Source organism: Nyctibius grandis, chromosome 15 (assembly GCF_013368605.1).
Source record: "Nyctibius grandis isolate bNycGra1 chromosome 15, bNycGra1.pri, whole genome shotgun sequence".
Taxonomy (NCBI): domain Eukaryota; kingdom Metazoa; phylum Chordata; class Aves; order Nyctibiiformes; family Nyctibiidae; genus Nyctibius; species Nyctibius grandis.
In genome coordinates, this window is record NC_090672.1 from 5,288,175 (window position 1) to 5,400,173 (window position 111,999).

At 54.5% G+C, this 111,999-nt stretch overlaps 1 protein-coding gene across 2 annotated transcripts; it reads right to left on the bottom strand.

The window, feature by feature from the left end:
* Window positions 1–25,630: 25,630 nt before the first annotated feature.
* MGAT5B (alpha-1,6-mannosylglycoprotein 6-beta-N-acetylglucosaminyltransferase B) lies at window positions 25,631–89,143 on the bottom strand. 2 transcript variants are annotated; one of them, XM_068413398.1, is made up of 17 exons: window positions 89,076–89,143; window positions 82,865–82,977; window positions 65,198–65,342; window positions 56,199–56,311; window positions 54,771–54,844; window positions 53,117–53,287; window positions 52,108–52,272; window positions 51,293–51,462; window positions 40,859–40,990; window positions 39,805–39,938; window positions 38,944–39,074; window positions 36,245–36,400; window positions 35,376–35,522; window positions 33,704–33,820; window positions 27,739–27,813; window positions 26,962–27,236; window positions 25,631–25,829 (listed from the first exon to the last, which is right to left on the bottom strand). In XM_068413398.1, the coding sequence occupies exons 1-17, from the start codon at window positions 89,141–89,143 to the stop codon at window positions 25,631–25,633; spliced, it is 2,385 nt and encodes a 794-aa protein (XP_068269499.1). The 2 variants fall into 2 exon arrangements, with proteins under 2 accessions (XP_068269499.1, XP_068269498.1); XM_068413397.1 differs by having other exon boundaries at window positions 38,938–39,074.
* Window positions 89,144–111,999: the final 22,856 nt, after the last annotated feature.

The following is a 111,999-nucleotide window of genomic DNA, read 5'->3' on the forward strand; positions in this document are numbered from 1 at the left end:
TGCAGGAGCGGGCCCAGCTCTCGCAGCAGAGAGCTGTCCGTGTTATTCACGAAGGACAAACTTCTATTTATCAAGGAGGAACATTCCTGATGAGCAATTAAACACCTAAGTAAGCCTCAGGTGGGTGGGTGGTGAGCACCACAGACCCCTGCTTTACCAGGGCAAATGCTCCCTTACCGTAGAAATGGTCAAACTGGGCTAGCCAGGAAACTTGTTTTTTTTTCTCTTTTTTTTAAACAGCTCATCTTACTTTTGACATCTCTCCACCTTCAGGGCTTGGAAAGTCTCCCACTACCCTCCCAAAGGCGTCATGTGCGTGATGGGCTCTGTGGGGTGACCCTGACTGCTCTTGGCTGCAGAGCTGCTGGTTTGAATCAAAATCTCTTTCTGTTCTTCCTAGTACTTTATTCCCACCATCAGATGCAGGAAAACCACCCCGTCCTTGGGACAAGCCAGGCAAGGTGTCCCACACCACGGTCACATTTGTCTCTCCCTTTCCTTCCTCCAGAAAAAAAGTAGGATTATTCTTTGCAGCATTGGGGTTTTTTTGAATGACCAAGTAATGGAACCAACCTACAAGAGATATTTCAACCTCCCAAACTGCTGACGTTGAAATGTATCCAGGAGACCAGGCTAATACTGGGAGTATTTTAAATAGATCAAATAATGATTGCTTTGCAAAGCCAGATTTTTATGTCTCAGGCCTCGGGCAGTTAGAGTTCAAGTGCGTTTCGATAGTGTATTAATAGTGTATTAATGAAGCCCGCATACGCCGCTTACCATCTTCAAAGGCACTCTTGTTTTTGAACTGTAATTGCCCACTGAGAAATGACAAAACAAACAGCAATTACACTGGAAAAGGGATTTTTAAAAAATTATGCCAGTGGGACGGGAGCTTATAAACCAGCGTTAGTGATATATACACATTAAACTGTTGCCAATTGCTGGAGAATTGAAAGCACAGAAGTGCCTTGTTCTCCTGTTTTCTTTCTTTTGCCTTTTTTTATTATGAATTTTTTGCAGTGCAGCAATGCCCAGGGATGAAGGCAGATGGTGCATCTGCAGCCGGACCCACGAGGAGCTCCCAAAACATCCCCAGGTTGAGATGGGGAGTGGGGCTGGTCCTCTGGCATCCCTGAGCTCTCAGGAGATGCTGTCCCTGGAAATGCTGAATAATTCCTTCGTGCCCAAGGTGCCTGATGGAGCCGTGACGCCCTTCCAGCATCGCTGCCCTTTAGGAGCGAGGCTACAGGAGGTGCTCAGAAAACTGGTCCAGCCTCTCCAAAAAGACGAGAGCTCACCCACCCAGAGGAGATTTGTATCAGCATGATGCTAATAATTCATTATTTTTATTATGGTGGCACTATCCCTCTTTATGTGCAATCTGCAAAATTCTTATCCACGAGGTAATATAACCCCGTGTGCAGAAAACTGTTGGTAACAACACGGGGCCATTTATTTTGTGTGGTGCTGTTAAAGCGCAAACACCAGCCAGGCAGCGGTGGCCAATTACTGTCAGCTCCTGCCTGCAAACAGGGAAAAATTCCCCTTCCCAGGAAGGAGAAAGAGAAGTTATGGACTGGACTTGGTGCTGCAGCAAGGCAAATAATAGTAATCATAATTTCTGTGTCCGGAAAGATTAGGGGCTGTATTGCTCCCTGCCTGCCAGCTGTAACTATTGCTGTGCCACGTTGGGTTCCCACCTTTATTTTCGGAGCATTTCTAGTTTCAGACCAGTTTCTCTTTACCTTAAATACACTTTTCTAATAAAAATAGAGAAGTGTATTGTTGAGAACTAACCTACTGTAGTTTAAGTAGCTTGTATAAAAACGTGAAGCAGCACATGGGTGCTCTCAGCTCTGTAAAGCAGCTCCAAAGCCACTGAGGTGTTAGAAGGCTCTGGCTGAAGGGCTGGATCTGGCGCCTGCCAGCATCGCTACCCTCCGAAAGCGTGGGCAAAAGAAATACCTCTCTGCACCGACATCTTCCTCTCATTTAGTCATTGCAAAACGGAGGAATTTGGTATGAGAAAAAATGGAAAAGCTCATTTTTCCTCTCTGTGAAAAAAGGCTAAGTAATATATTAATTTTAAAACCGTAAAGAATATGAAAATCGGGACCAAAGCGCTCATCTCCCTCATTGCAGACAGTACTTATCTTGTTTAGGAAATCGGTTTTAAATGCATGCTCAGATAAACTTGTTTTTTTCATCTGTAACTAGCACATTTTAAATGGTTTTATTTAACTAATAAAAACCATTTTTGATGCTGGTTTTTGGGCGTCTTAAATTGAAAACCATTTTCCATCCAAATAGACCATAGCACACGTTGTGAGTCCAAAATTAATAATCATCTCATAAAAAAGAAATGCATCATTCCCTATATTATAACATAATAAAACGCAAGCACGAAGAACTGCCATAATTATACATTAAGCCATGTAATTGCTTAAGTAACCTTGCACACATGAAGTGTTTTCTTCTGTTTAGTAAAGGAGTTGTAAAAGTAAACCTGCAGATTAATGGTTACCAACCAAGAAGAATCGAGTTAAGAAAATAAATACAACATACAAATGAGAAATAAGATTAAAGCTGATCATTTAAACCAAGCTTTCTGCTTTGCTAATTTAAATCATTATTAAAATGGGTGGCTGAAATCAATCATCTGTGAGGACTTCAGCTTTAAAGCTCCTTCCACCCCGGGACGGGCTGGGGAAGGGTGGGGGCAGCCCTGGCATGCTGCGGGATGCAGTGGAACATGGTGGGACAGTGGCAGGGCATCTGCTGGGTCTCTGCTGGGGCTGATGCTGAGCTCTCATGGATTAAAAAAACTAAATTCCAAGTGCCAAGAGCTGCCTGGGGTCATTAAATCCTTCCCAGCCCTGGCTCCATGAAACGCCACACGCTTGGAAAGACTCTTGATCCACAGTGGTTCCTGACTGCCCAGGTCAGGGAAAGAAGATGGGGATGTGGGGAGAGCCGGGGGTGTTAGACAAGCAGTGTGATGGTTGATGCTCTGTTTTGATGCACATCCCACGATGCTCAGGAAACAATGGGTGGTCCAGAGCCACGGAGCAGGGAGATGGGGTCCCAGCACACAGCAGCCACCAAATCTGTTCCCTCTCAAGTTTTACGTGGGTAGAACATGCAAGTTTTACAGGAAAGCATTAACAGGGGTGGTCCCAGGTAGGCGTCCTACAAGCAGGACGGGGTGAGAAGGGGCGGCAGACACGTGCCAGCCCCACAGCAGTGTCCCATCTGCTAACCCATCCCACCGTGGTGGGAGATGGGAACCACCTTGCTGCTGCCATCGCTGTTAGGGTGCTGCAGGGAGCCCGGGGATGTGCTGCATTCACAAAGCCCTATGGCAGCGCCCACACCAGGACCGCCCACCACGCATGGCCGTGCCACCACCTGCGGCTTTCCCACCACTGGCGAGCAGTGAGGGCTTCACATCCCTCCATGCCAGGCTCCCCTGGTCCTTCACACTGCTCTTGGGGAAGCGTAGTCTTTTTGGAGTGGATGGGGAGATGTCTGAGGAGGTGATTTTGGATCCTAGCAGGGCCTGGGGCACCTCAGAGGACATGCAGGGACATGGCAGTGCAGCTTCCCGCTGGCTATGGCAGCATCCTGGGAAGGTACTCAGAAAAAAATACCCAATTCCTTCCTGTCATGTCTCGCTCTGGCTCGCTTCCGAAGCACACCCCGACTCCCGAGCGAACCAGACCACCTTTCCTTCATACGAAAGAGAGAGGCTCAGTAAGATGTAGCAGTAATCTGTCATTTTCTATTCCATTGCTCAGCAAGGAGCCTCTGGGGATGGCGGGGAAGGAAAGGGACCTCAAAATAGCGGCAGACTTTCTGTGCAGCTGGAGAAGTTTTCCGGAACAAAGAAAAAATCTGGAATAGAGCAAACATTCCCCTTCCCCCTTCCTGTCCCAAGGAAAGGGCTTGGGTGCAAGCGGTGTGAAATGCCCTGTGTTTTTGCTTGGTTGGGAATAGCCAGCAGCACCCACCTGGAAGAGGTGGGAGGCTTCAAAGGGGCACCTACCATCATCAACCAGCTGTGTCACCCTGGGGCTGGGACTCCCTGATCACATCTGCTTTGGAAGTTGGGTTTGCTTCTGTTCCCCGACCAACATGTTGCCCAGCCTCATGTCTTGGCATCGATTGCTCCATCCATGGAACAGGTACCTCCCGCCTCAGCCGGGGACCGCTATGCAGTGCCCTGCCAGTGCTTGGCCAGCACGGCCCAGTGGTCCCACCTGCACCCTGAACCCTTGGGGTGGTGGGAGCCAGCGTGTGCCCGCCGGGTGCTGTGCTGGCTACCGGGGTGCAAGGGAGGCAGCAATGGCATGGCCAGTTTGAAGCCCCCATTTGAAGCCCATTGCCTACAGGTGGGACCACGCCAAGCTGTGCCTGCCCAGTCCCCACCATCAGTCCTCTGCCATGCCTCCAAAACAAGATCTGAGCTTCAGGATCTTCGTCAAACACTGCAGGCCTTCATCCCCTCTCCCCATCATCCGCTTGCCCCTAGAAAAGAGAGGAGATGCCTCAGGCCAGCACAGGGTAAGGTGCCCTGTAACCAGGGCTGTGGGAGCTGCTCTTTGCTGGGGATGGGATGACAGAAGGACCAGGACAGTGTAATTCCTTCTGCTGGAGCATGCAAGCAGAGATTTGATATCTGAGAGGGGCGAGAGGCACCTTTACACCACCCAACCTTGAGAAGGGCTCAGCCCCAGGAGGGTGCAGACCCCACAACCGGTTCCCTGCCTGTGGGGCAGGCAATTTTTGGTGCCTGCCTGACTTGAGCTCTGGCCACATCCCAGCTCAGCAATTTCCGAGTTCCTACCAAACTAGGCATAAGCTAAAAGCAAGCTGTGGCAACAGAGTGTTTGCAAAGCACCGGCTCCAGATGTCCCAGGTCCCGGGTGAGCCTTCTCTACCATAAAAAGCACCAGCTCGAGGCTTTCTTTGCCTCGCCAAAAACCGAGCGCTAAGGCTAAGCACGGGCCTCGCGCTGCCAAGGGATATAAATTGGCACCTATTAGCCATCCTCAAAATAACTCTAACTTGTTTGACATAATGAGGTGATTAAATCAGCGTGAGAAATTCTGCTTCTTGGAGCCAACCGGACACGGCGAGATAAATTGCATTTCAAATCTCAGCACAACTAGGAAAAGAACAGAGCGCGGTTTGGGGGAGGGCGATGTCCATGTGAACTTCATTGAACTTGCTGCACCATGCCAGCAGCACCAGGCTGGGGCAAACAGCATCACCCCACAGCCCTGCCTCATTTGTTAGTGCTCCGAGGGCTGGAAAAACACAGAGATTGCCTCACATGCCTGATTTCACCCGTTTTTCAGCTCCCCCAAACCCATGAGGGCATGCAAGGACATTGCTGCAATGAGTGCCAGCTCTAGTCAGCGACCTGCCACCATCTCCTACACCTACTGCCCACTTGTTTTCCTGCTGCCAAACTCTTGCTGTAGAAATAGGGTGCGTTAAAGCTGGTGTTAACACAGACTGACTCCCCCAGGATGGCCTTTGTTGGCAAAGAGTTTGCTTTTGCTTCACCAGACAGTGGACAACGAGCAAGAAAGATGCTTCGTGGTGCATAGGTCTGGCAGTAAATGAAGGGAGTTTGTCGTGTTGGTGAGGAGCACCCGAGCAGCATCTCAGGTTGGTGTCCTCAGCTGCTGGAGCAGGAGAGCATCTCCATGCCACGATGCATGAGAGGATCAGCCAAGCATGAACACATGGGTGAGAGCTCCAGAAATCAACCTTCTGCCAACACCAGCTGACCCAGGAGCTCCCCAAAATCCCAGAGGAGCTTCCAGCCCCCAAGCCCTGCGCTTCAGGGTGTCCACATCAGCATGGATCTGCAGAGCTCCACCAAGCCATCCACCCCCATCCCGCTGTACACACGTTTCCAGCAGATTTCCAATGACCTTCAAAGGGTTGTCTCTGCTTGGCCAGCTCTCGTCTCCAGTGATTTGGTGCCTCTCTGGTTCCTGTCATGCAAATGGAGGGATGGTAAATCTTTGGCCAGCAGTAATTCACATCTAGACATCGCAGGGACTGATGATAATGAAGGTTTTTGAAATCCAATAGTCCCTAAACACTTTCAGGTGCTGCCTTTGCCTTTCTGTCTTCATGCTTCAGGGACAAATCATTCCTTATAATCTGTGTTTCAGACCCTTTTGCCTGAGCTCTGGAGAAGGATTTGAGTAGGTCTAGCACAACGTATGGTCATTTGTCGTAAAATTATTTTTGTTCATTTATCTCCATTCTGCCTTTTCAAGTCCTTTTCTTGTGTGCTACTTCAGCCAAATTCCCAATTCCCTGAATTTATTATCGCTATAAAATGGTTGCCTGCTCCACAGCATGACCTAGACGCGCACCCCACCGCGATGCTTTAGAGGCCTTCGTCTGTTCCTATGGCAACTGGAAAAAGAGGCAAGCACAGCAGCCAGCGCGGGGACGGATCCTGCACGGATGCTGACACCCCACTCCCGGCTGCGAGGAGGCCAGAAGAACATGGGAGGGTGCACAATGCTGGGATGAGCAGGGCAGAAACACATCTTCCTGGTGCTTTCTGTTCCCTGGTCACCTCGTAGCAGGTCTGTGCTGGGTCCACGCGTGGCCAGGAGGACACGGCCCCGCTGGGATGCTGAATGGTGCTTTGCTTGTTGCAGAGGGGCACAGCGTGCTGGGAGCTGGGGTGGGATGGAGACAACAGGCGCTCAGTGGGCACTGGGATGTGGATTTAACCACAGGGACATGGATATCAGCCCCAGGGCACCCACTACCAAAGCCCACCCGCTGCCTAAGGGAGTACAGCAGTGCAGGCACCTCACACCCCACGGTGACATCCTGCTGAGTGGCACAAAATCCTGGTCTTGCTCTCTCCTCCAAGTAAAATACCCCACACAAACCCGCCCTCTCCAAACCAGCCATCATCTTTGCCACGAAAAGCTGCTTCTGCAAAACCTGCTGCCTTTAACCTGTTGATAGACATTAACGCCTTTGCTTTCATTTACTGTTGTTATTCTCTTTTAATTCTTTGTTAATCAATTCCCACATCAGCCACTCCATCAGTTTGCCCAGGATCGAAGTGGAGCTGACAGGCCTGTAATTATCCAGGTCATCTCATTTATCCTTTTTTAAACGTTGGCAGGTATCTCACCTGGGAAATCAGCGGAGCAGATTCAGCTCTTGCTTTTGACACAGACACGATTTTGGTTTTTCCTCCTGTGATGGGTCCCTGCCCGCAGGCTGGGGATCCCATGGGAACTGCCCAACCAGCACCTTGCACACAGCCACGGGCACCATCCCTGTCTGCCGTAGCATCCCAACTTTCATTAAAAACTGGGAAAACAGCATGGAAGAGCCCCTCATACGCCCTGCAACACAGGGACCAGCTCCTCTGCTGCTGCAGAGCATGAGCTGAGCTCCAGGTGTGCCAGCTCTCAGATGCCACCACAATATACAGTGTATTTCCTAAGCATCCCCTGGCCTGGGGTCCACTAGTCACCCCTTCCCACAGCAGGATGCTCCCCCCCCATCCATTTTCCAGTTTGAAAACAAATGTTCAAAACTAAAGCAAATAAAAATAGAGCAGGCTTTGGCCTTGCCCCAGGGGGGAAATCGGATTATTTCCTTCTGGAAATAACCCCAGAGGGCCACAGATTTCCCCAGCCTGGGTGTTCACTGCAATTCCTGACCCGATGTCCCCGTGCGGGTCGGGGTGACAGCGCACATGAGCATCCCCGCAGAGCTGGCCACGGGGCTCAGCCCTGAGGGGGAGGCGATGGGCAGGACTCTGTGCCCCCTTGCCTGCCGAGGGCAGCGGTGTCGGGGCCAGAAGCTGCTCCCCAAGGACTTAGGCTGCTCTTTGGCCCAGGCTGAGCTTCCCCCAGTCACTAAAAATGCAATGAGGCTGCAACAGCCTCAAAGAAAATAAGAAAACGAGCATTTGCAGGCAGCAAACATTCATATTAGGGCTGCTTCAGCAGATAACTTATTGCCACCTATAAAAGCTACATGCAGCGTGTCTTCAGAGGCCAGGCTGCTTTTAACACCCATCAAAAGACACCGGAAAAAAAAATTAAGGAGGATGAAAAGCAGCAACACTACAGAGATGCACCCTGGCTGCACCGCAGGGGAGGCAGCGCGCTTACACACACCCATTGCCTTTGATCCGGCACCCCTCGTTTCTGATTTTACACTCACTAAGTCTCCTTGAGCGACCGGCCAAGCCCCGCGGGTTCACGCTGCGGACGGTACAAAGCGCTGGAGAGAGGGATGGGAAAGAGCTGCTCCTCCGTCTGCAGCCATGCGGCTGTGACACGCTGGCAGGAGACGGGCAGAAAAGCCTTCGCTCGTGCCATCTGGCAGCCGGAGCCCAGGGAGCTGGGGCTGGAGGTGAAGGAGAAAATAGCTTTGCTATTTACTAGCTTGTAGGAAGGAGGAGGAGGTTAAATCGGGACCAAGAGCCGGTTTGCGAGCCTGGCAGGGAGCGCAGAGCCACGTTTGTGCCCTCTGCTCACCGCTGCAAGAGCTCCTCCCTGAAGGCAATGAAAACGCAGGGTTCTTCCGGCGCTGGGCATCAGAGGGGACATCCCCAGGCTGCGTCCAACGTTGATCAAAACCCCTCTGGGAAGTGGCTTTATACCAAAGGATTTGTGTGGGCCTGCTGTTCAGCAGCGGAAGGGTTTGTTATGAGCAAAGGCACCGTGGGGAGGAAAAACTGCTGCATTTTAATGCCCAAGGCTGGTGGGGCTCGGTGGCATTTCCCTCTATCCATCACCTGCTGCTCTGTGATCCCGGCTTGTGCTTCCCAGCAGGTCACAAGCTGGGGGCCAAAAGCACGAAGCAAAAGGGCACTCTGCTGCGGAGAGGAGGGGGTCTGATCGTTCTGCTGGTTGCAAGCGATGCTCTGCAGGGCTCAGCACCCGCAGGGACTGCTCAGCGCTGCTGCAAGGAAGGAGACAGCGGCAAACCCCAGGGCAGTGTGTGCCAGCCAGGAAAGCTTGTCAAAAGGTAGCACCTTCTGGACAAGTGTCTGCGTGCGAGTTGCAGAGCAAGCATTGCTGCAAGGCCCTCGCAGAGGAAGCTCAGTGCTGCCCTAAAGCAGCTGAAATTAGGGTCAAGGAAGGGATTGAGTCAGTTGTCCCTCCCTCCACCTGAAGGCATGTTTGCATGGTCCTTGGGCATGAGAAGTGACCCTTGCTCCAGGGCAGCCTGGGGGACATCAAGGAGCTGCTCCCATCCAACACATCAAGCTCCAACTGAGCAGACCAGCAAGTGCTATCAGCAACTGACATCAAAGCAGCACCAACATTTCCCACCAAGACTTTTGAACATGAAGAAAAAACCTGCCTATGCCCAAGAGACTTGATTTTCCATCTCTCCCAGTTGCAAGCTGCTCCACTCCTTTCCAACTGACCTTGGGCTCCTCCTCCCGTTTACTGCCTGCCCCATCCTTTCACCAAGGAGGTGGGATGCACGTCTCTTTCCAGCAATGCAAGAGGATGGCTGGAGGCAGCACAGACACCAGAGGTGAAGGAAACCCATCAGGTCTCTCTGCCCTCCGTGGCCACGGCAGAGCCATCAGCGGGGAATGGTGTGCAGGATGGGGGGTTGTATGGCCCCAGCTCAGAGCAGCTTTGGTGGTGCCACAAGCCAACCCCTCGTGCTGCAATTTGGAGAACCACCACCGACACGGAAAGGACGATCACCAAGCGCTTTCTGAGCGGGGCAGGTAGCATTTGCACGTGTCCCTATTTCTGTCATGACAAACCCCAGCACATTGTGAGGAGGGAGCCCGCTGCTGCCTGGAAGGCTCTTAAAAAGCTTTGTTCAATACACACGTGGTTGTTAAAAAGCCCAGCATCGATTCTCCTCGCACATCCCTGACAGCCCATCCCTCCTCGACCTCACAAACCCACTTCTCCATCACTAAGATCTCTTTGTACAGCAGCATTTTATATAACACGCTCGATATGATGAAGCTACACAGTAGGACTCACAGAAATGTCTTCTGAGCGCACCTAAAAGGGAGGTACAAAGAGCACAAACTACTTACTGGGATATTACAGCTCACACGTGCTGCTTGTGCACAGCCCCATCGCTACCCAGCAAACTTCTCAGGAATTCAGTAGCGCTGAGGATTTAATAGCTGCGGGGATGAAGCTGTGAAAAATAAATGGGCTTTGTTTGGTAGCTTCCTGCCACTTGTGGAAAACAAAGTGGTTTCAAACAGTGGGACTTTAAAGCTGGGTATTTTTAAAATAAAATAAAAATTGAAGGAGATTCCCAGCTGACATCTGAGCGGTGAGATGAGCTTGTTTGGGAAGTGTTGGGGAAGAGCTGGAGGCTTTAGAAGCACTTGTCCCTTCTTCCCTCCCATGAAAGCGTGAGGATAAACTGAAAGAGCCTTCAGCCTCCCAGGGTCTGCATCACACCACCTTGCTCCTCAGCACTGTGGTGGGCTCGGGGGGGAAATCACCGCCGGGGTGCCTAGAGGTGATATTTCTTGCAGGAGCAGAGATGTGTGTGCCATGGGGTGAGCATCAGCCCCACTCACCCCACACCAAGGGACAGGGCAGGATGACGAGCCCGTGACCCACGGCAGGCAGGCTGCAAAGCGAAAAGCCTGTGGAAATACAGCCCAGCAGCTGGAGGAAGCATTTCCCTTATTTACACCAACTTCCCAGGACCCCAGGTCTGAATCGAAAGCGTTTGCTCCCTTTTCGAGAAGCTGTTTAGTCCTCTACAGAGAAAGCACAGCACCTCCATGAATTTCAGCGATGTCCAGAGGGCAGCAGGATCAGACAAAATGCCCTGACCATGAATCCATCAATCTCTTCAGGAAAGAATCAATTTTTATGTGCTTGTAGCTGTGGGGATTATTGTTGACCTTGTGAAATCATAAATAGAAGGTACTTTTGGCACAGTCCCTGCATTCATCTGGCTTATTTTTCTCTTCCTCTCTCCCCCACCTCCCCATTTTTGGAAGGTAGCTGCCTACTTTGCAGGCAACCTGCCTAGAGCCTCCTCGCTTGAAAATATCACAGAATCATTTTGGTTGGAAAGGACCTTTAAGATCATCACGTCCAACCGTTAACCCAGCACTGCCAAGGCCACCACTAACCCATGTCCCTCAGCACCACATCTACATGGCTTTTAAATCCCTCGAGGGATGGTGACTCCACCACTGCCCTGGGCAGCCTGTTCCAACGCTTGACAACCCTTTTGGTGAAAAAATTGTTCCTGATCCCCAATTTAAACCTCCCCTGGCACAACTTGAGGCCATTTCCTCTCGTCCCATCACTTCTTACCTGGGAGAAGAGACTAGCACCCTCCTTGCTACACCCTCCTTTCAGGCAGTTGTAGACTTGTATCTATGCACCTTTTTTTGCTAAAAGCAGAAGAGCCCCTTGATGCTCCTGGGCTCCATCTCCTGCCAGGGGAACGCAGGGCTCACATCAGCAGGGCACAGCCAAGGCGGGCGAGCGCGGTGCACGGAGCTGCTGCAGCCTGCGAGATGCATCCTGAGTCCTTACCACCCTCACTTAACAAATTCTTACAGCCAGGCTTTTTTCACCATGCACCTGCAGGCATCCTGTTTCCAGGTCAAACCGTGCTGTTTAGCTGCAGAACATCAAATAAAGTGTATATGTCCCTAACAAATGAGCTCAGGGTTTAAGTCATTGCACTCTTAAAGACACCTGCAACATCAAATTTTGCTCTGATTATGCCCTCAACCCCCTTTTATGGGCTCTTGAAATGCCTGCGTGCATGGGTGCGCTTCTGCAGAACCACAGCCCCCCCAAGAAACCATTTGGAAACAGGATCAGGAATCTAAAGGCTTTTGCAACAACCTTCCCCCTGCTCTGCCACCCCCTAAGCCTTCCTGCAGGGAGAGCTACGGGTTTCTTCCTACAGCAGGGCAGGTGGGTATTACAGCATCTTACACCAAAAGTGCCTGAGCAAAACTCTGTGAAGAAACCCCTCTTTGTCTTTGGTTTTAACAATGCTGGCCTGAAGCCGCAGCATGGGATGCTCTAAGAGCTCGTCCAGCCTTGGATGGGTGCCTGGTACCCCCTGGGCTACGTTAGACACCGAGATGGTTCCTTGGGTCATTTTCTTTGCCTGGCCAGCTAAGGAAACCATAGGGATGCTTTTATGTTGGGTAGATTACAAAGCTGCTAGGCTTTGAGAAGGACACGAATAAAGAACTAATACAAATAGAAAAATGTTCTTTTTCTTTCCCCCCATGCCTTTGGAGCAGCCCTACCAGCTTGCTTCACGCAGGCTCCCCCTTGGAGCAAAGCCCCGGCTGTCAGCACTGCGAGCAGCCAGGCAGCACAGGGTCCTTCCCTGACCGACCCGTTTTGCCTCGTCATTAATCATCCCTCTAAGAAGCAGCAAATATTTTTCTGCATTATGCTTCAGTGGAAAAAAGAAAAAAAAAAAAAGTATTTTGATAGAAGATGCTCTGACACCCCCAAACAGTAGCTAAACCAGACCTCTTGCCTCTTCCCAGTTGCACAGGCTCTGGACAGGAACTGTGGGTTTGGGGAGACACCCCCCCATGCCACGAGCATCACATGTCACCCTATTTCTCTCTCCTGGGGATTTTTGGTGGATTGCCCTGACGTGGCTGCGGTGTTCAATGTGTCCTACCCAAGAGCTACAGAGAAGGAGGGTCAGGAGAGAAGATTTCACAGCACTTTGCTTTTGCCGTTGCCTCTTGGCAGGCAGAAGCAGGCAGCGCGGTGAGCATCGCCCTTCGGCTCCCTGCCACAGCTGCAAGCCGGGACCGCCTGGCACCGGCACTTACCCTGCCTGAACCTCATCTTTCTTTTCCTTTCCCCCCACCCCACAATAAACCAACAAAAGTACCATTCCTTTTGGCCCCCAGCACCTTTGCAGAGCCCATCCCAAGCTTGGCACCCCTGTGTATCTCCAGCACGCCCATCGCTTGTGGCATCAGGGCAGCCCTTCACTGGCACAGACACATGCCTGGTGAGGCTGCTCCTTTCACTCACACCCCGTGTCAGCCCGAGCTGCCCCAAAAACCAAGGGCAGGCTGTTCTCAAGGCAGCTGGGGCAGGTTGGTGCTGTCCCATCCAGCTGTGACCTGGGGTCCTCTGTTCTTCCCACACGTGGAGACACACAGCCTCTCACCGAAACCCCTCACCCAGGAGCATCGCAGCAGCTCTGCTGCTCCAGGACGAGCCGCGAGGCTGGAGCATGTTTCCCACAAAGCCTCGTGCCCTTACAGATCCCACAGGAGTGAGGCAAGGCACAGGTTTTGTAAAAGAGCTCAGGGGGAAAAAAAGATAATGTATATTTTACAGACTCATCCTCTGCACCGACAGGCAGCTCTTTGAAAGCCGAGTGCCTTGTGAAATCTGGGTCAGCTTTGTGAGATTATTTTGAAGCAGTAGAAAATCATTTTGACAACTTCAAACTACCCCATTTTGGCTCTGGGTTTTTTTTCCCCCAAATAAAGCGCCTTGGAATGACTTTTTGTCTTTATAATCTACTGAAGTTAAATCAAAGTTAAGACCCAAATAAAATGCCCCGAATGATTGGTGACAGAGCTCTGTGAACTCTCGCCATGGAGCCGGCAGGGAGCAGCCGGGTCTCTCACCCAGACCAGCGCTGCCACAGCTGATTAACCAAGTCGGTTAAATCACTCCTTGTCTCATCCATGCTCCTCATTTAAGCCCAATTCCCTCCTATTTCCAGCCCAGCAGACACCACCCTGAGGGACAGAGACCAGGGGGTTGTTCTCACATCTGGGAACCACCGATGCCCTGTTTATGGGATGGCAATGAAAAAATATTCACGTTACAGAAGAGGAGCATCCCCAGAGCAGGGATGGAGCTGGTTGTACCCTGTCGTTAACACAGGCTGCAGGCGCTGCCCCGAGGGACAGACCCGCTGCCCAACCACAGGCAGAAGCTGCCTGCAGAGCCCCCCACCTTCCCATCACATGTGATGGCACCCACTCAGGGACATGAATCTGGGTGACAGCAGCATCACAGCATGAGCGCCCTGGGTGCCACCACACCAGCATTCACCTGCTTTGGTGGAAATCTCATGCTGATCAGCGTTGCCTTCTCTCCTCGCACCACCACTCCTATTTCAGGAGTGACCCACCAACATTCAGTGCTGTGACCTTCCCTAAATACAGCCCAAACGGTGCAAGACAAGGCTGAGATGAGTAGAGACATGGCAAAGGAGGCAACAAGCCCACCCCATGGGCAGATCACCGCCAGACCCCTCGGGGGGCTACAACAGCCCCAGCTACACCAGGACCCGCTCCCGCAGGGAGGGCACCCAGGCTCGAGCGGGCTGGGGTGCTGGGTGCTCCCAGGGCCACCCGCTCCAGCACCCTCCCCGCACAGCTCATCAGGCTCTGCAGCACGAGGGCTGCTGACGGAGAGGGTGATAATTTCATTTCCCTTGCAAATGAGGCCCTGTTCCTTCCCCATCCCCTCATCAGCATCATCCCCACCAGCCCTCGCCGCCACCTCCTCCACTCACTCCAATTTGTTCACCCAGCCCCGACAAACAGCCATTCCCATGTTGCGAGGAGCCCTGCCTGTCGCCGTGTTCTTACCATCTCATTGCAGACGGTTAATCAGGCAGGTTTGCTTATTAACGAAGTTATGACAGGTAGCTATTAATACTAACAACAACAACTTGCTTTTCTAGCAAACACGGTTCCCTGAGACCTTCTCGATGCCAATTGCTGAAGGCCTTGGTCATACGGATGTGCTGCTTAGGGTGGGGTGCTGCAATGGGCTGGTGCCTACATGAAAAAGGGGTTTTGTGGATGCAGGAAAAGGGCTGAGGTGGGGATGCAATGAGCTGGAGAACCCCAACAGGTCCCATCTCAGCACGATGCTCCCCCTGAGCCCCCACTCCTCTCTCCTGGCAGGGGGTGTTTTATCCCCGTTTCCCCATCCCTTGCCCTCCTCCATCAAGGCTTTCCCAACCCCACTGCTACCCCGTGCAAGGGGGGGATCCAACATCAGCCAGCCCAAATCCCCAAGCTTTGCCACGACACTGTTTTGCTATAATTGAACAGCCCTGGGAGCACTCCTGGTCTCAACAGACCCATTCCCCAGCAAAGGTGCTTTTGAACTACGCCATGCCCTAGCAGAGTAATTAAAAGCAAGCCTGAAATTTTCCCAGAGCACAATTAAGGCTGCAGAAAGCTCCAGCAAACAAAGACTCAGAGCGCCCGAGTTCCCTCCCAGGCAGGGGACAGGTGCAGGCACTAGGTGGGGGGCAGCCACAGGGTCTTGCTACCTCCTGGGGTGGCACCTGCCTCAGTTTCGCCACTCGGGTTAGTGCACAGCCTCCCATGGCACTGATTCAGACCACACAGCAGTCACTGACCTCCCAGAGAGCTGCAGCCCGCGGCCGGGATCCTGCACCTCCTCGGCTGGAAACCCTGCAGGGAGCAGAGAAAGAGCCACTTATGGGGGGGCTCGCTGCTCCCCTGGACCTCTCCTCACCCCAACCCCGCCCAGCACATTGGTGCCCCCGAAGCCAGGCTCCCCCACACCTCTGCCCTGCTAAGGGCACCCAGTCACTCCTGGGTAGCCCCGAGGCACCGGGGATGGGCTTCATCTCCCCCCCAGCCCTCCTCCCTGCGAAGCAGATCAATGCTGGCCCTGCTAGGAAAAGCCGAGAGAGCCAGCAGGATCCAGCCCCACTTTCATTAATTTCTCTTGAATAATTAAACCCTAGGAAGTTAATACTTTCTGCTTAAAAACTCCAATTGCAGTGTTTGTAATTACTGTTTTATTGAAGCATTAAAAATTAAAGTGCATCCCGAGGTTGCAGTTAGTGCGGGAGCTGCCTTCGGGGCCAGGTACGAGAGAGCCGAGCTCTCGGGCATGAGCCCAGCAGTGGGGGGCACAGCCTCTCCATCCCCCCACCCCACCACGGAGAGCAGCTTTTGGGGATCAGCAGTTACCGAAGGAGCAACCCCCCAAACCTGGAGGTCCCAGCCACAAGCCTTGGCCAGCTCAACCCAGCTCCTGAGACTCAGGCTGCCTGCCTCAGGATGGGGGGGACCCCTGACAGCCACCAAACCAGTCCCCTTGTTCCTACCAACACCACCCCAACCCTCCCTGCAGGGCAGGGGGGATATCAACTCACCGAGCCAGCCTTGGGGTCCCCAACCATCCCTCCTCCTACAGCCAGGCTCCAGGACCAGCCCAGAGCCCCCCACCTGCAGCAGCACAGCCCCTATGGCCTCTAATGGCCCTTTATAGGCTCCAGCTGCTCCCACCCTCCCTGCGCCACAGGGTGGGCTTGCTGGAGGCCAGGCTGGCTCCAGGCAGCTGCGTATGGACACCTGGGAATAGGTAATGAGGGCAGAAAAGGTGGTTTTAGGACCACAGCTGTGAAGAACCCTCACTCACCACCTCCCCAGGTCTTGTGTGCCCCCATCCCTTTGCCACCACTTCATCCCATCGCACGTGGGGACACTCAGTCTTGAAATTTGCAGCGAGAGCATCCTCTGGCGCCATGGGGCTGGGGGATGTCTGGGGTGGGAGGATGTCCTGACGTGGGGTGGCTTCCCACCCCCTCCCCGAGCAAGGGGGCATGGCCAGAGCGCTGTGTCCGACCGGGCAGCTTCATGGCAGACAATAAATGGCTGGAAATGTCGGTGAGGGCTTTAATGTAGCAAAAAGGCAAGTGGGCAGGTCGGAGAACTGCCAGCTTGTGGCGAGGTGCTCGTCACCCATGTGCAGATGATCCCTCTGCCTGCTGCCGGTGGGGAGATGCTGCTGGATGCAGGGGGAAAGTGGGGAGGGGACCCAGAGGGAGAAGGCAGAGCTGCTTCTCCTCTGCCGTGGGTGTTTGGGAGGTGACCCTGAGACCCCGCCAGCCCACGCGAGCCAGCCCGGGCTGTGCCAGGAGCAAGGCTGGAAGGGTACGGAGGCATCCTGGGGTGTTTGACACACTGCTGCGTGCCACAGTGAGCACAGCCTGTGGGGAGGGTGGCAAATGCCACCTCGGTCCCCACGGAGGACACCTCTCTCCTGCAAAGGAGATGCTCAGCCCGGGGGTGACGAGGCATCCCTTGTTTTCCCAAAGTCCTATTTTAGGAAGCAAAACAAACACAAAACCCAAACAGGAGATGCTTTATGGGCTCTGGGTGGGGAGGAAGAGCTATTCAGCGCTATTCACATCACATCGCTGCTGCCAAGCTGAGAGCATCCATCCCCCGTCCCTCCCGCTGCTCCCACCGGCCCCTCGGCCCCGTCCTGCTCTTCCCTCCCGGCCCCTGTGTAATTTCTCTCGGGAGATGTGGCTTGTGCCATGTTTCCACCCTCAGCAGCTTGAATGTTTGTGCTTCTGCACAATTCCCAGTCCTGAGCGTTGGCAGGTTGTGTGGCCGAAAGCCCAGAAATATCCACCAGCTCTTTCCCCACCAGCCCACACTACTCCAGTTTGGGCTGCTCGGTTCCCCAGTTTGGGGCTGCATTACTCCAGTTTGGCCCCCTGGTAACTCGTTTTGGGGGATGCAGCAGGGGCTGAGCCCCGCTCTGGAGCGTCCGACCGTCCCAGCCACACGGACCAGCACTGTCCCCACGACACAGGGACCAGCCCAGGCGGGATGGCCCCATCGACTCCCAAACTGGTTTCCATGGCAGCCAATTTTCAACTGTCTCATCGGTCTCCATGGCAATAAGACGTCTCCCTCTCCATCCAGGCCGGTGGGGAGTTGCTCAGGGGTTCCCACAGCAGCTCCCCCAGTTCCCCCCAGCAGCTCTGCCCTGCAAGCAAACCAGTACACCCAGTAAAGCTCGCTACACCTGCACAGACAGCGTCTGCCCGCGTACCTGAGCAGCCGGATGGGGCACAGTCTTGCTGCGAACTCAACGAGAGACAACAATTTCTCTTCCTTCTGCTTCCCCCTCATCCCCATCCCCGAGGGTCTCCCGCTGTCTGTTGTAGGTGGGGCTGCCTGGCAGGTACTTGGCACTATCTCAAGCTGAAATAAGCAGGGCTGTAAACCGTCCCTCTGGTGGGAGAAGGAGACGAGCTTTGTAGAAGTGACGCACGGCAGATGCAGATGGGTTTTATTTTACAGTCCTGTTGAGGATTTCGAGCTAGTCACTGATATGGGACTTAAAATACCACCAGGGTCCTCGAGTTTTTATTTTTCCCATTCAATGACACTTACAACAAAACCACCCACCCAAAGTAACACTTACCACAGCGGAGCGAGCCCCGCGGGGGCGACGGCAGGAGCTGGAGGTGGGAAGGTGCGAAGGCAGCGGCTGTGCGGGGCGGCCGGAGGAGGATGCGAGCAGCATTGCCCTTCCTCTGCGGCAAAACACACTCCCCGCGACAGTAACCCACGAGAGCTGCTTTGGTGAAAGCTGAGCCAAATGTAAGCAGCAGCATAATCCTGTATTTTCTGTGCTGTTAAACGTTGGCAGTAATGATTCTGGGCACTGCTGAGGGGAGTTTGGGGCATTTAACAGAGTTTTGCCCAACTGCTTTGGTGTGTCCTGGACACTGAGCACCCAACATCTCCTTTGGGGCCATGCTGAGAGCCAGCCCTTGGGGTGAAGCCCCTCCAAGAGTTCCCCTTCCAGCCCCCCAGCCTCAGTAGGGCAGGAAAGGACCCAAAGCCAAACCAGCACCAGTAGCATCTTTCCCAGTGCCGGGGCAAGAGGCAGGTATTGGGTATGTGGAGGGGCACGACTCTCACCCTGCGGCCCCTAAAGCAAATTCAGGAAGGTAATAGCAAAGCCATGCCACGATGCACCCACGGCAGCTCCCGCGAGCAGGAGAGGGGTGCAGGGAAGAGGAGTTGGTTGGATGGGCTTTAGGGAGCAGTGGGTGGGTTTGGAGCCAGGGCTGGGCTCAGGCTTGAGCTGCCACCGGGACCCCGAGGGGTCCAGAGCCCACCAGCACCTGTGGGAGAACAAACGCGATCAAGAACGGCGCAGGAGGAAAGGACTGCACATCGCACCCTGGCAGTCACGGGGGGGGGGGTCACACAGTGCCATCCCCCCACCTGTCACCCACCCTGGGGAGCAGCACATCAAGGGGACCAGACCTGGTCCCCAGGGTGTGCCCGGGCAGCCGCAGTGGCAGCTCTGGTGTTGGGGACGCATATCTCTGCTTTTATAATGACGTTAAGGCAGATAGTGCGGTTGTTGCTTGGGGGGAAAAGATGATTAACCGCTATAATCCCAATTACAGCTTCTAATTGGGATTAATTTGTTGAGTTAATTAAGTGTGGAAATCCATTGCCTCTCAGATTTCTTTTATGAACTTCTTGATCCCAAGCCCAGTCCCTGCCTTGCCACATCTGGGCACAGCTGGAAGGGCAGAGGGCTGGTCACTGCTGTGTGACACCGTAGAGATTGCAGTGGCATGGCCACCATGGGTGACAGCCAGCTGAGCTCCCCATTAGCACCCAGTTGCTGCTCTTCCTTTGACCTAGATGGAGACATGGCAAGGTTTGGGGCCAGGAACCAAGGTGGCTCAAACCTCGGTGCCAAACCTGAACAAGCCTTTGCAGAGGGACAGAAATGTTGGCTGAGGAACATCTTGGCTGCAGCTGCATCGGAGCTGATGCACTGAAGGACCAGTGATGGAGGCTCCTTGCAGGTAAAACTGGTGCGACCCCTCCCTCCTTCCCAGAGCAAGGAAACCCCAGCGTGCCAGCCTTGGTGAGAGTGAAGGACGTGGGGCAAAGCGTGCATGGGGGACTCGGGACAGCAAAGGCGTGGGGCTGGCCACGCCAGGAAAGGGGAGCCACGGCGGTTCGAGTGCCCCGGCTCTGCGCAGTAGCCAGGGCAGGTGGATGCACCGTTCCCCGAGGGAAGTGTTGCTGGAGGGTGCGGAACGGGCTCTCCCTGTCTGCAATCACTGTATGAGAAAGACATGGACCTGTTGGAGCGGGTCCAGAGGCCACAAAAATGATCAGAGGGCTGGAACACCTCTGCTATGAGGAAAGGCTGGGAGAGCTGGGGCTGTTCAGCCTATAGAAGAGAAGACTCCGGGGAGACCTTATTGCGGCCTTTCAGTACTTAAAGGGGCTGATAAGAAAGATGGGGACAGACTTTTTAGCAGGGCCTGTAGCGATAGGACAAGGGGTGATGGCTTTAAACTAAAGGAGGGGAGATTCAGACTAGATATAAGGAAGAGATTTGTTACACTGAGGGTGGTGAGACAGTGGCCCAGGTTGCCCACAGAGGTGGTGGATGCCCCATCCCTGGAAACACTCAAGATCAGGTTGGACATGGCTTTGAGCGACCTGATCTAGTCGAGGATGTCCCTGCCCATGGCAGGGGGTTGGAGGACGTGGCCTTTAAAGGTCCCTTCCCACCCAACCTGCCCCAGCACTGCCCGGCCGGGCTCGCCTCGCTGCCCTGAGCCGCCCGTACGGATCGTGCCCCCGCTCCCACCACAGCCAGGCAGACGGCAGAGCTGCTGGCGCTTCCTATTATTTTTCTCAGCGCTCTCCTGAAAATTAATTAATTCAGTTAATTGAATAAACAAACAATCCTCCACCCTCAGCGGCGCTGAGCCAGCTGTGCATCCCAACAAGCTGCAAGAACATCACCCGCTCCCGGGCTGACTTGCTAAGAAGGAGTGAGGGGTCCAGGTCTCTGTGACACGAAATTGGGGTAATTGGGAAGGAATCGGGGCTGGCAAGTGAGGGGTTGTAATGCAATGTTCAGCAAAAAGGTGCATACACACCCCTGAAGCAGCTGCGTTTCCATGCACGTTGCAAAGTCTTTCCTTATTTCTTAGAGGTGCTGTCAGATGCTTTGACTCCTTAGATGAAAGGAACTAAATTAGGACAGATCGCTATTTCCTGTTTTCTGGTTTATATTTATAGAAAAGCTGATACGTAGCTTGCTCTAAAACTAAAAGCAAATCTCTGCCCTGTTTCCTACTGGTCTTTACTGGGAGCTGGGTTCCAGAGGGTGAGAGGCGGCGGGAGCCCTTCAAGAGACGGTGAGGTGAGGGGCTGCACATCCCGCCAGCCCCTTTGCTCCCGGCTTTCCAAAGCCAGCAGGTGGGAATGGCCACGTTATTCATCTATTTTTGCCCTCCTGCTCTTTGCAGGCAGCGGTGGCACCTGCACCCAGGGGCCAGGCCTGGGGGTCCAGCCCCGCAGAGGCACCTAACCCCTCCCAAACACTCCCCCCCGCTCCCCACCCTCCCAACCTTTAATTTTTCCCCCTTTTCCAGAAGACCTGGATGCGAAGGGCCAGATCCTGGCTCGGCTCCGACACTGCCCAGTGCTGGGGGATGCCCCATCCCCTCCGTGGGTGCTGGCGGGAGAAGCTGCATCCTACGGGGATTTGCTCTGCTTTATGGATGGGGCATTGGTATTCCTCTGCCTGCCTGGGGAGTAAGATTGAAAGGGCCCTCTCTCTCCTGAGAAAATATCGATCCAGAGTTTTAATGGCTTTCCGCTAACGAGCCACAATGACTGTCACTGGGCATCACTGCTCGAGCTGATAAGAAAGGGAACACTCAGCCCCACAGCTTTGAAAGGGGGTTTCACCCCCCTCCTGCAAGTCTTTTCTACCGGAAAAATAGAAAAAGAAAGAAGAAAAAAGAAAAAGAAAGAAAAAAAATATTTCACTGATCTTTTCACTCAGTAAGTCTGAGGACAATTTATCAACTTTCTTTATGGCTCTGGCTTTGCCAAAGGGAGGGAGAGATAAGGGAAGGGGACAGAGAATTAAACGCATTAGTTTATTTTGGGCAGTCTTTCTAAAAGGGGAAAAAAATAATAGTAATAAAAAGAAAAAAGGAGTGACACCAGGGAGACAGGACTCAATTAAAGCAAGACCTTGAAATACATGAGCCAGTAGTCCCGACCAGGCGCCCATCAGACATCCCTGCCAGGCAGCGTGCTTTGGTTACCGGAGGCTGCGTGGCAGCTAGATCCATCACCTGGGGAAATAACCACCGGTGCTTACATCTTCAGCAGCTCCTTGATCTAGCGATAAACCCGTTAGGGGAAATAAATGGGTTTCTCTCGCCTGGACTGTCCACATCAGGGATGCAATTTGCTATTTTACCTGGCTGCTGATAAGCAGGGGATCAGGAGGGAAAAGCTGCTTAACGATTTCCTAATAAAGCCCCAGATAAGAGCGGACCAGCCCTATTACCTCCCTCCGGCTGTGATTTACAGCCCAGATCTCTGCTCCAGGAGCCAGCAGTGGCTGAGCCTCAGCAGGGGAAGATGCTGGAAGAGGCACCCAGCCGGGATGCTGCGAGGGGACGCTGGGGCAGGGCCCACCTGCCCTCTCTCCAGATCCCCCCTAGCTGCACTGCTAAGGGAAGGTTTTGATGCCATCAACATGAAAAATAGGGGAAAAAACACAATCCAGAGAGAAAGTTCTGAGTGGAACTACTAAGAAGAGCGAGGCTGACAAACAAAAATTGCCCCTGGCTCCATTTCTAGGTACGGAAAATGGATTTCCAGAACAATATCATTCTTTCGACACGCCTGTCCTGGTTTCACAGCTGCCAGAAGAGGAAAACAGGTTGGAAAAATAAACAAACCACCTTCCAGGAGGCTCTGCCTGCTGCAATGCTGCCAGTGATGCCACCAAAAGGTCCAGCCCCCCCCGCCCAAGGGGACCCCAGGGGCTCCCCACGCACGTGTGCTGGGTGTTGGATAACTGTCCCGTCCACTTGCAGGCCGAGGGTGTAGCTGACAGCTCGTTTCATTTTATTCATAGTTTTGGCACTGTTTCTCCCTCTCTTCCCCCTCCCAACTGGGGATTTATTCTCTGTAATTAGCTGCGGTAATTAGAATCTCTTTCATATGGCAGCACCTCGGCTTCCCTTTAAATCTCTTCTGTGCTCCTACTTAATAAAAAGTGAATTTAATGTCTGTATCATCCTCAGATCTTCCTTCCAGGTGGAAACTTGTCCTGGCTGGGGAGACCAGGGCAAGCGCTGGAGACCTGCTTGGAAAAGGGCTTGGGAAGGCAGCGGGATGCTCCAGCGATCGCTCAGGCACAGCTGGGGCCAGAAACAGGCAGAGAAAAAGCATTTCCAGGTGACAAAGTCCCTTCTCTTTTAAGCCAGCTCCTCCGGGAACTGCTGCCTCCGTGTCGGGGTGCCCAGGACCCGATGCACCCCGAGCCCCACACAGCCCCGGCACACGCACCCCCCCACAAACAATTCAGCGCCAATTCTGTGCCCAAAGCCGCCGTTAACACCCAGCATCGGCATTAGGGAACCAGCCGGGCCCCCACCTTGCCCTCATGTGAGATTTTACAGACCAAGGCAGCCCCCTACTCCCAGCAGCTGGGACAAGGCAGGAGGGGCTGCCCCGAGGACCCGCGCTCCGGTCCCCGCTACATCCAGCATCCGTGAATGAGGTGCCATCACCGATGGGCAACAAGGGAGGCTTTTCCCCTGGCAGCATGGACCCTCCGGGCAGCACCCAGAGCAGGACTCGGTGCCAGCTGATGGGGCAGAGACATGACGGGTAACACCGGAGCGTTACTCAGCCCCAGCACCCGAATTTACAAGCTGGCCTGAGATCCAACAAGGTTCGAGCCAGATCGTTACTTCCCGTGACAGCGGCGAAGGCGAGCCAGCCGCCTTTTATTTCACCTCGGAGAAAAATGCTCCTGCCAGGGGCTAATTGGGACTGTGTGCGGCGGGAGGCAGGTGCTGGGCTGCCCAAAGGTGAAGGCTGGGTTAAAAGCAGCTGAGCAGAACCAGCGGAGAAACCTGCCCCGGGGAGCTGATGTGCAGCAAGCGCTGCCTCGAGAGGCATCCCGAGCCTCCGGGTCTGCAAAGCTCACTTAGATCTCCTGTAAAACCAGGTTTTATTTGGTCCTTACAACGCTGGGGAGTGAATCACTGGTGGTTCGTGCTCGCAAATCCCCTGAAAGGTGCTGTAGGAAGGCACGAGGTGTTGCTGTTCAGCTCTGCAGAGAGAGGGGTGCCTTGCTTTTATTTATATGCATGCTGGCTGCAAGACACAAAAATCACTTAATCAATCCTTCCCCTCGTTTGGCAGCGCAGGCAGGATCTGTGCAATTTTGCGTTCAAGATGACAAATTGCTCCGGGATAACGGCAGCATCTCCAGCTCCTGCTCATCCAGCACGGGATGCGGCTGGTCCCACCGCGGTGGGCTCACGGGCTCGGCCGAAGGGATGCCCAGAGGACACGAGCACTGTGCAGCATCCCCCTTCCCAGCGCCAGAGCAGGGAGATGGCGAGGGGAGCTGGGGTCTGCCTGCTGCTGTTGCACAGCTGAAAGAGAGGTTTTATCCCCAAACCCAGCTGCGAGACACCGAGCCGCGGGAAGGACGAGATGGAGGTGCCAGGGCCGCGTGGCACAGCTCCAGCGAGTGGCTGGGTTGCGGGGGAGACCTCACGCACTCATCCTGCCATGGCACTGCTCTCCATCAGTCACCTCGAGCTGGGGGGACAGGCCTTGGGACCCTGCGGTGACAGTGCCAGGACAGGCTGCCACCCCACCAGCCTCCCTCGCCGGCCAGGGGACATACGGGCAGCGGTGGGAACTCCCCTGAAGCGAGATGAATAGTGTGAAGAAGTCAAGGAAGTGAAGAAAGCGCGTGGAAGGTGGTTGCTTGGAGGTCACCTCCTCCCGCGGCTGCCACGTCTGGGGCACGCAGGGACACGATGCTGCTTTTGCAGCTGCTGAGCTGCCCCCTCTCCCCCGGCCTCAGTCTGTGCCCCCCGGCAACTCCCTGCAGCTGCAGCAGCACCCCCTCCTCCTGCCCCTCACGGGCACCCCGAGCAGCCCCTGTGCCCCCGATGCCTCAGTCCCCGGAGGGACGTACAGCTCCATGCACGGCCCAGCGAGGCAGAGAGCAGCCCGGGGGCTGGGGCGGGGGACTCGCTTCGGGCACCTCCACCCTGCTGGCAGCACTGCCCTGGGCACCAGCACCCTTCTGGGGAGCCCTCCCCGGCCCCATCCTGCCCCTCGCTTCCCAGGGACAGCCTGGGGGCCAGCCAGCCCCTGGGGGCACCGTGGGTGCAGACCCCACTGTGCCCATCCAACCCAGCCGCTCTCCTTGGGCTTTGTCCCCCCGCCCACCTCCGCAGCCAAGGCAGGCACCGGCAGTCCCCCTGTGCCCCCCCCCAAAACCCCTCTGCCCAATAACTCCCACGGAAGGGCTGGGTGTTGCTTCCCCTTTAATTTACCACTTGTCAGGGTGGAGGGTTTAAAAAAAAAAAAAATCAATAAATAAAACAACTTAGGATGCTTGAAGAGGATGAAAACCCTGAAACTGCAGTCTGCTGGTGGCTTGTCCCATTGTCAGAGGAGGGGAAGGGTGTCCCCGACCCCCCTCTCCCCACCAGTCCATCCCAGCGCCACCAGGTCCAGGTGGGTTCGGATGCTGTCAGATGATGCTCCTCGAGAAGAGAATGAAACCAAGGGTCCGGACATGGTCATTCACAGTTGACTGGTGGAATAAACAACCCCCAGGGTCTGACACCCCCGGCTCACCCGCCGGGAGGGACCTGTCCCACCTCCCTCGGCTATTGCAGCAGCTTTGAGAAAAAGCCACTCGTTGCGTGTCGCCAACACGGGAGGAGACACACCAAGTCACAAGCAGTCCCTGCACAGAGCCACTTGTCCTTGGCGGTAGTCGCGGCAGGGGCAGAGGCGCCGGTACTTGGTGTTGTAGCCCGCGCAGCTGAAGAGCAGCGGCTCCTTCTGGAGGTAGCACTCGTGGACGTTCTCGGCCACCGCTGGGTAAAGATGGTTCATCTCGTACTCGGTGCTGTCGCAGGCAATGCTGAGCCTGGGAACAAAGACAAAGGTGGGTCGGTTCAGGGAAGGAGGCTGCCTGGGGTTTCCCTGAAGGGTTTTTAGTGCTGTTCTGTCCTTCCTGGGGAGGTTCCTTCACTAAGTGTTGGGCCAGATCTTTGCTGGTTGCACCAGGAACGATAAGCGCTATGTTTGGCACCCCTCGGCTAGACGTGAATGCTTGTCACTAGCCCAACACACCATGAAGGGGTGACCCTTGCCCAGAGACTACCCCAACCCTTGTGTGAGCCATGGATGGCTCAGGAAATCACACACAAAAATCCACCCAAATCTTTTCTATCCCCCCGCTGACCAACAGGTCTGTCCACCCTCTGTAGACACCTCCCACAGCAGCTAATGTCCCCTGGAAGGGCACATGAGTTCAGTGGATGCCCACATTGGGATTAGCCAGCAAAACCGGCGTGGGCATCAGCAAACGCCTCAAGGAGCAGCAGCAATGTCCAGTGCGGATCCCAGCATCCCTCTCCTCCCACCAGTGCCCTGCATCTGCAGACAGAGCAGCAGCGCTGGCATCGCCCTCCCAGCAACCCCTCTCAACTGGTGAGTCCCTGAGCCAGCTTGTTTTAAGGTCTGGAGAGGGGCACAGAGGGCAGAGAGTGAAATCCAAGCCCCAGCTCTAATTTTTCATGTAAAAATGTCAGTGGGACTCACAGCCCTGCCTGACCAGCACGACAGCAATAGGAATGCTCACATTTTAATTGCCCACAGAGCAGCACAGAGCCCAGCGGCAGATTTATACTCTATTAAAACTTCACTGCTGTGTGTTCAAAATGCAGTTTTATAGAGAAAGACATTAAAAAAGAGAGAAAGGGAGAGAGTGTGGAGAGGAACAGGGTGGAGAAGAGGTGGAAATGTGCCTGGAAAGGCTATCGTTGCCTTCTGAAGCGTGACGCTGGTCAAGGCCAACGTGTGCAAGCAACGGGCTGCTCTGAAGGCAGCGCCCTTGGCACAAAGGCCTTGGGCATCACCTTGGGCACAAAGGCACCTCAATGGGATTTTGGAAGGGAGGACACAAGGAAAATGGGTGCTGGGGATGGCGGGACCAGAGGAAACATCGTCTGGCTTATAGTGCCCACCACCACCTCACCGAGAAGGTCACAACTCACTGGAGAAACACCTCCTTCTTGTTGAGGAACCTGAAGAAGGTGGGCTCGCAGACCAGCCCGCGCCGCCGGCACGTCTCGGTGCAGGTGTGCTGAGTCTCCGACACCCACACCTGCAGGGAGTCCACCGGTGGCCAGGTGTGGGGGTCTCGGCTGGTGCTGGGGGACCACACCAGGTGAGTGGCATTGGGGGACAGGGCCAGCGGGCTCAGAGGGCTTTGCATAGCAGGACTCTTGGCCTTGGGAGGCAGAGGAGGAGATGACGTGGTGCAGAAATCCTAGTGGGAGAGAAGGCAATGGGTCAGTGCCCGGTGGGACAGGGCAAGACGCTGGGGATGGGGAAGGGAGACTGCTGGTGGGACAGGAGGACACTTGGGCTGCTGAGTTTGCTCCTCAGGTTGAGGTCACCTGCATGCATAGATGGCATCTCCTGCTGTGGGAGATGAAGGCACTGGCCACCTCTTCTTCTCCCAATTCTGCCTTATTCTCTGCAGCAGAAAGGCCTTGACCCAGCCCCACCACCCCCAGCCCCATCCACCAACCACCCACTACCCAGCAGCTTTGGTCCATGACAGATCTCCCCCAGCCCCCATCTCCTGGTGTTCTCTGCAATTAGGCCACCAGCTGCACAGGGCTGGGACCTGGGATCGCTCGCTGGGGAGCTGCACTGGGACAGCGGTTGCTTGCCCAGAGGAACAGGAACGGACCCATGGGAGAACAGGGATGGTTCCTCAGGGAGAACAGGGATGGTTGGCCACGAGAACAGGGATGCTCCCCAACCTGGTGCTGAATGTAGGCGTGGATCCGCTCCAGCATCCCCTCGCAGGTGTACTCGTAAGGCAGGTAAGGGTCCACCTGTGAAGGGGGAAAAGCAGAGTGCAGGCAGCAAGCAGGGACAGCCTTGCCCTCCCCCTGGGCCAGCAGTGCCCTGGGCAATGGCTGAAGCCCACGGCTCATGTCTGTCCACCAAAGCAAGCAGGGCAGAAAAAGAGGACTGGAAAAACTTCACAAGCCATAAAGTGCTAGAGAAAGAGGGTGAAGGATTAATTTGGTTTCCACCCATGTATTGGTGAAAACGAAGTCACCCTGTTCCAATTTAGTATCACTTTTCTTCATTTTTGGTAAGTTTTATAAAATAAAATCAGTTTTCATGCAATAGGTCACTGCCAATTAAAGTACAAACGCTTTCAACCCAAGAAACACTCCGCAGCTGCGGGCAAGGAGGGGGAGTAATTTTAAAGCACAGGGGAGGAGTTAGGACAGGTAAAGATGCCAAGTTAATCCAGAGCAAGAGCATCCCGCTGGTTTCCTATTTTTTAAGGAACTTTCTGCCCTGGGAAGACAGATTTTTCCATGCGCCCTTGTTTTTTCAGAGAGATGTTACATGAGCTGCAGGACATCGGTGCACAGAAGGGGCTGGTCCTGGGACCCTCCCTTTCCCCCCCTGCATCTCTGCAGAGTTTCATGCTAAAGGATTATAAGCAAAACCACCCCAAAGATAATTCTATTTCTTCTATTTTCTGAGGTCTGCACCTCCGAAATAGCTATCTCCTTTTGAAGTACCTGTCAAACCCAAGCTCAAAGCCTCAGTCTGCCGAGAAGATCCCTCTAAGCATCTCCCTGCCATAAATATCCCAACCTGAGATCTCAGCAGGGCTGGAAATCACAGCTGCTCCATCTAATTACCGATACGCACGCTAATCAGGGCTGACACAGTGACAGGCACTGATGCTGCCTCAGAATTGCTGATGGGCGCTCAGTTAACCGGGGCAGAGCCTGCCATAAAGCAAAACTATCCATCTCAGTCACACAAAGCCGGAGCCAGGCTGGGTGCTGGGTGCTGCCCGGCACCCATTCGGGGGAGACAAACCTCCCCTTGCTCAGCATCACCAACGCTTGGTCTCATCTCACCACCGCTTTCGTGGCGCGACGCTGGGGGTTTTTTCCCAGGACCCTGTTACACCAGGCACGTGCAGATGTAACTGTGTAAACCAGCCGGTTTCCCCCCAAAACTCCATGGCCGCAGCGGGGTGGAGGCAAAACTCCCCAGCACCTGCACGTGTCCCTGGGGCGATGCTGCGGCTGCAATCCCGCCTGCCCGCAGGCTCCCGGTTTGGGTCCAAGGGCAGCGGCCAGAGCCCACTGCAGCCCCCGCTCCTCCAGTCCTGACACCCCCATGTGCCCCTCTCCCCCCTGGGTGGTCCCCCAAGGCTCTCGCTCCCCCCCCCCTCATTAGGATTCAGCTCGTGCACCCAGGGCTGATAGAAAATGCCAATTTCAGGAAGATAATTGTTTAATTAAAATCTGACAGGCTTGACCTCCTCTTGACAGCCACATCGTTAATGCTGCTCCCCACACCGGGAGATGGGATCTCCCTGGAGACCCTGGAGAGAGGAGAGGGGGCTCCAAGGTGGGGACTGCTGCATCCCACTGCCCAGCGGAGCGATGCCCGGGATGTCACGGGAGGTCAGTGAAGATGGGCTTTGCCATCCTTTCCCCCAGGCATCAGTGGAGAACCCATGGCCAGAGCTCTCCAGCCCCAGTACTCTCCCCATCAGCCAACTGGGGAGTTACTGGTGCCTTGTGGGGATACCGCCATGAGAGCCCTGGTTTTATAGCCTTCAGCAGGAAACCCAGAGCTGAAGAGAGCGGTAAGTCTCCCTCGTTCAAAAGGAAGAGAAAGAAAAGAAAAAAAAATCCCAACTTCATCAGACAAATAAGCAGAAAAATAATGCAACTCTCTGCTGGCACGTAACAGCGGGCTGGGAACGCTTTAACCAGCTATTTTCGCTGTGATGTTTAATAAGCCACTCTTTCAAGCATAGTCTGAAATGTATAATTTTCCATTATATTCCTGTATGTTTGACTTTTATATAATGAAGCCTTCTCCCTTCACTACACCAGAATATTGGGTCTAGTAAATTGCTTGTGCAAGGACTATTTTTGACAATGGAAAAAGCTGAAGGCCAAGAAAATGGTGGTGCCTGCAAACCTCTCTCCTTCCCCAGCCTCTAACCTCTGGCTAACATCCATAACCCATCACCAGGACAATCCTCCTGGCGTCACCTTTCCCAGGAGGACACAATTTGTCTCTTGGCCACGTTCAGCTGTGCTGGGATTTGATCTCTGCGGTAGAGGGGTTTGGCGCTTCCATGATTTCAGTTTTCCTTATAAATAGGTCAGGGAGGCAAACCATCAGGGAAACCCATGACTGCACCAAGCGGGGATGAATGGCAGAGGCACAGTTTGCCAAAAACCTTCCCCAGCAGTTGCAGGGGGACCTGGAGTGGGTCCCACATCCGAAAGGACGAGGGAGGGGAGCACAAGGGAAAAAAAAACCCACATTGCAAACCCAAGCCATGATTCAGATCTCTGTCCGGAAGGAAGAAGTTTCTTTCAAGCAAATCTAGGCTGGCAAAGGACGCTGGCTGCATCTCAACTCCTTTCTTTGCACAAATCCAGCAGCCAGCCCTGGCCGCAGACCCGGCCGGCTCCCACCACACCAAAGGAAGCTCTGCAAGGATGGCACATCCCGTCCCGAGCTGCATCTCTGGGTGTTTGCGACATAAATCGGGACAGCTGTACAGCCACGGCAGCTGCGACCTGGCCGGGGAGCCGTGGGCAGGCTGGGCAGCCGCACCAGGATGCTAAAATAGTGCTGAAGCATCAGCAGATCCCCCAGAGCCACGATGCTCTAAACCAGGGTGGGCTCGTTCAGCAGCTTGACCATATCAGAATTACTACCAGGTTCATGAAACCAGCTCCCAAAGCCCTTGAGGGGTCCCCAGCACCCTGGTTCCTGGTCCCCAGCACGGCACAGAAAAGCCGATGGCAGAGGCAGAGCAAAGGAGACATCTCACAGCTTCCCACAACATCCCATAGACCCAACAAAGGTTTACTGAGTTTTGCCTGGAAGATGCAAAACTAAAGCTGCAGGATAAGTGATTTTTCTGTAATACAACAAAAAAGAAGAAAAATAAAATCCATTTCAGGTCAGTTTTCAATTTCCAACATTTCTACCCATCAAGGAGGGGAAAAACATTGTGGTTTAGGTTCAGCAATCTGTTTGGGTTGGGGAAGCAAAGGGAGATGCACCATTTTGGATACGAGCCTTCCTCTCCATAAAGTGGCAAGGTATTTTCAAACAAAGGGAAACAAAACCGTATTATTTCACTCCACTAATGTTGAAATGAAATGTTTTGAGGGAAAAAAATAAATTGATTGTGGTTATTCTGAAACACAGACAAATTTGTTAAATATTCTGATAACAAAAGACCCCATTTCACCTTTGGGAAAAAAAGGAGTAAGGAAAATAGTGTCTCCAAGCTCCAGTACCTGGCTGGGAACAGCAACACTAAACTGCCCAGCCACCTGCTTTCTGCTGCTCCTCCTGCTAATGCCCTTGTTTACAATTCCTGCTGTAACAAACAGTATTTTAAAGACAAGATACCAAGGGATTCCTGAAGCCAAAGCCCATAATAAGGCTTTTAAACCTATAAGGTGTGGCAATTTTTAGGCTTAATAGCCTTGACAGCATCTGTACTAAAGCAGACCCTTCTATTTAAAAGACAAAAAGGGGGAAAAAAAAAGGAAAAAAAGAAGTTGCTGTAAGTTATTCACACTCACTCCCTGCTCTGCTTCAGGAGGATTTATAGAATAGCTTTAAAAACCCCAGAGAGGTGAGCAGCGGGATTAACCCAGCACAGTTCTTGGTGGGAAGGAGTAACTCCCCTCCAGAGGACTTCATGTTTGCAACGCAAGCGGGACGTCAGCGCCCGGTTTTATCCATTTGAGGCAAATTTAGGACTTCAGCCTCCCTAAGCTGAGGGTGATTACAGCGGTTGGGATGCTTCAGGGGAGGGGACCTTGGCGTGGGGGGCCCTGGTCCTGCAGAGACGGGTGCAGCCAGACCCCTCCAAAATAAAACCATCAGAGACTGAGTTTATCCAACTACACGTGGTGTCACACTGGGATGGAAAACAGAGAGAAGCCGCTCTGGGATGCCCGGCCGCCAGCGCTGCCCTCACACAGTGCCGGCGTTACGGACACCCCTGTCCCAGCTCCGCTTCCCCTGCCCCCCTGTTTAGCAAGGGGAGAAATGTTAATTCAGGGAGGGAGGCAGGACGTGTTGTGACTGCACCGTAACTGCGTTTACATGACGAGTGGGAACGGGGAGAAGAGCAGAGATGGGAGCTCGGTTTTGGGCAAAACAGGGATCTGCAGCGGCACGCTCCGGGTGAGCACCCGGTGCCGGAGAGAGCGGGTCCCCACGCCGGCTCCTCCTGCCCGGTCCCCACCACACCACCAAATCCTTTCCCAAAATCCTTTGTTTCTTTTTTCTTTTTTTTTTTAAACCAGAATTATCATTAAGCATCTACATGACCTGGTGCACATCCAGTTGACATCGCAGCGCAACACACCTGCTCAGGAGCCAGCAGAGCCCTTTCCCCCCCTCAATTCTCCAATCATTTTATAATTATTTTAATAACATGGCAGCACCAGGCTTCACTATTCACTATTTTCTTTCTCCTTTCTGGAAGAACTGAAAATTTCCTTCTCCCTCCTGAAACTGAGACCCACCCACAGCATCGCCTTCACTTCGGGGCCGTCTCTTCAGCCCAGATGGTGGAGGGTCAAGCGCTGACAGCTGGCCCGGCAGCACAGGAGCAGGGATGTAATTATTTTTAATTTAATTTTAATTGAGATACCAGAATGAATGTGCAAAACAACAACTGTTTCCTAAGTCAGGTTTGCTCCATCTTTGCAAACTTGTAGAGAAAATCAGCGCGAGGGGAAGAGCTGCGGCGATCACCCACGATAAGGTGCGAGACCCGGGCAGACAGCACGGCTGTATCAGCTGAATAAAGTCCCCAGACTGCCACAGACACCCACCTCTGCAGCCTCTAATGTGGGGAAAAGCAAGGATGACACCTCTCCAGCCAGCATCACCCCTGTCCGCCCCAAATCCCACCCGGCACTGAGAACCCCGGCCCCCCGCAGCCTGACACAGCACCCCGGGTTCGCAGCGCATCGCTGTCCTCACGAGGGGATGGCTCCTCCCGAGCGAAGCACATTGCAAGCAAAACGGAGATCAGCGCTTTTCTCCCCTCCAGGAAAATTGACTTTAATAATTTGGACAACTTGAGAGGCTCCTGCCACAGGGCAGGAGGTAAATATTCATGAGGGCGGGCGCAGAGGGAGCACTGCCTTCCAGGGGAGCCGCATCCCTCCCCCTCCTTACAGCCCTTCATCCTTCACAGAGGCAACTCCTGGGGCTATTCCTATCGATTCGCTGGATCCGAATGATAATGATGGGGGAGCAGAAGGCGCAGAGGTCGGTAGCTCTCACGGTTCTTGCAGGCAGATGCTCTCTGGGTTTATCTTTGCTTCCCAACACTGCTGCACATCTCCAGCTGCCTCAGCCTGCTGGTCCCAAACCTCATCTCCCTTATGTCAGCTGTCCCTTGCTCTGGCTCTGCCTCAAGGATTCCCAGGGGACCCTTCAAAGGCACAGTGTTGCCCTGGGGAAACACTTATGGTGCTCGGTACCAAAGCAAGGTGAGAGCACGAGTCCCCCTGAAGCTGCTGGAGAGGAGGATTTCTGCTCTGCACGTGCAAATAATTTCCAAGAGGAAGCAAGGAAGGAAAAGCAATTAAGGCTCGAAAGGGAGAGCCAGGCACCTGATATCCATCCCTGCAAACCCATCAGCAAGGGGATCGCCCCGCCACCTCCTCTGAGCCCTACCTGGGTCCTCATGATGGTTTTGATAGCAGCTTCAAACTCCTCGGAGTTATTGTAGTCGACAGTCCACACATGCGGCTTCCCGATGAAGTCTTCGGCGTATGGGTGTTGGGAGGACACCTACAAACACAGCAGCATGAGCTGGTTTTTGCAATCCCTGCCAGACCAGCTGCTGTCTACCGCTCACAGCCATGAGAAGCAGCAGGCTCGGGCACAGACACGTTGGCTTTTAACTCATTGCACATAGGGATGGGCTGGAAAAAAGGTTTCCTCTGAACCCAGCTGGCCCCTGACATCAGGTTGAAGCTCTAAAATTCCCGCTGGGTTGGGATGCCCCGTTCCCATCAACACTGAAATCGCCTCCACAGCCCTAAATATCCCCATCTCCGTAATACGGGTAAAACCTAACCTTGACCTGAACCATTTGCAGGTCTGCAGTGGCAAAAATAGACCCAAGCAGCCAAGCTCTGGGAAGGCACCGTGTCTCTCAGGTTTGCCCGCTCCAGAAACAAGGCAGAGAGAAAATCCATCACCACCGAAGGCCAGGGAAGTCTGGCAGCGGGAGAAAGCGGTGCTGGAACCTGCATCGCCCCGATGCCACAGGCAGCCCCACGCACTGGTACCCTGCAGCCACCTCCCTCCCACCAGGCAATTTTGGGGGATATACCTCTTTTGTTTCAGCCCCATGTTGCTGCAAGGCAGCCAGAGCCCCAAGATCTCCTCTCAGGAAGGGAAGAGAGAGGATGCTGAGCAGAGGAGGTGTTTCGGGGGCACCGCAAAGCATTGCGGAGGGGCCCGAACACCAGCCAGCTGGAGGAGGAGAGCAGTGCACGCTCGGTATGTTATTCCCCAGCTTGCTGTCCTCTCATTTTTTGCTGACAGATTGGTCACCTCCTTCCCCTCCAGAGTATAAACACCCTGGGGCATTTCCCAGCCCTCGCCCCCCGCTGCCCTCCTGGCTCGGGGCTGAAGCACAACCACAGCACCCACCCAGGATGGGTGCTTATGCCGGCAGCTAATTAGGGGGGTGCATGGGACAGACAAGGGGGTGCAGGACAGCCCTACCCCAAACCCACGATGGGTGCTGCTGAGCTGGGCTACATCGGGGCTGAGCTGTACAGCCCCCCAACAAAGCCCTTCCCAGCAGCAGCGAGCATTGCACTGCATTATCCGCTTTATTAATAATAAAAGAGGCAATTTTCTCAGCCCTTTTAACTTTTAAAGACTTCCTGCTTCACTTAGATTGAATTCCCAGCAATGGGCAAGCCTGGGAGGGATTTCATACCCCTGCAACACCGCAGAGGTCCCGGCATCCCTCTGGGTGTACGGAACGATGAACAGGGGAGCAGCAGCCCTGGTTTGGGAGCAGGGTACGGGGTGCGCGTGGATCTGTGCTAACGGGGAAGGAGCTGGGGTCTGGGGTCTGCAGAAGTCTCTGCACCACCTTCTCTTGTGCAACCCCAAACCCTCAGCAGGGCCCCTCGCATCCAAGCACTCCAGGTGGGGACAATGCGAGGATGGGAGAGGGGACCTCACCTGCAGGCACCCGCGTTCGGAGGAAACCTCACCAAAAAACATATCTGTTTAACAACTGCTCTTCCCCGGGCTGGCCCAACCCCCGGTGTAAAGGGTGTGGCTCCATCCAGCCCATCCCCTCGCCTCCTGCCACACTCGCCTCTCTCGACGTCGGCTTCCCGCGGAAGAACTCGTGGTTGAGGGAGCTGTGCGGGGGGTTGAAACGCGCCTGCAGGAAGACGCAGCCGTTGGCGATGGCCTCCAGCGGGGCAGGACCCTCGTAGGGGAACCCAAAGCCAATGAAGAGCTGCAAGGGAGCAAACCCACGTGCTGGTGAGCGAACACGGCCAACCCCATAGGGAAGTGTCCCGAATAACCCTCCAGCATCCCTCTCTGCTGCTCTGGTCCTGCACACCACGCCTCTAAAGGCAGCTCCAAGCAGTTCAACACCCCATACCTTACATGTGCTAAAAACTCCCCCCTGCTCCACGGCTCACAACCCGCTTGTGCAAAGCAACAGGGTGTTCAGGAGCTGCAAGATTCCCTGTGGTGGCTACAACCATTGTATTGGTCCTCTATGGAGGAATATCCGTTTGCCAAAGCCATTTGGGCTGGAGAACCAAGAGCATTTCCCCCAGACACTGGCTGAAGGCGACCAGGGATGTGCCCACACCCTGCACACTCGCTCTGAAAATCCCACTTATTTTTATCACAGCCATGAAGAGAAAAAAAAAAAACACCCCACTTAGCAATAAATGAATTACTCAGGAAACTTTGTGCTCTGTCTGCAGACAGTCTGCAAGGAGAAACTCATCAGACACGTCTTGATTTGAAATTATGTGCTCTGCTCGGCTCCTGGCTAATTAGCCTGGCTGATCGCGCCTGCAAGCCTGGGAGGAGTGCAGAAAACGGCCTCTCCCCCTGCCCCCTCCTTTAATTAAGCCTGATTTCTCAAGGCAACCAAGTCCTCGCTGCTGGCTGGTTAACGGGGACGGGGTCCCACGGGTGCCCTGCCTGGCTCTCGCCCACCTTCGCCTTCCTCAGCAGCTGCTGGAACTCGTGCTGCGGCAGCAGCCCGTGGTTCTTCACGAACGCCGGCACCTCGGGCGGCCGCTGCGTCTCGTAATAAACCGTGCCGTGGATCTCCATGTACTTGTTGAGGATGGCCAGGAACTTCTCCTTGCCCTGGGGAGGAAGGCAAAGGCGTGAACGGCACCAGAAGATGGGGCTGACCCCCCCAGCTGAGATTTAACTCTCAAACCGCTGTCCCGGAGCACCCACAATGCTTCAGCGCATCCCTCGGACCACCCCAGGCTCCCAGCGAGCCCCGATGGCTGCAGGATCCAGCACCCTGATCATCAGCACCTCAAGCCCCTGCCTTCCCTGCCACCTCCACGGGCAACTTGCACTCTGGAGCTGCTGAATTAAAGGTTTCAGGGGATTCAGGGGGAAGTTTGCAAAGGCCAGAGCTTGCTAATGGCCTCTTGTTCCAAGTCCGCAGGATTTGCTCACTCAGGTTTAATCCTGTTTTACTACCTAGAAAAATCAAGGGGGTCATCAGTATTCGTCTTTTGGAGGCTTTCCTCCTTTTGCTCTCCAAAGCAGCCTGCCATTTTAACAATTTCTCTACTGCAGATTTTTTTGCTTGGAAAAAACCACACAGGGACCATCCTTTGGATGCTGTATTTTCAGCTTGCTCCAGTGCTGCAATAGTCCTGGATAGAGCAGAGACTGGGAGGGGATATGGAGGTATAAATGGGGTATTTGAGAAAACTCCGTATGCTGCCTTAAAGCCTCCCTGAACACTGTATTTCTGCCCTCAGCCGTGTATCCCTGGGCTTCTCTGAGGTTACAAACAAGTGCTTTTGGTGGGGTGAGGCTGTAGGGTGAAATCCTGGCCACTAACACCCAAATCAGCACCGTTTTGATAGCGATTCCCTAATGCAAAGGGTTTGGGGAGATGGGAGTGAAACACAGTTTATAGACCCTGGGCAGTGCTGGGCATCACCGAGTATCATCGAGGGGGACCGATCCCCAAAGCCACCTGCACGATGGCGGGGGCTGGCATGGGAGACCCCCCTCTGCTCCATCCAACTGTGAGCTGCTTCGAGCCCTGGAAGCTGGGCAGCAGCCTGATGAAAACGGCCTTTCCCAGCTTATTAAAACTTCGGCTCCTGTCGTGAGCCGGCAGCGAGAAGTTCAGAGGGGTGGGAAATGAGCAATAACGGGAAGGGAGGTTTAATGAAATGTTTCTAAGTGTCAAAAAAAGATCTTGCTCCGGAGACAGCGCTTGGTCCAAGGCTTGTAAATAAGCACCTGGTTGCAGAAAATGGAGGTGCTCTTTCCTTCCCAGGCCTCAAAATCACTCAAAACAAGGAAAAGCTCCTCTTCCTCCTTATTTTATTACGTCGGGTGGCACAAGACACAAAGCAATGCCCAAGCAGCCTAACCTCGAGGAACAGCCACCAGCAAGAACCAGCCCCAGCCCCTTCACCCAGTAATAAATTACCCCAAATATGCAGTTTAGGGGAAACTGATGTTATTTGTGAATTCTGTCTAAAAGGAGCAAACGTTTGTAGCACAAAGGGTGGAGGAAAACGTCCGTTCTGAGGTTTTAACTCTCTTTAGTGCCTTCCCAAATTAACCTAACTAAGCTCAAACGAAACTTCTGGATAAGAAAGGGTGAGGAAATGGTAGAAAAAAGACTAAATGTTACAGTTCCCTTAAAACGAGATTTCGTGGGTTTCAGTGGGGTTTTGGGGAGCCCCTGAGCTACGTGGATGCTGGGGGAGGTTTGCTCTCAGATGTGGAGGGTGATGGAAAAGCCACAAACACCCATGGAACAGGAGGGGACGGCGAGGCATGGCCGGGTCCTGGCCCTCCACAGGCATCCCTGCGAGGGCAGAGCCACGAAATCAGGGAAGGTTACAGTACCTGCAACTGCAACAGCCCCAGGCGGTGCACAAAGGGAAAAAAAAACAGAAATAAATCATGAGACAGTGAGAATTAGCTCCCCTGTTTCAAGCCCCGGGAGGGAAAGCAGCTGGCTAGCTCTGGATAAGAGAAGGGAGTACACACGTCCCTTGGCCACTCTAGGAGATGCAGGGGGGATGTTTCGGGGGGTGGGGGTATTGTTGGTCTTTTTGCTCACTGGCAGAGCAGTTTGGGGCTGGGGGAAGAGAGGGAAGGGTTTTACCCTGCATCTGCTGGCCTAGAGGTGGCCTCAGCTGGGATGCACCAAACGTGGCCGAGCGCAGGGTCCCAGCAAGGACCAGCATTGGCCACCACCAGGGATGGAGCAAGAGCCCCCCACACCGCTGCCCACCCCTCTGCCCCCGGCATTACAGGCAGCACAACCCCCTTCACAGGGTGCTTGAAAGCAGAGACCCACCATCCCCATCGTAACACAGGAAATCACCTCACGGCAATCACTGTAATTAATACATAAATCACTGATGTGAAATCCTCCGTTGGGAGGGAGCATCGCCCAGAGCAAAGAGCAGGGGACGTGGTCTCACCACCCTCTGCCTGGTTTGCTCAGAGGTGCTGGACATGTCACACTACTGCAGCAGCCTCAGCTTCCCCTCTACGAAGGGGACAAGGAGGTTTCTCTACAAACACACTGAGATCTGTGCCTCAAAAGCTCGGGGTAAGGGCCAGAGGCTGCTGCTACCCCCCAGCTCTGCCCCTTCCCGCGTGGGTGCTCCCTGCGGTGCCCAGACACCCACCTTCCAGATGCTGGCCTCCTTCCCGTACACCACCGCCATGCCGCTCGCCTTGTTGGACTTGATGAATTGCCTCTCCGTCTTGTTGAGCTCCTCCGACACGAAGCCCATGAAAGAGTTGTCAGGGGTGTGAGCTGCGGACACCAAGGGGAGAAGACACAGGGCTGGACAGATGTTTTCTGGGACCTCATCAGTGTGGAGGACACAGCCCCATTGCAGCACGGGGACTGGGATGAGCCCGGCTCCAGAGCCTTGCTGGAGCGTGGAGGAAAAACGGCATGAATGCCCATCCAAGCAGCTCAACAAACATGGGCTCTGCAACCTGCTCAAGCGGCTCTTTAGAAGGTAAGGCATTTCTAAGGCTGCCAAACGGACTCTGTCCAGCCAGGAAAAGTCAATGTTTGAGTTACTCAGCACCCAAAGGGTCACCAGCCTCCTTTCAGACAAGCACATCTCCTTTCCACACCACGGGCATATCTGAATCACTGAGCTGCCTCTCACCTTTAGAACCCCAGCTGAAATAAAACCAGGCTTTGTAACCAAAACTGCCCTGTGCTTCCCCTCCCAGGAGCTGGAAGCTCCTGGCTGTGCCCTGTGTTTGGCCTTGGCTGTGCTGGAGCCAGCAACCCACCATGGAGGAAGAAGCCAGGTCTTTCTCCCAGGTCTCTCTCCCTTGGGCAACAGAACATTTCTACAGCCCAAGAGATGGCGAAGCAGATCTGGGAGCTCCTCGCAGGCAGCAGGCAGGCAAGGGGTAGCAGGAATGGAGCCAGGGAGGATGGCACTGCCCGTGCATCACCTCCTAAAGGAAGCGAGACCCGCTTCTGGGGTGCCTGCAAGTCCCTGAAACTGTCCCCCACTTACGGAACATGGTCATGAACTGGGTGGGCTGCAGGTTCCAGTAGCCCCAGTTGGTGCGGTACCCGCGCAGCGTGGCATACTCCTCGTGGTTGTACGCCGGCTCTGTCCCAAAGGTATCGATGACCCGGACACGGCACCTGGGAGAGGAGAGAGGACCCGAGGACCTTGGTTTGAGAAAGTCCCACTGCCAGGGACATCTGGTGTCCCCAGGCAGCTCATCCCTCGTCTGCTCCCCAAGCAGAGGGTGCAGGAAGGTCCCAAGCAGCCCTTCCCAACCCACTGCTCCCTCCTGTAATGAGCAATTTCCCGTTGCAGGGCTTTCATCTCCCTGACGGTTACGAGAATGATGCATCTCCTAGAGACTTGTTAATGCATTTCCCGATATCCCGGGAATGCTGAGGCAGGCATTACCAGCACAAGACCGAGGAGAGAAGGGGAGCATCAAGCAAGGAAAGAGCAATACAAGCTGAATGCGAGAGCAAATGCATTTATAATAAAAGCAATAACCCCGCTTGTCATTTTTCTCTCTAATAAAATTGTGTAGGATAGGGGAAGAGATGGGAGAAAACATAATAAATAGCAGGACTATCAGCACTAAATTAAATCGCATATTCTCCTGGCTGGTGATGTACCAGGGGATGATGACATTTGTCTTGATGACGAAGGAGCCAGGGACAGGGCTCTGCTTCTTGCAAATAGAAAAGGCTCGCGCTTCCCTCGGTGCCGTGCCCACCCCGGGCTGCAGGCTGCACGCACGGGACCTGGAAGCACACACGCACCCCAGGCACACGCAGGGGTTTTATTTTCCCAATTCAGCCTCTTCTAATGAGGTTTAGTCTTAAACATCTCATTGTTAAGGTGAGGCTCTGGAGTGAGTCGTCTCGTGGCAGCGGGGGGACACAGCACAGCGGCAGCTGCCAGAGCCAGGCAAAAATCAAAGCTGCAATCGAAGGATCCAGCTCTTTGGACATGGAGGCTATCCTTTGAGGTCATTAGCATTAGTCTTTGCTTGCTAATTAATGAATGGAGAGTAAGAGAAGGGAGTGGCTTTGCTTACCTGTATTTCTTAAAGGAGAGCCCCATGTGCTGCTTCATCTGTTGGAGACCATGGTAGTCGGTGTAAATCAGGTCGAAAGGCAAAGGATTGGTCAAGGGGCAGTTTCCCCGTCCTGGAGGCACCCCTAAGTGACTGGGGAGAAACGTGAGGGACTGATCAGCCCCCCAGCACAACAAAAGCCCTGCAACACAAGCCCCCATTTCCTGGCCGGGTGTTTAACGGGGGCCATCAACCAGTTCCCTAGGTGATGGAGGGGGAGGCAGATGGTTCTCCTCTCCCCAGCCTCTATTTCCTGGGCCAAAAATCTGAGGTTTTGGGGAGTCCTGGTCCCTCCCCACCTTTGCACCTGCTCCAGCCGAGTTCCTGCTCCTCACACGTGGATGACGAGGCTTTTGCACAGTGCTCCCAGCCAGGGCTCACCAGCATCTCATTCGACACACACACTCCCCTCCATCCCTCTTGTCAGACACCAGATTTCGTTTGCTTTCATTGCAATCACATCAGCGACAGACTTGCAGAGCCACGTCTTTCCCCCCCTCCCTGCCTGCAAGGCTCCCAGCTTCGCCTCAGTCTCCCTGTTCTCAGCCCCATACCCCTCCCAGCACACACCATGCACCGTCTCTCCTACTCCAGTCCTTACAGGTACCCATCACATCCCGGAGCACCCTCAGCTTCTCCATGACTCTGGTGGCACTGCCTGGCCTTGGATGTTGTGCACATTTCATTAATATTTCTCATTGTCTGTCTCATTTATGAAATAGTTCACTAAAGCCAGAGCAGCCGGACCCTGGGTCTCACTCAGTGGGTTTTCAGCCAGTTCCTTACAACAGCTGTACTCAGCCCCTCTTCCCTCCTCCAGCAGACAAAACGCATTACAAAAATCCAGATAAACTAGATCGACTGCAATCTCTTTATCAAGATCATCAGTTACCTTGCTGCCAAGGTGATCGGTGATTAATCTGGCATGACACGAGGCTGGTAAACCTGCAGCATGTCTCCTTCCTTTTTCAATTACCCCTGTGAACTGATGAATCCCTCTCTCCAAAGCTGTTCCACTAAGTGTACCACTGCTGTCAGCCTGACAGCCCATCTGCTTGTCTGGACCACGTTTCCTCCTTCTCAGACAAAAACCTCACACCTTCCAGCTTCAGCAGGTTTCTCAAAAATCCTTGTGACACGTACTTGTGATTTCTGAGCGCCACTTTGCTCAGAAATACAACTGATCCACCCCTCAGTTTCAATGATCTTGTATTTTTTGTCCTCCTAAAGACAAAATCTTCCTCATCCTCACCCCCATAAGCCCACTCACACCCAAACAGCAACAGTAACATCTTCATGGAAAACTAAAATATCAACCTCTTTTGGTCCACCCAGGCTCTGCCCCACTCCCACCACGCAGTTGCCCTGTTTCTTTCTCGGTCCTTCTAACAGGGTTGAGGAATTCATGTTTTATTTTGCAAGTCTGAGCTCAGACAGTGTGAAATCTCACCCTGAGCTCCTGCCTGCCAAGATGTCTGTCTTTGTTTTCTTCTGCGCTTTTCACTTACTCCTAGCACCTACTCGGAGATGGGAATTTAATCCAGCCATCCCTATAAGTATTTTCCCTTTTCTTAGGAATAAAAGGTCCAGCCAGGTTTTACATTTCCAGGCTTTGAAGCCTTCACTCTATGTGACCTCTCTTACTAGTTCTCTTAACTCCTTTGCATTTCCCCCTCTGAACTTGAGAATCCTCTTTCCAGCCCTACCTGGGTTTTACCTGTGGCTCAGCTGAAGCTCGAATGGACCCACAGTCTGAGGGTCCATCCTCCGAGGAGCACTTCCATAAGGTCTTCATCCCTTGCCCAGACCTACAACTACACACAGCATTTCATCTATTGATCCCATGGCTGTTTGTGGAGGAAACTGATGGCTCTCCCACACGGGAAGAGCCAAGTTATACAGTTATCACAAGCATTTGCTCTCCAATCTCCCACTAGTTTTCACCAGCATCACCAGAAAGGGTCATATGTGGCCTGGGAAATTGGTTGGCCATTATAGCTACAATAAAGGGCTCTTGGTCTGCTCCTGGCCATATCTGTCTCCCTCTTCTGCTGACATGGCTTGCAAGCCCTCGAGTGTTGGGCATCAAGATCCTTCTTCCAGCCCCATCCCAACCTGAGACCGGCGAAGGGTCATCCCAATCTCCTGACCACGACCGTGACTCCAGAGAGCGAGTAAATGCAGAACCACACACTGCTCACCAAAGCCAGGAAAAACACAGAAATTCAATTTAAGGCAGAGAGCTGCGTTTGCAGCTGCTTCATTGCTCTTGTCACAAGGAATACAAGCGTCAGCTGAGGGCAGCCCGGCTGGGTCAGCCGCGGGGGAAACAGGCGGCAGTTTTATCACTTTCATGCACAATTTTACACGACATGGCTGATTGGGAAGATACCAGGAACAGAAAAGCTCTCACCTCCAACAGCCACCTCAGTATGACAAATAGGGCAACAAGGAGACTCACTCCTCCCGGGGAGGCTGAAGCAGAAGGGGAATTTTTAAGCCAGTAAAAACCCCCAAGGATTTTATAGAGATGCAATGCTAAATATCCCATTCGCTAGCACACGTACTGCTTTTTCCTCAGTCACCAGGAACGTGTATTCAACAGCTACGATACCTTTGCTGCTGGAAGATGAGCGTGTCTCTGTTGACCCCCCAAGCTGGGCAGCACCTCGTGCTCTGCTCCTCTGGGTGCTCCTCAAACCATCCCCGAATTTTGACTACAGCTGATCCATAAACCTGGTATTGAACGAAAAATCCCCAAACCGTAACGCTTCTCTTGCTGCACACCCCATCCCCTCGCTGGTAGGCATCACACAAGCTGCTGCATTACAAAATCATCCATAATTTAAAAAAGCCCTAACCAAGCTTGACAAGGGGCTGCAGGAGACACCAATTAGTGTATCTCATACTGAAGACTCCAAAAAACTTTCCAAACCTTAGGCAGAGCAGGTCTGGCTCCCCCTGCTCCCCCTCGTCACCGTGAGCTCCCACGCGTCCCCTCTCCGGGTGTTCAGGACTTGCCATGTCCATTCACACCCCCAGCACCAAGGCTGCGAGGCAGGAACAGATCTAAAAGCAGGAGCCGTGCCTTTGAAGCAGAGCACCTCTCTCTCATTTATTCCCCTTATCCTTTCCAAACACTTTATAACCACTGATTTTAATATTCCAATCATGCAAATCCAGGCTGCACCTCTGAGGTGGGGGGGATTTTTTTTTCATTCCTCCTTATTTAAACATTCTTTATTCAAGCTTTCATCATTTGCCAGTTAAGTCAACTGATTTTCTACTAAACCCAATTTCACTCATGGTTGGAGTGAAATTTCCCTGGTTTTTCCTCGTGCCATGTACTATTAATGGTGCTTGAAATTAGGCAAATAAAATTGATGAGCACAAATGCCGCCTTCTCAGCCAGCGCAGCCAAGAGATTTGTTTTTGAAAACCTCTTGATCCCAGCTCCTGGAGAAACCTCCCCTCCCAGACCAGCCAAGGACAGCGACCGGCTTGTGCCCGGGCTCAGCAGCTCCGGAGCCTCGGCGGGTGACCCGGTGCCTTGTCCCATCCCGACAGCCAGGACGAGTGCGTGGCTCAGCCCTCGCTCCTCCCTGGGAGAGAGCAGCCGAAGCTGCTTCAACCCAAGCACCGAGCTCGCCTCTCCGCCAGCTGCCTCCACCAGCTGTGCCTACTCCAGAATAAATCTCCAGCAGATTCTTGTCCTCCCATTTTCCCCTTATAGTCACTTTAATCAACCAGGGAATGCATTCCCTTCCCGAGCATGGTGAAATCAGATGACTGCAGAGTTATCTTTACATCCCATTGACCTATTTTGAAATTAATCCAACGTTTCCTTCCACGTTATCACTCCTGGGGCTGAAAAGTCCAGCACTAAATAGATCTCGTGGGCAGCTGCTGGCAGGCTGGGCCAATACCTTATATTATATCTAATTGCATCTTCTCTGCCCACATCTGCTGCCATCAGCAAGGCGGACTGCAGCAGGGGAAATGGAGGAAACTTCTGCTCATCGGCTTCTCCCTGGCTACAAGAGCCGAGCAAGCACAGAGGTGTTATCCAGGGGATGAAACGTGCTGGAGCTGAGCCCGAGCAGCTCCCGGGGGTCTGTGACAAGCCCGTCACGAGCAATTTAAAGTGCAAACCGGAGCCCACGAGATGAACACCCCATTGCACGGCCTCTGCTCCCAGCTCTTCTTCCTGCTAGACCTCAAAAGCGATTTTTTTCAAGCAATTACAGTATGTTTTTTAAGCAGCCTGCAATGGTTTTACTTTTGCAACACACATCTGGACTGTTTCTCTGGCCCATCCTCGATCCCGTGTGACACAGCCCTACCCACCTGGGGGGTGAAGTTCAGCAATCCATGTATTTATTTCCGAGGTTCAACAAAACCCTGTTTTCCCATCACGGCAGGACGCAGCACTTGCTGGAAACCTTTGCAGCACGTCCCCAGAAGACAGTTAATGTGAGATTTTGCTGCTCATCTGAGCAGCAGCAGCTCCAGTGGGTCCGGGCAGGGCTCCACCAGGAGATCCCCAGGAAGGCATTTCTTCTGAGCCACAAAGACAAGCCACGAGGAGTGAAGGCTGCTGGATGCTTTGCATCTTATAAGGGGATTGAAAGCCTCCAGTAATGGGGAGTCAACAGTCCCACGGGGCTGGAGGCTGGGTTTGATCCAGGAGTTCCTGGTTGGACCGTCTCCGAGTGTGCCAAAACCTCTGTCCTTGCCAGCCCGGAGGCGCTCTGGGCACCCCCAGGGAGGATCAACCCTATATAAATTACCCAACGATTAATAAGGTTATGATAAGCTTTATGGGACAAAGCACAGGTTTCTGCAATGACAAAGCACCCAGCGAGCGGGTCATCATTTGGCTACAAAATACACATATTTCATGAAGAAGCGCGATTTAACAGCTCGGTAATTCCTGCTAATTTATGCACCCTCCTCTTCTACAAAATGAAGACCTCAAAGGTGGAAGAAATCCCTCCTCGCATGGCAGGGCAGCTCATCCCCTGCTCCTCACGTGGCTGGAGGTGCTGGGAAGCTGCTGTAACTCAAGGGAGCAGCTTTTGCAGTCTCATTTTGGTGTACCTGGCTTTTAATTGCGGAGCTACACGGCTGCACCTCGGCGAGCAGCTGTACCCGGCTGAAAAGGGGAGGAGAAGCAGGGGAGGGGATGGGATCCACCATCCTCCGGCGAGAGCTGCCCTCCTGGCCGGGCAGAGACAGACCCTGGGGATGCACAGGAGGGTGCCGGAGCAAACAACTCTTTCTGGTCAGAAATTCAGTAAATAATGAAGAAACTTCCCAGGAAAAAGGAAATAAATCCTCGGGCTCCTCCGGGAAGCAGCAGAAGCTGAGCACTCATGGGCTCGTGGCACCTGGGCAGACCCTCGGGCTGTCCCTTGCTGTCCCAGCTGCTCCAGCAGCCCAAAGTGAAGGGACAGGGGACAGTTTTAGCCCAATTTTCATGGGCACCACTAGAACAAAGACGATTTGTACCCACTAACGTCGCAGAGCCCTACCTACCCCATCACCTAAGATATGTCTGCTGGAAACGTGTCCCGATTAAATCCCATAAAGCTCCGACACACAGTGGTGTGTCCAGCATTCGTGTAACCCCTGTTCAGCCTTCATCACCTCCATCTTCACATGGGTTTGCAGTGGTCAGTTACCCACCATTGTGGGCATCATCTTCAGCTCCCCCTGAGACCTGTAACCAAACATCCAGCCTTCCCGAAGCCCGCAGCACCCCGTACGCAACTGTGTGCCAGCACAAACATCAAAGCCTGGCCAGAAAAAGAACAACCTAGTAGCCCTAAGAGCTCACAGAAACACTCGGTCTCATGTAACAGGAACATTAAAGGCTGAGGTTTCCTCCCCATCACTGATAAATCCCTCGGCCACGCCACGCAGCTCCATCAGGACCGCACGCGACCGGTCACTTCTGGCTATTTTCCACAAGCGATTCCTGGCTCTCACGCACAACGTCAGGACTGGATTTGCCAACTGGCAAGGGAAGGTGAAGCCTGGAGCCTGGGCACACACGGGTTTTCATGTGAACAGATGCAAGACAGCAAGATGGCTTTTATCTGCCAGAAAATAATTAGAAATGCCTCGGTCTGGACATCGTGTTTCCATTTGAACGGCCTTTTTTGCAGCCTGACTACACCTCGGTGAGTGTGGGAAGCACAGGAAAATAGCAGCTACAATTAAGTACACGCCAGGCAATGAGAGGAGAGCGGTGGCAGCGGGAGCTGAGCTTCGTCCCGCCGTGGTGCTGGCCCCACTGCCCCAGCACAGGGAGAGCGGCTCATTGCCCAAACCACACGCTGGCCACAGCTACTGCTCGGCGGGGAAAGGGCTGCCAGCACGTACTTAAAATTAAGTGCCTTGCCAGGGCCAGTATTAGGAGTCCAGAACTTGACACCGGAGCAATTAAGCTCCAAGAACACTTTGCAAAGCCCTGACCCCACAAGGCATCAAATCCCGTTTACTTCGACTTTCTGTCCTGCCTTATGAGCAGTTAATTTCAAGGGGACCATTGCAAAAAACACCTGCCAGCATCACCAATCCTCCCCGTGGCTCCAGCAGCTCGCAGCACCGCACCCCTGTCTCCCGCAGCCTCTCCCTTAGCCCCACAGAAACAGCTGGAGATGCCAATGTGACCATTCCCATGACCTAAGGACGGGGGTAAGGAGCTGGAGGTCCCCACAGCACCTGCTGTGCCCCTTGTCCTGGGGGGAAAGCCTGAGCACGTCCCTCCTGGGGCACGAGTGCTCCGGAGGAAGAGGCTCAGCTTCTTGCGGCTGTAGCACCGGTGCAGCCCTGGCTCCGAAGGTGCTGCTCGTAATTTTCCAACATCTACTTCCAAGCTGCCTCATTAACAACACAGCTCAGGTCCTTCAGGCGCTTCCCACTCCTCCCCTACCAAGCAATACACATGCCCCAGCCTTGATTCTCACTTCCCTGGAAGCACATTTTGGCTACCAAAGCAGCACAAGGGGTCTTCAGCTGAGAAGAATCAAGTGTTTGCATCCAGATTTGGGATCCTTCCTCCCTCCCTCCTTCAAGGCAGGGCCCAAAATGCTGCTGGCTCCCTCCGCTGCCCTTACCCAGCCAGCATAAACCTCTGATGGAAATGAGTTCCTGACTCCCTGGAGGCTTTGCTTTCTTCCCGGGGAGCTGCTCGTGCCCGGCGATGCTTTGCACCAGCCCCCAGGTAATCCCGTGTTTCACCCCTTGCCTGTCAAGACGCATCAGAAGCAGCTCACAAATTCACCGGGAAATGTAAAAAGAGGAAAAACACCTGCACTTAGTTCGACTCCAGGAGAAAAATTAGCCTCTGGTAGGACACAGCAGCGGAATTCACAGGTCTACAGCAGGCAAAAAATAAGCTAGATAAGAGCTGGAAAACCAGGGCTCAGCTCAGCAGCACTGATCTCAGACCTCACAGGGGCATTTGGACAGTGCCTAGATGAGTCGTGGAGCAAGACTGCAGATCCCCAGAGCTCCTTAGAACAAGCCTGCAGACCCCCAGAGCTCCTTGGCTTCACTACAGCTTAGCACTGGTCCCCCAAACCAGGGGAAGAACCATTTCACACCCCTGCTACTCACTGCTTGGCATCTGCTGCTCTCCCCCTTGGAGCCCCCCGGCATGGAGAGGTGCCCAGCACAACATGGTCACCCTCCTGACCTGTTCTCATGCCCAGCCCTCCATCACCAGCTTTTTGGACCAGGGACTTACTTTTCCTCCTCGTTTGCCTGATGCCCAGCATTTCAGAGCCAACCCTGACCACCGCCTCCGGGCAGTGCTGCATTGCAATCAATAGTGATGCTAATAATGAACAGCTCTCAGATAACTACGGGCTCAAGTGTATGCACGCAGGCCTTCCAGTGATCCCTCGCCAATGATCGATACACGTAGAAAAATCAGCTCAGAAATTTGAAGAGACGAAAAACAAACCAGGAGAGATGTTATTCCATGCTGAATAATTTATGGGCGCCAGCCTTTGCTCCATGGAGGCCGTGCTGGGCAGGAGCAGCTCCAGCTCTGAGCCGTGAAAGGAGCAGGGGTTGCCAAAGAAAAACAAACAAGAAGCGGACTCAACAATTCACAGTGCTGGAGGAAAATATCCCCAAACCCGCCCTGATGCTGGTGCCTGCCCTGCTGCAAGCTCAGCAAGAGATACTCAGGATGGGAGAGGACAAATGTAGCCCCACTCTACAGTGGAGCAAAGCTTTGCTGCTTCAGGAGGTTACACGGGGGCAGTAGGGATAAGAAATGACTTGGGCTGACCCCTCCACAGCCACACAAGGGGCTGTAGCTTTGCCTTGTCCCCACCGCCCAGCTCCAGCATATCGCACATCCCATGGCTCTTTGTGTGCCCACCCCTGCCCAAAGGGTACCAACCCCCTGCAGGTAAAGTCCCCTCCAGGCTTTAACCAAGTTCCCAAGATGAACAATTAGCACAACTCACGATTAATTACACAGCTAATACAGTACCAGCCCGAGGGCAGGGATGTTGCCAAGAGGTCTGCAAGCACCCAGCAGGATTGCCCCACTGCTTTCCCTCCCCTTGCAGGGGGGACCCCCTCGTCCCCCTCCAACACCCGTGTTAACCCATCCCTTGATGGGCTGCAGGAAGGTCCCAGTGAACACTGGACTGGGTATCCAAAGGGATAGAGAGGACCTGGCTATAGCCTCAAGTCCTGCCTCTGCTTGCCCCAGCTCCATCAACATGGAGGTGGACCCACAGCACAGGTGTCCAGCACTTAAAATGTCATCAAAGCCAGGCACAGGACACATGCTCGGGGAGGTGGAGAGCTTCTATCACTTGGACAGAGAGAAGTTCAAGATGTGCAGCCCCAGCACAGCTCGCTCGCTCCCCGTCGCAGCTACGAAGGGGACGGGTCAGAGCTGCCGCTCCCAGGCATCCCAGGGGACTCATCCAAATCACGTCAGAAGAGGAGGTTTCACCACTGCCAACCGATGCCAGAGTTCCTACACTTCTGAGCAAGGTGAACTACTACAGGCAGCAACACAGCTCTCTCCAGAGTCACTCACAGAGGGAAACAGAGGCTGCAAAACCCCCAGTAACACTCAGCCAGCTCCTTCCCCTTGTGAAACAGCCACCATGAGGCTCTTCATTAAAAAACACAACCAAGAACCACACACCACCACCACAACACTCCCAGCCATTAACTTCTTCCATCCTTGAGCACACAGATATGATTCAGCACGTCAGCCCAGCTCAGCACGCCGTGAGGAGATCACCGTGATGTGTGCCCGCCTCTTTGAGAGGCTGCTGCCCTTTATGTTAGGACCAGGATTATTTTTGTGAGTTAATTAGTTGGGAGCTAATTCCGTTCATTAATTCTGAATGCCATAGGGGCTGGGTTGGGTTTTTTTGTTGGGGTTTTTTTTTCCAGGATTATTGTTTTTTTTCACTCCCTTTTCAGCACGGCTCATTATGCAGCCAATGCTGGCTTAGCATCACCCAAAACCTGCCCAGTCCCCATGGCAGCTTCAGGCTTTTCACGATTTATAACCCATCCTAATTTGCGTTTTCCCTGGCACTTGCCCTCCAACTCAAGCTGTCTCATAAGAGGCAAGGAAACCTTGTGAGGTGACCTGGTCACTTGTAGGGTGACCCAGCAGAGCGGTTTGCACATTCTCACCCCGCATTGCCCCATATCCCAAAATAATGCAGGTTATTTTTGCAGCCACCACAGCTGCCTGCCTCGCGGCAGAGCAGGAAGGGAGGGAGGGAAGGAAGGAAGGAAGGAAGGAAGGGAGCACAGTCACTGCTCAAACAACGCTGGTGAAGCCACGGTGGTTGAGTGCAGCCACGCACGGTGGGAAGAGCCAGCAACCCGCAGGACACCTGCGTCCTGCAGCCACATGGCCACTAGCCCCACATGGCCACTAGCATCCCTGGGGAACGGGGTGGGTAAAAGGGAGCCTTTCCCCCACCCAGCCCTAGGCAGGCGTCAGGGGACACGGGTGATGCTGTGTGCTGACAGCAAGGGACTAATTCTGCTCAGGTCCAGCACCAGGACCACAGGGCAGAGCCCTGCCCCAAGCATCTCCACACCAGCCCCATGCAAAGCCCTGCTGCAAGGCCTGAGTTTGCACTGTCCTTCCCACTTTCCTGGGATGCAGGAGGGATGGGATCAGTCCTAGCCGTGATGTGGTGGTCTGCACCCACCCAACACTTGCACCAGCACAGCACCAGCGCTGCCAGAGACGCAGGTGGGGGAAAAGCCACCCTCGAGCCTCTGCAGACCTCGTTCTTTCACACAAAACCTTGATGCAACCCACACACACGCGGGGGGCAGACCCTCTCAGGGGGGACCACGCACCCATAGCACCGCAGCACCCACCTCTGCAGCTCCTTCAGGGACACCGTGACCCTCAGGCTGTGTCCCAGGAGGAAGAGGGCAGCCAGGATGTCAGCCCACTGCACCATCTCGCCCAGCGGGCCCCCCTTCAGCACCCGCGGACTGAAAACGTCCCCCGACTCCTCTGTCAGGAAGCCGATGTGGATCAAGACCTGGAGAGACAAGGAGAGGGGTCAGTGCTGGGAGGGGTGGAGCTGGGGTAAAGGGACAAGTTGGGGTTTCCAGCCCAAAATGACTCATGGTCCCTGATTCCCTCAGGCTGTAATTACTCAGGGAAATCACTCAGGTGTACAGACAAGTGATCTGTGTCCAACTAGCAAAGAGCCAACAGTCAGGGGCTACCAGCTCCCATGGATGGGCGCTCTGTATCCTGGGACCAGGCCCATATTCCTGTCGTACATCAGGGTCCACCCCGTGGAGCAGAGCCAGATCTCCCGGCACACACGGACTGAAGGGCAGGGCACCACAAAAACACCAACGGGAGGGCCAGCGACCTCGGCACCTCCGCAGAGGAGACGTGCCAGGCTCCCTGCTCACTGCCGATGGCTGTCTGCCACCCACCAGGACCCATCACCAAAATTCACCCTGTTGTTCAGCAACACCAGATCTGTGACATCCCAAACGCATGCAGAGTCGCACCCATGGACCACATGACCAACCCTGCAGACCCACGTGTTTCCATAAATGAATTTTGCTCTCAGCTCATTCACATCCCAGCTGTCTCCACTCCCTGTGTCCCCAAGGTCTAAGCTTGTCCACCTCCCCACCGCGACCACCCCCATGCACTTTGCTCCTACGTGTTTCTGGTCCCTTTGCCGGCCCTTCAGCTTCTGCTCGAGGCGCCGAGCTGCCCGCAGCCACTGCTGGGCCAAGTGCCGGATCCTCTTCTTCATGAAGCTCAGGGACTCCTTGCCCGTGCCGATCAGCTCCAGGAGGTGAGCCAGGTCGCTCTGGAAAGCTGCCTAGGAAAGGAGCATGCTCTGCATTTTGAGTGTAGGGGAACCAGCCAGGAGAGGAGCCCCTGGGCTGCCACAGGGGCTGGCGGAGGTTTGCCCATCACAGTTGAGGTGCTGTGGGTCCTTCCCAGATAGACAGCTTCCCCTGGTGACACCAGAGCTCCTCCACCGCTTCACGCACCAAACCCCAGGGGCCCCATTGCACCCAGAGCATCGCATGACACCCCAGATTCCTCAGCACAGGAAAGATGTGGACCTGTTGGAGCGGGTCCAGAGGAGGCCATGAAGATGATCAGAGGGCTGGAGCACATCTGCTATGAGGAAAGGCTGAGAGAGTTGGGGCTGTTCAGCCTGGAGAAGAAAAGGCTCCAGGGAGACCTTATTGCAGCCTTTCAGTACTTAAAGGGGGCAGATAACAAAGATGGGGACAGACTTTTTAGCAGGGCCTGTAGCGATAGGACAAGGGGTGATGGCTTTAAACTAAAGGAGGGGAGATTCAGACTAGATATAAGGAAGAGATTTGTTACGCTGAGGGTGGTGAGACAGCGGCCCAGGTTGCCCAGAGAGGTGGTGGATGCCCCATCCCTGGAAACACTCAAGGCCAGGTTGGACGTGGCTTTGAGCGACCTGATCTAGTTGAGGATGTCCCTGCTGATGGCAGGGGGTTGGACTAGATGGCCTTTAAAGGTCCCTTCCCACCCAAACCCTTCCGTGATCCCATGAAACCCCCCGTGTGGCATCGTGGCCCTGCTGGCACCGCTGGCTCTCAGAACATTTCCAGCAGGTTTGAAGCCATCGCCTCCCCGCAAGCCCCCCGGGACCGGCAGCACACAGGCTGCCCCCCCCTTACCTGCACCCGGGGCAGCGGCGGGGGGGAAGGCGAAGCCGCCGTCCGGTTTCGCCACGGCAGGGGAGGGCAGAACCACTCGACTTCGCTGAGGTAGATGAGGAATGAGCACTCGGTGCCATCCACGCCAAAAAACGCGTAGCAGGGGTCGGAGGTCCACCTGGCCCTCATCCACTGCGAGGGGGCAAAGAAACACGGGGGGCTCGTCCTCTGGCCAGGAGGGGACACAGCAGCCCCGTGAGCTGCCCCTGCTGTGGGCAACCTCTACCCTCCATCACCCTTCTCTAGCTGGGAGCTAGAAATAAAGGGCGGGGGGGATAAAGGGCTGCAAACCAGGGTGCACCCAGCACCGGTGCCGACATACGCCCGCTCGGTGCTTCCGGGGCACACGGGGCAGAGGAAGGGCTGGGTGGGTTTGCTGGGGGCTCCCTGGGTTTCTAGCACTGGTTCCAGCACCAACACGTCCCTTCCCCCGGGGCACAGCCATGAATCCCCGGGAAATGACACACCACGGGGTTTTCTTCTCGTTAGCCTTGCCGGGGAGCAAGCCAAGCTGCTGATCTCGCCACCCGGGCGCAGCGGGGCAAGGAGACAGATCCACCGGTGGTCCCAGGGGATGATTTCCCATGAAGGAGAATAACCAGCAGCGATTTATCATCCCCTGCAACGGCTCTTGCTAGTCTCTTCCTAATTCAACTACAAAACCAAATCTACTCAGGAGACAGGTCGCTGTGCCCCATATGCAAAACGCAGCAATCACCCGGAGAGGAGATTGAATCACAGCATTCCACAATTAAATTACACTCCGAATTTCCTCAAATCGTGGAAGGAAAGGATGCCTAGCACCAGGGGAAGAGGAAAATACAATCCCCCAGCATCATCGTAATATACCCTTCAATATCTTCTCAGGGTGACTCTGCCCTGCAGAAGCCTCAGCTTGAAGCAGGAGGCTGGGAAGGGGAGGGAAGAGGGAGATGCTTTTAATTAGTGCATGTAAATATGCTCCCTGACATAGCAATCATGCTCTGGGCCAACTGCCAGGCTGCATTCAGGTGTAAAGAGCAGGCTGGGGCAGGCAGGACATCCTATGTGAGATGGAGGTCCTGGCCACCCTAACGAGATGCTCCTCTGTGCAATGCTGAGGTTGTTCCCCAGACACCAGCTAACGCTCCAGATATTTACAGACGATGTGACAGGGCTTTCTCCTCACCGCGCTTCTGCCATTAAACACCGAAACTCCAGGCAGGGAGGGCTGCAGGCAGGGGTGGGCTCCCGGAGCTGACTCTGCTGCTGCCTGCACACCTCTGGGTACTGTGGCTTCAGTGCTTCCTATGACTAAAACTGAAGGTGTGTGCCTTATTCTTGGGGGAAAACAGTTATATTTGTACAGCAAAGGCTCCCAGAGGAGGTCAGACACCTTCCGTGTGTTTTCTCCTCACAGCACAGCCATGCTTTGCTTTCTGCATCTTTGGCCTCTGCTCCTCCTTCTGCAACAGGCTGCACCTTTCCCATTTCAAAACAAACAGTTTTATTCTGGAAAACATCCCCCTCCCCACTGCCTTCCCCAGTTTACCTCCTGGGGTTGTTGCTTTGTGCCCTTCCCAGCAGCTTCCACCCCAGATTAAGACCCTCTCCCAGACAGGGAACCCCAACTCACCTCCACTTTCCCAGCGCAGTCAGGGTACTTGGGGTCCCTGGGCACCTCACACTGGTCCCTCCTGCCTTCTGCCACTGCAGAAAGACAATTTGGGCATGGGGAGAGCTGGGATGTGCCAGTGGAGCAGCTAGAAACACTGGGAGGGGAGGGGAGGGAAGGGGAGGGGAAGGGAGGGGGCTGCCAGCCCCCAAGCATGTTCATCGGCACAGCTGGGCCAGCAGACAGTCCCATCCCACTTGATGGAGCAGGACACCAAGATGTGAAGCACCTTCCCCAAGGTTAGGGAGGAAACAGAGGAAACCCTCCAGTCCTGCTTCAATGCTGAGAGGGCGTTCCCCTTTCCTAAACCTCAGCAGGTCTCTTTCTAGCACCTCCCTGCTGCTCTCAGCCTGCTCCAGACCCAAGGTCCCACTTATCCATGCTCCTGTTAATCATCCATAAGCAGGCTGCAGCATCTAGGAAGCACCTGACAACCTTTTCACTGTAAACTTGCAGTAAAAACTGTCCTGCTGAGCTGTCAAGAGAAGACTCAGCCCCTGGGGCCAACCCCAGAATAAGGCTCAAAAGTGGCTACAAACGGTAACAGGATCTTTTCTTCCTCTGTGGTTGGATTAATAAAAGACAAAACCCCTCCTATAAGCCCTCCTTTGCCTATAACCAGAAAAGCACAAGGTGAAAGAGGCAACAGAAGCATCTTCTACCTGCTGATGCCAGCCCAAACCTCAGGAAACACTCAGCCATGTGGAGAAACACCTGGAGAGCCCAGTGCCCTCACAGCACTGCTGGGCTGGGCACGTCTCTCCTGGTGCTGGATCCCAGCCCCTGGCCTTTGGAGCCAAACCACCACATCTTTCTATCCAGGTGTTTGTGCTGGCACTGCTCCTCGTCTTTGATTCTGCATTTAATTCTGTGGCATTTATTTCTGACAGCAATTCAGATCTGTCACCATTCCTCCCCCTTGCAGGCATGAGTTTCCCATGTCTTTCTCCTGCACAGATTGATCTCCCCTGCTCTTGAGTCCTCCTGGGTCAAGTGAGGCAACGCTTTTAGTAGTTTACTGCTGCCAGAGGCCACGAAGGGTGGTTCCCTGTGCAGCCGCCTTTTCCTGGTTGTAATAGCAAACTGAGAGCCCTGGAAACCTCCGAGAAGGCTCAGACCACACTCAGGATCTCCTCTCCCTCAAAGACATGGTGTGACCATGTGCTGCATGCGCAGAGAGTTGGACACAAACAGCCCTAGGAGGTCTGCTGAAGAGCTTCACCTGCCCTACTTGGTCCTGCAGACGGGAGTGAGTTGGGTAACCTCAGATCAGCATCCACTCCCCTGCATTTTTACCAAATTATTCGTGGTAGGCTTGGCTGGATCTCCCTATTGCAACAGCAGAACACGTAGGAGGTTTGGAGCACGGGGACCCGCGGGGACACTCACCTTTCCCATTCAGGAGGCTGTTCCGGAGAATCTGATCTACTTTTATTGCAATGTCTGAGACGTTTTGAGCTATAGCTTGGATCCTCTCCATCAACCCGGCCGCTGGCTGGAACCTGGGGAAAAGAACAAATAAACCCTGAAAACTTGATGTCTCCCAGTGGTGACACCCAAGGGTGCTTATAGCAAGCTTGCCGTCCTTGGGAGCTGCCAGCAGGTTGAACTTAGCTCAGGATGTAATGCCGGAACACCTGGTCCGGTGTGTACTGGGCAAAGAGCTCACAAGAGGTTTGATTAAAACCTCATGGAAATCAGTATTCTGCCAATTTTCGCAGTGTGCTGATAAACACAGATACATCTGTGCATTTTACATGGGGAAATATTAAATAGGCTGGAAAAAATTGTTTTTTTTATTTCAGATGTGCAATGCTTGAAAAATCCTCTGCTGTGATTATTGGCCTTGCGGTGCGTATAGGAAAGAAAAAAAGGAGGAAAAAAACCCAAAAATACAGAGAAAGAAAGGGAAAACTGAAGGAGGGCTGAGGAAGCTTGTGGGCCTGGAGCAGACTGCAGAGATGCCAAACACGCAGGACACAGGGACACCCACCAAAGATTTAGGCGAGTGGATTTCCAGGTCCCGCAGCGAGGGCTGTGCAGGGACAGGGTGCCTGGGCGAGCGTCAGCAGCACAGCGTGAGACGGGGTGGAGCTGGCTATTGCAGCCCCAGCGAAGCCCGCAGGCACCTTCCCACCAAGGCCTGAGATCAGATTGCACCGGTTTGCAGGGCTGCGTGTGCCGTCGATCGAATTAAACCTCGCAATCGATACCGTCCTGGGTGAACAGCACCATTAAACTCATCTACATAACACAGAGCGACAGAGGCCGGTGTCAATTAAAACCTGGTATAATGTATAAAAGGGCAAGGGAACTCAATCCATCAGCAGCCAGGCTTGACAAGGAGCAAGCTCTCCGCCTCCAACGCTTCGCCTGCCATTTCCACCCAAACAACCATCACGTCTCCACGAGAGTGGTTATCGCAGTAAATAACTTCCCCTTCTGCAGCATCTGGGTCATAAGTTTTTCCTCCTGCTCCTGCTGAGCTCATTATAATACAAGGAAATGTCATAAGCAGGGAGCAAAACCAAAAGGGCTACCTTGAATACTTCTGGCACAAAAAATACGTGCTGATGTCAGGTCCTTCCCGGTGAAGTTTTATGTTCGTTCTCCAGCAGATCAGTGAACCCGAAGGCTGGGTTTTAAAGTACCTCTGTCCTCGAGGCTAAAAAAATCCTGGTTTTATGAACCGATACTGCTTCGGTTGTTGATTTAAAGTCCATTCGCTAGCAGTGAGCAGCCCACATTTTTCCTTCTGGCATGGTTTATGACAGGCAATATTCAGCCTGCATACCTCCACAGGGAGCCACATATCTTAGCTTTTTAAGAAATAATAATTAAACACAGAGGACACCATTGCCCCCAAGTAACTTCCAACCTTTGCAGAGAATAAACGCCAGGTGCTGTAACCGCTGCAGCAGGGAGGTTGCTCATGAGGCCCTGGTAAAATACGGGCACAAAAATGACCTGTGACAAGCTCTGCTTGTCAGCGTGGTTCCGAGGAGATAAAATGCTCCTGGTCTGAGGGCTGCGCAGCTCAGCCAGCCCTGAAAACTCACAAACCCGCCATTTCTGCAACCCTTTTTCCACCAGCAAGCAGCCGTCAGACCGTGCAGGTGATGCCCACGCGCTCAGTCAACAGGGAACAACTGGGATGGGCAGTTTAGGAGCAAACGTCACAAGGATGCAGTGAATTTAGAGCCAGTGAGCCCAACCTGCTGCTCCAACAACAGGAGAGGGATGTTGGCTTGGTGGAGATGCTCCTCAGGTTTCTCCATCGTTCGTGGCAAGGAGAGAGGACGAGCACAGCCGTGGCAGCCCTGCTCCCATGCTTCAGAATGCCTAGATTAGCCCACGATCCAACTTTTGCCTCCTCCCAGAAACAATCTCAATTCTCACTTGGGTCCGAACTCGCTCCCAAACACCCAAGTAATCAGGCGAATCCCAAAGTCAACAGCAAGCTTGGTCTCCATCTCCTCTCTGATGTCCTCCAGACCTCAGCTCAGCCAGGGCTGAGCACTGGGCGCACACAAACACGTTCAAACAAAAATTAGGATCGTTATCCTAAATAAATGGCTTTCTTCCAGGCTCAGCCTTGCAGCCAGCCTAAGCCCTGCCACAGCTCCAGCCACAGCAGCAGTTTCCACCAGGTGATGGATCTGGCCCATCATCTGTGCCAGCTTGCCCAGCTCTTGTAAGCTACAGCTGCTCCCCAAGCACAAAGATTTCAACCCAGAGCCCTCTGATGCAAAACGCATGTCTGATCGTCACAATCAGTTCTCGCAAACAAGACAGACGCGTTGTATGGGCTCCACAAGGCTCTCCCCGAAATGCAGAGCGTTACTGCAAAGTGACACAAAAAACACCCACTGTGGTCCTTGGCATATATAAAGAAGATGGAAAAAATGGTAGAAAACGTCCCCTCAAAATAAGGAGCCAGGCTCAAATCTCCCACCACTTGCACGCTCACCACCCTTACTTCTCAAACTAGCTTTCTCCACATGCCCATGGCTTTGAGCGAGGGATTTCACGCTTGGGGTGAAGAGCCATGCTCCCACGTCGGGAGCCCTGATGGGCCTCGGTGTTAGCACGGACACGGGCAGCACGGAGCCAGCCACCTTGGTGTTTTCATCTGCTGGGCAACAAGGCTATCACTTGAGCAGCTAAATTCATTTAACATATTAAAAGAGATGCCAAGAAGGTTAAGCATGAGTTACACCACCTATCCTTACACTGATTCGTCACCTGGGCAGAGGACAAGAAAATAAGACCTTTAAAGCAAAACCTTGAACGCAAAAAGGTTTTCTGTAGCTCGTCAGAACTGGACACCTTATTCTTAGTAACTGGAGACACTGGAAAGGACAAGGGAAGCGGCTTATTGTGCTTGGTGACGGCGAAGCAGGAGGGGAACATCCCCCCGCCTGCCTCCACCGGAGCTGGTAACACTACCCCTGCACAGCAAACAGCAACGGGCTTTTTTTTTTTTTCCTTGTTGCTTTTTAGATTTTTCTATAGTGACAATATAAATGCCACCAAAACGCGCTGGGGCTGTGCCAGCTATTGAAACTATAGTAAATTACTAGGGGTTTTCTAGAACAAATTTTTCCCTGGGACCTTAAAACCGTTTACTACAGCAAATACAGTACTTTTACTTCTAACCATCAATATTGATTTAGTCTTTATTATTTTCAGATTTATATTTCCCCACGTTGATTAAGATTCAGATCACACTGTGCCTTATAAGGCACTGTATACAGTATTCATCTCGTTTCAAAAACTGCTATTAAGATGTATCTTTCCCCACTGGCAAATCATTTGCCATATAATATAGCCGGAGGTTGAGTTTTCCTGTACTTTTTTATGCATTAATTTGGTTCCCTTCACTTTGTCTCTTGTCCCCAACCCCGCAGCAGCAGCTCAGATTCAGCCTGTTTATTCCTTTACAAGGCACTGTATTTTTATTGCCTTTTATAAAAGTGGCATTATGAAAAGATGAATCTCTCTCTATTTGTGTGTTGTCTTCATAATACAAGCCCTAAACATATTTGCTTGCTTATCTGATATTTCTTGCTATTAACTGGTGAAAGCAGGGACTTTGGGAAGACCGATACAGATGGAGAAAAGCAGATGTTTTGAAGATAATACATCAACAAATGCAACGTTCGCACAGAACAGTTTACCAAAGGATTTCAACTCGCTCATTACAATGTCTGTGCTGCCATTTGCCTCTTTAAAGACTTTTTTTTTTTGCCCAAAGACCCGAGGCAGAGCAGAAAGCAGCCAGGAAGGGTGCCCGGGGCTGGTGCTGGGCTCTCACTGCTTCCCCACTCCGGGGATACAAATCACCCGCCGACATCCAGCCCCCCAACAGCCTCCCTCTCCAAGACAGGGAACCGAAATCCCAGAGGTGGCATTGATGGATAACTCTTCCCAGCATGGGGAAAAGGGCCTTTCCCCTCCTCCCGGCTCCTGCTGCAGCTTTTGAGGTGCTGCCCGTTAAAATAGCTGGGGTATCTCCTGGAGAAACGAACCCCTAAGGCAACTCCAGTGGGTCACCCCGTGGGCTCAGGCTCCTCTCTCTCCCCATCCATCCATCTATGCCAGTGGGACAAGCTCAGGGTCACCCAACAGTCGTCAGGGGACAAGCTGAAGGGTCTCCGAGGACATGGGGGAAAGCCCTCATCCAAGTGCTGGCCAACTAAAAAAAAAGAGATTTAAATCTCCCAGAAGACAGAGCAATTAAGAGCTTTGCTCCTCTGTCTTAAGAGAGTCCAGGTAAACTTCATCGCTGCTGGAGGCCAAACTTGTTTTGGGGATTCGTGCCCTCGTGTGCATCTCCACATCCCCTCTGAGGAAGTGGCTTGCACCCAAAAGGCTGTGAGCCAGGGACACCCACGGGAGAGAGAGCAAGGGCAGGAACACAGACGTGAGGGGGTTACCAGGCAGCTGATTTTCTCCCTAAACTGCCTCCCCAGAAGTGCGGGGTCCTCAGGACCCCCTGTGCCGTGCCCATCCCCTCCAAGCTAACAGCAAAAGCATCCAGGACTGGGCTGGAGATGTCCTCAGGGGTTGGCAAGAAACAACTCACCACCTCCGCCGGGATGAAAGAGCTTGTGGGACCCATGAGGAAGGAGAGCATCAGGGAGGAAGACTTCCACGGTGCCGGGCTCCCCTGCCAGCCACAGCCCTGATGCTGCTCCCAGGGCCGAGCTCTGCTCAGCAAAACAACCCAGCAAAGCCAGGCTGGATCACAGGACAGCTCTCACCTTCCCTGCGGGCTGCTGCGGGGCTCTGCCCGCTCTGGACAGCTTTCACACCCCGTAGCACCAGCCTCACCTTGCAGATGCCCTTGCTGAGCCCCGAAGAGTGCCAAGGAGATGGGGAGATGACGCACAGAGGGGTCCCAGGCCGCTCCAGGCTCACCTGGATAGCAGGGGACCGCGGCATCTGGCAGCAATTTCACTAAAGCCAGCTTATCGACGGTGACAATTCAGGAATTAATAGAGCCAGGCTGGCAGGATGCAGGAACATCACCCATTTAGTGTCATATTGTGCGACGTTTAATTACTGGGGGAATAGGGAGTCATGTAATGATTACAAGAACAAATACTTAAAGTGTGTGGAAATTAACTGAGCCTTGGCAGTAATTAAGCTTGAAGATTAATCAGTCGTTAGCAAATAACACCCTTTGCAGGCTAACCACTACGTGAGGAAGAGGGACGACCGGGGATGCCAGCGCTGCAGAGCCCAGCCTTCCCCTCTGCCACCTCCCTGTGGGCATGGGGTGGGCAGGGGCAGCCCAGCTCCTGGACAAGGGCTTCTCCGAGCCCCAACGCTGTCAGGTTATGGTGCCAGCCCGGGTCAGTCACTTCGGACCCCCTCCCTCCCTCCCAAGTGCTTTCCAGTGGCGGACAAACACTTCCACTGCAAACTAATATTTCCCTTGCCCAGTAAATAGCTCTCCAGGAGGCTTCCGTCAGTACTTCTAATTTCCTTCCCCTCTGATGATTTACGAGGGTTGCATTCAATTAACAGCGGTATTGATTTTTCTGCAGCTGACTGGCAGGCTGCTCGCCCTCGTTAGGGAACCCATCCCTCCCTGCCCAGCACGGGCAGGGAGCCTGGGGAGCGCTGGAGAAGGGATCCAGCAATGCCCAGGGGCACGGCGGGCTGGTTCACAGGTACAGCCTGTGTCCCCTTACCCCAGCATGACATCCCACAAAACCTCTGGGCAGTTCTTCTAAGGGGGACGTTGGACATTTGGGTTTTCCAAGAGTTTTATCTGAAGCATTGTGAGAGGCTGGTGGGCTGCACACAGAGGCACCTGTAGGGCAGTCAATCAGACAGCACCTACCAAGCAAGAAAGATCTTGGAGCAACTTTCGGCCACATAAAGCTGCCTGCCCTGGCAGCTGGGAGGCTTCCCAAAGCAAGTCATTAATTATACCCTGTATATTTAAATTCCTCCTTGCACTTGCCAATGGGAAAAGCCACCCCTGCCCTGCTCCAGAGCAGTGCTGGAGGGGGACAGCACTCACGGGCTAGTCCATAAAGCCCACCGAAGCATTCACCTCCTTCCTCTTCGTTGGGGCTCTGCAAACCCAAGCCCTCCTGATTCCATTGGAGATCCAGCGTTAAGCAGGAAAGCGCTTTGTAAAAACAAGAATTAATCCACTTTTGCGCAGGTGGGATTGCAAAGCCCACGCTCGCGGCTTGGCTGAGCAGGGAAGGAGACGAAGGCGGCCGCCGCGCCAAGCAGAGACACTTTAAAGAATAAAATCCCTTTGAAATTAGCACCCTTTAATTGTATTATCTTTTGCTGACAGCTTCAAGTCGGTCACTGGTGATCAAAGAGACAGAGACGGGGCGGGGAAAGCAGAAACAAGCCCTTGGAGGAGTCCCAGGGTCCCAATAATGAACAGCACCAGGGTCTCTCCGCGGCCACGGGGCTGATTCGGGTCCAGGACTGCTCGGTCCCGGTGCAGTCGGTGGTGCCTGTTCCCCCTCGGAGGAACTATGGAGGAGGGAGCACACGTGGCAGCAGAGACGGAGCTGCTCAAACCTGCTGAGACCCAGCACAGCTGTAACACTCCCAACGTGTCTCCTCTGACCACAGACGTCAGCCAAACCCAGGGGCTGCAGGGAAGGAGGGGAGTGCTCAGGAAACACTTCACAAGTGTTTGCAAATGCTGCCAGTGCTTCATTACAGACCGTCACAGCAAAAATCCATCCACAAGAAACCCCCCCATGACAGTTGCCTCATCTGGAGATGCTCTGCCCCATGACCCAAACCTGATCTTCAAAGGCCAGGCGAGAACAAGATGACATGGATCAGTTTTGATGCAGGATCAAGTGAAGGGACTTAAATGCACTTATGGGGTAATTCATAAGGAGCAAAAGGTGATAAACTAGTTGTCCCTGATTTTCTATTCCTGAAAATTAAGACATTTGTAGTCTCAACCGCTCAAGCCCATCTCAGCACATACACCAACCCCGAGGCTGTTTGGATGTGCTGGGTCCATAAGCTCCCATCCTCTCTGGTCTCCCCCAGCAACGGCCCCAGAGTCACTGATCTGAACCGCGACATCCCCATCTGCAGCGATTGCTGCCAGTTCACATAAATGCTTTGAAGTTTCTCTCTTGGCTGCTGGGGTACAGAAATTACCCTCATCTGAAATGACTGGTTCTTTTAACACGAGATTGGCCAAGAAAGTCATCAAATGTGAGCGAGCGCCTTCCAGTCGCTGGCTGTAACAGCCCTCTCCTTTCCTCTCAGGGATTACTGTTGTCCTCCTTGTATGCTTGGGTACCAGCCAGCCTCGTAACAACAAAACCCCCAGCACCTGCCATTACCGAGGCAAATTATATTTTTCAGTGGTTGAAATTATATTACTTAAAAGGCAAGATCATGCACTGCAAGGCTGCCTGTGCGGCTTTAATTCGCGTGTGCACGCAGCACGGCACAGCGCAGCCTTTAATTACAGGCTCGCTGACGCTATTTTCCATTATAGGCACAAAAGAGACTCGTAAGGAAAGTGAGGGAGAGAAATGGCAATGATGATGGGAGCAGGGAGGCACAGGAACCCCCGGCAGCTGCGGAGCGTGGCCGTGGCAGGAGGCAGAGGTGTGAATGCCAGGCGGGACCAAGCTGGTGAAGGGTCTGGAGGGTCTGACCTACGAGGAACGGCTGAGGGAGCTGGGGGTGTTTAGCCTGGAGAACAGGAGGCTCAGGGGTGACCTTATTGCAGTCTACAACTACCTGAAGGGAGGGTGTAGCGGAGTGGGAGTCGGCCTCTTCTCCCAGGCAACTAGCAACAGGACAAGAGGACACAGCCTCAAGCTGCACCAGGGGAGGTTCAGGTTGGACATTAGGAAGCATTTCTTCTCAGCAAGGGTCATTAGACATTGGAATGGGCTGCCCAGGGAGGTGGTGGAGTCACCATCTCTGGAGGTGTTTAAAAAAAGACTGGACATGGCACTTAGTGCCATGGTCTAGTTGACATGGTGGTGTCAGTGCAACGGTTGGACTCGATGATCCCAGAGGGCTCTTCCAACCTCATTGATTGATTGATGCACCGCAGCTCCCACACCGGTGGCATGGCACAGGGCAAGGGGGACCGTTGCATGTCACATCCTTGCCACCCACCACTCACGTGTCACCTGTGACTCCATCTGAGCAAAATCTACGCTGGCATTTTTTTTTTTTGCATTGCAAAGTTTGTCCCAAGCGCTGCCCCTCGGTTTTTCCATCTCTGCCCCTCCACGTTCAAGTTGCTTTAGTTACCATGTTTGCAGCCAAATTAGTATTAATAGATGTTTAAAGGCTCCCAAAGCAAAGGGCAATGTTTCTTTAGTAAATCAGCACGTCATGATGGGAAGGTCTGATGGCATCTCTCAAGCTGCTGGCTGGGACAGATGCAGTGCGTGCATCATGGGGAGCCAGGACGCCAGCTCTGCGCAGCGTTTTGGGGCCCAACAGTTTGCTCCTATTTCATTTTAAGCCTTGCTCAACTCCAAGGCTGAACATATCAGCCCGGGATTTTGAACAACAACCATTTCCACAGCTACTCAAGGAATATGGGGGCGAGTCCCACCTCCAGCTCCACCACAGCACGGCGGTGAAGAGACACCCTCCCACACTGCAACACCAGCAGCTGGGACAGGTGCTACACGAAAACCTGAAAATCACAATAATTTCAGAAATCCCAAAAGAAAAGCGTTCCAGAAATGGCAAACAAGACTGCAAAAGATCTGCCCAAGCCCCATGTCCTGGTGGGCTCCACCACCCCTGACACCACAGAGCTCGGTGGGCTTTTTTGCTCCCACAAACCCCCCGAGCCCGGCGCCGCTCCACAGGGTCTGCACAGGGCATCAGCGCGGCCGACTGACCTGTCCAGAGGGAATCGCGCTTCATCCCCTTTGTGGAAGTCAGTGCTGTTCTCCAGCCTGGCCAGGATGTCCATCCTCTTCATCAGCATCTCCAGCATGTCGCTCATTCGCCGCAGCACCCCTCGGGACTCCAGCGCGCCCATCACTGCAGGCACACAAAGAGCAAGCGAGACGTGGTCACGGGCTGGGCACTGCCGTGTCAGACCCAGAAAATCCCCCTCCCCACGGCTTCAGCCCCAAAGCTGCCTGTGGTCCTGCCCTCCCTGGCCCCACTGATGGGCTCGGTGGTTTATGGACCATCTCAGTGCTCTGCTGTCCCCGATATCCCCTCCTGGCTCTGCCCACAGCCCCACAGCCCCATTGCCCTGCCCCACCATGGGTTAATCCCTGCCTGTGCCCAAACCCAGCTGGGCTGCTGCAGCCCCCCATAGCCGGCGGTTACACCAGCCCTGGATCCAGCTTCCTCACCTGCCTCTCCGGGAATAAACTCCTCCCTTGTCCACCCGATCCAGCCTGTCCCGAGCGCTTACGGGAAATCAACTTTATTCTCAAACACCAACCAAACAGCCTTTCATTTTGCACTTCTATTTTTCATCCCCCAAGCCCCATCAAGCCCAGCATCCTGCCTCCGACAGCAGCCCGCAGGACATGCTTAAGGAAGAGCACGGGAAACAGCTGGTCCTCCCCCAACACATCCTCCCAGCAGCACTGGATTTTCCCATTGCAGAGAAGAATTTCTTTTCTATCCAAATCTGCTCCAGGGTGGGTGCCCCAGCAGTGGAAACAGCTCTGTCTCCAGCACTGCATCTCAGCACACTCCCCTCCAGCAGGGAAGGTCCCCAATTCCCAGCCCCATTTAACACTCTGCTTCCTACGGGTTTGCACAGCACCGACCCGCTGCTGTGCTGAAAGCGCCGGGGGATACACGAGCTCCCGGCTCTCGGTTTGATCTGCTGCCTGGTGACAGGCAGCCCCGAGCCCTGAAGCCAGGGAACAGAAAATAAAGCTCCTGTTTCATCTCAGCGCGGCTCATTTCACGTTAGTAATAACTTAATCAGCGCATAATCCCCCGAACTTCTCCCGTTTAGCTTATCTCCGCCGTTCCACTCACATGTGCTTTTCAAGAGGCGGCACAGATTTAATTTAGGCAGCAGCAGGAGCGGGGCGGGCAGTGCTGGGAAGGTGAGCGGCTGCCCAACGCCCCGGGTGGCTATCAGGATTTATGGACATCTTATGCATCTACAAACAGATGCAAAACCAGGTCTGGCAAAGCCGGAGAGCGGCTGGTGCAGCCCCTGGGCCCCCCACCCCGGCACAGCACCCTGCACCCATCCCGGCAGTGGGATGGAGTGGGGCATCCCAATGGCATCACGTGCCAGGGACAGCCCTGGCGCAGGCTTCTCCTCGCCCCAAGAGCCAACTCAAGCCACGTGTCAAACAGCCCGGAGGCTGGCCTGGACGTGAGGTCTGGCTGGGTTTGGTATGCAGAGGAGAGCAGTGTGTACGGCCACGGTGGGAACCGGCTCATCGTCGTGGCCGCGAACACGTGGCTACAAGCCAACCCTTAACCCCTCCGAGAAGCTGACACCGGGCCAGCCAGACCTCGCCGAGGGCTGTCGTCCATGCTTGGCTGAGATTATCAGCAATGCATTATTTTTCCTGACGCTATCTAAGAAAACAGAAGAAAAATTGAGAGCAAAAACAATTCCTCAAAAAAAAACCAACCAAGAAAACCTGACCATTCATGGGGATTGAAACTGGGCTCTTCCCCAAACACTCCCTACACTCCCATAGCAAGAAGTCAACGACTTCTGCTTGAACTGGTGGGTGTCTGAGGTCCTGTGCAGCCCCAGACCTCCCTGGATGGGTCTGGGATCGCAGGAGCCACCTTTGCCCGTCCCACCAGGAAGGTCTCCCAGTCCCCCGTGTGGGACACAAGTCAGAGCCTGTCCCGTTAAAGGGCAGAAGTGCTAACAAACTCACAATTAAAAGATGCTATGGGGGGAAAAAAAGTGGAAACTTGGACCCTGGAGCTCGGTTTGTAGAGGGGCCTCCCCAAACACAGCTGGGCAAACCAGGCAAAGACACGGCCAAGGAAAACAGAAAAGCTCTGAGATGAGCTGAAGTCAGAAAATCCACGTTAGTGATTTCCCCACAGGCTTTCACTCCCAGGACTGAGCCCGCTCCAGTGACATCCCCTCCGCGTCTGGGCTGTTCTCACAGCCCCCAGCACCCTCCATCCGCCTGCCCCCGGCAGCTCCCAGGACCGCCTGCCCCCCGAACGGGGCTTTCTGCTCAAGATTTGCTCCTGCTCTGACATCCCAGCACTGCCAACGGGCCAGAGCTTGGACCTGGAACTCAGTTTTTGAGTGAGATGGAGCCTGCACATCCTTCTTGCATGTTCCTGTGCTGGCTGGTGTCTGGAGGACAGGAAAAGGACCAGATACAACCACTACAGCTCCCCAGAAAGGCTTAAACCATAATCACCACGTTTCCATGGATGGAGTGGTACCCCTGGCCCGAGGATTTGGATCCCAGCTTGTTTTGGGGGGTCAGGTCATGCTGGTTCACCGGGAAGATGCAAGGATCATGCCTGGGAAGGCAATGGAGATGACTGAGAGCCACTGCTGCCTTTGCCACTCAGGGCTGGGCTGTCACCCCAATTTGTAGCCAGGCTGCGCTCGTTTAATTATGAAAGCCTGTTTAGTGGTGCAGCTCATTTGAAATTTAAATGGCTGCTCGCAAAGCGCGGGCAGAGAAACAGCTCTGGCCCCTGATTAAAACCCAGACGCACGTACAGAGCTCGTCCCTGCAGAGGAGACCTGGGAAAAGCCCTTTCCGAGGGGCTTGGGAAGGGTCCTGGGAGCCTCTCCAGCCCCACTGAAGGAGCCTAATCCTGCCCTGGGCGGGGGGACAAGGGAAACTGAGTCACAGAGCTACAAAGGGCTCACGTTTCCAGTAGGAGCTGATGTCCACGCTGGGCACTCAGCGGGGCTCAGGTCCATGTCCCCACCACCCTGGCAAAGCTCCCCAGGGATCACCCCATGCTTGAGCAGGAGATGGAGATTTCCTCCTGCTCGGGCTGCATCCACACCCCAGGCAAGCCCGGCGAGGATGCCCCGCAGAAGCACACCCCACAAGATCTGCTCCCAAATCGCTAAGGAGGGACGAGGATATTCCCACTGGGGAATGAAACCGTTTCCCCCTGGATCGTGGAGATTTCCCCATGTGTCGCTGCCATCACCCAATTTCCCAGCTGGTTTCACGCGATTCCAGGATGCTTTTCAACAGCAAGCTCTGAGCTTTGCTGTCAACACTGAGCGGAGATATTCCTTCTCCCATAAAGAAATGAAAAAAAAAAAAGATCCCAAATCCTAAGTAAAAATAGTGATAATAAAAAAAACCTCAGCCCTCACGGAGTTATCTTTTCGGGCACCCTGCCAGCAAGCTGAGCTGTCACAGGGCACATCTCCCCCCCAGCCCTCCCCTGGCTCTAGGAGATGAAGTCAAAGCCCTTCCTCATCACCACCTCTCTTTTTTTTCTGTTCCTGGTCTTTTTGTTGTTGTTGTTGTTGTTCCAGAAGCTTAAAAAGGATAACAAGAACAATTTGACATTTTTTGGCAATGATTATTACATCTCTTGGAAAGTGTGTCTCATTAAAACCAAAGAAAGAAAGGAGGAAAAGTGCTGAAGCGACTCTTTTTAAAAAAAAAAAACATGCAAGAGCCAGGATTAATTTGTTAAGCTGAAGCGGAGACCCAGACACCCGCCGAATGGCTGCTGGGGATTCGGAGGATGGAGGTGGTACCCCAGCTTCTCCCCTTAAGCCAGCGATGAAGATCCCCAAGGGACCCCCAAAGAGCACTGCAGGCAGACGGGATAAACCACAGCCCAACTCGGTAGCGCGAAAACCCCGTAAAATAGTCCTGCAAGCCACTTTTTTTTAAAAAAGCAAGGAAGCCACGTCTTACAAAGGAGAAATATTCTAATTACCCTGGATAATCAGCAACGATGGGAAAGAAAACACAAGTAAAACTGCTCAACGGATTAATTGGAGTTTGCTAACGTATGACAGGTTTTTGACAGTTGTTCCTGAGTGGCAGCCACTCTTTAAAGGCAATCACTGAACCTGACAGAGGTTTTCACGGCAGCACTAGGAAACAATGATTGCAATCAATCATATCGTACTGGATTTCATGAGACATGCTGGTAAACACAGCAGAGGGAGGAGAATTATTTATGGTGCTTCAGAAGAGCATACAGCTAAGTAATTGGATGAAATCAGGGAATAAAAAAAAAGCAAGCATCCCCTAAGGGTGATGCCTAGTGAAAAAAAGAAAGAGTTTCTCTGAGAAACCAGTGGAATAGCCAACAGCCAATATACTCAAATTTGGATGGGTTGAAACCCTGGGGAGTTCACTAACGATACACTTGTCTTTAAAATACCTTCTTGGAGTGAACACAGCCCCGGGCAGGCGTCCCACCCTGTGCCTGCCACCAAAACCTCCAGGAACGAGAGCCAGGACGGACGTGTGGGCGAGTTTTGCTGCATGTGCAGACTGCCCTGGACGTGAAGGTGAAGTTCAATGCCAGATGCCTCGGGGCCACCGCGCAGGAGTGCAGAGCAGCTGAGGAAGCAGCATTTCACTGAGCATCTCCAGCACTGCCACAGCGTGGGGGACTCCCCATCGGGCCGCCCAGTGCGGGGCTGGGACGGAGCAGATGGGAAGGAGGTTCCTTGCTCAGGCATCGTGTTTTGGGATCCTGAGCATCCTCCCCACACCACTGCTCACGTTGGGAGCCATCTCCACCCAGCACTTCACAAGCACGGAGGGAGTGTGCGGGATGTCACCCCATCACACGGGTTTGCGTGTGGCTCTGGGACGCTCGGGCCAAGGTTTTCAAATGCAGCTGAAAACCTTTGGGAGAATATATTTGCATTCTGGGGGCACGTTCCCTTTAGCGACTTGGACTGATTCAAACCTCCTTGCCCTGTGTAGCTGCTGGACCCAGGTGACAGCTCCCCGTCCCTGGGTCACTCAGCCCCATCCTGCTCGGGGGGTCTCACACTGCTCAGCATCAGCTTCACGCCAAGAACATGGGGAAAGAGAAACATGTAGGGGAAATGGTGTTTGAGCTGCACACTGGTGCCCAGTCCAATGCACCCCTTGCGCTTTCCTCCTAGTGGGTGCAGGACCCTGGTGCCACCCCACGGGTGCAGAGGTGGCACCCCACCTCTGTCACTTACAGGGAGCTTTTCCACCCAAACCCCAGCCCACTTCCAAGGGCAGCAAAAGCCTCCCTCACCCCACAGCCACACAAGACCATCACCAACCGTACCAGGGGGAGACCAAGGCACAGCCTCAAGCCACATCTCTACAGACCCCTGTGAACGATGCCAAAACATCCCCCTGACATTTAAAATGCAATTCCACAATATATCTCTGCTGTTCATAACATGGCTGGTTTGTTGTGGATTTTTGCCCCCCTCACTTCTCAGACACAAGCCATATCCCTGCCTGGCTGACCCGCAACAGCCGAACGCTCCGGTACAAGGAGGGAATTTGCTCAGAGGTGGTAAGATATTACTGACGTCCATCGAAAATACCAGCTGAATTAATTTCAGTCTAAAGCATCATTTGCTTTGCTTTGTTTTTCTCCTTTAAAGTACAACTCCAGGCTACTTAAACCCCTCAAAAGGACAACGCACTCTTGAAGGATTTCTTGGAGAAGAAACTGGAGGATCCCCAACGCAGTGCAGCTGGACCTGGACCTCACCGCCCAGCTCCTCGGGTGGCTGGTACCCGGGGCTGTCCTGGGGACCCCCATCCTCCCGGGAGGGCACCCACCGCGGCACCTCCCTGGTTCCTGGGGAGCAAAGCACCAGCCCTTCGCTTCTCTCCCCCTCCTACACTCCTCTATTTACTTTCACTATTGATTTTGATTTAAGCAGATTAAAAGACCAAAAAAGCCAACTAGCCAAGGGCTCCGTCTCACCCTGACACATAATCCATTACAATCACAGCCCAGAGACCCAGCACTAACTGGCAACAAGAAAGCCCGAGGCCAGGCTGAGGCTGGCAGCGACGGCCACCTCCTGTCTCCATCCCTTTGGCACCCGCCCCGGGGGGAAGCTGCTCCAGGGATGGATGGAGTCCATGGCTGCACCCCTCGAGGGCACCCACTCACTAGCACGGGCACCCAGCCAGTCGCTGCCTCCTGCGAACCCACCCACAGTTGCCATCAGACTGCTACGGATTTATTATTTTAAGTTATACAGAGAAAATACGGACCTGCTCAGCCTGTGCCCCATCACAAAGAGCACCTGGAGCCCCGTGGGGAGCTGTCACGGCAGCAGGTGGCACCCGGAGGTGCCCACGGAGCAGCCTGGGGGCTGCCAGTGAAGCAATGCTTCGGTGTGGCTCCAGCTGCACCATCGATCCACTGCTGAGCCGCTGGAAATGGCCGGCAACGAAGTAGTTCCCTGGTAATCAGCCAAATTAAGCAGCCTTAAGTCACCTTAAGGCTGGTAAAGTAGATTATGTTCTGCCCGCCTGCTATCAGCTAACCCCTGGGTTTATCCATCCCCTCGCCCACTGCTGTGCAATCAGCAGCAAATGGGCAGCCTCGGGGATGTTTTCACTCCCTCTCACCGCATCCACGGACAGGTACAGCCCATCAGGCCCTGCTACACCCTGCACGGTTGGCTCCGGCACCGCGGGGCTGGCAGCCGTGTGCCACGACCGCCGTGTGACCGCAGCAATTGCAACCGGGCTCGAGAGACCCCCCGGCCATCCTACAGCCCCCCACACGCCGGCTGTGCCTGGGGGCGAGACACCGCAGCGGGGAGACCCACGTGCTGCAGGAGATCCCCAGCTGAGAGCGAGAACGATGGCTTCATGAACAATGAGCCGTACCCCTGCGTTCCCTCTGCAGCCTCGCGCCCCAGCACGTTGCAGGTCCCCCATGGGAGGGTGATGCTGCACTGGGAGGAGATGCACTAGGATGCTTCATGGAGGAGGTTGGTTAGAGAGAGGCCACAGAGAGGTCCCGAGCATCCCTCAGCCCCCACCCAAGGTCCCACCAGCCCTCCTCCAGCCTACTGCTGCACAGAGCACAGGAGTAGGGGCCAGCCCGGTGTCCCCGTACCAATCCCACCAGCTCTGGAGTCTCGCCTCACCCCTCGGGGCAGCCCGTCGGCTGCGGGACCCCAAGCTGAGCCTGCAGAAGGGTCTCCTGCCCCTTCGCCACCCCAACCAGCTCCCCCCCGAAAGGAAACACCCATAGGAGCAGGCTGCAGCTCCATCTCCGCACCAACACACGCTCGCTCCCTATTTCCATATAAATAAGAAAAGGCAGGAAGCTGAGCAGTACAAACAGACACATTCACAGGCAGGAGCCTTTCATTACTGCAAGGCTCTTCCCCCAAACTTTTATTACTTCTTACCCCTCAAACACACACCAGAGACCTGATGTTCCCTGTGGGACACGGGGATGGTCCCACAAATCCTGCCACAAGCCATCACTCTGCAGGCAAAATGAGCTTGGCTGTCTCCTCGTCCCAGGCGATGGGCTGGGGGAGGCACGTAGCTGGGGAAGAGGTGCACAACCCCAGCACAAGCTGCAGTTCAGCTTTTATTTGTTTTATTTTATTTTTTAACCTCATCTATTTCCCCTTTTCAGCCCCCTTTCACTTTTTTTTTAACAAGCACCACCATGGTATTTTTAGTTGCTCCCCTATTGCCAGGCAGCACTATTTTAAAATGCATTTTAAGCTGTCCTGCAGTGCTCCAACCACCTCACACTGCAGGAGAAGCTTTTGAACTACCAGATTAACATCGATTTTAAATTGCTTCCTAAAATACAAGGGCTCCCGCACAGGGCTCGCTCAAGGGCAGTTGCCGGTAGCAAAGCCCAGAGGACACCGGGGTTCCCAGGGCACGGCTGGACCTTGCGCTGGGCTGGATGCTGTCGGCGCTGGGGGCAAACCTGGACCCTGGTTTGGCAGCCAGGACCCCCAGCTCCAGGCGATGAGCAGCACACACTGGTCCCATGGCACAGGGGCAGCCCCAGAGTGGCTCCACAGACCCACGAGCCAGGGACCCCCTCCATCACCAACCCTCATTTCGGTTCTTGGTCTTTACAAGAGAGGGATCTCTCCAAGGGCATCGGCATTTAGAATCACAGAATGATTTTGGTTGGAAAGGACCTTTACGATCATTGAGTCCAACCCTTAACCCAGCACTGCCAAGCCCACCACTAACCCATGTCCCTCAGCACCACATCTACACGGCTTTTAAATCCCTCAAGGGATGGTGACTCCACCACTGCCCTGGGCAGCCTGTTCCAGTGCTTGACAACCCTTTTGGGGAAGAAATTGTCCCTGATCTCCAATCTAAACCTCCCCTGGCACAACTTGAGGCCATTTCCTCTCATCCCATCACTTGTTACCTGGGAGAAGAGACCAACCCCCACCGTGCTACAACCTCCCTTCAGGTACTTGTAGACATCAACTCAACTAGTTCTTCTCCTAACAGCCCCCATTGCTGACCCCGGGAACAACTGTAAATCTGGAGCCAACGCCCCAAGGATTGCAGGAAATCAGCCCAAACCCCTCGGGCAAAGGAAGGATTCGACCCGGCATTCACACACCCCAGGATCAGCCAGAGGGAGGCTTCGGGGGGCTCAGCACCTCCATCACTCCTCTGGCTCTGCACATCCAGCACTCGCGCCTGCAGCATTATTTACAGCTGCCCCAAAACATTATGTTTCAGAAACAGCAGAACTCACTCATTTAACATTTCCAAAATGATTACCAGTTCTCCTTCAGCCAAAAACATTGGCCAAACGGTGCCGGGCATCTTGCCACCTTGTTTCCAGAGGCAAATAAATCACCCCCTTCTTCCAAATCCATCAGCCTCCGCTGAGCCCAGCAGCTGGATCCTTCCAGCAGCAGCAGAGCGGGGCAGCAGCCTAAAGCAGAGCCCGCAGGAGCCGGGGGGCATTGGCAGAGCCATGGGACGAGCCTCAGCTAATCTCTGCCTGAGCTGAACTGAGCCCTGGTCTCTCATTTAGGCCAGAGAAACAAATAAATCAGTGGGAAAAAACAGCTTTTACAGATGCTGCTGTGGTTCCCACTGCGCCAGTTTTATTTTCTGAAGTACCTGCTGCCTCCCGGGCTCAGGATGAATTTTGATTTAGGAATGAAACGGCGCAATAAAAGTATAAAGAGCCATTAACATTCCTTCTGGCCGTGGTGGGGTGTTTGCTCATCACACGTTGATGGAAATGCCATTTGACTTCCTCATGAGCTATAGAAAATCAATTAATTGATTTAATCACTCCCTGGGAGTCGCTGCTTACGGAGATAACGGAGCGTCGGGGCCAGCGGGATGCTGGAAGGGAAGGGGCCAGCGCACATTGCTGCACCGAGACCTTCACCTCTGCTCCACCAGTGTAAGACTGGTGAATTCACACTTCCATCATCCAATAAATTTGGTGGCTTTATTTTTTTTTTTTCTTTTTAAGCCTGCAGGTGTCCAATTCTGAGCAGCAATTGTATCAAACGGGCACTTCTTCAGTAAGAGACATGTGCCCAGGGTGGATTAAACCTTAACAAACCTTTCCATCTCAATACGAGTTAAAACTTCTTTACTGTGAGGGTGCCAGAGCACGGGAACAGGCCGCCCAGGGAGGGTGGGGAGTCTCCTTCTCTGGAGATGTTCAAACCGACCTGGACACGACTCTGTGCAACGTGCTCCGGGTGACCCTGCTTTTATTTTCCTTATTTCAACATCACTCGTTTCCCTGCCTGCAATAGCAATTTAATAAGAACTGTAAAGTTTTAGACTTCCACCTTAAACTCCCTTTCCAAGTGTGGGTTGGAGATGGGAGCACGGTGCACATTCACCAGCTTGATGGGGATGCGGTGCTCCAGGACCGAAGTGGGATGGCCCATGGGGACACCAGAAGAAGCAGGCACATGGGAGGACATACGCTTCTAATCAACCCTCACTTTCTCCACCCAGACAAAGCAACGGTCTGCTCAACAAAATGCAGATTAAGGACACCCCTGTGCTGCCCATGGAGGTGCAGCCCCAGCATCGGCAGCAGCCTCTCACCAGTGGCACACCAGGGTGCAGCTGACACCCACAGTCGCTCCCAGCAGCGCCCATCGCCACCACCAACAGCCATTCCTCAGCACAGAGCACCACTTTAACCCAGAATTAAAGAAGCTTCCCCATCCTCAACAGGAAGAACAGAATAAGTTGTTATTGCTGCCACGTGCAGCGTTATCCAGTTAAAATAACCCCCCAGAGTCTGGCAGTGAGTGGGGCCGGGGGGAAGGCAGCACATGAGGCAGAAAGCCCTCACCCTGCCTCTGGGCTCTGCCTTGCTTTGGGGTCTCCATTAACCCTCTTCTCCGCACCAACGCTCAGACAACGAGGAAGCGAGAGAACGGTCCCGAGCAGCGGGAGCTGCCAGAGCACAGCATCGCTGGGCCAGCTGGAGAGCCGGCCCCACCGCCCCAGCATTTTTCTAGGGGAGGAAAAATCAAAAGCCCATCTTCCCCAGCACAGCTCCTCACCGAGGAGGTGGTCCCAGTACCGACCAGCTCGGCTTGGCACTGACCAGGCAGCTTCTTACAGCATCAGCTGGGTGCTCCAGCCCCTGAGGCTGCTATGGGATGGACGCAGTGAGGCTGGAAACGAGCCCCAGGCACGGAAGAGCTGCACAGCACACTCCTCCCCGTGGGTCTCCCCTGCCTGGCACCCCTCCAGCGGCCCACAGGCTCCAGGAGACTCTAATCCAGCTCTGGATACGGCAGCAGAAAAAAATGAAGCATTGGGGATGTGCAAGATGTGCATGTCCCAGGCCGGTGCCAGGGAGGTGACACGCGCCAGCTTACCCACACCCTCTCCACGGGGACCCGGGGCCAGGTAAGAAAAGGGATTGTCAAAGCCACAAAGCAACTTTTGGGTATTTTGCCCAACTCAAGCTCCTGTCAGAACTATGTGCTCTGCCGAGAAGAAATAACTGAGGAGCAGATTGGGATCTGTCACAAGTAGCAGCAACCCACGTTTGCAAACGGGTCTGGAAATTCCCTTTCCCAAGAGAGAGGGAACTGGGGTGTGAGGATGAGCACATCTGGGTTTTGCTTTAAAGCTCCTTCGGGCTGAGCAGCACCTCACTGCAGCCAGAACCTCACAGGCAGAGCCGAACCAAGCCATCCCCTCCGCGATGAGCCGCACAGAGAGTGTGCAGAGGGTCAGGATCACACATGCAGACCTCCTCCTCCTCCTGCTCCTCCTCCCCTCCCAGCATAGCTGACTGCGAGGGAGGACGACAGAGTTATTCAAGCTCACTCTGATTGTTAGCAAATCTGAGCTTGACCTTTCTGCATCTTCTGTGAGAACAAACGGCGATGGCACCTGGGCACGCTAACCCAGCTGGGATGCTGCTGGAGCAGAGGGAACAGCAGCAGAGGCAGGAGCAAAGGACCCCTCCGAGGAGATCATGTAGGTTCTCACATTTCTATTTGGCCTCTTTGCTCCGCTCCCCAGGGAGCAATTCAAGGGATTGAAATAACATGAGATCCCATCGCTTCACGGTACTGTGACTCTGGAACGGTGAAAATGCCCTACAAAACCCCGAGCAACCTTCAACGTTATCTTCTGCAGCACAATTCTGACCCCTCCGCCCCCCCTCCACCAACATCCCCGCTCTGGAGAGAAACAGAAGCCACAAACACCAAAGCATTCAGCTGTGCTGCACAGCCCTGAACAATCTCCCTCTTCTGTGTCCAGTGATGGAAGAAATTGCTTTAAGGAGGTGAAACTCCAGGAACCAGAGCAAGCGACAGCCGCGGGCGAGGCAGAGCGCTCGCGCTCAGCTGGAGCACAGGAGGGGTGCTGGGTCTGGGGGAGAGCAGGACAGGATTTCTGCCAGGTGATGGTAAATACCATTTCCAGCGCAACATGTGTTAGATGTTGTCTGCTGGACCTCTCCCAGGGGTCCTGTACCCCAACACAGCAAACCAAAGCCATTCTGACACCCCAAGACAGCAGCGGTGCTCAGCTTCACCCACCACCTACATCCAGGACAAGATGCCCCCAGCCAGCAAGGGGGGCTTCCCCAGCAAGCTTTCTCCATAACTTTTCTACATTTATTTTTCTTTCCCTGCAATATGAAAGTGAATGACAAACCTCAGAGACTTTTGCAGCAGAAGATGTTCTCTGGCCACCTGAACGTCTGCTGTGCCACAGACCAAGGGAAGTCCCCGCAGGCGCTGGTGTACTGCCCACCTCCGGACAGGTTCCAGGTCAAGGCAGTTACCATTGCTCAGCTGCAGAAACCCCAGTGGCGCAGGACTGGGAAACCCTCTGCCCCAGTCCACGAGCTGTTTAATATCCCACCAGGGTCCATATCCTGCAGCCCTGAGGAGATCAGAGCCCAAAACACATCTCAGCAACCTAGGACAAGGCGCAACAGCCTTGCAGACGATGTGCTTCGCCCCTGCTCACTTGCGTTTTCCAGCTTGCGCTCTAAAATCAGCTCTCCCTCACCCTTGTCCATCCTTCGTCCCCTGTCCCCACTGATCCCATTTCCAAAGCAGATGAGGAAACACAACGCAGGAGCCCAATTGTGGTCACCAACAGGAAAAACCAGCTGGAGATGCTGCTGGGAGCTCGTTTTGGGCTGGAAAAAGGCAGGTGGTGAGCTCTCAAGCTTGAGCACCAATCCAAGCAGGAAACACTTGAAAACGGGTTGAAAAGCCAGTTATGGGAACAGTAAACACACAACTCCAGTGCTCAGCAAACCACCACCTCCCAAAGGCATCAAAATTCAAGGATCTCAGCACGAGAACTGCTGTTGCAGCACCCAGACCCCAAGCACCGAGATATCTTTATCTCTACGAACCACTCAAAGCACTTGTATCGAAGCACCACCAAGGTCAGCTGAAATTAAATCAGAGCCCTCTTGCAAGAATCAGCGGCCCACAGCGAGGGCAGAGCTCAGCTCCAGTCATTTCGGGACATCAGGACCTGTCCTACACGTCCCCTGAGCCTGCAGCGAATTCCTCTAGCACCTCGTACCCTCCCCTACAGGAATCAACAGCAGCAGAACTCAAAAGTGTTTCCATATTTTAAACCAGCTACAGCAGTTACAGCCAATATTCCAGCCACATCTAATCACGTTTTAACACTTAGTAACCGATTTTCCTCCGCTAATCCCCTGCAGCAGCCAGCTCCACCAGCGGGATGTACATCACCGCCGACACCAGACCGGGGCACGGCCGCGGGCAGAGGGACCCGCTGCCAAATCCCTCCCCAGCCACGCTGCAAACACCACAGTTAAAGATTTTGGGGCTTTTTCAGGATCAGCCGCCTGCCCCAAGACAGCTGGACTCCAGCAGCAAAACAGAACCGAAAGACAGACACTTAGGGGGGAAAAAAAAACAAAACAACCCAAACATTTTAAATTCTAGAGAAGGAGAGAAGAGGGAACAGAAAACTCAATCTCTTGAGTCTGGAGCCCTTCCCAAAGCGTCTCCCACATTCAAAATTTATAGACTTTGTCTGCTCTCTTTTGTTTCATCTAGATCTTTGTTTGTAGAACAAATTCTCTCGGTAGCCATTTCAAAACAAAGGAACCTTTGTCTGTGTTTACTTGACAGCAGCGGATTAGGATAAAATAAAAAAAAAAAAACCTTCTGAAATGCAAGTTATTTATTGTTAAGATGCAAAGCCTCTGCTGCATCGAGTCACCCAGCCATCCAAGGAATGATTGCTGGCACACACCGAGAAACTCGGCTTTCGGAGAGAGCCTCCAAGAAAGGGATTCACATATAAAAATAAAATTAAAAATGGAATTAACTTTTGGACTGTGACATTATCCATTCCTCCTTTTCATGCTCCTGCCTCACATCTATTTTCATTTTGGTTTTGATCGGCTGCTCGCACAGTTCAGAAGCCAAGAAAGCTCCAGACAAGCCTGAGGCATTTTCATCAGCTTCCCCCTGGACTGTTATATCTGAGGTTCAGTGCTGAGGTCAGGACACTCAGGGAGGAACAGGAACAGCCTAGGACCATGATCCGTGGGTTTTCCCACTTATCCACAACCCAAAAGGATTTCCCTGAAGCAGATGATTTTTAAGTGCTCAGTGCTGGGCTTGACCCCCCAGCCCTCTGCAGCCACCCCAACCCCGCAGGCATTGAAGCGCGTGGGCAGCTTCACCTGCAGAGCATCGGTGCCGAGCCTGGCAGGAGACGTGGGAACAAGGGCCAGAGCCAACAGCCACAAAAGCCAGGATCAGCCCTGGGAAGGGCCGCAGGAGCGGACCCTCGCTAGCCACAAACATCCCCGACTAAAGGCACCGGCTACGCTGGTAAAGCCGCCCACCCCCAGAGCGCACGGGGAAAGGATGCAAAATTAATCCATTAATGAATAACGCTTGAACGGCCCATTAAACCCAACGCTTCGGTGAGCCCACGCGGAGAGGAGAGCGGCAGCAGGGACCAGGCTCCTTCCCCAGCCGGGACCACCAGTACACTCCAGAGGGTTTCACACTGGGAGCCCAGTCCCGGGGGATATTCAAGCGTGGGCTTCCATGCATGGCAGACCCGAGCCCACGCACCCTCCGAAGCCAACGGCCCTGAACCTGCCCAGGAGGTTTGTGCGAATGCTGGCCCTATTCCCACCATCACTCACACGAAGAGCTAATCAGCCCAGCAAAATTAACCTGCTCCTTCGAGCTCATCCTCACACCAGCGCTGTGTGCTTAACAGCAACGGTAACAACCGGCAATATTTCTTGGGTTTCCTTGGGATCCATAATGCACGTTAATTAAATGCCAGTTTGTTATTCAAACAGACCTATTGAGACTTCGCAGCACTAATAAAAAGCATATCCATTTCTGTTCCCATCCACCTGCACCGACTTCGACACGCATTCGGGGCTCCTCCACGTGAGCTCAGCAGCACCCCAGCCAGGAGGGACCTCCGGAGTCCCTTCCCCAACCTCCTGCTCCAAGCAGAGCAGACCTGGGCGTCAGATCGAGCTGCCCACAGCCTCACGTCGGCCAGATGTGTTTTGAAAGTCCCCAAGGATGGAGTTACCCCATCTCACCAGCTTCCCGGAGGCTTTGACTCCTCATTTCCCAGTGGCACCGGTGAGGTTGCCCAGCGTGCATTGTCCCTCCTGCCTTTCTGGAAGATGGGTGTGATAGTTGGTTTTTCCAGCCATCAGAGCCTCCTCCAACAGCCACAACCTCTCCAAGGTGACAGAGAGGGCTCTGCAGTGACATTGGCTGGCTCCTGTCCAGCCCCAGCCTTGTACATGTCCCGAGGTCTTGGTCCCACCCTGCTTTCAGGGTTTCTCTGCCTGTGCGCAGGGAGCCCTGCCAAGAGCAGCTGTATCACCGTGTGGGATGGCCAGTCCTTACGTACCGGTATCACGGGAAAGGCTGAACCCCAACAGCCTGAAACCGGTGTTAAACAGCTAGAAAAAGCCTCTCAGGTTCTGCCTGCCAAGTCCTGAGGACAAAGAATATAACCCTCTTCCAAAACAGCATCCTTCCTCCAGAAACAACAGAGAGGATGCTTCGTGTTTGAAAATGGTGTGTAAGACAACGAACGAACCAAACCTTCCCCAGCAAGAAATACAACAACAGCCAAATCTGCAGCAATCCATCTGGAAGCAATACCTTGCTTGGCAAATCCATCCAATAAAGAAAAAAAACAGTTTTCCATTGAATTTCTGAGCTTTCTAAGAAAGCAGGACTCGCCTTAGCCAGCTACAGACCTAAGAAGCCAAAAGCTTGAAAAATTAGAGGACCTAGGTCATAAATCTTTTTTCTTCTTTAAATGAGACATGACCAGCCATCACCAGAACTGACACCCAGACCCTCGGAGCAAAGCAGCACTCGCAGCACATCTCTTAGCAGAGCCGAGGGGACCCATCACGACCGGGAGCTCAGATGCAGGAAGGTGAACCCATTTACACACCTCGATTTAATCACCTCAAGCAGTAAGTGCGGAGGATTCAGAGGTGTGAGAGGATGAAAAATGAGGTTTCTTTTGATCCAGCTCAGGACTGCGCTGATACTGCGCCCGATAAACAAGAGACACGCAAGGATGAGCATCAGGGGACTCTCAGATTTGGGTTAAATTGATGACAAGAATAAAGATGGGAAAAGCTGTTCCACTCCAAGGCATCCAGAAAGGGGTTAAAAAGGCTGAATAAGGGCCTTTTTGCCATCATTTCCCAACTTTAGGGAGTCCTCTGGGGTGGGACCAGGGTTCTGGAAACCTTTGCTGCTGTTTGCGGCACAACCTGTGCCGCCGCTCAGCTCGAGCTGGTCCCACAGTTAAATTGTCCCTCTTTGCCTTTCCTCTGGTTCTTCACCAACTCCCTGGGGACACTGGGGCTCTCCTGGGACAGCTGTAACAAGTGACACCTTTTATTCCTAACTCAGGCATCTTTTCAGTACCCATCTCCTCAAAAGCCAAGTTTGGAGAAGGCGATGGCCCGGGGGCTTCTGCCCACCTCCCTCGTGTGCTGCTTCTCATCCCGAGCGGGAAGAAATCCCCTATAACCAAGCTTCACTCACCAAGAGCAGGTGATGGGAACAATTAGAGGAGCATGGGGGAGAAGCACAAGCCACCGTGTGCTCCAGCCACAGGGCAGAAAGCAAAGCCGGCTGCCGCAGGCTGCACATTAATCCCTCAGAAAGTCAACTAAGCCGTTTACAAGCACCATTCGACTTCTGGAAACCACCACTTTAGTCCTCTCCTGTAGGAAAGCAACCAGCACTTCTTCCAGAGCTGCAAGGAAAGGATTTAATGCCCCAAAATCACATTTCAGGCGAGGCCAGGGAGCTCAAATCCCTCCACGCCTTTGGTACGGAGGAGGAGAAAACCACGGTGGCCTGACCAAGCCTCTCACCCTGCTCACTGAAGCTCAAGCTGGGCATTTCCCTCTGTGCAACTCAGTCGGGCTGTTCCAGGCTGGGACCGCAGAGGAAAAGTCAAGGCAAAGCTCAGTTCAGTGCAGCAGCGTCCTCCCGGAGCAAGGGCAGGACACGACCCTCCCACCGTCGGAGCTGACTGCATGTCTCGCCAAAAAAGGTGTTTTAAAAAAACGTAACAGAAAGCACACTTGCTAAAAATCAGAATATTTCTCTTCTACATTTCAGAATCCTCACAAAACCACAAAGGCCTTTCATTTTCCCATCCCTAAGGAACAATTTCCACTCCCTGCAGACCAAAACCGCCCAAAACCCCAGAGCCGAACCCTCAGCACACCAGACCCACACCACTGCCAGCAGCTGAAGGTCTAATACCACCAGTCACTGGTGTTTTCCCACCCCTCTGCTGCCAGCCAGGGTCAGCATCCACACCCCAGCACACACACATCCCCGCCGTGCCTGTCACAGCCGGGTTTTAGCCACATGGCTGCAAAGTGCCCCATGCCACAGCAAGAAGGGCCAACACGACCCTGAGCCATCCTGATGTCCCTGAAACAGGCCAGGAGGGACCCTCGGGAACGGAGGCATCCAAGCACCATCCTCCCGGTGTCCCTGGCGCGTGTCAGCTCGGCTGGACCACGCGCGTGGGGGTCCCCGAGCATCCCACGGGCCAGGACGGGCGCGGAGCCGTGCTTACCTTCGGTGCGGATGGTGAAGGGCGAGTCCCCCAGGCGCTTGGCCGAGAACTGCCCGCCCAGCGACGTCATTAGGAAGCACAGGGTGAAAAATCCGATGCCCAGCACGAATATCCTGCAGGAGGGAAAGCAAAGCTGTAGCGAGGTGTGATGAGGAACCGCCTCGCCCCCCGGGACAGCCCCACGACCCTTCTTCCCCCCAGGGTAGCCCCTCTGCACAGCAGCACGAGCTGGTTTTTTGGGATGTCTGGAAGAGGCAGCCGGGGCAATCCCTGCCTCCTTCCCCATGGCTCACCCTCTCCAGCCCAGGGAAGGAGCATCCCGCTGCCCCAGCCCCATGAGAGCACACCAGTACCTCACCCCAACCTCATCCGGACCCACACGCGCTTCACGAAGAGCCCCAAGATGCTTCTGCCCAAACCCCGCCCCAAGCAGGAGGGTTTTGCCTGACGACACCCTCCGAAATCCCCACAGCCTGCTCCGATGGGCAGGCCTGGGGAGGGAGCGAAGGGCTTGCACCTGAGGTGGGAAAGCTGAGCCAGACCACGGCCGCCCTCGCAATGCTCCGCTGGACCCAACAGCCCCTGCAGACCGCAGGAACCGTGACAATGAACAATTCCCATATTCCTCCTGGGAGAGGCCAGAGAAAAGAGAGACCTTGTACCTTCCCTTCCTCCCAAAGGAGCTAAAAAAACCTTTTTCTTTTGCAAAAAAATATCTTTTGTTTCCCTGTAACTAGGCCGCCGGTACCGGCCATTGTACCCGGATGTCCCGGGCAGGATGCTGACCCACACATCGCTCCCAGCCGAGCTCGTGGTCACCTCTGGCTGACAGAGAAGGGGGAGCTCTCAGCGCTGCTCCTATCCAGACCAAATCCAGGCCAGTAACTTTTTTCCAGGGGTGAAAAGGCTGAAGGCAGGAGCTCTGAGCAAGCCGAGGGACGGACGCCTGGCCTCTCTCCACGGCTCAGAGATGCTTTCACTGCCCCCAAATCTCCGAGGAGGTGCAGCATCCTCCGACAGACACACAGGCAAAAGCCACGTACACCAGCTCCCAGAGCCACGGCCGTAGCGAGGATCTCAGCCGGCCAAACCCAAGGAAATTTCAAGGAGAGCAAGGAGAAAAGACAAGTGCCTCGTGAAACACCAGGTTTGGCTTCAAATAGATAAATCCTGCATGGGGTAGGGAGATGACCAACCCCTCAGGGTGCCAACTGGCATTTCTGCCTCAGCATCCCCGCGCCGAAGGGCAGCAAACCACCGAGGACAGGAACCAGCAACTCTCCTTTACAAGTTCACAGCGTTACCCGCAGGGCTCAGGAGCCACGCGCAGAAACACAGTGCAGCCACCCAACGCCGAGGCCAGGCTTTTCCAGAGAAAGGCTTGCAAAGGAACGCCACAACCACTGATCTAACCGTTATCGTGTAGTTAAAAGGCAGAGGATTAGGAGCCAGCCATTACGGCTGGGCTACAACACGCCAGCGTTGCAATTACCTGTTGCTGGAAAGCTCTGGCAAATAAAAGTAACTTGCTTCAAAGCACTCGTTAGCTACAGGAGATGTGGAGAGCTGAAGTACAGCATCAAGCAGCTCAAGGAGGACTGGGCTTCTGCGGGGAGACCTGCCAGAGGAGCTCTCAGGGCAGGTCCCTGCTGTCCCCAGTACATGGCCAGGCTTGCCCTGCCCAGAGAGGCTCCTGGGCAAGACACGGCACCTTCACAGGACCCCACGAGCTCCCTACCTCCATCCCACCAGCTCCGATGATGCTCTCGCACAGCCAACACTCGCCCGAGCCCCAGACCCAGGGCAGCTTTGCTCTCAGCATCAGGCAGCTCAAGAACAAAGCGTTTCCTGCCCGCTCCAAGGAGGATCAGCCCTGTCCACCACCGACGGGCACCTAACCCCATCCAGCCCTGCCCCATTCCCACCTGGGTCCTGCAGCAGATCAAGGTCACCTGGCCACGGGCTCTGGACCAGCAGCACTGTGCAGCTCCCACCCCCTTCTCACCTCCCACCTAATCAAGAAAAAGCAACACCCTGGGCTCATTAGCATTAACGAGCTCTGTGAGCAGGACATTCAAGTGCACCAGGAAAATTGCTTGACATCCCTGCGCAGGCACTCCAGGAGTGAAGCAGCTCAAGTCCCTTTTATTTCTGACTGAGCCTGCCCTGGGGGGTGGAAAGCAGTTTAAACAAGCTATAAAAAGCATCATGCACTCAGCTAACCCAAAAGCCCATCCCTAAAGGCCCGTCTATGGGCAGGGCTGGCATGCCCTACGAGCAGCCGCTGGCAGAGCGCAGCCATCCCCTCCTCAGCAGATGCTGATGAACCATCGAGCTGCGATGTTTGTACGTGGAGATGACTACAGACCTCAGCCTGTCTCAGAGAAGGGTTTCCAGAAAGCCGTGGTCCAGCTCTGACAGGGAGGCGATTGAGAGGTGACAGAGCGTCCCTGATGCTGCGAAGCAACGTGGTATCTCATAAATTGCTCGGGGAAGGGGTGATTCAGGGACATCAGTCCATTCCCACGATCACACCCTGCGCCCAGCCACGCGGCACAGCGCTGGGTCTGGAAGAGGCTCTCGGGAACATGATGGAGGGGACTGCAGCACCCACCTCAGCCTCGGGGGGATGAATTTGTCCTTAGAGCAGGAGAGGGGGAAAGCTGTCTGCTGCGGCACCTCCCCGGCAGGAGAGGACAACAGCAGAGCGGAGAAGGCGCAAGCTGGAGGAGAAGAAGGAGGTCAAAGCCCAACCATGCCCCATGACCAAGGGTCCTCCCTGGGAGCACGTCATGGTACAAAACCCATCCAAAGGCCCCATCCTGTTGCCAGCTGCCTCCTCCCCCAAGGGGTATTTTAATGAAGCATCACCTGATTAAATAATCACAGCTGATCCTGCTCTTCATTCTCACCCCTCCTATTGACAGTATCTTCATCCTTATGCAAGACCTTGTTTACGTGTTTTAATCTTCATAATTATACTCTGGCAAGGAGTGATGGTTAAACACCGAGAAAAAAGAGGAAGGAAAGAAGATGATTCAAAGGTGATCTAGCATCTCATTAGGAGACAAAATCTTTTTGATTTTGACTGGGTTACAGAGAGAGTGGGGGAGATGCAGGATGCGTTTTTCCTTTAAAAAAAAAAAAGGGCGGGGGGGATCAGAGCCTAACCAGGATTTGTGTGCCTAGGAGAGAAGCAGATCCAGCCCAGCAGCAGTGCTCCAGGGAGCTTGCAGGGACAGGAGCTCTCAGCCTGAGGACCGCACCTCTTTTACTTTGTGCTGATCTTCTCCAGGTGAACACAAATGCTTGGCCCAGCCTTAACTGAGCAGAAACTCCTTGTGCAGCAAACAAATACCATGAAGTAGGTAAAACATAGCAGGGCCCAGATCTTCCAAATTTCTCACCAAATGCACTGGGCCCTCTGTCCCCAAAATCAAGTCTCGCTCACTGAAGACCACGGAGTTCCAATGACCAAATAACATCTACTCTGCACGCTGGCTTTGCCTGTCATCCCGTGTCACACTTAACTCATCTCCCAGGCATGGTTCTGGTGTCAAGTCCCTCTCCACATCCTCCCCAAACTGAAATGTTCACAATTCTGGCTTCTGGCTTGGTGCCCAAAAGAGAAAGGAGCCAAATTCTCCGAGTCTTTAGTGAAAATTGGAAGTGATGCGCCAGACATTGCCGCTTTTGGCCCATGGAACTGGAAGCTGGATGTGGCCAGGAGGGTCTGAGCGATGAGTTGGGAGGTGATGGGGGGAGGAAGGCTAGCAGCACCCAGCAGGACAGGGCTGTGACACTGGGACGGTCAGTCCACAGTGCTGCATCACCCAGCTGGGACCTACAAGGAGAATATTATGCAGGTGCACGGGGAACCCAAGGGCTACAGAGACAGGTAATATGTTTTATTAGACGAGTTTTCAACACCCAAGTCCCTTGAGCTCAAAAGCTCAGACACAATCTCCAACAGCAGCAGCCAGGCTGATAAAAGATGCACCCTCTCCCACAAACCTTCCTTTGCTCAGTGCCCGACACCATCGCGGCACTGTCGAAATGATGCTCAGCGACAGGAATCTGTCTCCACGAAGGGGACCACAGTGAATCCTCTTACTGGCCAATGTTACAGACACACGTAAAGCCTGGCTTTGGTTTCCAGCTGACAAACTTGCCTGAACTCCCCATGTTCTGCAAAACCAAGAGCTGGGTGAGCTGGACCAGGGCTCTACCAGCCCCACGGGGCATTCTTGACTGAATCCGGCACTGTCACAAACTAAACACCCCTTGATGCTGAGGTGAAGCCAGAGTCAGCCTCGGATATTTCTACAAACCATTCCTACACTGATTTGCTCTCTCTCCCCTTCCCACTTGCTGCAGGCGCTTTCACAGCTCAGGGCTTTGCATTGCTTTGCTAAGCATGTCTGGAGCGGGATTAATGAAATGTTTTGGTGCAAAGGGTCAGGTTTTCCATTCACTGTTTGATGGCACCACTGCCAGGGGTCTGCTCCAGGCAGGGGATCGCTCTGCCCAGCCAGCAACGAGCACCCAATTTACAGGACCCATCCTGACTGCCAGTATCTTCCCCCGCACCTGCAAGTCATCCCTGATCCACCTCAGCCGAGCATGTGGGATGCTGATTTTAGGGGAGCAGTGCTGATTTGCACCGGGTTACAGCTGGAGTGGGGCAGTGCCAACACTTGCCCATGCTGGGCTGGGAGCAAGGTGACACAGGACCATGACATGAAGGGGTCAGGCTCAGCATGACACCAGCTGGACACTGCGGTGCAGCGAGGAGAGGGTCTTGGGAACACAATTCTCCTCTTCCACAGGGAAAGCCTGACTGGTTAACAACAGGTAACCCTGCTGGTTCCAGTGGCACCCTTACTGGTCTGCACTGGTTTGAAGCCAGCCCAGGGCATGCAGACAGGACTGTGCAGGTGCTCCACTCGGCTACGGACACCAGGGACCTCCCAGCCTGGTGCTCTCCTGCCATCACAAACCCCCTGTCCACACACATACTCATCTCTAATGGGTCGTTGTGACCCCCCTGCGACCCACTCCCTGTGCTGATCTCAGGTCACTGCTGAAGATGGGCTTCTCCTGCCCCAGGGGCGATGCCCAGGACACAGGGCAGCAGGATACTCAGGCCAGTCACTTCCTCGCTACAGACTTCAAAGAAAGCAAATAGCCAAGCGAAGAGCATCCCCGTGGGGTGCGTGGGTCCTTCCCACCTCTCTCCCAGCCACTCCCCACCGCACGCTCAGAGCAAGCCCAAGCCATGGGGACCCTCACGCCTCTGCTCTGCCACCACCTTCTGACATCCCCTCGGCCAAGTCCCCCAGCCCCAGGGCACTCCTGCGGGATCCAGCAGCAGGAATCCCTCCTGGCAAGTGGCGCAGAGCCGCGCAGCTCCCGGGGAGAGGCAGACAACGTCTCCAAACCTGAGCACAAGCAAGCGGCGCAAACACAGCCCCATCCTCCCCCCCAGCTCCGGGCAGTGGCCTGGGCTAAGCAAAAAGGCAGCGAACAGATCCCTCCGGTGAGCCCAGGTGATCCCTGGCCCCCAGACACAGCAGGGAGTCCTGGCAGCTGCTGGGCTGAGCTCACCCCACACTGTGCTTTGCCCCCTGGCACTTTTCTGTGGGGTTTTGGTCCCTCTCCCCATAGAAAAACCAAGTAATTACAGGCATCTCCCACGTGTCTCCAGCCTGGGAGCAACCAAAGCGCATCTCGGGTGAAATAACGAAGCTGGAGAGAGGAAGGCAAAATTGGGGAGAGTTAACACCAAGGCGGAAAAAGCAATAGGTGGGCACGGGCATGCTGGAGCCGGAGGGTTTCAGGCTTGGGGATCAACCCCAGCCCTGCTGCCAGTTCAGGGGGGGTTCCAAAATCCCCATCAGCACGAGCGGATTTAAACCAGAGGAAGCGATTCCCCTGTGAGTACCAACACCTCTGAGAAAGGTATTAAAAAAAGACAGCGGCAAACAGCCCTATAATTAACCCCTGGAGTTAATTGAGAGCTGCCAGACACCGAGCGCTGCAGGACCAGCACGCTGCCCTGCGGGCAAACTTGCCTGGATCCCTGACAGCCTAAATCCGGGCTTAATCCCCACTACCCGCAAAATGTGCTCCGACAACCGCTTCCCACCGCGCAGGGGCCGAGCAAGGGGGGGGGGAGCCGGGAGGGGGGACAAGGACAGAACAACTTTACCTAAAGGGTCTCAAGGTGACGAGGCATCTTCTGACCATTATCTTCCCATCCGCGTTGACTGTGATCATCGTTCAAAGTTGCGGGGGGGAACGGGGAGGGGGCGGCCCTCGCACCCCCCCTAACCCCCACCCACCCACCCACCGAGCGGGGCTCAGCAGGCGGAGCGCGGGGCTCCGCGGGGGCGCATGGCGGGGCGCGGAGCACCTCCCCGCCCGCCCTAACCCCCTACCCGCTGCCGGCCGTGCCCATTGCCGGGCCCCTCCGCTCCGCACCGCGCAGCCCGTGCGGAGCGCCGCGCCCTTCGCCGCTCCACCTCCGCGCAGCCCCGCGGGAGGCAGCTCCGCCCCGCGCAGCCCGTGCGGAGCGCAGCGCCCTGCCCCGCTCCAGCTCCGCGCAGCCCCGCGGGAGGCAGCTCCGCCCCGCTCCGCACCGCGCAGGCTGCGCCGGGCGCCGCGTGCCATCTAGCGGCTGCGGGCCGGGGGTGCGCGGGGCCGGGGGGGGCTGCGCGGAGGGCGGCTGCCCCCCGGGACGGGGGGAGAGGGCTGTGCGGGGGGAGCAGGGCTGTGTCGGGGCGGGCAGCAGCACCCCGGGGCAGGTGGCAGCCCCCGGCGTGGTGACTTCGGGAGCCGGGGTTGGCCCTTGTTGGGGGGGGGGGGGTTAAACTAGAAACGCCCCCGCGGTGCTGTTTGTTTTTGGGGGCTGCGAGGAGCAGGGCGAGCCCCCCCGCTCCTGGGGAAAAGGGGGGTCTGGAGTCTGGCCCTGACAGCACCTGCGGCTTCGCTTCCCCATCGCCCCGCTTTCTTTCTGGGGGGGACACAACCACCGCCTGCGACGTGGCTTCCCGATGTCCCCAGGCAGTCCTGGGTGCTGCCAAAAGGACCAGGGTGACATGGAGGGACCGGGGCAGGGAGACGGCCTTGGCAAGACAAAGAAGGGGCCGTGGGAGCTGAGGCAGGAGAAGCAGCTGCTGAGCTCAGCAGAGGTTCCCCGCTCACGTGTGGAAGGTGACAGGCAGAAAAAGCCTCCCAAAGCTGGGGGCTGAAGGGAGATGAGTGTGCCTGGAGGCACCCCGATTCCAGCCCCCGACTCGAGGGCACCCAGCCGGCGTGGGTGCACCCCACCAGCGGTGAGGGAGGGGACGCATCGCCCCGTGGCTCTTATCTGGGGGGGTCTGTGATGCAAACAGGGTCCCCCTCATGCCATGCTGGCCCCATGGCTGGCTGCCCCTCTCTGCACCTGATACCACTGTGGGCACCATAGGGTGACACCAGGGGAAAGCTGCCCCTTTGCTTTACCCGTAGCAGGACGCTCTCCTCCCGCACTCTCCCAGCCCTTCTCCGTCCTGCTCGCTTCCCAGGCGAGAAATATTCTTCCAACGACCTGGCACGGCTCAACCATCTCCTCTACGAGTTCTGTGCGATTACTACAACACCCTCCCAGCACCAGGCAGCCAGCCACCTCCTTTTTATAAACTAATTGCGGGTTCCTTTGCTTGTGCAGAATCTTGATGTCTTCCCATGAGGCTGGTTAAGAGGAAATGCCGTATTATGACTGTTGTGATACCGTAACTCCAATTTCCATAGGGATCCCAGGCACTCACTCTGCTTCCTTCTCCCTGGTGTAAACCAGGAGTGGCTTCGGTCAGCAGAGCACCAGGTAGCATCTGCTGCAACAGCATCAGCCACAGGCGAGCTCAGAGATGTAAGACAGCTGGAAATTTTCCATGAAACAGCACTTTTTGCCAAGGAGGAGTAAGAAGAAAAACCATATCCTTTAGGGTTTCATAAATATAAAAGGATTTTTGGGTTCATCCACATTTTTCATGGGTAGGGGACAGGGAAGGAGTCATTGCCACACCGGCTCTGAGCAGGATGATACCGGGCGGAGGCGGCCGGACACACAGACATGCTGAGGGTTGCAGAAGGGTGGCTCCGAAGCAGCAGTCAGCCCTGTCCAGCCAAATTCAAACCCTGGGGCCAGCTCTCCCTGCTCTTCCATACAGGCAGCCTAGTATCTCGGCAAGGACACCCCACCCCAAAGCCTGTCCCGTGGGGACCTGAGCGACATGACCATGCAGACCCATGAGGCTGGACAGACACCGAACTCCAGCTGGGGTGCCTCAGTCCTTGTCATTTTAGGTGCAGTTCGGAGTCTTTTGGTGCATCTGTTCTTCTCTGGAAAACCACCTGGTTTTCTTAACCTGGCCTTTGGGAAAGGAGGGAAGCAGCAGACTCACAAAGGTGCCGCGGGGATCCTGCCACCCCTGACCTCCTTGCTCCTGCCTGCTCCCTCCATTCGCAGCTCCTGCTCCTCTGACAGGAGACCCTCTGTCCCCATCCGAGCTGTAAAACCACCTTAAAATCCTGGTGTTTCCCCACCCACTGCTCTCCAGCCGGCAGCAGGAGGCAGATCCTTTCACTCTGAGCCCAGCTCAGCGCCATGGGGCTGGAAACCTTCCTAATGCCCGTAAACACACAACATGAAGTGGTCAGTGGAGCAGCCAAATTGCTGCATCCCCCTGTGCCAGGAGCCGGCTGCACCTTCCCGAGAGTCTGGGAGGAAAACAGAGCATCCTGTCCCAGGGGGTGCAGAGCCGGGGGCTACAAGAGTTCCAGCTTGGGGTGAATTTTGCTGTGGGACAGGATCCCCTCTCACCTCTGTAAGGGTAGTGCTGAGGTCCCCCTGTGCATTCCACAAGCGCTGGGTTGTGCCAAGCAGCAGCTCTTCCCTGAGGCCAACGGCAGCAGCGTCCCAGCAGGAAAAGGTCAGGGTACGGTGAGGAACAGCACATTCATTTTGTAGGACTTAGGGGTGAGGGTCATCAGGAGGGAGAAGGGACTGGGGAGGAGATGGTACCCCCCCATGCCTTCCTCAGGGGGTTAACCCCAGGCTGGATGAGGCCCCCACCAGCCCCCCAAGGGTAAGCAGAAGGCAGCTCAGCCGCCTTGGCTTCCTCCAAGTGCCTGCTGCAGTGCCAGCCAGCGAAAAACACAAAATAAAATGCAGAAGTCTGCTCTCGGCAATCCCCGTTCAACAAGCTTTTATTTCGCCAGCACGTTAGACGGCAACGGTCCGTCACCCTGCACGGTGGCACGCAGGCGTTAGTGATGGTGCAACAGCCCTATTAGCAACGTGCAAAACCCCATAAACCCGGTGACTACCAAGGGAACCCCAACGTGCAGGGACACCTCCACGGCCAGGCGAGGGAGGGAGGGAGGCCACCGGACCCCGCTGCTCCCCTGGCTGCGGGTCCCTTGCCTCTCGTTGCAGAACATCCAGCCTCATCCCACGTCCACGAGAGAGAAGGATTGTCTGGAGATGGGGAAAGGCACCTCCCATGTGCCCAGACTGGGAGGGTGCTGGGGTCTGCGAGGAGCAGCAATTACACTGGCAGTGCTGGCCGGGGAGCCGGGCACGGTTGTCTCTGCCACTCTCTGCTCCTGCCACCGCTGTCGCATGCAGGATTCGTCACCCCATGGACAGAAACGTGGCGTTCGCCGGCGCCGTGGGGTCCTCGTCCCCAAGGAGAAGCGCTGCAGCAGACGGTCCCTTCCCTGTGCTGCTGCTGGAAACAAAAGCTTAATTAACTCCCTGTTCGCTGTCTGTTTAGAGGGATAAATCTAAAATCCAAGGATGGTAATAAAACAGTGAATTATCTTCCTCAGCAGCTAGAAGCAATGGCCCCAAAAATCAACATGCTGGAGTTGTACGTACACACACACATTTATGTTTGTTATTATTCCGAACCAGGCAGCAGCAGGGAATGGAGAGAACCAGCTCAGCAGCTGGCTGGTACTAAAGAAACCAGTTTTCCACCAGTTAGAGCCTCTGCCCAGCCGGAGGTAGACATGGAGCATCTCCGATACAGGCTCCAGCCAGCCACCTCCACAGTGCTGTGTGAAACCCGGGGCAGAGCCGCGGTTCCTGCTCCGACACCAGAGCATCCTCGGGCAGCCAGGACTCACCCTGTGCCACTGGCCCAGCAAAACATTTTGGGAATTTTCAACTGGTCTTGAGCAACTGCATTACCATGAGCCCCAAAGCTCCCTGACCCAGCCATCGCTGGGCAGAACATGATGGTTTAGACCACCACAGCCAGAGAAAAGGGGTTCTATATGCAAGGTGGGCTGTAAATCACCACAGATGAAGCTTGAACTACTACATCCCGGTAAAGGGCGCAGACTGACAGTCATTGGTGCTCAGCTGCGGGCAGCACAGCCATGGGCACCTCCAGACAAGTCACAGCTACAGCATTACGTTGGCTTTTGGTGAGCAAAGTGCTGCCAGGGCTCCAAAGGCACCCCAGGACCCTCCAGAGAGTCCCTGCTCCAGCCCAGGACCCCACTTCAATGCTTTCCAAAGCCTGGGGCTCAGACTCTGCTGGTGTTTCTTTCTGGAGCCTCCTCTCGAGCCTCAAGCTACTGGGTCTTCATGGAACAATAACAATCACAGAGGAGGAGAATCACAGCAAACCACCGAATCGTAATGTGCTACGACAAGCTACTTTCTCAAGTTCTCCCCACATACAATTTTGCCTTTGAGATAAGAAATATAATTTGATCGCAGGAGCTGCAATGCCCAGCTGCTTTGGGCGTAAGATCACTTAGTCACAGTAACTCCTCCGTCCCCCTCAAGCGACATCGCTGGGTACAAGGCGCTCTTTAGTGATGTAAACCAGCTTAGCTCCATCACTGGCTCAGCCTCAATTACTGCATTCACGCCTCTGTCCATCTCTGTAGCAACAAGGCAGAAAGGCTTCGAGCCTGGTACCGATCTCCCGCGCCAGCGAGCATCACCAGCCGCCCCACTGCTGCCACCGTGACGTGCTCCCGCTGTGCCGGGGGTCCCACAGGCACCGTAGGGCTGCGATGCCCGTACAGGCAGCCCTGCTCCACCCCTGCAGTGCCTCGAGCCTTTCTGCCTGGTCACAGCCTTCCCGGCGCAGCAAAAACAGCCCTAAATTCGCTCACATGTCAGCGTTTGGAGAGGGCACAGGGCGAAGAGCAGGGAGGGGATGGCAGTGTCCTAAAGCCACCTTTGTATCCCCACCCACGGGGAGCCCAGGAGCCACGTGGGTCCCCAGGACTGCTGAAGGGGACCAAGAGAAGCTGGGAGGGGCCATGGGTGATGGGATACCTCCAGCAGCAAGCAGCACGGATGGCCTTGCTGCTGCCGGAGCACTGAAGCTGCGGGTGTTGAAGACTCAGCCGAGTCCGCTGCGATCGCAGCCTCCAGAAGATGCGACATTTCCCTTCAAGCCTGAAAACCCCAAGCGCTGCTCAGCTAAAAGGCAGCTGTGAGAGTGCACTTGACACTACCCCGGGGGAGTTTTACCCACCACGAGGTTCCCTGGGGCTGCTCTCCAGTCCCCGGCGCTCTCCGCATGGCTGAGGTCTTGGTGGGACGCAGCGTAGCCCCAGGCAGACGCTGATCTCTGCCTCCTCCTTCCCTGGGACAGCAGCTGGGAGCCCAGCGCTGACGTACAGCGCTTCAGCACGGCTGAGAGGTCAGAGCCAGCAGCATCCCGCAGGCACAGATCGGGCAGGGTTAGGGGCTCCGTGTTGCTTGAGGAGCATCGCAAGCAACCTCGAGCGCCAAGGAGTGCCACAGCCCGCGATGCTGGGAACACGGCACAGGACATACAGCCCTGGTGCTCAGGGACCTGCTGGAGGTGCACAGCCAGGTCAGGTGTAAAATGTGGGATCCTACAGCTCCTGGCAGCGTCAGCCCAGCCTTGCGTGGGGAATTTGGGAAGCTCCTGCCCTTGCAAGCTGTCAGCACAGTGAATCCTTCACTTCCATTAGCTGCTAATTCACTTACAGCCGAGGAAAATAATAGAGGTAAGGATCACTCCTCAGCTCCCAGTAGGATTATGTGTTTTGAGAGCAGAAGGGAAACCGAATTTCCCTTTCTCTTCTTGGAGACAGAAATGAGTGCATTTTTTTCTTACAGTGTTAATGAAAACCAGCAACGACCCTGGCTTCACCAAGAAGATAACACAAAAGGTAAAAGGAAAGCCTGAACTAGCTTTATCGGTCAGAAAGGTTTCCTGACTGCCCTGCTGCAAAGGGCGATGCCCAGAGGAAACAAGAGCAGCAATTAAAAATTAAAGAGAGAAGGAGAGTTGCACGGCAGATTACTGAAGTGTTTGTATCGCTGCGGTGCATCACGGGGCTGTCCCTGGGGAACGGGTGCTGCCGTCGGGACAGCAGCAGGCGGCTCTGCCTGGCTCGAGTGTGGGCAGGGAAGGGGAAACCAAGAAGGGACCAAGGACTGAGAGGGGCAGAGGAGGGTGGCTGAACCACAGCTCCCACGAGGAAGACAGCATCCTCCCTTTGGGTGAGGTTATTTGAGGCTGAACCCCTCCAGAGACCCCCTGCCAGGAAGGGGACAAGGCGGCACACGTTCCAGCTTGGATCCAGACACCTCCAAAAAATAAAAAATTCAGCCCCAAGGGCTGGATCTGTCCCTTTGCCGGCCAGACGGCTCAGAGCTGCCAGTTCAGGTTTGCCTCCTCCTCGGCCCCGCTGTCACACTCAGCCGAGCAGCATCTTCCAGCCCGGCACGGTCCCAGGGGGACTCTCCATTGCTCGGCCATTGAATTAGCATCGAAAGGACATTGCTTGGGGGGGGGCCGCAAGAAAAATAGGCTGGAGGAGCCTCCCAGGCTTATCAGCACGTTACACTGAGCCCCAGCAGCGAGTGCTGCCTGCCCAGGCAGGGGAGGGGGTCCAGGGGCTGCCAGTGCCCCCTCAGCCATCCCACTGAGGGTTGTATAGCCCCCGTGGGTCCCAGGCTCAGCCAAACGAGCTCGGTGACCTGGTGGCATCAACACGCACAATTTGGGTGGGTGTTTGTGCTCAGGAAAGGAGGAGGATGCAAAATGGTGCACCAAGGGGCTGGGAAGAAAGGAGAGCTTATAACCCCCCCACGACAGCCTCCTGCATGTGCGTGGACTTACAGGGGCCCAGGGCTCGTATCAACAGCCCGAAGGGAGCCCGGGGAGGACACTTGAGCCCCCTGCAACACATCTGGGAAGCGTCGGAGCCGGGAGTCACTGCAGGGAGCAGCGGGCTGCCCCGAGGCTTGCACCGGCGTTAGCCAAATCGAGAGGGACACGGCGTGTCGAGCTTCAGCTGTAATTAAAGAAAATAAAGTCAGGGGTTAGGAGAGCAAAAGCTCTCCAGCCTTTTAATTACTGTGGGAGAGTCAACACTGCTGAACTGCGCTGGCAGCCCCTCCCGCGGGGGTTTGCTGGCTCTGCCCCACGCACACGGGGTCCCCGAGCCTGGCAGCCGCAGTCCCAGCACCCCGAGGGGAGCTGCCGGTGTGTGCATCCCCCACCCCGTCCCTTGCACCCCATCGGATGGGAGAGAAGCACCATTGTCTCAGCCCATTCCTCCCACCCTGGCTGTCCCCAGGGAGGGAGCCCGGAGGGTACAGAGCCCACCCCGTTATAACCGGAGCGGTGACACAGCCCCGCGGGCAGCCAGGGCTCCTCAGGCTCCGGCGATGCTCAGTAACACATGTCTGTAATCCACGAGCAGAGCATTCACGCATGGCATCACCACAACGTTGACCCCAGCATCTCCCTTCTCTTATTTCACAGATAACGGGGAACAGGGGCTCAGCCGTTGCTGCTGTTGGTCCCCAGGGGCTGCCAGGAGGAGATGTAGGAGACGATGGACCGACCGCACCAGAGCCAGGCAGGAACACCAGTGCTTCGCTCCAGTAAGGAGCGGAGCCTCATCTCACTGGGAGAGATGCATTTTGGGGACGCTTGGGACACCTCTGTGCTGGAGACTGGGAATGGCAGGATCAGACCCCAAAGAGGGTCCTCCTCTGTCCTGTTTTGGACACAGCCAGAAGAAGAGCAGGAGAGCCCAGCACAGGCTGGGGCTCCCTGGGGTGCCCTCATTGTAATGAGGACATCGGGAGCCTTCAGCTGGTTTTGGGGGTCCCTACCTCCTGGTGGGCTTTCCTTCCAGTCACCCCTTCCGTAACCAGAGGGATGGAGCCCTTCCCAGGCTCTGGATGCTGCCCAGGCCCATCTCTCATGGGGCTCAGTCAAGCTACTGCATCCCAACAGCCCCAAAACTCACAGCAAGCCCAGCAGCAGGACCCCACCAAAGCCAGCAGCAGGACTCCACCAAGGCCAGCAGCCCAGCACTGATGGAGGCAGACAGGGATATTGGTCACAGGCAGCTTTCATTTATCCTCTCTTAACACACAGCACCTGGTAGACCCTGGGTGCCACCAGCACCTCCCTCACCCTCTTGGCCGCATCGGGAAAGCCAGGTGAGCCCCAGGCACAGGGCACAGCCCCGGGAGCTGGTGGTGCTGGGGGTTACCCGGGCACGGAGCAACTGGGGGCTGAGGAGGAGGCACCAACCCACAGACCTCTCCAGGCAGCACAGGAGGGATGCTCAGGGTGATTTCTCTAGGTGCCCACCAGCCCTGGCTGTGCTGAAGGCTCCTACGTTGGGAGGCATCTTACTGCCTCCACTGTTCGGAGAAACTGGGAGAAGTCTCATTTTGCAGCCCCATCTTTGCCAAAAGACTTCAAAATCACCCTGGAAATCATATATTGTCCTGACTTATTCAAATTCATAAAGCAACAATTGAAAAGCCCCCAGCTATAGGCTGAGATCATGCAATTAGACCACTAAAAAATAAACCTCTGAAACCCTCAGACATTTAAACCTGATAGGCCATATGAAGAAAAATGTTCACTTTTCATATACAGTGAGTGGCAATCATTTTAGGTTTTTATTATTATTATTTTAGAAGGGAAATAAGCATATTTCAATCCAGTCAAGAGTGAAATTGAGTTTAACAACAAAGCAATTTCTATTAGTGGAGACCCAGGGAAAAAAAAATGGATGAATAGAGAAATGTGTCAGACAATGGTGGAATTAGGAATTAAAAGCAACTTTGCTTTAGTGCTGATAATATAAGCACATAATGATCTATCTCATCGCTAATGTGCTCCCTGCCCATATAAACACTGTAAAATGACAACAGCAGAAAAGATTGGGGTATAACTGTGCCACCCCACCAGCGGGGAAGGGAAGGGGTGCTGGGCTCTGCCGACCCCCGTTAGGGCTGAGCCACCTTCTCCTGGAGAGTGCCTGGAGCAAGGGCCAGGTCTTTGCATCCCCAGCGAGAACAGGCTGCCCAGGGAGACTGTGGAGTCTCCTTCTCTGGAGATATTCAAACCCGCCTGGACACGACCCTGTGCACCGTGCTCTGGGTGACCCTGCTTGCGCAGGGGGTTGGACTGGGTGATCTCCAGAGGTCCCTTCCAACCCCAGCCAGGCTGGGATTCTGTGTGATTCTCTGTGTCTGGGAGCTCGGGCTGAGCATCCTGCGAGGGATGTGGAGCCGTTGCAGCCCTCTCCTCCAGCTCCCAGACCCACTTATCTCCTTGGTGAATAATAACCTGTAATTAGCTGCTTCCTTTGCTTTGCTTCGATGTGTGGTTTGCTTTCAGGATGGCCTCCTGCCCCTTTGCCCCAGGGAGGACAGTGGAAAAGAGAGAAAGGTGTTTCTACCTCCTCCAGCCTCGATGCCCCAGGGTGGGTCTGGCCATGTGATGGAGGCTGGGAGAGGGAGGGGAGGGGAGGGGAGGGGAGGAGAGGAGAGGAGAGGAGAGGAGAGGAGAGGAGAGGAGAGGAGAGGAGAGGAGAGGAGAGGAGAGGAGAGGAGAGGAGAGGAGAGGAGAGGAGAGGAGAGGAGAAGAGAAGACCCCCCGCACTCCCACCGCCTGCAACTGCGGGGTCCAAAGCAGGGGGTGCTCAGCAGGAGCAGACACACGGGGCAATGGACGGGCAGCATCCCTGCTCAGGAGAGAGGCAAAGGGGAGCTCCCAAAGCCGGGCACACCTGCATCACAGCCACAGCCTGGTCCTGCCAAAAACCACCCACATGAACACCAGCTCCTGGCCAAATTCTGTCCTACCATGCAGGCTGTGCATTCTCCTTCACCTACCCCTATATCCTTCCCCATCCTACTCTTTACCTTCTCTAGTCACTGTGTCCTTTGGGGACAGGCAGTATCCAGCTCTCACATGTCCCCCGTGTGCCCCCTGCCACCACCAAGCCCTGAGCGATCCCGAGGGTCCGCATTGCAGGGTGCACAGCATCACCGCGAGTTCTCTCCAGGGTGCCAAGGTGTCAGTGCTCCTCATCTTGAACCATCTCCGTTGTCAAGGATCTAGGTCGTTGGGTTAAAAATTGAAAGTTTGAATAGTCTGAAGTATCAAATCTTAAAGCAATTACACTGTCCTAAATCTTTATTGGCTTTAAAGATTAACTTCTCATCTCCAACGAGGCAGTTCCACTTGCTTCTCCTCAGCAGGATTCACAATTTGAATACAGAGACAAAGGAATATTGATCACGCTGTATACTGCTAAATGGAATTTTTTGCACCATTTTCTTACCTTTTTCTTTCTATTATTCCTCTCCTATAGACGAACCAGTGAAGGTGAACTGCTGCAGCAGCTGGAGATGGGGTCACCAGGCCCTCTGTCACGGAGGCTGAGAGGAATGCAAAACTCAATTTCAAGCAAGTCCTGTTCCTTTTGAAGTCAATTAGGCGGCTCCCGAGGACCTTGGTTGAGAGGAGACGGATGGAGGCAATCAGGGGGAGAAGCAGTTGAGTGAAAGAGCAGTAAAAGCACAGAGCAATTCCCTAAAATGCTGCTGATCCATCGGCTAAGAGGGCCTGTGAAGGAAGAAGGAGCTCAACACCTGATTTCATACCAGCCCTCCATCCCCACCCCGGCAGAGCACGGCAGGGACACGCTGCCGAAGCCACACCAATATGGTGGGACGGCTGTAACACGGCACACGGTGGGTTTTCCCTAGGGCTGGATCCAGCCGTGGGTTGGGACCCTGATGGGTCCGTTAGGGATGAGACCTCAGGGGGATTCCCCTTGCTTCGGGGTCAGGATCCCCAGGCACGATGGGAGTCCAGAAAGGGACACCACGAGGAACACGCGGTGGCATTTGTGTGACCCCGAGGGGCCCTGGCAAGGACGGGAAGCTGACCAAGGACAGGCAGTTCGCCAGGGCACGATGGTTTGGGATTTTACCCTTGCATTTACTTACACCGGAGGGAAGAGCGCGCTGCTGGCGGAGCGTGTGTTCCTACGTTTATCCACGTCAAAGCTGTCTCAGAGCTCGTCTCCTCTGAATTGCCAAAACCAAGATGAGAAAATCAGAATCAGCAAATTGAGGAGCAATTGGAGCTGCGCCTGGCGTTCGTGAGATTGATAAATCTCCTCCAACACCGGTAAATAACCAGACTTCGCTCCTCGCTCGGAGGAGGGAGCATCCCCCCTCCAAACACCTGCAATAAGACACTGGCAATTACTGCTTTGTCTCCTGGAAACTAGTAAATAATTCAGACAAACTCCTTTTTTTTTACTTTTGTTTTTCGTTTTAATTAATCCACGTAGAATTTTGTCCTCCAAACACAATCACAGCAGCACAGGAACAGCAGGTAGAGAATCTCATTACCCAGCTTACCAGCCAGATCCTAGAGCCATTACTAATAGAGACTTCACCGCATGAGGAATTAATAAAACCCAACGGCAAGTGGGAAGGGAAACGCTCCTTCTGGAGTTCATCGCCCTCTCCACCTTGTCCCCGGGATGTCCGATGGTGAGGGATGCCGGGGGGTTGCCGTGCCTTAGGGACAGCCAGCGTCCTGGCTGCATTCAGCCCCGCAGCCAAGTGCCACCTTCAGTGCACGCAGGCCAGGAGGAGCTGCTGGGTTCAAAGCAAGATGAGGAGATCGGGTCCAGAGAAGGGCAACGAAGCTGGTGAAGGGTCTGGAGCACAAGTGTGATGAGGAGCGGCTGAGGGACCTGGGGGTGTTTAGGCTGGAGAAAAGAAGGCTGAGGGGACACCTTCTCGCTCTACAACTGCCTGAAAGGAGGGTGTAGGGAGGTGGGGGTCGGTCTCTTCTCCCAGGTAACAAGTGATAGGACGAGAGGAAACGGCCTCAAGTTGTGCCAGGGAAAGTTTAGATTGGAGATCAGGAAAGATTTCTTCACCAAAAGGGTTGTCAAGCCCTGGAACAGGCTGCCCAGGGCAGTGGTGGAGTCACCATCCCTGGAGGGATTTAAAAGCCGTGTAGATGTGGTGCTGAGGGACATGGGTTAGTGGTGGGCTTGGCAGTGCTGGGTTAAGGGTTGGACTCAATGATCCTAAAGGTCCTTTCCAACCAAAACGACTCTGTGATTCTAGGAAAGCTGCCTCAGCACATGCAGGTCGTTGCACAGACTCTTGCCCAGGAGGCAGAGTCCAAATGCATGTTCTCATGGTGCTACGTTAATCCTTCCTTCCTTTCTCTGCCACTACACCAGTTACACCAGTAGCAGCTGCATCCTCAGAGAGCTGCTGCAGCACCAGGAATTGCTGGTGGCATTACGGAGACGCAAACACCCAGGCACGCCTGCACTGGGAGCAGAGCGCAGGACCGTGTCCCCCAGCGCCCCAGCTGTGGGGGGAGACCCCCGTGCCCAGCTGCTTTTGGGGCTTTGGATCCCCTGCGAGCCCCCTGTGCTCATGGCTCCCCTGCAGCAAGCACCCACCCACCCACCCATCCACCCATCCATCTCTGGGTGCTGGGTCTGCTTTCTGGGTGACCCCACGGGGAGGGTGTTTCTGTAGGTGTCCAGAAGCAAACACCTCCTCCTTGGAGCACCCCCTGTACCCACGGGATTTTTCCTGGCACAGGCATTCCCGACGGGGCAGCACCGAACACAGGCAGGGGCACCTTTCTCCCAAGGGATGCTGCACGCACGGCCCCCTCCTGTACCGACTGCCGGAGAGGAACATGCACGTATCACCTGGAGCTGCTGGCACGGGGACAGGGCATGGCCGTGGCTGGCTGGCAGCACATCCTTGTTCCTGTCTGGCTTTTTTCTCCTTGTTCCCCCGAGAAGCACCGTGTCGGATGCACAGGCTGCTGCGCTGCGAGGTGGGGAGCTGCGATTCCCTTCGGCTCCATGGCTCCTCTGCCTCCATCAGCGGCACTCAGCCAAACAGCGGTGCATCAACAAGCAGCTCTAATTAGAGGTGTTAATAGTGCTGGGAGCTGGGGGAAAGCGCATCGAGGCAGGAGGGAGAAGAGTTTGCAATCTAAGGAAAGCGACAGGAGGAGCTGGGAGACCTGGGCTGCCCAGCACCTTCCCTTTCTGCTGCACACCCCGCGGGTGGGACAATCAAGCTCCAGGAGCCCACATGAAATTGCCGGGGAAATATCCCCCATGCTGATTATCTTGAATAATTTATGCAGATGTTGTCACACGTTCATATTTTGTGGAAGTCTTGCAAAGCCGTGATCACAGTTATTTACAACCATTTGCTCCCCTTCCCCATCAGGGGTGGGTGTGGGGATGGAGCTGATGTGCAGGGATGGAGCCAACGTGCAGGTCACACCTCGGGGACCTCGGCTCCGCATGACACCAGGGACAGGGCACGGAGCAGCACCAGGGCAGCCACATTCCCCAGGCACCAGCACAGGCTGGGTTTTACCCCTCCATCCCAGCATCCATCGCCCCAGTACGTCCAGGGTACAGGCAGCCCAGGGCAGAGGGGACAGGAGACACCGACAGCGCAGCAAGCACAGCTCCCACCACCACCCTGCTCCTGCACCCGTCGCCTAGCAGGCTTCTCTGGCCCTGATCCTGCAAAGCGAAGAGGCTTCATGGCCCCAAGGAGGGACTCAGGAGAGGGACAGCTCCTGCAGTACTATCCCCTCTGCCCAGGAAGCTGTCACAGTGATGCCGAGCAGGACAAACGGACAGGAGCTGCTCCCAGGGGAGTGGGTCCCTCGGTTCCCTGATGGGTGGGATACAGGCTGGGGTGGAGGGGACCCCTGGGGCACCCACTGCCTTGATGGGCAATCCTGACAGCTCCAGCGCTTCCACTGCTCTTCCAGCAGCTGTCTCCCTGGAAACTGGAGCTGGTGCTGAGGTGGGAAGCAGCAAGGGGCATCGCTTCCCTTTGGGAAAGGCAGGCGGCCGAGCTGTGGAGCAATTCCTTCCAGCAAGGGGGATGGAGGAATGGCCATGGCTGCTCTGTTGCCCGGCTTGAGGTGAGGCGGGCAGGACCCGTCCTGCTGTGAAAGGGCATGAGCCATCCCTACGTCTCCCCGTTGCTCCACATCTCCATCTGCTTTGGGGTCAGGAATACGCAGTGTCTTGACTCGAGGCCACGTGGTGGGGCGATGGTCACTGCACGAGGAGCAAAGGACTTTGCGGGAGCTGAGAGGGAGCAGGAGGAGGAAGGGGTAGGTGGTGGATGGGGCGGAGGAGAAGAGGGGAGTAAGGGGGAAATTGGAGGAACTCAAGAGGAGGAGGTGCTCAGACCGTGCTGGAGGAGGACGTGGCTGCAGGGAAGCCTGCCAGCACCCAGCACACCAACGATATTAAAGCAAAGACACTGGCTATTTTAATTCCCTGTGGCTCCTGCTCCTTGGAGGACAGCAACGATGACTGAAGTGCAAGCAGAAATTAAACAAGAGGCATCTTGATCTGGTTGTTCGGGGGGGGGTAGAAAGGACCCGCCCCTGTCCCCAGCCAGCCCCAGTGCCACCCCCGTGTCACACGTCCCCACGGGGCTGGGGAGCACCGCCGGCACTGCTGCCCCACTGCCACACTCTGCTTTTTGCTGTTCTTTTTTCCCCTCCGGGCTCACCCCATGAAGCCTTTGCTGGAGCCAGGCTGCCTCCGCCTGCAGCAACTTCCACCTATTTCAATTAAAGAGCCTTCCCCGAAAAAGGGCCAGAAACCAGAGCTCCTGCGAGGGGGATGCAGACAAATGGCCACTGCCATGCTTGGGTCCACTGCTCAGAGCCTCATTTATCATTTACCAACACACCCCGGGCATGCCCAGCCTCCCCCGCCGCGGGCAGGGGACGAGCAGGACCCCAACACCAGCCAGGGTTAATCGGGTTTGGCTCCTGCCAACAACATCTCGCAGCCCAGGGAAGAAGCACGCTGCATAGCCGATGGCAAGCAGAGCCTGGGGACTCACCCAGGGCTGAGTTTCCTCCAGGAGCTCGCATCAAGCTCCATTAGAGCACTAGTGATTTATTAGGAGAGCTACTCCTCGGAGCAGCTGCGAGCCGTAAGGCTGTAGTACCAGCATCTGCTTCACCAGGGAGGGGTCACGGCCAACACGGGGTGATTTATGGAGCAAAAGCTGCTGGTTTAGCACAGGGGGTATGGCATGGGGTGACCCTCAGGGATGGCTGGGGCAGGAGAGCCACCATCGAGCCCAAAGGGTGCCTGGGGGATGAGCTGGGGGTGGCAGGGCTTAGGGACAGGGACACCCCCACCTCCCCGCAGCACAATGCAAAGCAGGCTACGAGCCCTGCTGCTGGCAAGTCGAGGGACAGAGGCAGCAGGGACACCACATCTCAGCTCCAAACCTACAAACGAGCCTTTTTTATTTAATCTTTTTTACAGAAACGGCTTCTCCAGTTTTTGTCTGGAGCAGCCAATCAAACCCACAGAGCTGCATCTGAGTATGAGGGGGAAAAAAAATCCAGGTCTATTAAAAATGATGAAAGACACGTTGATTGTGTCCCTTTAATGTAATTAAAAACCTATTTAAAGGCATGCCAAATGTTTACTAATTAAACAAGTGCTTCATTCTGTAGCCATAATGAAAAAAGTAATTGTGATACTTCTAGCAAATCCCAGGTTTTTAAAGAAATAATTACTTTACAGAAAATCAGTGACTAAATTAAACCATTCTTTACCTGCTGTTACTTTTGCTCTTTTGCTCATTTTGTGCAGCAAGTTGAATCCTGAAATTACCCAGGACAGATTTTCATTCTGAATAATGAATATTTCAAAGGAAATAGGAATAGAGAAAGAAGAAAAGTAGGAATCATTTGTGGGTCCCCAAATCTTAATAGGTGGCTGGTGGGAAAAGCGTCATGTGGTTGGAACTGACCGAAACGTGCCCGCGTGGCCGTACACACGGTGCCCTGGTGACAGGTCTCCAGCAAACCATCCCACTACGGCTCCATCACTACCACCAAGACAAATGAGGACCACAAACAGATGCAAAGCCTCCACAGCTTGGGCACCAACGGTGGTCAGCCCTCCCAGCAAGATCGCCGTGCTCTTCGTGGAGTCAGCCCTAGACTGCACTGAGCACCTGAGGATGAGAGAGGTGGTGGGGTCCCCATCCTCGGAGATACCCAAAAGCCAACTGGACATAGACCTGGGCAACCTGCTGTGGGTGGCCCTGCTTGAGCAGGGGGTTGGATCAGATGACCTCCAGAGATCCTATCCAGCCTCAGGCAGTCTGGGATTCTGTGACTTCTGGACGCAGTACTCTAGGTGGGGTCTCTGGGCTGGAGCCCCTCTGCTATGGAGACAGGCTGAAAGAGTTGGGGCTGTTCAGCCTGGAGAAGAGAAGGCTCCAGGAGACCTTCTAGCAGCCTTCCAGTACCTGAAGGGGCTACAGGAAAGCTGGAGAGGGACTTTTTACAAGGGCATGGAGCGACAGGATGAGGGGGAATGGTTTTAAACTGAAAGAGGGGAGATTGAGATTAGATATTAGGAAGAAATTCTTTGCAGTGAGGGTGGTGAGACACTGGCCCAGGTTGCCCAGAGAAGCTGTGGCTGCCCCCTCCCTGGCAGTGTTCAAGGCCAGGTTGGATGGGGCTTGGAACAACCTGGTCTGGTGGAAGGTGTCCCTGCCTGTGGCAGGGGGTTGGAACTGGATGGTCTTTAAGGTCCCTTCCAACCCAAACCAGTCTGTGATTCTACGACCTCTAAGCCCCACTCAACTGGCTCTATAAACCACTCTGCGCTTGTTTTTCAGCCGAGCTCTTCCTGAGAGGAGACACAGACTCTGAACACAACCCCACCAATCTCAGATGACACCAGGCTGAATCTAGAGAGGCAGCGAAGGCGCGGTGGTGACCGAGCATCTGTGCAGGCAGGCGGCTGATGGCTGGCTCCCAGGCGTGGGGTGGCAGTGGCCTTCGCTGGCAGATGGAGAGGCTGATTGCATTTGCTGATAATGGATTAGGAGGCTTATCTTTGATCTCGACTTTCTCCTGGTTAGCCAATTTCTCGAGGGGCTCTGCAGGGAGGTGTTACAAGAGATTTATTAACAAGATGAACTGCAACACCAGGAAAAGCTACTTCTGCAAAATGCACTTTCCCTCTCGCGTGTGCACAGGCTCAAACCCGCTCCCTGTTTGAACACACTCAGCATCTTTCCTCCTCAGGGCACTCAAGCAGATCTGCTCCTTCCCTCGCGGTGGGCTGGCAGAGGTTCATCCATGTCGCTGCAGTCCTTGCCCAGCCATCCAACAGCCTCCAAAGTGTCCTTATTTGCCAACAACGGCCCGTGTAAGCACCTTAAGAGTTAGGCACCCCGGGCAGGAGAAGCTGTAGGCAGAGGCAGCTGTGTCCCCACGTCCCCAGCACCGTCACCGCCTTTCCCTGGGGCCAAACTCAGCTGCTCTTGCAATGGGGTGCGTGAGCCCAGCTCTTCCTGGGGCCGGGGAACAGGCAGCACCTCCAAAGATGTCTCAGTCAGGCAGAGGATTGGTTTTAATGCCCATGGGTTTTCCAGAGCTGGGTCTGACTGGCAGGCCAGCCCCTCAGCTCAGCTTCTGCAGGGAAGGCGGATGCTCCCCGCTGACCTTACACAGCCTCCAAAAATAACCACGTGCTTCCAGCAGCATCGCCTGCTCCCGGCTGCCCCTCGAGCTGAGGGTCACCCAGTCCCCTCCTGAGTGCAAGGGGGCTTATCTGGGCTGCCTGAAGGCAGGCATCACGTCTGGAAGCCCTGCCAGCCCCCGGTGTGTCCGACCACAGCCCCGGCTACTGACACTGCACATTGCTGGCCAGCAAGTCTGAATAATCCATTTTCAAGTGTTTTCCCTCGCGCCTGGTCCACCAAGCACCTTGTGCTGCCCCAGAAGTGGGTTATTTTAGCAACAGTCCCATGCTGCAGGTGAGGAAGCCAAGACCTGCTCTAAGGCACCTGTCTAAGGCCAGCAAAGGAGCCAGGATGAGAAATGCAGAGCTCGAAGCTCAGCCCACTAGACTGCCTCATCTGTACCACACACGGACATGGCACGAGGTGACACCGCTGAACCTTTGAGACAGATGTGACCACAGCTGCCTACCAAGCAGTAGCTACAGGGGAAGGAAGGAGCAAGGGGGAAAAAAAAAAAAAAAAAGAGATAAAGTGATGGGGGAGGCAGATGAGAAGCAGGGAAAGTAAAGGAGAGAGAGGAACGCGGTGAGGTAAACCACACATTCATCACCCTAAGTCCACCATGGGAGTTTTTGCCTGTTTTCTCTGCAGGCACAAGCCCTTGGTGCTGCCAGGGACCGGGGCTGCTGTCGGTGCTGGGGCCGTGCTCAGGCAGAGCACCCCCGCTCCCTGCCAGAGCAAACACAGGGTTTCACAGCTGACCCCAAAGGCAGCAGAGAGGATTCAGCCAGAACCTGGGCTCCTGTAAAAGGATGCGCTAAGTGAGCACAGGGGGGTGGGACCAGGAGTCTCCCTTAAGCAATAAACAGCCTGCTGCATGTTTAATCTTATGCTTCACTACAAGCTAAATAAATTGGGTTTTCTCTGAAACAATTGCCACAGTGCACACCACCAGTGCGCCCAGGAGCCTGACGGCATCTCAACACCAACATCCAGGCTGAGCTGTGGAGATTAACTGAACCCCAGGTCAGATCAGAGCAGCTGTGTTGCCTTTTAGCTTGCTCTCCAAGAATTAACCCCTTATTTGTAACCTTATCTCCCCAGGGAGCCGTGTTGGACTGTCTGGTCCCCACATGCCATCACAAAACAAAAGCACAGGTAACCCCCAAGGATACAGACCAACAAGCCTTGTTCTTTCTGCATCAGCACGTGGGATATTTGCGATAAATGAGGCCCCAGGCAGAGGAGGAGCGTGGTAAGGGTGCAGCTCAGACTGCACAGGAGCTGTTCCCGTGGCTGCCTTCAGACCCAAGGATGAAAAATGAATTCAGCAACGAAGCCACATCCATCTCAGCTGCCTGAGCTCTGCCTCTGCAGCCGGGATCCAAGCACAGACACCACTTAGCCCAGCCAATTTCCTGCGTTGATGCTTCACCCGAGACCCTGGCAGGAGAGAGAGTCATTAATTACAGAGGCTGGAATTGTCTCTCCTCTAGATAAGGGGGAAGCCAAATGCAGGTCAGCAGCTGTACGTGCCCAACAGAGCAATAAACTCTGCCAGCGAGCGCTGCTACAAACCAGACCCAGCAGGAGATGACATGAGTGCTGCGTACTCAGCTCACCCCAGCTACAGGTCCAGCTTGGTGGGTGGGAAGATGATGCCCCAGGGAGGAGAGATGCTGCCACGTTCAGGACTTTATTGCCAGCTGTAGCCAGCTAGAAAAGGCTTCCTCCGCTCCCCTCGGCTCTTTGCACCTGCTTATTTCCACCCACTCACCTGCAGGTGCTTTGCAGAGGTCAGGAGCTCTGCGGAAGCACCGTGCCCCACGGTCAGCCAGCAGCCGCAGGGACGGGACCGATTCCCGCTGCGCAGTGTGACACATCCCCACCCCAAAGCGGAGCAGGTAGGTAGGACCTCGCCTCCTGCTCCCAAGGCCCAGCACAGACCCGGCAGCTTCACTGCCCCGAGCCTGGCCGCCTGTGCAGTCACGCTGGGGGGGCAAAGGTGCTACCGGGGTCACACACAACCCCCCAGCCAAGCTTCTGATGGGTCACATTAAACGCAAAAAAACACCAAGTGCCTCCCATTCCACACAACATCCTCAGGGGATAATACTCAGAGGCTCTTACCCACCTTCCTGAACCAACAGGATGAAGCTGCCACCCCACAAAGAGCAGGGGAAGTTTCCAGGATCAACCTCATCCTCAAACACCCATCCAGACCAGCAGCCTGTGCACCAGTCCCCACCAGCTGGCCATGACTTTCCCTTAATACCACAACATCTCCCCATCCCTTCCTGCATCCCTCTTATGCTCCCCCCTCTCCAAACCTCTCTCCCCCACAGCTAGGAGGATTTGCTTCAAAATCCAGTCCTTCCCAGTGGAGAGGTCAGCCCCACACCTCTCCCAGTTCCTCCCTCAGTTTCCCACCCAAGCTGACCCCAAACCCAGGACCTGCAGCCTCCACAGCCATTCAAGCAGGGACAGCAGCTCCTGCTGACTCTTAGCTGGAGCGAGGAGTTACCTTTACACCTGGGTGCTGATGCAACTGACCTCACCTGTTTGCTCATCACAGGGGGCCCAGCTCTTCTCCCACCCCATCGGCGGTTCCTGGTTTATGCCCTGTGACAGCAGAAGCACAGGGCTGCTCATTTTTTGTACCACAAAGCAAACAACATCACTTCATTCCTTTCGTTCTACTCTGTACAAAATATCCTACAGAGGCCTCAATTATAAAAATAAAACATCTTCCATCTGTGCTGTGCAGCACTGAGCACCCTCTCATTAATGGAGGACAATTATAGTTATTGACACAGAGGTGAATGCACAAACACCATCAGAAGGGCCCGTCTGATAGCGGCTGTATCCTGCGTCCTGAACCACAGAGCATCACATCCTGCCTGCATCAGGAGGATGTAAGCAGCCCTTTCCAAACACACGGGACAGCCTGCCCTCACTCAAGCCTTTTCCTGGTTTCTAGTACTTAGAAATTGGTTTAAATCCCCCAGCACAAGGTGTAAGAGCCCTTCTGCTATTTTTGTGGTCATTAATTACAACTTGGTCTATCAGGGTTTTACATGCTGGAAGTGCTGCAGGTACAACAGCTAATTAACATCACGCACACCCTATCACCTCTGGGTCCTCACAGCTTCCATCTGAGCGACAGCTCTGCAGAAAGAGCTGCTACGGAGAAGGAAGAGGGAGAAAGAAAAAAAGAAAAAGAAATAAAATGATCTTGGCTCCCAGCCCAAGCCTTTCTCTTTTTAAGATGCACTTCAAGGATCTGCTGGCTGGTAACCTCCTCGCGTTACGAGGGAGGCTGCTTGTCAAGAGCTGACCTGAGCTGGATTTAATTGAACGCCAGTTGCTGGGAGTGGGAGCGAGATCCCAAAGGGCACCTTGGGGAGGCTCTGCAAGCCAGGGGCAGCGCGAGCAGAGAGCACCCTCTGCAGCTACGCCGGGGAGAGACGGACCCAGCTTTGGAGAGTCTGGGTTCTTGGGGTGTGGGTTGGAGAGCCCCGGGCTGCTTCCCTCAGCTCCTGCCTGTTCAATCGGATCCAGAACCGAGCCTTCGGCAGGGTACGTCGGAGGGCAATGCACCACGCGCATGCAGCCTGGCACCGACCGAGAGCACCCGCGTCAAGGCAGCAAGACCCAAAGGTCTGTGTCACAGCACCTGGAGGCAGAAGCGAGGATGCAGAAGCCCATCTCAAGGCGTTTCTCCGCAGAGGCTTTCCCACAGCACTGCCAAACACAGAGCAGAGAGAGGACACTTCTCTCTGCTCCCTCGGAACCAGTTTCCCCCGCTCAGGCCGAATGCACACCCATTCATCAGTGGTCAGGCCAGCAGAACCAGGATGGGAGCCGGCCAGGGACGAGCTGGCACCTCACCGCGACTCTGCTGCTGCAGCACCTCCAACAGCCTCACAAACCAGAGGGTCCCTCCAGCACTCGCAGCCTGCCTCTGTTTATCACCCCACAAAGCTGTAACTCTTCCCACCTCCCCATCCTCAGGCTTGTGGTAAATTTTTACATCCCAGAGAAGGAAGAGCTGTTTACGGCTACAAGCAGCTCCCAGGACAGCAGTGCTGGCTGGGGATTTGCAAACTGGATTAACTGGGAGCGACCAACCGCTAAATCCCAGCTCGGCTGCCGAGGATGCCTGTCGCCTTGGGCATACCGGTTCACTTTCCGTTTCAAAAATTCTCCTGGTTTGCAGTATTTACCTCCTGCATGAAGTTTTTTTAGGGAGGAATTTATTGGCAGGGGAAAAACAAATCAAGTATTTCACAGCAGTACTTTGCAGTAGAAAATATCGAGCAACGTCTCCGCATCTAAAGTATTATCGATATCCTAAGCCTTTAATTCCACCAGAGACAAAACAAGTTCATTTGAGAGTTTCAGTCAGTGACCCAGCAACATTATCATTCTTGCTAAACAGCCTCTCACAAAAATATTGACCATCAAACTGCACTTTCAGCTGCTTAGAACGTACCAGGGTATTCCTGTTTCATTTCTCTGCAGCCTAAGTCCCTGCCACTGTAAGACTTTGTCACCATCTGAAAAGAAGTTTAATTTTTAATGGTGCAACATGATCCTTCACTCCTCTCAAAATAAAGTGGTGACCTGCTTTGATCCTGCAGCAAATCCAGACCCACGGTGGGGCTGAGCTGGTGTTGGAAAGCAGAATGAGACCCATACATATATATATATTTATTTTTTTTCCATAGTTCAGACTGGGGTGTGTAAAACTGCCCAAGCAGAACCAGCTCATGCCCTGGAAAACCTTTCCCCAGCCCAGTCACAAATGCCAAGCAACACTTCACTTGCCTGCTGAATAAAAAATGCTCATGGTGGGTGAGAAACAAGGTCTGACTGTCCATAGCCTTGTAACAGCCCCAGGAATGCATCCACCAGCCCAGAGCTCCAGCCACCAGCCCAGAGCTCCAGCCACAGCAGACACAGCAGGTCCCCCAAGCACACATGGTTATCAAGGCAGGTCGAGCTGCTCAGCACCCAGGAGCAGCAGCAGTGACAGCTCTGCAAGGCAAGGCAAGCCAAGAGAGTGCTGTCACCAGCAAGGACACAGGCCCATGGTACCCAAACAAGGTCCAGCGCTGGTAGCCAGGGTTAGCCACAGCCAGCGATCAACAGACAAGGCAGGTCTGAGGCGAAGCGAGAGTCACATCAGCAAGACCTGCTCAGGATCAACACA

Excerpts from the sequence above, each read along its gene's own strand:
- MGAT5B (XM_068413397.1), bottom strand. The coding sequence starts at position 89,143 with ATGATCACAGTCAACGCGGATGGGAAGATAATGGTCAGAAGATGCCTC. Across the intron at positions 82,978-89,075 it reads GTCACCTTGAGACCCTTTAG|GATATTCGTGCTGGGCATCG; the intron begins GTAAAGTTGTTC and ends TCCCTCCTGCAG. Across the intron at positions 54,845-56,198 it reads CAGCCTCCTGAATGGGAAAG|TGGCAGAAGGCAGGAGGGAC; the intron begins GTGAGTGTCCCC and ends GTCTTTCTGCAG.